This window comes from Bos indicus, chromosome 12 (genome assembly GCF_029378745.1).
Source record: "Bos indicus isolate NIAB-ARS_2022 breed Sahiwal x Tharparkar chromosome 12, NIAB-ARS_B.indTharparkar_mat_pri_1.0, whole genome shotgun sequence".
Taxonomy (NCBI): Eukaryota; Metazoa; Chordata; class Mammalia; order Artiodactyla; family Bovidae; genus Bos; species Bos indicus.
In genome coordinates this window covers 72,967,423-73,111,601 of record NC_091771.1, presented here as the reverse complement: position 1 = coordinate 73,111,601, position 144,179 = coordinate 72,967,423, and the positions used below count along the sequence as shown (strand labels likewise).

At 40.3% G+C, this 144,179-nt stretch overlaps 1 protein-coding gene across 1 annotated transcript; it reads left to right on the top strand.

Moving 5' to 3' along the window:
• The first annotated feature begins 24,628 nt into the window (after nt 1-24,628).
• On the top strand, nt 24,629-138,343 carry LOC109567080 (ATP-binding cassette sub-family C member 4-like). Its single transcript, XM_019971826.2, is given in 28 exon segments — nt 24,629-24,840; nt 36,874-36,963; nt 38,863-39,026; nt 40,189-40,314; nt 42,124-42,373; nt 49,342-49,446; nt 56,916-57,005; nt 59,056-59,247; nt 62,459-62,553; nt 62,777-62,863; nt 69,119-69,215; nt 71,755-71,922; nt 72,670-72,810; nt 73,830-73,867; nt 74,262-74,347; nt 84,112-84,258; nt 94,775-94,854; nt 100,496-100,646; nt 102,120-102,239; nt 103,412-103,522; nt 106,511-106,611; nt 107,666-107,857; nt 116,071-116,226; nt 121,311-121,400; nt 129,201-129,373; nt 129,897-130,002; nt 133,902-134,036; nt 138,239-138,343. Coding segments are annotated over 28 exon segments (3,606 nt in total). The 5' UTR covers nt 24,629-24,630.
• The last annotated feature ends 5,836 nt before the right edge of the window (nt 138,344-144,179 follow it).

Here is a 144,179-nt window from a genome sequence, read left to right as displayed (position 1 = left end):
CAGTCAACTGTGTCCAACTCTTTGTGATCCCATGGACTGCAGCAGGCCAGGCTTCCCTGTCCTTCATCATCTCCTGGAGCTTGCTTAAACTCATGTTCATTGAGTTGGTGATGTCATCCAACAATCTCATTCTCTGTTGTCCCTTTTTCCTCCTGCCTTCAATCTTTTCCGGCACCAGGGTCTTTTCCAGTGAATCAGTTCTTCCCATCAGGTGTCCAAAGTATTGGAGCTTCAGCTTCAGCATCAGTCTTTCCAATGAATATTCAGGACTGATTTCCTTTAGGATTGACTGGTTTGATCACCTTGCAGTCCAAGGGACTCTCAAGAATCTTTCACAGTACCACAGTTCAAAAGCATCAATTCTTCGACGCTTAGCTTTCTTTATGGTCCAACTTTCACATCCATACATGACTACTGGAAAAATCTTAGATTTGACTAAATGGACCTTTATTGACAAAATAATGTCTCTGCTTTTTAATATGCTGTATAGATTTATCATAACTTTTCTTCCAAGGAACAAGCATCTTTTAAATTTGTGGCTGCAGTCACCATCTGCAGTGATTTTGGTGCCCAAGAAAATAAATTCTGTCACTGTCTCCATTGTTTCCCCATTTGTTTGCCATGAAGTGATGGCACCAGATGCCCTGATCTTTATTTTCTGAATGTTGACTTTTAAGCCAGCTTTTGCACTCTTCTCTTTCACTTTCATCAAGAGGCTCCTCAGTTCCTCTTCATTTTCTGCTATAAGGGTGGTGTCATCTGCATATGTGAGGTTATTGATATTTTTCTTGGCAATTTTCACTCCATGGTGTGCTTCATCCAGCCCAGAATTTCGCATGATGTACTCTGCATGTAAGTTAAATAAGCAGCGTAACAATATACAGCCTTAAGGTAATCCTTTCCCAATTTGGAACCCGTCCATTGTTCCATGTCCAGTTCTAACTGTTGCTTCTTGACTTGCATACAGGTTTCTCAGGAAGCAGGTAAGGTGAGCTGGTAATCCCATCTCTTTCAGAATTTTCCAGTTTGTTGTGATCCACACAGTCAAAGGCTTTAGCATAGTCAATGAATAAGAAGTAGCTGTTTTTCTGGAATTCCCTTGCTTTTTCTATGATCCAAAGGGTGTTGGCAATTTGATCTCTGGTTCCTCTGCCTTTTCTAAATCCAGCTTGAGCATCTGGAAGTTCTCGTTTAACATACTGTTGAAGCCTAGCTTGGAGAATTTTGAGCATTACTTTGCTATTGTGTGAAATGAGTGCAATTGTGCAATAATTTGAACATTCTTTGGTACTAGAAGGTAGAGTGACAAAGAGATTGTCACTATATTCAGAATTGTGAATACTCACTGGAGCATGTAGATTGTGAATGCCTTTTATCATATATGTCTTGATAGAAAAATGCTTGAGGACTAGCACTATCTTAGTTGAACTAGTTTAGTACTGATTTTATACTTCCTGCAGATTTAACACTTTATGCTTTGACTATTTGATGGAGGTGCTATGAACCATTAATAATTTATAGTTTACACAGTTACAATTTTTATCATGTGTCCCTGGAGTTTATCTGGGAATGAATCATCAAGTCCAGCAAGATTGAATCTCTCCTTAGATGCTGTCTCATTATCCTCACTTGAGTCAATGTCTGGCTGCATTAACTCAGCATATTTTCAATGTTTACCCATGCTGTAGCTTGCATCAGTATGTCTAACTATTTTATAAAATGCCAGATAATACCCCACTGCCTATAATGCCATGTTTCTTTTATCAGTTGATGTACCCTTGATTCCCTTCACCCGCAACTCATTTTTTACTTTTATGAATAGTGCTGTTATGACATTTGTATGTACATTTTTATGTGGACATATGTTTCATTTATCTTGGGTAGATATCTAGGAGTAGAATTGCTGGTTTATATGGAAACTTTGTAGCTGTACCATTTTACATTTCTGCCAGCAATGTAAAAGGTTCTAGTTTCTCCATATCCTCTTCAACACTTGTTAATGTCTTTTTAGTTATAGTACTGAACCATTTAAGATTGAGAAACAAGTACATATAGAGACCTTATGACATCTTCCCTATGTTTGTACATTCTATGCCTGGCTTAGTGGTCATGCACCTATAAAGCATTCACTAAATATTTGTTGAATGAATTAAAAAAAAAAAAAAACACAACTTTTTGTATGTTGTCTTTTTAGATTTTACAAAGTGCATTCACAAATTGTGAGGCTCCCATTAACCTTATAGGATATAGTGCAGGTAGGAATTTCCTATGTAGACCTGAGTGGTTAGTCAGAAAATTTAGGTAAGAAGTGAAGCATCTAGAGCTCTGGTCCCCTGGCTTCATATCCAACCTTCTTTGTACAAATCAACACCGATTTTCAGTATGTTTTACAAATATTATATTCATTATTGTTCATAAAAGAATTCTAAGAAGTTTCAAAAAAAAAAAAAATAAAGACAGCAGAAACTGAAGGGACTGAGTGTATTTGGCAGTTTGGAGATGACTAAGCTTCCCAGTTGGTGCTAATGCCGCATGCCAATCCAGGAGATATAAAAGATGCAGATTCAATCCCTGGGTCAGGAAGATCTCCTGGAGAAGGAAATGGCAACCCTCTCAAGTCTTCTTGCCTAGAGAATCCCATGGACAGAGATGCCTGGCAAGCTATGGTCCATAGGGTTGCAAAGAGTTGAACACGACTGAAGCAACTTAGCACACACACACAGTTATCATCCTGAGATAGTTGTGGGGACTGAAGAGAACAGTCTGCAGCAGTCTGACGTGGAAGTCACTAAATTTCCAACCTCAGCAAGCAATTCCTTCATCTTTGAAGGAGAACTAGTAGCTGAGTGTTTACAGTGCTGGAAAAGGTAGATAATGTAAAAGAGAACTGTAAATCAGGTAGGTCTGGTTACATACATTGTAGATTGCCTTACCTGAGAAAGAGCTAACACAAGAAAGGTAGGTAATTGAAAAAATTTATTTTTCAGCTCTAATCATTTTCTTTTTTGTGACAAAATTTCAAACATGCATGAAATATCAAGAAAATAGTATAATAAACTCCTATCATGCCCATCAATAGAAAATTGTCAATATTTTGCCATATTAAAAAAAATTTTAATACATTAACACTTTCTTTAAAAGCTATTTCCCCTCCAGGTTTATTGAGGTATAACTGACAATCAATAATAGTTTATGTTTAAAATGTACAACCTGATGACTTGACAGTGCATGTGTGCTGAATCGTGTCTGACTCTTTTTGACGCTATGGACTGTAGTCCACCAGGCTCCTGTGTCTATGGGATTCTCCAGGCAAAAATACTGGACTGAGTTGCCATTTCCTCCTCCAGGGAATCTTCCCCGAGATCGAGCCAATGTTTCCTGAGTCTCCTGCAGGCAGATTCTTTACCACTGTGCCAACTGGGAAGCCCCGATGACTTAATACACATATTGTTCCTGTTCAGTTGCTAAGTCCTGTCCGACAATTTTTGACCCCATAGACTCCAACACACCAGGCTCCCCCGTCCTGCACTATCTACTGGAGTTTGTTCAAATTCGTGTCCATTGAGTCAGTGATGCTTATCTAACCATCTCATCCTCCACTGCCCCCTTTGCTCCCTTTGCCTTTAATCTTTCCTAGCATCAGGGTCTTTTCAGCACAGTCAAATTAATCAGTGTGGCCCCCAATGCATAAATTAACCATTTTTTTCTTTTTTTTTTATGGTGAAAAGATCCAAGATCTACTCTTTTAGAAAGCCCAATGTACACAGTTCAGTATTGTCAACTGTAACCACATTATTGTACACCAGTTTATAACTTGCCTGTGTGCTTGCTAAGTTGCTCAGTCATATTCAACTCTTTGCGACCGATGGACTGTAGCCAGAAATTCTTCTCTCTCCATGGGATTCTTCAGGCAAGAATACTGGAGGGGGTTGCCATTTCCTACTCCAGGGAATCTTCCCAATGAAGCCAAAAGCCTTAATTAATCATACCATTTTAGCCAAGGTACATGAGCATAATAAAGTGACCCTATTATAAGCACCACAAACTTTGATCTCCTTCTTTTAGGGTGGAAGGGAAGGGAAACTGCTAAGCTGGGAAGATGGCCACACAAATAACTAGACTTCTGAGTGGGAGTCCAAGATTCTGTTCATTCATCCCTATGGTCATTCCTTCATTCAAACAGTGCACTCTAGGCACCTTCCCCACACAGTAACCATCCACCAGTGAGACAGATCACACTAGACTTGGACTTGAGTCCAAGTGAAGATTCGTCATTTACTGATTCTATGACTTTGGAGAAGTGCTGTCCTTAAACCTCATCTTTCTCATTTTTGTCAAATAGGGATAATAATACCTTCTTGAATGGGGCATTGTTAGAGTTAAAAATGATGGAAGTTCCCCAGAAATGCACATACCTGTGTTCTGTAACATATGCCACTGTTATTCTGCTAGGCCCTGAGCACATGATTAAAGAAATCATAAAGCAGTCTTTTTCTCCCCATAATCCCCTTTCCCAATCTAAGAGGGCAGCTAAAAGCTTACAGAGGTCCCATGCACAGATCAACATGTGAGATGCCAAAAGCCTATCTCCAATAACAGCATTCAGTCATCTAAAATCGTTCAAGCTCTTCTAATCTTCTGTTTCCTTTCCTTAGGTCTTGCAGCTCTACATACATAATCTGTGCTAAATCCTGTTGTTGGTGGAAGTCAAATGCTTAGGCACCAGTTGTGTTGTCCAACCCAAGTTCCTGTGCTTGAGGTAAAGTGAGGCCAAACAAACCAAAATGTTGGAGTTGAAGCAGAGAAAAGTTTATTGAAACGATTAAGCAAAGAGTACAGGCAGCTCATGCTATAAAGACCAGAACTCTCTGATGGACTTAAGGGGATAATTTTAAAAGGCAAGGTGAAGAGAAAGTCCAGTGTATGTGATCAACTGTTGCATTATTTTCTGCTTGGTTGATGGTGAGGTAACAGGGTGGTGTCACAGGGTTTTATATCATCAGTCCTTAGGCTCTAGCTGGTGTGGGGGCTCCCTGCGTGTAGCCATCATACAGTTAATTTCTTCCATCTGGTGGGGGTTTTAGTATCTGCAGAATAACTCAGGAATGTACATTTGATATTGTTATCTATTAATATGTCCTTCAGGGAGGAACTATGGATTCTGTAACTGTTGCATGGCTTATCTAGTGTTTAATTTTGTTTTTAAATTACATGTTCACATTCTTTCAGTCTTTTTTAAAAAAGAGTTTTATTTCTTTTTGGCTATGCTGGGTCTTCACTGCTGCATAGGCTTTTCTCTAATTGCAGCGAGCAGACGGCTATTCTTGATTGCAGTTAAGCAGACTTCTCATTGCACTGGCTTCTTTTGTTGTAGAGCCTGGGCTCTACGGCATGCAGGTTTCAATAGCTGTAGCAGGTGGTTCAATAGTTGCTGCTCCCAGATTCTAGAGCATAGTTTCAAGTTGTGGCCCCCAGGGTTAGTTACTTCAAGGCATATAGATCTTCCCTGACCAGGGATCCAACCTGTGTCTTCTGCATTAGCAGGCAGATTCTTTACCACTGAGCCACCAAGGAAGCCCCAATCATCAATTATTGAGCCACCTCTTGTAATTCAGAGGAGATCTGGGAGACTAAAGCTTTTCTACAAAAGGGAAGCAGGAAGAGGGCATGAGGTGGTGTGCTCCATCCCAGGAAGGCCCCATAGGGTCCTGCTCCATTACAGTTGGAGAACTTCCCACAGCGCCCTTGTTTGGTCCTGATGAGGGCAGAGTGCCCAGAAGGCGAGGTGCTATCTCTTTCGGCCAGCTCTCTCCTGGTCTCTCCACAGCTGACGGGCGTTTCTGAGCAGATGCGGCTGATAGAGTTGGTACCTCCTTTCTCCACCTTCGGGGTGGGTGCCTGGGTTCATAGCTCTCACTTCGGCAGAGTTTGCAGCCAGGTGCCTGAACGCTGGCGCCCTGGTGCAGGACTCCGAGTGCAGCACCGTCCTACCCGCCTCCATCAGCTGCGCCAGCATCCTCTCCGCGCACCTGCGTGTGGCTCCTGTCTGGCCACCCTTTCGTCCCGCTGTCCACACCGCTCCCTACTCAGGGCTCCAGGCGGTGGTGGCAGAGGCGCCTAGAGGGTGGTCCAGAAGGCTGGGACCAGGCAAGAGCTGACGCTCCATTTCCAGAATGGTGGTTCTGGTATACCGCCTAGCGGACTGGCACTGTGGTTGAGCCTCCAGCATCCCCGTCGGCGCCACCATGAGCACTCCGAGCAACTCCCCTGCCAAAGCGGCGCCCGCGCCCCAGTCCACGCCGGCCCCGGAGCCCACGCCGGCCTCGGAGTCCACGCCAGCCCCGGAGCCCACGCCGGAGTCCACGCCGGAGCCCTCGCCGGAGCCCTCGCCGGTCCCCATGCCCTCGCCGGTCCCCGCGCCCTCGCCCGTGGCCGCTAGCAAGATGCACTTGGTGTACCCGGAGGTGAATCCCAACCCGCTGCTGCACTCGAACTTTTGCTCCCTCTTGTTTCTCAGGTGAGCGCCCCGTCTGAGCTGTGACCCGCCCGCCGCAGGCACCTTGCAGTGACCAAGGGGAGAGTCGAGGCGAGGGAGCATTTTCCGCGGGCGCCCAGGCAGCTGGTGGAGCCTCCCCAGTCCGGCCTCGTGGTCTCCGCCTGCGCCTGGGTTTGAGGAGTGAGGAGTGAGGGGAAGTCCTGGGCGTAGGAGCGGGAAGCAGAAACCTGGTATCCGGAGCGCAGGATTTCCTAGCCTGGCCTCTCGCTGCTCCAGCATCCTCCAGGGCCCTGGAGCCCGGGGAGCAGGAGGCAGGGAGGTTAAAAACCCAGATTGCCCCGGGGAAGTCGCCACCCAAACGGAGAACGAACTGGATCCCTACATTCCATTTTTAGCGGGCTTCCCCAGTACAGCTCAGCATTTCCAGTTCTAAACTAATTTGCACCCTTTCCCCACAAGGGTGCAAACAAGCAAGCAGTTTACGAACAGCTTCCTTTATCTAATTAGTACCCTGCCATTAGATGTCTTTGCCATCTTCCAGTGATGTCCCCACTGGAAGTTACATTTCCCATGTAACTTAGGTGACACCTGGGTTCCAGCTGCACTGGGCTCTGTCTGTCCCTGTATCTATGACCATGTCTTTTTTTTCCTCCCTCTCTCTCTTCCTGTGTGGCTTACACTGCATGTCCTGGTACCTAGTTGTGACAAATTTCATGTATGTAAAAAAACTCTATTGCTTTTTGTTTAATGAATGGGGACCCTGTTCTTGAACATGTTTTGCTTTTGCCTGGGATATACATCTTGGAATAGAGTGTGCATTTGATCACAGCCCCTTTCCCTGTTGTGAATATTTCTGCTTTCACCTTTGAGGACCACTTGGGGGATAAGGTCACTGAAGGCTGTGGGGTCTTAACCGGATCTTTAGCCTTTGGAGAAGAGGTGAAAGGTCTTGATGCAAGTGGTTCTACCTTGGAGTCATTTGGTCCTGAAACCACTCAGGGGTCCCTGAGATGGGAGGAAACACACACAGATGAAAAACAGCACAGAGAGATGTAAGAAAGTTTTCCCTCTGGTAACTGGGACTACTAACTAGCTGGGCCTGAAGCTTTGGGTTTTAATTGCTCTTGGATGATAATTAAATTTTTTTTGTTTCTAGACCCTAACCCATTCATATTTCCCATACATTCTGACATTTCCTTTTTTAAGGGGAAGATATAGGGGATCCTCATGGGATGGGAGTCACTGTACTTATCTTCATGGTAGTGTGTTCAGTGTGTAGCTACATCTCTTGGCCATTTGGCAGCCCTTAAGGCAAGAGAGGCCTAGAAGTAGGAGTGTAGGGGTGGTTACTGTAAATAATAACAAAATAGACACATGTCTCCTTAACTTCTGCAGGGCAGGCAACTCTCCGGGCGTGTTCTATTTGTAGATTTGCAAAATGTGTATATGTATGTGTGGAAATGGGAAAGTGAAGACTCCTCATTGATTTGGGTAGCCACCTATTTCCAGTTTTCCTGCCAGAGGGGAAAGAGCTAGTACCTCTTACCTCACACCTGAAGGCACTGAAGCAGAGAGGCTGAGTAAATTGCCCACATCACACAGCTAGTAAGTGTTGGAGTTGGATCTCAAACCAGGCCATCTGTCTCCCCAGCCTGTGTTATCCTGTATGTAACTGCTGTACTGAGCTGCCTTTGTGGACACTTGTTCTTAAATGCAGGGAGAAGGCAATTCCAAACACGCCTTTGGTCTTGTTGGCAGGAGTTTCTCAAAGTTCTTAAAGTTCTTGCTGTTGGAGATGATGCATGTGAAACATTCTATAATCAAGCTTTAGGATAGCTGTTCTCAGCTGTTCTCTGTTCTCAGAGTCTGGCTCTCAGACCGGCAGCATCCTTGTCACCTGGGATCTTGTTAGAAATAAAATTCCCCACCGTGCTCCTTCTAGACCAGTTTTGTAAAGTTAGAAACTCTGGGGATGGGGTTAAACAAGCTCCAGGTGATTCTGATGGAAGGTGGAGGCTGGTTTCTGCTTTAAGTTATTCCTCCCATTGGCATTGTTACTTCATTATTAACTTTTTTAAAGGGGTTTAGACTTTGTGAGGAGAAGGCAATGGCACCCCACTCCAGTACTCTTGCCTGGAAAATCCCATGGACGGAGGGGCCTGGTGGGCTGCCATCTATGGGATCGCACAGAGTCAGACACGACTGAAGTGACTTAGCAGCAGCAGCAGACTTTGTGAAGTTGGTTGTTGACCATGATTGCCATCTTGTATGTAAAGTCTGAGGTACCCTCGTGATTTCCTTGTGTCCCCCACTTGCTGATTCTGGGAAGTGGAAATGAGTCCAGCTAGAAAATGCTGCCCAGAGACAAGACCCAACTTGTAGAGAGAAACCATGTTTTCATCTTCTCATTGGGTATTTGTTTTTGTTTTTTGTTTTTCTCAAATTTCATCAGCTTTCTAAACTTGTAAGTGATGCCAGTAACTAGCTTATTGATTTTATACAAATGGCCTCACTGGCTTTTTAGTGTTTTCACAACACAGTTTAGAGTTAGCGTCTAAGAGAAGTTGACATTATAGCTAATGGTATTTGTTGTGGATTTTTTAAAATGATAAACATTTTTCTATTTCTGTAAGACATTTAAAGCTATAGAAGAAAGTAGGATTTATTTTTCTGTTACCATATAGATTTGCCGATATTTTGGTTGTTTCTTAGTCTTTCCTCCAGAACTCTTTTTGTATACCTGTGCATATGCATGCATCTTTTCTATAAAACTAGTTTTGAATCTTGATTCCTTCTTAATTTTCTGTGTTTAACATTTATTTATAACATTAAGTTATGTTCAGAGCATGATATTTAATTGTCATTTATGCAATCTTGTACTTAAGTTTAATGTAGTTTATTGCTGATTATGATATGCATATCCACGAACATGTACTTTGGTGTATCTTCCTTTTTCTAAAGTCCTAGGAATACGATAACTTGTGAAAGGTTGAACTGTTTTCCACAATGTTCAGATCAATTTGCCCTCTTCTATTTTTTTGCCACACTGCACTGCATGTGGAATCTAAGTTTCTGACTAGTAAAGAATCTAGGCTTTTGGCTGTGACAGCTCTGAGTCTTAATATCTGGACCACTAGGGAACTGCCGGTTTGCCCTCATAGTAGCTCTTAGTGTGCCTATTTTATTGCCAACTTTGAGTATGTGAATTACATTTTTTCAAGGTCTAAAGTTAAAAAAAAATGTGAAACAATTTGAATTTATTGATCTATATAGATGGGATTTTTTTGGAAACATTTACATTTATTGACCATTTATTTGTGTTTATTTGAATTGTCTATTAATAGATTTTTTTCTCTCTGAGGAATTTATATTTTGAAATAATTTTCCATAATGCTTATAATATTTTTCCAGATTTTCATTTGTCCTTTACTTTAGAGCTATCATTATTTATGTTGGTTTCTCCTGTTTCTTTTTAACCTTTTTAAAATTCCAGCATCATCTACCTCTCTGTAAACATTTTATTTCAGCATTTTTGTTTCATTTATAAGAATAAAGGCAACTAAAATTTCTTTTAGTATTTGATATAAGATAGTCCTCCTCCTTTTTTCTGAAACAGCTCTTCTTCCCATCATGGTTTATTGAATGATTCTTCCTTTTACCCATTATTGGAAATCAGTGGCACAATTTATGAACCATGTCCAGTCTGACGAGATCCTCCCTGATGATGTCCCTGATGTCCTCACTGCAGCCTCTGGGGTGAGCTCTGCATTTCTCTCCACCCTCGTCCCAGAGGCCAGCAGGTTGGGGGTGAGTGCAGGACCTGTCCCCAGAGATGAGGGTGGGGCAGGGCCTTGGACCAGAAGCACTTGGCCCTTCAGGGAGTGGTTACATCCTCACTACCCTAACACTGGGCACGTCACAGTCAGTGAACTGACACCTTGCCAAGGGAGTGTGGACGTGGAAACTGTCACTGGTGTTAAGACAGACTCTCCAGAGATTCTTGTCAGAGAAACTGATGGCATGAGAGGGACATGAACTGGCTGAATGCTGAGATGGTTTAGACAGACTGGTCCTGTTAGGTCCTCAGTAACTCTACCATGAAAGCATAGAAATGTTTAATATCAAACCAGGATTCTTGGCACCATTTTCAGAATACGACTGGTATGAATCTTGTTGTTCTTCATTAACAGTCAGAAAATCCACATGTTGTTGATGGAGGCTGGGTGAGCTCTCCATGGCTCTTTCTCTGGTCTTGATCTGTTCCCCTTTCCTAAGCATTTCTTTTGATGAGTTTTGGTAATTTTAATACAATAACTACAGCCCCAAGCAAGATGTAGAACATCCCAAAGGTATATTCAAATTTACTACCATGTCTTTAAGGCAAAATAAAAAGCCTAACATATCCAAGTTTATCGCCTATAGTTTATGCTTGATCTCTTTGGTCTTTATAGTTCTGCATCTGGTCAGCCTGAGAGGTATTAGCTAGTGTCCACTCAGATGTGTCAAGTGGATAATTTGCCTTTCTGAGTTGTCCATGGGTCCCCTGATCATGTTGACTCTCTTTCCTCTGTTGCCTTGACTATCAGATATTTCTGCAGCAAAGATGGCTTTATTCAGGATCAGCAGAGAATCGCAGTTCCATACCTGCAACCAGAGTGAGCCATGTTCAAGTCCCCAAAGGGCAAGGGATGAAGAGCATCTTTATATAAGGGAAAAGGAAGTTGGGAGGACTGTCAAAAAAAGTGTCCATGGCTTTTCATTAGCTGAGCCCTTGCCAGAAAGGAGAGGAGTCTTTCTTCTTCCTGTTGGACTCTGCTATTGTTGTAACCTCATCTATCAAAGTTATCAGAGGCTTTCTACTGGGGACCACATGGGATTACTAGAGAGCACTGTCGGGGGTGACAGCTTCCCTTTGTCTGACAGGACTTTGTTCAGAGCACCAGTGATCCTCTCAGCAGCTTTGGGGAGTGTTACCTCCACATGTTCCCCCTGTTTGTCAGAGGCCAGTACTGCGAGCTTATGTGGCTAGTTCAAATTCTTACAACCAGAAATCTGCAATCTAGACTTTAACACAGGAAGATTTCATACCTGAGGTGTATCGAGTAAAATTTTTCCTCATTTAATTTTAAAAAATAGTAATAAAGTGCACTTAACATAAAATTTACCATCTGAATTATTTTTAAGCATTTGGTTCAGTGTTGTTAAGTACATTCACATTATTGTGCAACCAGTTTCCAGAACTCTTTTCATCCTGCATCAATATGTCATCAAACACTAATTCCCCACTCCCCTTTCCCTCAGCCCCTGACAACCACAGGGTCACTTTGTTTCTTTCTGAATTTGACTGCTCTCAGCACCTTTATGAAAGTGGAGTCATACAGTGCTTGTCTTTTGTGACTGCAGTGTTTTACACCCCCATCATCAGTGTGCAAGGGTTCCAATTTCTCCATATCCTTGCCAAACCTCCTTCTCTTGCTCGTCTTCCCCCTTCTGCTTTCCTCCTTCCTCTTCCCTGCCTTGTCCCCCCTCCTCCCTTCCTTCACCTCCTCTTTCTACCTCTCCCTCCTCTTCCTCCTTCTTCACCCCTCCTAATATGTGTGAAGTGGTGTCTGATTGTGATTTTGATTTGCATTTCCCTAAGGATTCAGGTGGCTCTAGTAAAAAACATGCCTGCCAATGCAGGAGACATAGAGAGTTGGGTTTGATCCCTGGGGTCCGCAAGATCCCCTGGAGAACAGCTTGGAAACCCACTCCAGTATTCTTGTCTGGAGAATCCCATGGACAGAGGAGCCTGGTAGGCTTCAGTCTGTAGCATCACACAGAGATGGACACGAATGAATCGACTTAGCACACACAAGGATTTGTGATGTTAAGCATCTTTTCCTCTGCAGGGAAACCTTTTTTTGTTGTTGTTGTTGTTCTTCAAGCTTTGTCTGCTTTATTTCACTACATGAAGTTAAGCAATAAGGCAAAACAGTAACCTGTCATTCATAAAGACCAAGGAGTGCCTCTCATTCACAAAAGGGACCAAGAAGGATATTTCTTACAAATGTGCATGACATTTAGCTCATTAAGCCTATAAACAGTATGAACAAAATAAAACTCTGGTGCACGAATCAAATTACAAATTCAAATTAACCGTTAAGTTCCCCAAATTGTAGTTTCTATGCCAGTGACATCTAATTGGTCTTCAGTGACCCACACTGACTATAAAAATCTGCAAGCAGACTTTTAAAGAGGGTCTTTCAGAGTAAGTCCTGCTGCTAATTGTCTGAGTATTTCTTATAGGGAATAACTGTAGGATGAATGACCCAGGTGTTTCAAATCTGTTAAGTGGTTAAAGCACAGAGACAAATGCTTTTGTTTTAGAAGGAAATTTAGAGCAACATATTAAGGGTCATGGTGATACTCACCTGGAGTGGAAAATTGGAGTAGAGGACAATTGAGGTCCTGGGTCCTCAGTGCTTGGGTCCAGTCTTCAGATTCTTGGACTGGAATTCTTTAGAAGTGCCAAGTTACCAGGGTTAGCAAAATCTGAAATTCAGTCTCTCTTATTCCTTCTTTAATTGTTCATAGACATTCATTTACTTAAAAAATAATTCTTAAACATCTCCTCTGTACCCATACTGTACTAGGAATAATGCAATAAATAAGAGAAACATGGTCTCTGCTCATGGGTTATTATTGTCTGGCTTTGGAAATTTCCTTACCCAGTAAAATAGTGTTAATCCTTGGGCTATTTCCACATATTATTAACATGTAACTAATACATAATCAATTTAATAGGGTTTGGAGGAATCCTCTATACAGTTACTGTTTTTCATTTTATGAAGTGAAGTTAAAGTTGCTCAGTCATGTCCAGCTCTTTGTGATCCCATGGACTATACAGTCCATGGAATTCTTCAGGCCAGAATAACAGAGTGGGTAGCTGTTCCCTCCTCCAGGGCATCTTCCCAACCTAGGGATAGAACCCAGGTATCCCACATTGCAAGTGGATTCTTTACCAGCCAAGCCACCAGGGAAGCCCATTTCATTTTATAGTTAATAAGTAATTTGGAGAAAGATAATTTGAGGTTATATGAATACCATGCTGCACATCAAACTTTCAACCATTAGGTTTAGCTTCCATTGATAATTTTCTAACTCCATGTTCATTCTGTTTATTTGCATTCTTGAATACAAGAGCTTTCCCTTCTCTCATGTATATGTAGCAGTATGGATTGATGGATCCTTTTGTTATTTAATAGATTGTGATTCATTGCCATTTATTTTGATGCCTAAAGAATCCCAGATTTGTTTAGCAAGAGCCATTCAAGCTGGCTTCTCTGTCCTCCTACACATCCTCATGATTCCTTGAGTGCTTCCTTATTTTTTAGCATAAGTCCATCTTCCACCAGGTCCATCTTCTACTTTCTCTGCCTGTTGGTCTCAGCCTGTAGATAGTGATGCGGTTGGTGGGAATGCCTGGAGCTCTGCTCATCTTGGCCTGTACTAGTTATAGCAGCCCCCACAGGCATTCCCCTTCTGGAGCCAGTGTTGCAGTTGGACTGGCTCTTGTGGCTCTTAGGATTGTGAGACACATCTCAGTGACAACCATCAGGGAATTTTCAAATGCCAAGGTGTATCACTCACATGACCTGAAGAGTACAAGGCATGCCTGGAGCTACATAAGGAGGTCCTAGGTAGAAAGAGAGAGAGAAAGAGACTGTGAAAACTAGTGAGTGAAAGAGCTTGGACCTGGTGTTCTGCCTTTTGGGTATTGAAGGTGGGGTGTGCTAGGATTTAGCAGGTTCACTCTATTGGTGAATTTAAAAAATAAGAGCGGGAATTAAAGTGCAGGAAGGGAGAAGCAAGTAGTCAGTGAGATGGTCTGTTATCAAGTCAACCAGCACTTTCTGAAAAAGGGAACTGCATGGGTGGGGCGGCCTGGCTCTTTATCTGGTTGTATAACTGACTCATGTTCATTGGAGATGGATAGCTTTGAGGTGTATGTCTCCAAAGCTTAATGTCAGGCGTTTATATTGCAATTAAAAAAGGTGATTATCAGGTGCTAAAACACACTGCCACAACCTTGGAACCAGCCATTTCTTCAAGGAAACTTGGTTCCTTTTAGAGAAGAAAGATATTAATAAGTCAGGATCTGGGTGGAGGGGGCCAAAGGGACAAACTTCCCTAAAATAAGTAAGTCATGGGAATGTAATGTCTGATAGAGTGACCACAGTTATAGTGCTTTATTGCATATTTGAAAGCTGCTGAAAGTTGGCCTTAAAAGTTCTCACCACAAAAAAAAAATAATTGTGTATGTTAAAAAAAATACCTTTGAGATCTGGGTCTGGAGTGTTCTTTGCTACTAGTGTGTCATTGCTTCCAGGGTCCTTCAGGATATAGAGCTAGACAGTTCAGTTTAGTTCAGTCGCTCAGTCGTGTCCAACTCTTTGTGACCCCATGAATCCCAGCACACCAGGCCTCCCTGTCCATGACCAACTTCCGGAGTTCACTCAAACTCATGTCCATCAAGTCGGTGATACCATCCAGCCATCTCATCCTCTATCATCCCCTTTTCCTCCTTCCCCCAATCCCTCCCAGCATCAGAGTCTTTTCCAAAGAGTCAACACTTCGCATGAGGTGGCCAAAGTACTGGGATTTCAGCTTTAGCATCATTCCTTCCGAAGAAATCCCAGGGCTGATCTCCTTTAGAATGGACTGGTTGGATCTCCTTGCAGTCCAAGGGACTCTCAAGAGTCTTCTCCAACACCACAGTTCAAGAGCATCAATTCTTCAGTGCTCAGCTTTCTTCACAGTCCAACTCTCACATCCATACATGACCACTGGAAAAACCATAGCCTTGACTAGATGGACCTTTGTTGTCAAAGTAATGTCTCTGCTTTTCAATATGCTCTCTAGGCTGGTCATAACTTTCCTTCCAAGAAGTAAGTGTCTCTTAATTTCATGGCTGCAGTCACCATCTGCAGTGATTTTGGAGCCCCAAAAAATAAAGTCTGACACTGTTTCCACTGTTTCCCCATCTATTTCCCATGAAGTGATGGGACAGGATGCCATGATCTTCGTTTTCTGAATATTGAGCTTTAAGCCAACTTTTTCACTCTCCCCTTTCACTTTCATCAAGAGGCTTTTTAGTTCCTCTTCACTTTCTGCCATAAGGGTGGTGTCACCTGTGTGTGTAAATATCCAATTTTTTTCTTCCATATTTCTATATATTTACAGTGTAGACTATTTCTTTTTACAAAGCCCATAAATGTAGGATTCTAATTAGAGTTGTATAATTTGAATATATACCACTCTCCTTTTCTCTTAATTTATAACAGGTGGATAAACCCCTTTTTCCTATTTGGTCACAAATGGAGATTGAAAGAAAATGAGATACACTCAGTGCTTCCAAAAGATTGCTCCCAGCACCTTGGAGAAGAGCTGCAAGGGTGAGCACAGACAGCAGGGAGAAGGGGAGGAAGAGTGAGAATTTCCACTTGGGGGGTTCTTCTGAGACTCCTCCCCTGACTCTGCATGCTCAGTCCCTCAGGCTGACCCCAGGCTTAGCCCACTTTGGAGGCTGGGGGAGCCCGTGTTCCCTGTGCATCTGTGGATGTGAAGGGAGCCTGCGGTCAAGGCCCTGGAGGCCAAGCTCTGTCCCCAGAGGTGGGGTCCCTGGAGGACAGTGTCTGCCCTTCTGAGCTGCTCATGACCTGTGAATCCAGCAAAGCCTCAAGGCCTATTTTTCTGGTGCTTCAGTCTACACCACTCATCTTTCAGGAGCCCTGTGAGCAGTTAGCCAGTATCTATGGGGCAGCCACAGAGCGCCCTGTAGTGAAGGCTAATCTTCCACCCTGGCCCCTCCCCCATTTTCCCTATGGCAGTGCTGTTCTTTACTGTGCTTTTGCTCATCACAGGTACTGGAAGCAAGAAGTTGACAGAGCTGAGGAAAATGGAGAGAAGCCTTCTTTAAAGAAAGCAATCATAAAGTGCTACTGGAAATCCTGTTTATTATCTTCAATTTTTATATTTTTTGAGGTAAAGGCTTTTATAAACAGTGCATTGCTTTCATTGTACATGGGCCAGTACTGAGATGGATGCGACTGGTGAGAGAGACCAGTGGTTTAACTGTAGGCCAGTGGTTGTATTTATTCTCAGCATAAACAGGCGTTTACCTAGGGAATTGGTCTTCTGGAGATTGCTATTTGTCTTTTAACCAATTAACACATAGTGCCATGGGAGGAAAGACTGAAAAGCAAAGACATTTTAGACCATGTTAGCACATCGTTGGTGCTCAGAAAATGATATAAATGCTAAAATTAATCCTAGATCAAGAGAATACCCTAAAACCTAAAGGAACATGTGGTTTGGAGGAAGTAAACTTGGGGCAGAGCCCCAGTAACATAAGACATTTTACAGGTGCTCAGTTCAGTGCAGTTGCTCAGGCATGTCTAACTCTTTGAGACTGCAACATGTCAGGCTTCCCTGTCCATCAGCAACTGCTGGAGCTTTCTCAAACTCATGTCCATCGAGTAGGTGATACCATCCAACCATCTCGTCCTCTGTCATCCCCTTCTCCTTCTACCTTCAATCTTTCCCAGCATCAGGGTCTTTTCCAATGAGTCAGTTCCTCAAGTCAGGTGGCCAAAGTATTGGAGCTTCAGCTTTAGTCCTTCCAGTGAATATTCAGGATTGAGTCCTTTAGGATTGACTTGTTGGATCTCCTTGCAGTCCAAGGGACTCTCAAGAGTCTTCTTCAAAACCACGGTTCAAAAGCATCAATTCTTCAGTGCTCAGCCTTCTTTATGGTCCAACTCTCACATCCATACTTGGCTACTGGAAAAACCATAGCTTTGACTAGTCAGATGTTTGTCAGCAATGTCTCTGTTTTTTAATATGCTGTTTAGGTGGTTCATAGTTTTTATTCCAAGAAGCATGTGTCTTTTAATTTCATGGCTGCAGTCACCATCTGCAGTGGTTTTGGAGCCCCAGAAAATAAAGTCTCTCACTGTTTCCATTGTTTCCCCATCTATTTGACATGAAATGATGGGACCAGATGCAATGATCTTCATTTTTTGAATGTTGAGTTTTAAGCCAGCTTTTTCACTCTCCACTTTCATTTTCATTAAGAGGTTCTTCAGTTCCTCTTCACTTTCTGCCATAAGGGTGGTGTCATCTGGATATCTGAAGTTATTGCTATTTCTCCCGGCAATCTTGATTCCAGTTTGTGCTTCATCCAGCCAGGCATTTTGCATGATGTACTCTGCATATAAATTAAATAAGCAGGGTGACAACATACAGCCTTGACGTAACTCCTTTCCCAATTTGGAAGCAGCCTGTTGTTCCATGTCTGGTTCTAATTGTTGTTTCCTGACCTACATATTGATTTCTCAGGAGGCAGATAAGGTGGTCTGGTGTGTTCTCATCTCTTTAAGCATTTTCCATAGTTTGCTGTAATCCACACAGTCAAAGGATTTGGCATAGTCAATAAAGCAGAGGTAGATGTTTTTCTGGAATTCTATTGCTTTTTCTATGATCTGATGGATGTTGGCAATTTGATCTCTGGTTCCTCTGCCTTTTATAAATCCAGCTTGAACTTCTGGAAATTCTCCATTCACATACTGTTGAAGCCACACTTGGAGAATTTTGAGCATTACTTTGCTAGAGTGCAAGATGAATGCAATTGTGCGGTAGTTTGAACATTCTTTGGCATTGCCTTTTTTGGGATTGAAATGAAAGCTGACCTTTTCCAGTCCCATGGCCCCTGTTGAGTTTTCAAAATTTGTTGGCACATTGAGTGCAGCACTTTCACAGAATCATCACTTAGGACTTGAAATAGCTCAAATGGAATTCCATCACCTCCACTAGCTTTGTTCATGGTGATGCTTCCTAAGGCTCACTTTACTTTGCACTCTAGGATGTCTGGCTACAGGTGAGTGATCACACCATCATGATTATCTGGCTGATAAAGATCTTTTTTGTATAGTTCTTCTGTGTATTCTCTCCACCTCTTCTTAATATCTCCTGCTTCTCTTAGGTCCATATGGTTTCTGTCCTCTGTTGTGTCCATCTTTGCATGAAATTTTCTTGGTATCTCTAATTTTCTTGAAGAAATCTCTAATCTTTGCCATTCTATTGTTTTCCTCTCTTTCATTGCCTTGATCTACAAGGAAGGCTTTCTTATCTCTCCTTGCTGTTCTTTGGAACTCTGCATTCAGATGGGTATATCTTTCCTTTTCTCCTTTGACTTTAGCTTCTCTTCTTTACTCAGCTATTTGTAAGGCCTCCTCAGACAACCATTTTTCCTTTTTGCATTTCTTTTTCTTGGGGATGGTCTTGATCCCTGCCTGCTGTACAATGTCACAAACCTCTGTCCATATTTCTTCAGGCACTTTGCCTATCAGATATAATCCCTTGAATCTATTTGTTACTTCCACTGTATAATCATAAGGGATTTAAGTTGTACCTAAATCGTCTAGTGGTTTTCCCATCCTTCTTCAATTTAAGTCTGAATTTTGCAATAAGGAGTTCATTATAGGTACTCAGCAAATAATACGGAGAAGGCAATGGCACCCCACTCCAGTATTCTTGCCTGGAAAATCCCATGGATGGAGGAGCCTGGTAGGCTGCAGTCCATGAGGTCACTAAGAGTCGGACAACTGAGCAACTTCACTTTCACTTTTCACTTTCATGCATTGGAGAAGGAAATGGCAACCCACTCCAGTGTTCTTGCCTGGAGAATCCCAGTGATGGAGGAGCCATCTATGGGGTCACACAGAGTCAGACATGACTGAAGCAACTTAGCAGCAGCAGTAGCAAATAATAATTAATTTGACCAGGTCACATGTGATAAATGCTTTCCTAAGATAAGATCATCCCCTCTCCCCTTCCAGGGGAACAGAACCCGGGACCCTGCATCTGGGCTGGAGCTGCCCAGAACTCCCAAGAGCACATCCTTCCCTGGGTTTTCCACTTCCCCAATGGCTGGCACTGTGAGCCAAAACCCCCGTGTGGAGGAGCTCCAGCTTCACCATGAATTCATTCACCCTTCATGCTAGTTTCTGTCCTGGCTGTGGGGGTGGTTTTCTGGTTGAAGGGGGAGTCTTGGTACCTGGGATTGGCAGAGGGTGGAGAAAGGCATGTGCAGGGAAAACCAGAGTAGAAAGCCATGAGGTCAGTGACCTCCATGACCCTGAAGATCCCGGGTCAAGATCCCCAGAGGACAGTTCAACTGGGGACAGTGCCATCAGCCCCCTGTTCTGGCTGAGCCTACTGGAGGTCTACTGCAGACCCCCCTGGGTGGCTCGTGCTCTCTGTAGTCCCTTAGCACTGCCTTAGGGACACGGGTGGCCTGTGAGTGTGTGGGAGCAGGAGGGATGGAAGATACAGTTGCTGAGAGGGGGGTGTTTTAGGTGGAGAAGGTGGTGAGTTGTCATCATTCCATTGTATTGGGGGGTGAGGTGATAGCCCAGGTGGTTTTCAGGTGGAAGGTGTGGCTCTTAAGGTTGTTTTCTTCTGAAGAGCATGCAGGCAGCTGGGTAGGTGAAGTCCACCCCACACAACTGAAAAAACCAGAAAATCTGTCAATTCACTGGTAACTGGATGGCCCTGGCAGGTTGAAGTCTCATTAATGACACAGGTGGACTAGCCATTGTGCTAGAGACTGGGGACAGGTATATGAGGGAAAGTGCTACCTTTAAGAGGGCTCTGACAACCCAGATATTGCAGTGCCTTGTGGCAGGGTAATGTGTTGATTTCACAGTTTCCCAGCCCCAGCCATGCTTCCTGCTGGGGATCCAGGAAGGCCAGGCCTGGGGGCTGCATAAGGTGCAATTGGCAGAGCTCCGGCCCCTGTTTCAGGAGGCTGATTGTTGGGTGGTCATGGCAGAGAAGTGGGGAGTCGAGGACCTGGTAAATGTGGGGCTCATGCTCTGTAGTACTAGAAGTACTAGTGGCAGTAACAGAGGATCATACTCATAGTAGTGGTGGTGGCAGGGACTGCTGCTGCTGCTGCTGTCGCTTCAGTCGTGTCCGACTCTGTGCAACCCCATAGATGGCAGCCCACTAGGCTCCTCTGTCCCTTGGATTCTCCAGGCAAAAATACTGGAGTGGGTTGCCATTTCCTTGTCCAATGCATGAAAGTTAAAAGTGAAAGTGAAGTCGCTCAGTCATGCCCGACTCTTATCGACCCCATGGACTGCAGCCTACCACGCTTCTCCATCCATGGGATTTTCCAGCCAAGAGTACTGGAGTGGGGTGCCAGTGCCTTCTCCAGGTGGCAGGGGCAGCAGTACTATTAATAGTGTAGTTAATAGTGTAGTAGTACAATAGTAAGTACTCCAAAAACATTATGTAGCAAAAATGCTATAAGCACTTTGCATGTCATATCACCAAATCCTTTGGCTAATTCAATTAAGTCATAGATATTATGTTACTTCCATTTTAGAAGAGAGGACACTCTGTTCAAATAGTTACATAGTGTGTCTGCGGTCATATGAAGAGTCAAGGACAGACTGAGGTTCCCTCTCAGGTGCTCTGACTTATGAGCCCGATCATCTGGATGACTGGAAGTTTGTCCATGATCAGAAAGGCTCGTCTTGAGAGCTTTGTCTTCATGATCTCAGACACACATGTCCTGAACTTGGCCTAAGGATAAGAAATGGGATACAAGAACTCCCTGGGATGTCAGATTAGGGATCATAAATGAGGGTGGAGTCCAGGTTGGACCACATCCCCCCCAATACTGGAAGTGATGAGGACTCTGACACTAGCAGCAGTGTCATATTGAGTTCAGATGGACCAGGAGCCCTTTAGGAAGCCACCTTGCCCTCATTACTATTCCCAATGAATGAGTTTATGGCTGCCCTGGAGAGCTAACTCTAAATCCATCCATACTCTTAAGACATTGCTCCAGATGGGCTCCCTGGCATGGACCAGTGAGAAGATGTTGGGTCTTGGATGGTGACTATGTTGGGACTGATGATCTGGACAGAGGCTGAGTCCTCTATGTTGTTACTAAGTGCTCCTGGTTGCTTGCTGAGACCCAGTATGTCTGTGATTCTGGGGGTGCATTTGCTGAGCAAGAATGAGAACCCCAGGTCAGTTACTAGGGTGTGGAGCGGTTCTCCTGCATTCCAAATACACTTCCCCCCACAGAGGGTGTACCCCAGACCTAGGTCTTAGGGTGAGAGTTGGGTGGGACCAGACCATCCCTGGGTGAATAGCAGATAAATCAGCTCTGAAGTGCCAGGACTGGACTTTCTCTCAGGAGGGAGCTTGCTTGATCATGCTGTTTAAGCCAATGTCTAGGTGGTTTACAGTGTAAAACTAGGCAGTGGCCTTGATTCCCCAGGTAAGGATGCTGACTGGCATATGAAACTCCTTCTAACTTTGTGGTATTAGGGTTATAACTGGCAGAACTCTTCATTCTAATGCAGTGATATTCTAGAAGTTGAGGGCCATTAAAACTCATGGAGAAGTGAACCTTGAATTTTTTTTTTTTCCTGTCCACCAAAAGAAGCCTGAAATACAACATAAATACTCCTGTTTGCCTAATCTTAGCTATTGACAATCTACTGTTTGGAGAAGTTACAAAGAAATGATTTCTCATGACAAAGCTAGTAATGATTTAGCTTTTTTTTTCCTTGTCTTTTACATTTTAAAGATCTTTTTAGGTGCTGTTTTGAATTTGGGATGATTAAAGCTAGTTGCTAAGTTGGATGGAATGAATGTTAATAACTGATTTTATGAAGCAATGTCTCATTTTGTGATCTTCTGTCTATGCTGCTTGTTGGTCATTATATTTGAGACGGTAGAAGATCTAAACTCAGCCCAGGATTCTCTAAAATGCAAATGTGCTGCCTGCTAATTCACTTTAGTCATGTCTGACTCTTTGAGACTCTATGAACCTTAGCCCACCAGGCTCCTCTGGCCATGGGATTCTCTAGGCAAGAATAGCAGAGTGGGTTGCCATGCCCTCCTCCAGGGGATCTTCCCAACCCAGGAACTGAACCAGCAACTCTTACATCTCCTGCATTGGCAGGCGATTTCTTTATCACTAGGGCCAGCTGGGAAGCTTTAACATGCAAATACATTTTCTTTATGACTTCCAGCCCTCTTTTTAATTCCTCTGGTGCATAGAACACCTTGTAGATCATCCATGATTCCCAAGCAATGTGCTGTGACCACCCACAGTGCTGGTATTCCTAGCAGCACCAGAAGGAAGAGGCAGGCAATGTCAGTCCAAGGTGAGGCTTTTGGAGTTAGGATTTTGAAGTATGAAAATCTCTGTCCTATGAAAGAATGACTTATGATGCTCAGAAAAACAAATGGCAGGCTGATGTTGATGTGGAGGTCTTGAAAAACCAACAATAATTAAAACAGAACATCCAGCAAATCCCCAGCATGTCTGGCCCCTGAAAATATCTCCATGGGGACCCACAGACATCCCCAGGTCATCAGGGATTCCCTCTTAGAGATAAGTCTTCCATATGCTGTTGTGTAAGTAGGGTGATCTCAAAGAGCCGTTTGCCCAGTCCCCTCCCCTGAGAGGTGAGGAGTGGCGGGGGTTATGTCCTATTCTCCTGACTGTTAGAAATGGCCCAGCTTTGTCTCCTGTACATGAGCCACCTTGACTTTCTGCATTAAATTTAAAAAATATTGCTTAAAAGGAAAATCTTTTTTGAAAGTCAAGTTCCTGAAAGATTTCCAAACTTTTGGCATTTTGTCTTTTGAGAAGTCTGTGGAAGAAATGATGTTGAGGGTGGAGGTGTTTACTTTTGGTGACTTGGATTCTTGTTGAGTGTTTGATTTTCCTTAATAGGGGAGAAGGGAACCTTTAGGGGGTGACTAGAGGGAAGGGGTAGGTTGTGGGATGGAATGACTGTTTGGCAGGATGGGCAAGTGTTTCTTTAGTTTTGGGAAAGAAAATTGCTTTCCCTAAGTCTTACTCAGAAATTAAGCCTCAATGCCTCCCAACTCACTGGTTTGAGATTTGACTTTTGCCTTGGGAAAGAGATGATTTGTAATATTTCTTCCAAAGCAGCACCTGCAGCGTTTGTTAGATGGAGAACCATGGACGGCATTTTTTTTATTTTTTTAGTTTGGCTTCTGCCATGTTTAATTTTTGACTCCAAGGAACATCCCAGCTTCTAGAGGGTAGAGACGTAATAATACAGTATTCCCTGGAGCTGAGAGCCTAGGAACCTCCCCAGCCTGGTTTCCTTGTGATGTTCAACAAAAGCTGGGCTCCATTCTCTTAATCTCTGAACATGTACAGTTTAGGGTGGAAAAGATTGGATGTGTTTGTGCCAATGTCTTGGGCTTCCCATATAGCTCAGTTGGTAAAGAATCCACCTGCAATGCAGGAGACCCTGGTTTGATTCCTGGATAGGGAAGATCCTCTGGAGAATGGATAGGCTACCCACTCCAGTATTCTTAGTCTTTCCTTGTGGCTCAGCTGGTAAAGAATCCGCCTGCAATGTGGGAGACCTGGGTTCGATCCCTAGGTTGAGAAGATCCCCCAGAGAAGGGAAAGGCTACTCACTCCAGTATTCTGGCCTGGAGGATTCCATGGACTGTATAGTTCATGGGGTCACAAAGAGTTGGACACGACTGAGCAACTTTCATAAGAAGATCTTGTGCCAATGTTTCAGTTCAAAAATGCTCTTAAAGCAGAAGGTGATGGCAAGAGCATGTTTCCTGTACATAAACCATCTTTATTTTCTGTTGGGCTGGGATGATGAGAGAATGGGAACAAGGGCCAGCTGTGAGCAGGGCTTGTTCATAGAGAATTTCTCACCCTTCTCTGCCACCTTTTTCTTTGTTCATCTTAGGCAAAGAGTCACTTGGCATCTTGCCAAATGTATTCTAAGGCAGTAGTTGTGATACTTATTGAGTATTCACAATGTATTAAGCACAGTGTGCTAAGGCTTTATTGTCTTTCAACATAAAATTCTTGCCTAAGATTAAAACTGCTTGTCTTATAGAAGATAGTGAATCTGTACACTTTTCTTTTAGATGAGCCATGGATGTAGCATTTTGTTAAAATGCTTTTCAACAAGCAAAAATAAAATTTAAGCTTGTGTTAAGAAAAATAGGTATGACTTGAATTTCTAATGGAGACTTTTTTCTTTCAGGAAGGCACCATGGTACTTCTGCCCTTACTTTTGGGGAAAATGATTAGTTACTTTGAAAACCCCAAAGGTTCTAATGCTTTGCATGATGCATACATCTGCGCTGCAGTGCTGAGTGCCTGTGTGCTCCTGTGGGCCATTCTGCACCACTTGAACTTCAATCATCTTCAGCGCGTGGGGATGAGGCTTAGAGTGGCCACCTCCCATATGATCTACCACAGGGTAAGTGTCACTTGGTACTGCACTGCATACCTCTGCTAAAGCGTCAGAAGCGTTTTGTAACTGGCATCATTGATGCTTTACTAGAGAAGCTTGCTATTTGCATCAAGTCAAGTTTGTTGTCATTTAAGCAAACTTTACTAATATATAACTAAAAGTTTTTGAGAGCAAGTCAAGGCCACCTTTGATAAATTTAATCTACAGGCTGTTGCATAATACCCACTAAATTTATAATGAAATCTAATTAAAAAATAAGTATGAAAAGTATCTAGTTGATTTTCAGTGTTTTCCCTGCCTAAATCTCAGTGGTATTTATGGAAATTTTGTTATTATTGTAAATTTCATTTACATCAAATTTATGTTTAAAAATGAGGTTTAGTGATTGGATCTCTAAAATTAAATATAGGAAACAAGAATGTATTTGAGAAAGTTTATGATTGTATTTTTGAATTACCCATTTAATTAAATTCAATATAATTGTTTTAACTAAAAATATATATGGGCTCCCCTGGTGGCTCAAATGGTAAAGAGTCTGCCCACAGTGCAGCAGACCCGGGTTGAATCACTGAATTAGGAAGATCCCCTGGAGAAGGATATGGCAAGCCACTCCAATATTCTTACCTGGAAAATCCCATAGACGGAGGAGTTTGGTGGGCTACAGTCCATGGAGTCACAAAGAGTTGGACACGACTAAGTGACTAAAACTTTCACTTTCAAATATATATATATATAAATGGAATCTATGCCAAAAACAGATTCACTGTGTTCTACAGTTAAGGTTACTTTTAATGGTATTAGGAAAAATAGTTGTATGTTCAGGACAAAGCTTGAAATTTTCCACTGGTTTTAGTAATTTTGGAGAGCATTTGTTGCTGTTCATTCAAGTTACTGTCTTAAAACAATATTTCCTTTTTTTCTGTAATAAAGATTACAGGAGTTTTTTTTTTTGTTTGTTTGTTTTTGTTTTTTCCTGCACTGAATGGAGTGTGGGATCTGTTCACCAATCAGGGACTGAACACAGGTCCAAGGCAGTAAAAGCACTGAGTCATAACCACTGAACCACCAGGGCCTTCCCTGCATTATAGCACTTCTCATAAGACCTACATTGATGTGTTCAGTGACTTTACATTGAGAAATGCCATAGCATTATTCCACAGTTTACTCTGATCTTAACTGATATAAAAGGAGTAAGGATTTCAGATGTCTTTACAAAGGAATTGACACAAATACACTGCCAGTAATTAAAGGGCCCTTTATAAACTTGATCCTGGATACCTCTTTACCTTGGGCTATTTGCTTTAAAATAAATCCTTATTTAACTGTGTCATATACTTGAAATTAGATCTTTAAGTGTTTTGTTCCACACACACAAAAAAACATGTGGTAATGGATATGTTAATTGGTTTTACTGCAGTAATTTCCCAATGTATATTTATATCAAAACATCATGTTGTACACCATAAACATATATAGTTTTTATTTTAAAAAGTCCTCATTGAAAAGTAAAAACAAAACATTTAAATTGAAATTATCACCACTTTTACTTGGTTGCTCCTTCCCTAGAGCTTCTGTTTCTTGGGAGTACTTGTCCTGGAAAAATTCAGTATGACGTCTCCTCATCTTCCCTTGAGCAAAGTGTTGTTAACCTCAGGGCTGTGTGAACTCGGAGCCCTGGCATCTCACTGTCTGTGCTTAACTACAGCATCTAAGCCAGTTTCTTCCTGGGTAATGTGGAAAGGGCAACAGTGACTGTACACTCTAGTCAGAGGTCTGGTTTGTCATTCATCTTCATCTTTTTTATTCTGTGGCATCAACTATTAGGAGACAAATACCCAGATTTCCCCATAAATTAGCTAGATGTTTATCTTTCTGGATCATGCTTAATGCCCATAAAGAGGAAATTTCATCAACACAGCACAGTGAAAACCTTAAGTTAGGCTTGAGGTAATGGTTCAGTCAAAGCTGGGTCTTTACCATTGTTCACCTGTTTTTCTTCCTCTTTCCACTGACACTTTGGAAAGCTGCTTTTGGAAAATCCAATCTGTCTTGGCACATACGCATGTGTGAATGTAAACATCTCTCAAGGTGTTTATTTGCCAGCTTGATTATTCTTGAAAAGATTGTCCCTGTATCAAATCAAGAATTATTGGGATTAAAACTATGGACATAACCTGAAGTAGTTCCAGAACATGAGAAAGACACATTTCTTCATGCGTAGCCTTGCATCTAGAGTCCTGCTGGGGTACAGAAATAAGACACTTCTTCTTTGCAGGTTATGGGCGGGCTGATTCCTTAGGGCAAAGCTAGTGCTGCCAAGTGGCTCTGAAAGACCCCTCTGAATGTTTGTGGTTCATGTTCAGGCCCCATCTCCTGATCCCTGGTCCTGGGTAGGAATCAGATTAAGATGTTAAAAATGAATGACTGCTCAGCTCATAGTTGTAGTTTATCTACACTGTGGAATCCGGGCTTGGGCACGTCTCAAGAAGATCTCTAAGGCTGCACATCTGCTGGTCCTAAAATGGCCCATTCAGCATTTTCATGCTCTTTTCAGCTGAATTTTGATCTTGTGGGAGGGATCATATGTAAAATGACTTGTTATTTATTTACATTTCCACAGCTTCGATAAAATTACTTTTGATCATTGATTTTTAAAAACTATGATAAAATATATACAACATAAAATTTACCATTTAACTCATTTAAAGTGCACTATTTAGTGACATTAGGTACATTCACCTGGTTGTGGATACATCACCATTATTCATCTCCAGAACTTTTCATCTTCCCAAACGAACTTCTGCAACCATTAAACACTAACTCCCCAGGCTACTCCCCCTTACAACCATCACCATTCTACTTCTCTCTCTGAGTTTGACTATTCTGGATGCCTCATATAAGTGGAATCATACAATGTTTATCATCTATTTTACATATGGTAATACACATGTTTCAGTGCTATTCTCTCAAAACATCCTACTCTCGCCTTCTCCCACATAGTCCAAAAGTCTGTTCTTTACATCTGTGTCTCTTTTGCTGTCTTGCATATAGGATCATCATTACCATCTTTCTAAATTCCATATATATGTGTTAATATGCTGTATTGGTGTTTCTCTTTCCAATTTACCTCACTCTGTATAATAGGCTCAAGTTTCATCCACTTCATTAGAACTGACTCAAATGCATTCCTTTTTATAGCTGAGTAATATTCCATTGTGTATGTGTACCACAGCCTTCTTATCCATTTGTCTGCCGATGGACATCTAGGTTGTTTCCACGTCCTACATGTTCTGAACAGTCCTGCGATGAACATTGGGCACTCTTGCAATTCTGGTTTCCTCGGTGTGTATGTCCAGCAGTGGGATTGCTGGGTCATATGTCTAGTCAAGGCTATGGTTTTTCCAGTGGTCATGTATGGATGTGAGAGTTGGACTGTGACGAAAGCTGAGCACTGAAGAAGAATTGATGCTTTTGAACTGTGGTGTTGGAGAAGACTCTTGAGAGTCCCTTGGACTGCAAGGAGATCCAACCAGTCCATCCTGAAGGAGATCAGCCCTAGGATTTCTTTGGAGGGAATGATGCTGAAGCTGAAACTCCAGTACTTTGGCCACCTGATGCGAAGAGTTGACTCATTGGAAAAGACTCTGATGCTGGGAGGGATTGGGGGCAGGAGGAGAAGGGGATGACAGAGGATGAGATGGCTGGATGGCATCACTGACTCGATGGACGTGAGTTTGGGTGAACTGCAGGGGTTGGTGATGGACAGGGAGGCCTGGCATGCTGTGATTCATGGGGTCGCAAAGAGTCGGACACGACTGAGCAACTGAACTGAACTGAACTGCACTGATGACAGTTCTATTTCCAGTTTTTTAAGGAATCTCCACACCTCACTGTGGTTTTGATTTGTATTTCTATAATAATGAATGATGATGAGCATATTTTCTTTTCATGTGTTTATTAGACATATGTATGTCTTCTTTGGAGAAATGTCTGTTTAGTTCTTTGGCCCACTTTTTGATTGATTTGTTCATTTTTCTGATATTAAGCTGCATGAGCTGCTTGTGTATTTGGGAGATTAATTCTGTCAGTCGTTTCATTTGCTGTTATTTTCTCCCATTCTGATGGCTGCCTTTTCACCTTGCTTATAGTTTCCTTTATTGTGCCAAAGCTTTTAAGTTTAATTAGGTCCTATTTGCTTATTTTCATTAATCTTGGAGGTGGCTGATAGAGGATCTTGCTGTGATTTATGTCAGAGTGTTCTGCATATATTTTCCTCTAAGAGTTTTATAGTTTCTGGCCTTACATTTAGATCTTTAATTCATTTTGAGTTTATTTTTGTGTATGGTGTTAGATAGTGTTCTAGTTTCATTCTTTTACACATGGTTGACCAGTTTTCCCAGAACCACTTGTTAAAAAGATTGTCTTTTCTCTACTGTATACTTTGCCTCCTTTGTCAAAGATAAGGTGTCTGTGGGTGTGTGGATTTATCTCTAGGCTTTCTATTTTGTTTCATTGCTATATATTTCTGTTTTGTGTGTGTGTGTGTGTGTGTGTGTGTGTGCGTGTGCCAGTACCATACTCTCTTGATGACTGTAGCTTTGTAGTATAGTCTGAAGCCAGAAAGGTGGATTCCTGCAGTTCCATTCTTCTTTCTCATTATTGCTTTGTCTACTTGAGGTTTTTTGTGTTTCCATACAAATTGTGAAATTATTTGTTATAGTTCTGTGAAAAATAACATTGGTAGCTTGATAGGGATTGCATTGAATCTATAGATTGCTTTGGGTAATATACTCATTTTCAATATACTGATTTTTCCAATTCATGAACATGGTGTATTTCTCCATCTATTTGTGGTATCTTTGATTACTTTCATCATTGTGTTGTATTTTTCTATATATACATCTTTTGTTTCTTTAGGTAAAGTTATCCCTAAGTATTTTATTCTTTTCGTTGCAATGGTAAATGGTATTGTTTCCTTAATTTCTCTTTCTATTTTTTCATTGTTAGTGTATAGGAATGCAAGGGATTTCTATGTATTAATTTTATATCCTTCAACTTTGCTATATTCATTGATTAGTTCTAGTAATTTTCTTGTGATGTCTTTAGGGTTTTCTATGTAGAGGATCATGTCATCTACAAACAGTGAGAGTTTTACTTTTTCTCTTCCAATTAGGATTCTTTTCTTTCTTTTTCTTCTCTGACTGCTGTGGCTAGGACTTCCAGAACTATGTTGCATAGTAGTGGTGAAAGTGGGCACCCTTGCCTTGTTCCTGATTTTAGAGGAATTGTTTTCATTTTTTTGCCATTGAGGATAATGTTTGCTGTGAATCTATTGAATATGGCTTTTATTATGTTGAAGTATGTTCCTTCTATGCCTGCTTTCTGGAGAGTTTTTATCATAAATGGGTGTTGAATTTTGTCAAAAGCTTTTTCTGTATCTATTGATATAATCATATGATTTTTAACTATCAATTTGTTAATATGGTGTATCACATTGATTGATTTGCAAATATTGGAGAATACTTGCATCCCTGGAATAAAGCCCACTTGGTCATGATGTATGATCTTTTTAATATGTTGTTAAATTCCGTTTGCTAGAATTTTCGTGAGGTTTTTTGCATCTCTGTTCATCAGTGATATTGGCCTATGTTTGTGGCATCTTTGTCTGGCTTTGGTATCAGTGTGATGGTGGCCTCATAAAATGATCTCGGGAGTTTGCCTTCCTCTGCAATTTTCTGGAAGAGTTTGAGTAGGTTAGGTGTTGGCACTTCTATAAATTTTTAGTAGAATTCATCTGTGAAGCCATCTGGTCCTTGGCTTTTGTTTGTTCAAAGATTTTTTTTTATTACACTTTTGATTTCCATGTTTGTGATGGGTATATTAAGATTTTCTATTTCTTCCTGGCTCAGTTTTGGAAGGTTATACTTTTCTAAGTATTTGTCCATTTCTTCCAAGTTGTCCATTTTATTGGCATATAGTTGCTTATAGTGGTTTCTTATGATCTTTTGTATTTCTGTGTTGTCTATTGTGATTTCTCCATTTTAATTTCTAATTTTATATTGATTGGATTATCCTTTTTTTCCTTGATGAGTCTGGCTAACATTTTGTCTATTTTATTTATCTTCTCAAAGATCCAGCTTTTAGTTTTCTTGATCTTTGCTATAGTCTGCTTCATGTCTTTTTCATTTCTTTCTGCTCTGATTATTATGATTTCTTTCCTTCTATTAACTTTGGGTTTTTTTTTTTGTTGTTGTTGTTCTTCTTTGTCTAGTTGCTTTAGGTGTAAAGTTAGGTTGTTTAAGTTTCTCTTGTTTCTTGAGGTAGGCTTGTATTGCTATGAACCTTCCTCTTAGCAATGATTTGACTGAATCCCATAGGTTTGAGGTTGTTATGTTTTAATTTTTATTTGTTTCTATGCATATTTTGAAGAAAGGTAATGCCAAAGAATGCTCAAACTACCACACAATTCCACTCATCTCACACATTAGTAAAGTAATGCTCAAAATTCTCCAAGCCAGGCTTCAGCAATACGTGAACCATGAACTTCCATATGTTCAAGCTGGTTTTAGAAAAGGCAGAGGAACCAGAGATCAAATTGCCAACATCTGCTGGATCATCAAAAAAGCAAGAGAGTTCCAGAAAAACATCTATTTCTACTTTATTGACTATGCCAAAGCCTTTGACTGTGGATCACAATAAACTGTGGAAAATTCTGAAAGAGATGGGAATACCAGACCACCTGACCTGCCTCTTGAGAAACCTATATGCAGGTCAGGAAACAATAGTTAGAACTGGACATGGAACAACAGACTGGTTCCAAATATGAAAAAGAGTATGTCAAGGCTGTATATTGTCACCCTCCTTATTTAACTTCTATGCAGAGTACATCATGAGAAATGCTGGGCTGGAAGAAGCACAAGCTGGAATCAAGATTGCTGGGAGAAATATCAATAACCTCAGATATGCAGATGACACCACCCTTATGGCAGAAAGTGAAGAGGAACTAAAAAGCCTCTTGATGAAAGGGAAAGAGGAGAGTGAAAATGTTGGTTTAAACTTCAGCATTCTGAAAATGAAGATCATGGCATCTGATCCCATCACTTCATGGGAAATAGATGGGGAAACAGTGGAGACAGTGTCAAACTATTTTTTGGTGCACTGAAGATGGTGACTGCAGCCATAAAATTAAAAAACACTTACGCCTTGGAAGAAAAGTTATGACCAACCTAGAGAGCATATTCAAAAGCAGAGATATTACTTTGCCAACAAAGGTTCGTCTAGTCAAGGCTGTGGTTTTTCCAGTGGTCATGTATGGATGTGAGAGTTGGACTGTGAAGAAAGCTGAGTGCCAAAGAATTGATGCTTTTGAATTGTGGTGCTGGAGAAGATTCTTGAGAGTCCCTTGGACTGCATGGAGATCGAACCAGTCCATTCTGGAGGAGATTGGTCCTGGGTGTTCTTTGGAAGGACTGATGCTAAAGCTGAAACTCCAGTACTTTGGCCACCTCATGTGAAGAGTTGACTCATTGGAAAAGACCCTGATGCTGGGAGGGACTGGGGGCAGGAGGAGAAGGGGACGACAGAGGATGAGATGGCTGGATGCCATCACCAACTCGATGGACATGAGTCTGAGTGAAATCTGGGAGTTGGTGATGGACAGGGAGGTCTGGCATGCTGCAATGCCTAGGGTCACAAAGCATCGTACATGACTGAGCAACTGAACTGAACTGAACTGATGCATATTTTGATTTCCTTTTTTATTTCCTCCATGATTTGTTGGCTATTCAGAAGCATGTTGTTTAGCCTCCATATGTATTTTTTATAGTTTTCTTTTTTTCCCGTAGAGTTGATATCTAATCTTACCACATTGTGATCAGAAAAGATGTTTGAAATGATTTCAATTTTTTTTTCCACTTATCAAAGCTAGATTTGTGTCCTAGGATGTGATCTATCCTGGAGAATGTTCCATGTGCACTTCAGAAAAAGGTGAAATCCATTGTTTTGTGGTGAAATGCACTGTAGATACCAATTAGGTTTAACTGGCCCATTGTATCATTGAAAAACTTGTGTTTCCTTGCTAATTTTTTTTGGTTCATGTATCATAGGTGTGAATGGAGTTTTAAAGCCCCCCACAATTAATTGTTTTAATTTTCGCTTTCATGCTTGTTAGCATTTGCCTTACATATTGAGGTGCTCCTATGTTGGATTCATATATATTAGTAATTGTTATATCTTCTTCTTGGATTGATCCCTTGATCATTATGTAGTGTTCTTTGTCTCTTAATACAGTCTTTATTTATTTTATCTGATATGAGTATTGCTATTCCTGCTTTCTTTTGGTCTCTATTTGCATGAAACATCTTTTTCCAGCCCCTCACTTTGTCTGTAATGGTCCCTAGATTTGAGATAGGTCTCTTGTAGACAGCATATATATGGATTTTGTGTTTGTATCCATTTGGCCAGTCTTTGTCTTTTGGTTGGAGCATTTAACCCATTTACGTTTAAGGTAATTATTGATAAGTAGGATACGATTACCGTTTACTTTGTTTTTTGGGGGGTTCTTTTGTAAACCTTTTCTGTGTTTCCTGTCTAGAAAAGCTCCTTTAGCATTTGTTGAAGAGCTGATTTGGTGGTGCTGAATTCTCTCAGCTTTTGCTTATCTGTAAAGCTTTTGATTTCTCCTTCATAACTGAATAAGATCTTTGCTGGGTAGAGTAATCTTGGTTGTGGGTTTTTCTCTTTCATCACTTTAAGTATGTCCTGCCTTTCCCTTCTGGCCTGAAGAGTTTCTATTGAAAGATCAGCTGTTACTCTTATGGAGATCTTCTTGTCTGTAATTTGTTTCTTTTCCCTTACTGATTTTAATATTTGCTCTTTTTGTTTAATTTTTGTTAGATTGATTAATATGTGTCTTGGGTTGTTTCATCTTTGGTATATCCTATTGGGGCTCTCTGGATTTCTTGGACTTGGGTGGCTATTTCCTTCCCCATTTTTCAACTATTATCTCCTCAAGTATGTTCTCATGCCCTTTCTTTTCATCTTCTTCTCTGGGACTCCTATGATTCAAATATTGGGGCATTTAACATCATCCCAGAGTTCTCTGAGGTTGTCCTCATTTCTTTTTATTATTTTTTTCTTTTTTCCTCTATGCTTAATTTATTACACCATTCTATCTTCTAGTTATTCTACTGTTATTCTACTCAGTTATTCTACTGTTAGTTCCCTCCAGAGTGTTTTTAATCTCAGTTATTTCATTGTTCATTATTGATTTACTCTTCTTTATTTCTTCTAGGTTCTTGTTAAACATTTGTTGCATCATCTCAGTCTTTATCTCTAGTCTGTGTCTGTAACTCCATTTTTATTTTCAAGATTTTGGATCATCTTTACTATCATTATTCTTAATTCTTTTTCAGGTAGACTCCCTATCTCCTCCTCTTTTGTTTCATTTGGTAGGTTTTTATCATGTTCCTTACCCTGCTGAATATTTCTCTTCCTTTTCATCTTGTTTAGATTGCTTTGTTTGAGGTGCCCTTCCTGCAGACTGGAAGTTCATGGTTCCTCTTAATTGTGGCATCTGCTCCCTGAGGGTGGGGTTAGACCAGTGGCTTGTCAAGGTTTCCTCATTGTGGGAACTTGTGTCTGTGTTCTGGTAGGTGGAGCTGGATCTCTTCTCTCTGTAATGCAATGAAGTATCCAGTAGTGAGTTTTGGGGTGTCTTATGGTTTGTTATGGCTTTGGGCAGCCTGTCTTTTAATGTTCAGTGTTGTGTTCCTGTTTTGCTGGAGAATTAGTGTGGTGTGTCTTGCACTGGAACTTGTTAGTTCTTGGGTGAAGCTTGGTTTCAGTGTAGGTATGGAGACTTTTGGGTGGGCTCTTGTCTATTAATGTTCCGTGGAGTCAGGAGTTCTCTGATGTTCTAAAGTTTGGGAGTTCAGTCTTCTGCCTCTGGGTTTTGGTTCTCCTCTTACAGTAGTCTCAAGACTCCGTTCACAGAGATTGGGCTGCCTTTCTGGGTACCTGATATCCTCCACCAGCATTTAGAAGTTGTTTTGTGGTGAATTCAAATGATCTTTTGATGAATTTGTAGGGGAAAAAGTGGTCTCCCCATCTTATTCCTCCACCATCTTGGGAATCCCCCCTCTCACCCCGACTGGCATTAAGAACACAGTTTCCTCACAGGAACATGTATGGAACATTATCCTCATTCATTTCAAAATGTGGAAACTAACACCAAGGTCTTTCAATAACATCAACCACAGATTTAATGACTGATTCCAGATTTATAATCTACATCCCCAATTTTCTTTCCTGAAGGCATCCTCATCATTCTCATATAATTGGCTCAGAATTACTTAGTTTAATCCTAAATCAGTGGAGTGGGTAGCCATTCCCTTCTCCAGGGGATCTTCCCAACTCAGGGATCAAACCTGGTGCTGCTGCACTGCAGACAGATTTTTACCATTAAGCCACTAGGAAAGTCCTTTTATTCTTCAGGTGGGTCCGAGATCCTTGAGAAACAGGGTGGAGGATTTTGCTTCTACCTCTTGTTTCTCCATTTTCTGGTCTTATTGGGGAGGGCAGTTGCTGCCATATTGAAGAGACATTTAACAATGAATCACGTCCCTAGAGCCCAGCTGTCAGGAGTCATCCTACTTGTCCTGATGTACAATCCCATGAAAACCCACTCTGTTTTGTTATGTACTAAAAGTGACCACACAATTGCACTCATCTCACATGCTAGCAAAGTAGTGCTCGAAATTCTCCAAGCCAGGCTTCAACAGTATGTGAACTGTGAACTTCCAGATGTTCAAGCTGGTTTTAGAAAGGGCAGAGGAACCAGAGATCAAATTGCCAACATCCTTTGGATCACTGGAAAAGAAAGAGAGTTCTAGGAAAACATCTATTTCTGCTTTATTGACTATGCCAAAGCCTTTGACTGTATGGATCACAATCAACTGTTGAAAATTCTGAAAGAGATGGAAATACCAGACCACCTGACCCACCTCTTGAGAAATCTGTATGCAGGCTAAGAAGCAACAGTTAGAACTGGACATGGAACAACAGACTGGTTCCAAATCAGGAAAGGAATACGTTAAGGCTGTATATTGTCACCCTGCTTATTTACCTTATATGCAGAGTACATCATGAGAAATGCTGGACTGGATGAAGCATAAGCTGGAATCAAGACTGCTGTGAGAAATATCAATAACCTGAGACATGCAGGTGACACCACCCTTATGGCAAAAAGCAAAGAAGAACTAAAGAGCCTGTTGATGAAATTGAAAGAGGAGCGTGAAAAAGTTGGCTTAAATAAAACTCAGCATTCAGAAAACTAAGATCATGTCATCTGCTCCCATCACTTCATTGCAAATAGATGGGGAAACCATGAAAGACTTCATTTTGGGGGGCTCTAAAATCACTGCAGATGGTGACTGTGGCCATGAAATTAAAAGACACTTGCTGCTTGGAAGAAAAGTTATGACCAACCTAGACAGCTTATTAAAAAGCAGAGACATTACTTTGCCAACAAAGGTCCATCTAATCAAAGCTATGGATTTTCCAGTAGTCATGTATGGATGTGAGAGTTGGAGTATAAAGAAAGCTGAGCACTGAAGAACTGATGTTTTTGAACTGTGGTGTTGGATAAGACTCTTGAGAGTCCCTTGGGCAGCAAGGAGATGCAGCCAGTCCATCCCAAGGGAAATTGGTCTTGAACATTCATTGGAAGGACTGATACTGAAGCTGAACCTCCAATATTCTGGCCACCTGATGTGAAGAACATTCATTTGAAAAGCCCCTGATGCTGGGAAGGATTGAAGGCAGGAGGAAAAGGGGACAACAGAGGATGAGATGTTTGGATGGCCTCACCGACTCAATGGACATGAGTTTGAGTAAACTCTAGGAGTTGGTGAAGGACAGGGAGACCTGGTGTGCTGCAGTACATGGAGTCGCAAAGAGTTGGACATGACTGAGTAATTGAACAGAAAAGTGACTTGTTATTACCACAGGAATCCAGCTCAGTATCTTTTCTCGTTTCAGGCATTTCACCTGAGTAACTTGGCCTTGAGGAAAACCACCACAGGTCAGATAGTCAACCTGCTGTCCAACGATGTGAAAAGATTTGATCAGGTAAGCTGCCCCTGAGGGATCTTCTTCCACTTCCAGTCCTTCTGACTGGGTTTAGCTTATGGTTGATGCAGGATACCTGTGTTTGCTGTTGACCAGGATTGGTTGAGTGTCTAAAACAAGGGTTCATTTTATCCAACTCTCATTTCCTCTGTGTGCAACTGAGATGTAATAATTTGTGTTGTCCTTAGACAATAATTTTTTTTCTGAGATAATCTATGGCATACTTCAGTAATAGGCAGCAGTCTTGCTCCCCAGCTTAATTCATGTCCCTAGGGGTCCTCAGCTGGAATCAAGATTTCCAGGAGAAATATCAATAACCTGAGATATGCAGATGACACCACCCTTATGGCAGAAAGTGAAGAGGAACTAAAAAGCCTCTTGATGAAGGTGAAAGAGGCAGGTGAAAAAGTTGGCTTAAAGCTCAACATTCAGAAAACGAAGATCATGGTATCTGGTCCCATCACTTCATGGGAAATAGATGGGGAAACAGTGGAAACAGTGTCAGACTTTATCTTTTGTGGCTCCAAAATCACTGCAGATGGTGACTATAGCCATGAAATTAAAAGACGCTTACTCCTTGGAAGAAAAGTTATGAACAACCTAGATATCATATTGAAAAGCAGAGACATTACTTTGCCAACAAAGGTCCGTCTAGTCAAGGCTATGGTTTTTCCAGTGGCCATGTATGGATGTGAGAGTTGAACTGTGAAGAAAGCTGAGCACCAAAGAATTGATGCCTTTGAACTGTGGTGTTGGAAAAGACTCTTGAGAGTCCCTTGGACTGCAAGGAGATCCAACCAGTCCATTCTGAAGGAGATCAGCCCTGGGATTTCTTTGGAAGGAATGATGCTAAAGCTTAAACTCCAGTACTTTGGCCACCTCATGTGAAGAGTTGACTCATTGGAAAAGACTCTGATGCTGGGAGGGATTGGGGGCAGGAGGATAAGGGGACTACCGAGGATGAGATGGTTGGATGGCATCACTGACTCGATGGACATGAGTCTGAGTGAACTGCGGGAGTTGGTGATGGACAGGGAGGCCTGGCGTGCTGCGATTCATGGGGTCTCAAAGAGTTGGACACGACTGAGCGATTGAACTGAACTGAACTGAGGGGTCCTCCTGGCATGGACCTTCTTGGCACATGGTGTTGGTGTTGCCACCTGAACTGTCTTCCTCCTCCTCTGGATGATGAAGGCCTGTGAGCAGGGATTGTTCTTTCCCCCACACCCTGTTCAGTGCCTTCTGTATAGGAAGCCTGCGAGGAATAATGCCAAGTGGGTGGTCCCCAGCCAGACATAACCTCTTCTCTGCTATCTCACCACACTCTTTTTATCCACTTAGTTTATGAGTAGATCATGTAACCCACGGTGTTGTAGCTGTTGCTCAGATCTGTATTGCACTAGACACTTCTCTTTCAATTATTCATTCATCAAACATGAAGTAAGATCCCCCTACCCACTTTCAGGGATGAATACTATTTCTTTCCTGGAGAAGCCACAGGCTGTCAGGAAGGTAAATACACAAGTAGTTACTGGAGAATGTGGTAGGTACCATAAAATAGGCTTTCCTAGGATGCTAGGGAGAGATGGGGGCTGAATTTTGGGACAGAGAGTTTGGGGAAGCCCTGAGCTCATATGTGGTGTAGACAAAATCAACATTTTCCTTCAGTGCTGCTGCTCTGGTTCTCCCTGGATGTCCCTGAAGCCAGCCCTGTGCTGCCCCAGAACAGCATCATCTGGGGTAGATGCTTGAGTTTCTGCTTCAGCAGGTTTAAAACCCACTGAGATCATTCCCGTTTAGGTTCCTGTTTATTGTTTCCAAGCATATTTTTTCTATAATGGGTCCTTACTGGTTTTGTTTTCATACCATCTTAAGAAGGCTTTGTCCTTCTCTTTTAAGGTAACAACGTTCTTGCACTACCTGTGGGTGGGGCCGCTACAGGCTATTGCAGTGACCGCCCTGCTCTATATGGAAATAGGAATATCATGTCTTGCTGGGATGGCAATTCTCATCATTCTTCTGGTTTTGCAAAGCTGCTTTGGGAAATTATTTTCATCACTCCGGTAAGAGAAACACTGATTTCAAAAATTGGTGATGTGTATTTAATTGGTAGCATCTGCAGTCTGCTTGATGCTTTTGTTCAAAAACAAGAAGTGCCTTCGTTTGTCTCTTTGTTGCATGTGTTGTAGATGCTTCAGACTTAGCCAGTGGAAGCTCCAGCCTCAAGCTGAAGGCTGACCTTTAAGGGGAAAAGTGACAACATTTGCTGACTTTTCCCAACATTGTAACCAAATAAATAGTGTCTTTAAGCAGAATTCACTGATGTTAAAGTTATTTAAACATTATTAAAAGTACTAATACTTTTATATAATATACAGGCCCTTTTCTAGCTACATTATTTTTGTTATGTTTGTGTTAGAGCCATTTTCAGGTATGTATATTTTTTTCTTGTTTATAATTCAGTGTTTTTAATTATCAGTGTCCCAAGGGCAAGATCAATCTTAATTATGTCCTTATAAAGCCCCATAGTCCCAGCGGTATATGTAATAGATAAGTGGCTGGTGATGAAGAGCCAAACGATAATGAGTTACACCTGAAGCAGGTCACAGAGAGGTGGAGATGGGTCATTGTTTAGGTAGCCAGGTGATGGAGATGTTATGTTGTTTGAAGTATATTGAGGGTTGTTTGTTGGTGTCTGTATGTGTATTTTTCTATGCTTGGAATTTCCTTTGCTCTCTTTGCTGTGGAGAGATGTTCCTTATCCTTTGAAGCCTGTTCTAATGCTACCGGGTCCCTGAAGCTTTTCTTGCTCTCCTTTCCCAGTGGAATTAACAGTTCCATCTTATCTGCCCCTAGCACTTTAATCCTATTTTATTACAGCACAGACACTGTCTTCCTGTTAGAGTCAAGGTCTTTTCTGCCTTCTCTGCCCAGCTGTGACCTACTTGAGCAGACAGTCTGTATCTGTTTCATTTCAGGACTTTATTATACATTACTACAAGTTTTCCAAGTATATGTTGAATTTGGCTGAAGGTTTTAATTTCTAATTGAAATCTTTTTTTTTTTTTTTTTTTCATTTCTCCATTTGTACATTGGTCTGTGTTTTCAGCTCAAAAGAGCTATAGGGAATCATTTGATCCCTGTTCTCTGCTTGTGCCCCCTGCTGCTGCTATGGAAAGCTGGGCTGTGGTCACTAAGGCTCATCTCTCATGTCTGTCCCCTCAGGAGTAAGACCGCAGCTCTCACAGACGACAGGATCAAGACCATGAGTGAAGTCATAACTGGCATCAGAACAATAAAAATGTATGCTTGGGAAAAGTCATTTGTAGAGCTTATTACCACATTGAGAAGGTAAGTTTTTATATATATCAAGTCACATTTTGTACTTTTTATTTCCTGTTTTTACTGAATGAATTTAGGAGTCTTACCAAGTTTTCACATTAATGTAAACTTAATTATACCCCACTCCCATATGTGGCAGTGGGGTTAAGTAGAATAGTGGGAACATAATTTTAATCTGCTCTCCCATTTACCATATATATATATATGTGTATATATATATATATATGTATATATAGCTACACCAGATGGCTTGTGGAATCTTAGTTCCAGGGATTGAACTCAAGGCCCTAGGCAATGAAAGTGCAGAGTCCTAACCACCAGGGAATTTTCTCATTTACTATGTTCTTAAAGGAAAAAAAAAAAAAAAAATATATATATATATATATATATATATACACACACACACACATATATATGCTTCTTATACAGAAATAAAATTCATAATATTTCTTAATAGTGCAAATCCCAAATAAGCAATAATTATAAAATTTTAGTATTTGAAATGATATTTAAACTAAAGCTGTAATTTATGTTAATGTAGTACAAAGGGGAGATTATAAAGGCTGGGTATAACTGTGTCAGGCCCAACTTTACGAATTAGTATTTTTCATTCCAAACAGCCATGGAAATATCAGTTTTTTTTTTAATTGTAATTGTTTTTATTTTTAGATAAACATAGATTCACATGCAGTTGCTTATAGTACAGGGACCTCCCATGAATCCACTGCTCAGTTTCCCTCAGTGGTAATTTCTGGAAACACTGTAGTGCAATATTGCAACAGGATGTTGACAACTATACAGGGAAGATACAAAATGTTTTCATCAGGACCAGGATTAAACATGTTGCCCTTCTATAGCACACCTACTTCCCTTCTGTCCCTACCACATCCTTAACCGTGTCAATCTCTAGTCTGGTCTCTATTTCTATAATTTTTTCATTTTTAAAGAATGTTATCTAAATAATACCATACAGTATGTTACCATTTTTGATTGACCTTATTCACTAAGAAGAATTCCCTAGAGACTCATCCAAGTTGTCTCATGTATAAGTATCTGGTTCCTTTTATTGTTGAGTAGTATTCCTTGAAAATGCTGGGGTTTTGCTCTGCTTTATATTTGTAGAATTTCTTTCATCTTTCAGTTAAATATCTGATGACTGTTTATACTCGAGCCCAGGGTGCTTAGAATTCTCTGGGTGCTCCCTGTCACCTCTCACTTTGCACCTTTGTGGGTGCCCCTCCCTCTGCTGGGGAAACAATCTCATCCTCCCTCTTCTCTGGCCTCCGCCAGCCCTGACTAACTGCATGTCGTCTCAGGTTCCATGTGTCTGTGACTTGCCCTGACTCCACTGCTCTGGGGTACACGCCTCTGCTCTGTACTCCCACGGGGGCTGTGTTGGCTGCCTGTCTAATGTCTTGGTGTCTCACAGTTTGGGGGTTGCTTATTCTGTCCCCCAACAAGTTCATGAGCTCCTGCAGGGATGGGCTTTGTCTTAGACATTCTCAAGGTACCTGGCACACGACTTGTGATTTCAAATGCTTGTTGACTGAATATTCAAATCCAATCTGATTGACTCAAAATATTTAAAAGTGTGACATGAAGGACGCTTTTAGTTGGAAGAGTGAAGTGGCAATGCAGTGTGTGGTCCTGGTGTCAGGGCAGACCCCCAGGTGTGCACTGTGTAGTGTCTCTGTGATGTGAGGGATGGTTTATCTTAATCTGTGTCCACTGCCTAGAAAAGGGCCACTCACACAGGGCACTGAATTCATGGGTTGATGTTGGTGTTCCTTTTAAAACCTGTTTCCTACTCTTTTCCAGGGATGAAATTTCCAAGATTCTGAAAAGTTCCTACCTTAGAGGAATGAATTTGGCAATTTTTTTTGCTGCCAGCAAAATCATGATTTTTATCACCTTCATCATTGCCGTGGTCCTTAACAACCGGATCACAGTCAGCCAAGTGTTTCTGGTGGTGATGCTGTTCGAGACTGTGAGGTTTACAGGCACCCTCTACTTCCCCATGGCTATCGAGAAGGTGTCAGAGGCCGTTGTCAGCATCAACAGAATCAAGGTTTGATGAAAAGCAATTTTTTTTAGTTGTAGGTGAACTTTATGAACAATGTCTTATTTGGTGTCACTGTGTGCCAGTTTGGTGACATTTAAGTCTCATTGCCAAAGCTGACAGTCTTTCCAAAATGTCATACATACTCCCCTCTCTTCCTATATAGCTGCTAAGCTGCTGCTAAGTCACTTCAGTTGTGTCCAACTCTGTGCCACCCCATAGACGGCAGCCCACGAAAGGCTCCCCTGTCCCTGGGATTCTCCAGGCAAGAACACTGGAGTGGGTTGCCATTTCCTTCTCCAATGCAGGAAAGTGAAAGTGAAGTCGCTCAGTCATGTCCGACTCTTAGCGACCCCACAGACTGCAGCCTACCAGGCTCCTCTGTCCATGGGATTTTCTAGGCAAGAGTATTGGAGTGGGTTGCCATTGCCTTCTCTGACTTCTTATATAGAGTGCATAACAAATATCATAAGATCCCTGCTGGTTTATGGGCAGCAGTAGCAGAGGCACAGGCTCTTGATGTGTAGTGATGACTGCAGGGTGATTAAAATATCTAAAAGCAGGAGCAGCAAACAGATTCCATCTCCTACACTGACTGGAATGACAAGGTAGTGACTGTACATTCCGGGTGTGAACAGGATTCCTTTCTGAGCCAGGAGGGGAGGAGATTGCTGAGAGGTCCTTGTTCCCTGGGCAAGAAGAGTAGCCACAGATTCACTCAGTTCTCTGTGTTTAAAAATGTGTTATTTCTTCCATAGATGCTCTTCTTCTTGATTGCTGAGCTTGCCTTTTGGATCTGCCTTTTCATTCCTGTTCTCTTTTCCCTTTCTGCTTAATCCATCTCAAGCTTCCCTCTTCTTTCTAACTTGTGATTCTTATCATACCCACTGTCTCCTTTTCCTAAGAGTCTGTAAATTTCCAAGGGCAAATAATTTACATCATCAAGACAAAGGCTTGGCACACAGTAGGTGCTCAATTATTCATGTCTGTATGAGTAGGTCTAAAATGAGAATAAATTGGCACTGTGACCTGGCCGGGCATGAGTTTGAGTGTCTGGGCTTTACAAAAAATCTAATTTGTTTTGTTCTTACTTTCTTACAGTGATGGATGGGCTGGTAATAGCTCTTTAGTGAAGTTAGATCACTCTGGGTGTGATTATATTTTATTTTTGGGTCTTGTCATCAAAGCCGATTTTTTTGTCATTAGTTTTCTCTACTATAAAAAACTATTACCCATAAAACATATCAATCATGTGGGTTCAGTTCTGGTCGCCTGAGTTTATCATACTCCCAAAATAGGCTCAAATTCATGTCCACTGAGTCGATGATGCCATCCAACCATCTCATCCTCTGTTGCCCCCTTCTCCTCCTGCCCTCAATCTTTCCCAGCATCAGGGTCTTTTCCAGTGAGTCAGCTCTTTGTATCAGGTGGCTAAAGTATTGGAGCTTTAGCTTCAGCATCAATCCTTCCAATGAACATTGAATATTCACGAAATTGAATGAATATTGAATATTCATGAAATTGAATGAATGCTGAATATTCATGAATATTGAATATTCATTCAATTCAAAGGGTAGATTTCCTTTAGGATTGACTGGTTTGATCTCTTTGCTGTCCAAGGGACTATCAAGAGTCTTCTCCAGCACCACAGTTCAAAAGCATCAGTTCTTTGGTGCTCAGCCTTCTTCATGGTCCAACCCTCATCTGTACATGACTACTGGAAAAACCATAGCTTTGACTATATGAACCTTTGTCAGCAAAGTGATGCCTCTGCTTTTTAATAAGCTGTTTAGGTTGGTCATAACTTTTCTTCCAAGAAGCAAGCGTCTTTTAATTTCATATCTGCAGTGATTTTGGAGCCCCAAAAGTAAAGCCTCTCACTGTTTGCATGTTTCCCCATCTATTTGCCATGAAGTGATGGGACTGAATGACATGATCTTAGTTTCCTGAATTGTTGGGGTCCTTTAATGGACCAGGACCTGGCGGTCCAGATCAATGATAAGAAAGTGAAAGAGAGAGCCAAAGGGAAGGAGAGAGAGAGACAGAGAGAGAAAAGAAAGAAAGAAAGACAGACACGGGGACCCAAACTCTTATGGAGCAAAGGTGCCTTAATGATTTTTCTGTGAGCATAAATAGGCTGTAGTACAAGAAATTTCTTTCAACAATGATAAAGATCAGAAAACCAAATGTACAGTAACTGTTACCAAGGGAACAAGGGATAATAATGGTCACAAGGTCAAGAGACAACCCATATCTCAAGGAAAAGGGGGGCAAGACTAAGCAGTTTTGTTGTAAAGAGAATGTTTACTAAAGGAGACCCAAGCCTGTCTCACACAATGACCTCTGTCCTGAGAGCTGCATGCAGTTTTACTGGCCTCTGGCAGAAGCTGATAAGGAACAGAGGATTTGTGAGAAACAGCATGTAGTTAAACACTCCCCGACAATGAATGTTGAGTTTTAAGCCAACTTTTTCACTCTCCTCTTTCACTTTCATCCAGAAGCTCTTTAGTTTCTCTTCACTTTCCGTTATTAGGGTGATGTCATCTGCATATCTGAGGTTATTGATATTTCTCCTGGCAATCTTGATTCCAGGTTATTCTTCATCCAGCCCAGCATTTCACATAATGTGCTCTGCATATAATTTAAATAAGCAAGGTGACAGTATACAGCCTTGATGCACTCCTTTCCAAATTTTGAACCAGTTCGTTGTTCCATGTCTGGTTTTAACTGTTGCTTCTTGACCTGCTTATAGGTTTCTTAGGAGGCAGGTAAGGTGGTCTGGTCCTATTTCTTTAAGAATTTTTCACAGTTTGTTGTGATCCACACAGTCAAAGGCTTTAGAATAGTCAGTGAAGCAGAAGTCGATGTTTTTCTGGAATTCTCTTGCTCTTTCTATGATCCAACGGATATTGGCAGTTTACCTCTGGTTCCTCTACCTTTTCTAAATCCAGTTTGTACATCTGGAATTTCTCAGTTCACATACTGCTGAAGCTTGAAGGATTTTGAACATTACTTTGCTAGCATGTGGAATGAGCACAATTATGCAATAGTTTGAACATTCTTTGACCTTGCCTTTCTTTGGGATTGGGCTTCCCTGGTGGCTCAGCTGGTAAAGAATCCGCCTGCAATGCAGGAGACCTGGGTTTGATCCCTTGGTTGGAAAGATCCCTTAAAGAAGGGAAAGGCTACCCACTCTAGTATTCTAGAGAATTCCATGGACTGTAGAGTCCATGGAGTTGCAAAGAGTCAGACTTGACTGAGCAACTTTCACTTCTTTGGGATCAGAATGAAAACTGACCTTTCCTAGTCCTGTGGCCACTGCTGAGTTTTCCAAATTTGATGGCATATTGAGTGCAGCACTTTAACAGCATCATCTTTTAGGATTTGAAGTGACTCAGTTGGAATCTCATCACCTCCTCTAGCTTTGTTCATAGTAATGCTTCCAAGGCTAACTTGACTTCACACTATAGGATGTTTGGCTCTAGGTGAGTGATCACACCATTGCAGTTATCCAGATTATTAAGACCTATGGAACCTGCTTCTCTTTTGTCTCCTTCATTGGCAGACGTGTTCTTTACCACTAGAGCCACCTGGGAAGCCCAAAGAACTACCATGCTGCTGCTGCTAATTCGCGTCAGTCATGTCCAACTCTGTGCGACTCCATAGACGGCAGCCCACCAGGCTTCCCCGTCCCTGGGATTCTCCAGGCAAGAACGCTGGAGTGAGTTGCCATTTCCTTCTCCAATGCATGAAAGTAAAAAGTGAAAATGAAGTCACTCAGTCGTCTCTTCTCGACCCCATGGACTGCAGCCTACCAGGTTCCTCTGTCCATGGATTTTCCAGTTAAGAGTACTGGAGTGGGGTTCCACTGCTTTCTCTGAAGAACTACCATATGATCCAACAATTCCAGTTCTAGGTATTTTCCCAAATAAAATGAAATAAGAGATATCTTTTCAAAATATATCTGTACTCCCATGTTCATTGCAATGCTACTCATAATAACCAAGATGTGGAAACTACCTGAATGTTCACTGGTGGGTGAATGAGTATAAAGTGAGTGTGTACATAAAGCAGAATGTTATTCAGTGTTAGGAAAAAAGGAAACTCAGCAATAGCAACAACATGGGTGAAACCTGAAGACATGATGAGTGACATAAGCTAGTCATGTGAGGACACATGCTGTATGATTCTGCTTGTAAGAGGTATCAAAAATAATCAAATTCATAGAATCAAAATCAAAGCTAAAGGGGAAATAGGGAGTTACTGATCAATAGACATAAAATTTCAGGTAAGAAAGATGAATATATTTTGGATTATCTCCTATACAGTGTTGTTTCTGTTGTTACCAATGATGTACCTTTAATTTACTGTAATAAAATGACAACAGAAATAGAATCCTGATAGCAATTGAATGGGATAAGCATAAGTGTCCCCATTTTACAGGTAAGGAAACAGGTCCTATAACAGATGAAATAGTTCACCCGTCTTTTCATCTCTCGTAAGTGACAGAACTAGGATTCTGCCCAAAGCCTGGTTTCTTGCATCGCCTTGTTAGTATATTCTGGCATGTGGAATCTCTCATTAAGTGTGGCTTTCATCATCTGTGGCCCTACATCTCTTTCTTTGAGCTCCTGGATGTAACTTTGAGCTGACTAAGCCACGTGTTTGTGGATTTCTTTCCTTCCCTGAACTCCAGACTTATCTAAAAGGCAGCTACAGTGCCTTGTTCATCTTTGTACTCCTCACAAATAGCCAATGCTCAGAAAATGTGCAACTGAAGTACCTTCCAGCTCCATCATGTCTAGGCTCCTGCAGATGCCTAACTATTAAGAATGGTTGTAGTGGAGACAGTGGTAACTCTGATTCTCAAATCAATTATGTGACGCACTTAAAGGAGATGCATGAAAGGGGACCTGCAGAGTTTTTCGGAGTATGGTGCTCAAAAATATTTGAGCAGGATTTTTTATTTATTTTCCACCAAAATGTACCTGAACAGTGTCTGAGGCTTAAAATTACTTTCCATGTAAATGTGTGTGGTAACATTAAAATTATAACCTACTGAGAACTTTAAATTTTCCTGGGGCTTTGTCAGGATGCTTTGTGTTCTGATTAAACATCATTGATTTGAGCAAGAAACCTAGATTTTCTCATGTTCATACATTTTCTGGCGGGATGATGGTCTAGGAATTTAGAGATCTTTTAGGCAATAGTTGTTTTCAGTAAAGGCGGGACCAATGGCCAAGAATAAGCATGGTGAGAAGGTTGGTGTTAGTATGACACATTGTTCCAAGGTGAGTAGAAATAATTGTTGAACTATTTTTTTTCTTTTACATATTAGACTCTTATTCAGCTCATATAATTTCTGCAATGCTTAAGAAATTTTTATTTCTCTAGCTCATCAGAATCCCTTGAATGCCTTTTAAAAAAATCACACCTTGGTGTTTCTGATTCACTAGGTTTTTGCTAGGGCCCAAAGTATCTGTGTCTTTAGTCAATGTGCCATGCATCTGAAAATCAGCCAAACCTGGGAAATATTGCCCTAGTTGTAGACAGAAACACACAAAGTCATCAGGTATTTTAGCAAATATAAAATACGACAGGATGTTGTTGAGATTAAAATAATTTGAGAGGAAAACCCTGTCTTAATTTATGCTAGACTTTTGGTGGGGTGCGGGGGAGTAAATTTGAAATTTATCCACCTATTTCATCACTTCACAAAATAATGGAATACTACCTACCTGAAGTCTGGAGCAGGCTAGATGAGTATCTTCAGTGGCAGGTAAGCACATGCAGAGAAGTCCTTCCTCCTTGGAATGTATATTTTATCAAGTGAGGGGTTACTGCTACTGCTGCCGCTAAGTCACTTCAGTTGTGTCCGACTCTGTGCGACCCCATAGACGGCAGCCCACCAGGCTCCCCCGTCCCTGGGATTCTCCAGGCAAGAACACTGGAGTGGGTTGCCATTTCCTTCTCCAATGCATGAAAGTGAAAAGTGAAATCGCTCAGTCGCTCAGTCGTGTCCGACTCCTAGCGACCCCATGGACTGCAGCCCACCAGGCCCCTCCGTCCATGGGATTTTCCAGGCAAGAGTACTGGAGTGGGTTGCCATTGCCTTCTCTGAGTGAGGGGTTAAAATAGAATCAAATAGTGAAACTCATAGTGGAGGCACATTTGTCTGTCATTAGTCCTTGGAAGGAAAAGTCTGAGGTGCCATGAAGTGCTTTGGCAGAATCACTGGTGTAATTTTGGAGGTCGTGTTTCCTGGGAAGGCTGAGGAAATTACCTGGAGAATTCCGTGTGTAGGGCTGGGGGAGGTGGGAGGCTGATGCTTCTCATTTTCCTGGGGAAGGTGATGTGATAAAGGCTTTTAGTGCATGAGAAGGGCATTCATGCATTTAAGGAACCAAAAATGTTTGAGCCTCCAGAGTATGGAGTGCTAGAGGCCTGATCAGGGGACTATGTAAGTCCCTACAGGTAACTTTAAGATTTTTTATCATCTCAGAGTTCCCTCTGGCTGCAGGTTCTAAATGTGCTGGAGTTTGGAGCCAGACTTTCTCCTTGAGGAGAAACTAGTCCACTTACTGAGAAACTTACAACTTTCCTCATGGCCTGAAACTCTTCATATTATATATACACAAAAACATACACACACACACCCTACACACACACACACACACACACACACACACACACACACACACACACATATAATATGTGTGTATTATATACACGCACAAACCTATATATATAAAATACTCTATGTATCCTGTATTCACTATGTTGCTGTATATCTGATGCACTGTATATTTTATTCTATATATTATTTAGTGTGTTCTGATGTGAACCAACACTTTAAGTACAGTTGGAAAAATGATATGTAGGCTATATGAAGTTTGTTATCAATTCCAGGAAAGCAGTTATGTTTGTTTGTGCTTTCATCCTGCAAACTAAACTGTCTGTTTTTCCTTTCTCTGCAGGACTTTCTGTTACTCGAAGAGATACCACTGCATGACCATCAGCTGCTGCCATCAGATGGTGAAACAATTGTGGATGTGCAAGATTTAACTGCTTTTTGGGATAAGGTAACAAGTCCTCCACCTCAGGATCATGACTGCTAATAAAACAACTGTGACATAGATTTATAAGAAAATTTTGAGGTTTTACACATGGTGTAAAATGTGACTTACTCATACACTGAAAGTATGTTATAAAACTTCTCAAAATCAGGAATAAGGTTTGAAACTACTGGAGATTATAAAATCAGCTAAGACATCTTACAGGTTGTTCTCTCTCTCATTTTCAACAGAGCTTTAGAGTATTAGCATATCTTGAACTTAAATTATGTACACTGGTAATGTTAGAATTTACAGGGTTGGGCATACAAAATGCTGCGGTATGATGTGGGTTAACTAACAAATACACAACCAGTTGTTAGAAACAACAGCCTGTGGGGAATCATGTACATTTTCTGTATACTGATCTTCACAGACCATCTTAGTACACACGGAGTGAGGCTGTGATCTGGATCTTGTCTGTGGGGTAGAGTGGGGGCTCCCCCATCCTAATCTTCTGGAAGCTTCTGGCTACTTTGGTGGCAGCCAGGGACAGGAGGAGACAGCAAGTGGACATCGTGAGCTCCAGTGATTCCGTTCAAAGCTTTCACTGTATGGAAGCTGACATGGAGAACTGGCGATGTTCCAACACTTGGTTTATTTATAATGTTCAGGCAAACAGGGAAAACAGAAGAATTTGCTCTCAAGTATTGCACCCCCAGTGCAGCCCCTTTATTGACAATTGAAATGCTCGCCTGCAACCTGGTTCCATGGTCCTCTGTGCACACTGTCCTGTGTCAGTGTGGGTGAGTCAGGAAAACTGAACCCACACCACAGGAGGGTAGGTTAGGTCATGGGTTAGGTCATAGGGAGCCCTCAGGAGGGAGAGGGGCACAGACGTTGGGGTTTTTGAGAGAAGCTGAGTCTGAATGAAGCCCCTGCTGGGTTGGGAGGCAGGAGATTCTGTAACCTGCTCCCCTAGACAGCCAGGTGGGCAGGTGGGGGGAGGTCTCAGGGACCCAGTTCTCATTCATGAAATGGTGGGACTTGGTCTGTTTTTAAGCTCTAAAATAAATGGTCCTGTGTGAGCCTCCAGATTTCATGGAACAGGGGTTTCCAACTGTGTCTGCACAGAGTTAGGGCTCAGCTGATGATCCTTGTTGAGTCAGTGTCCCCTGATCCTGGGTAACCATAATGGGAGGGGACCCAGTGCCTCTGAGCTGTCAAGTGCTGCCCCCTTCTGGTCATGGCAGAGTAGTGCCTGCCCGAAGCCTGAACAGGGAGGGAACTCAATGTCCTGTCCTGACAAACTATGAGGGGAGGGGACAGGGATGATGATTGTATGTGGTTCATTGTTTTGTTGTCACACCTGAGTGAAAAGTAGTAAAATAGGACCCTAAGTGTCAACGCGAAGAAAGGCGTGAAGTTTAAACAAATGCTTCTTGTATATTAAAATCTAGCTTCTTACTGATTTTTTTTTTAATTTTATTTTATTTTTAAACTTTACATAATTGTATTAGTTTTGCTAAATATCAAAATGAATCCGCCACAGGCATACATGTGTTCCCCATCCTGAACCCTCCTCCCTCCTCCCTCCCCATACCATCCCTCTGGGTCGTCCCAGTGCACCAGCCCCAAGCATCCAGTATCGCACATCGAACCTGGACTGGCAACTCGTTTCTTACATGATATTCTACATGTTTCAATGTCACTCTCCCAAATCTTCCCACCCTATCCCTCTCCCACAGAGTCCATAAGACTGTTCTATACATCAGTGTCTCCTTTGCTGTCTCGTACACCTGGTTATTGTTACCATCTTTCTAAAGTCCATATATATGCGTTAGTATACTGTATTTATGTTTTTCCTTCTGGCTTACTTCACTCTGTATAATAGGCTCCAGTTTCATCCATCTCATTAGAACTGATTCAAATGTATTCTTTTTAATGGCTGAGTAATACTCCATTGTGTATATGTACCAAAGCTTTCTTATCCATTCATCTGCTGATGGACATCTAGGTTGCTTCCATGTCTTGGCTATTATAAACAGTGCTGCGATGAACATTGGGGTACACGTGTCTCTTTCCCTTCTGGTTTCCTCAGTGTGTATGCCCAGCAGTGGGATTGCTGGATCATAAGGCAGTTCTATTTCCAGTTTTTTAAGGAATCTCCACACTGTTCTCCATAGTGGCTGTACTAGTTTGCATTCCCACCAACAGTGTAAGAGGGTTCCCTTTTCTCCACACCCGCTCCAGCATTTATTATTTGTAGACTTTTGGATCGCAGCCATTCTGACTGGTGTGAAATGGTACCTCATAGTGGTTTTGATTTGCATTTCTCTGAGAATGAGTGATGTTGAGCATCTTTTCATGTGTTTGTTAGCCATCTGTATGTCTTCTTTGGAGAAATGTCTATTTAGTTCTTTGGCCCATTTTTTGATTGGGTCATTTATTTTTCTGGAGTTGAGCTGTAGGAGTTGCTTGTATATTTTTGAGATTAGTTGTTTGTCAGTTGCTTCATTTGCTATTATTTTCTCCCATTCTGAAGGCTGTCTTTTCACCTTGCTAATAGTTTCCTTTGATGTGCAGAAGCTTTTAAGGTTAATTAGGTCCCATTTGTTTATTTTTGCTTTTGTTTCCAATATTCTGGGAGGTGGGTCATAGAGGATCCTGCTGTGATGTATGTCAGAGAGTGTTTTGCCTATGTTCTCCTCTAGGAGTTTTATAGTTTCTGGTCTTACGTTTAGATCTTTAATCCATTTTGAATTTATTTTTGTGTATGGTGTTAGAAAGTGGTCTAGTTTCATTCTTTTACAAGTGGTTGACCAGATTTCCCAGCACCACTTGTTAAAGAGATTGTCTTTAATCCATTGTATATTCTTGCCTCCTTTGTCAAAGATAAGGTGTCCATATGTGCATGGATTTATCTCTGGGCTTTCTATTTTATTCCATTGATCTATATTTCTGTCTTTGTGCCAGTACCATACTGTCTTGATAACTGTGGCTTTGTAGTAGAGCCTGAAGTCAGGTAGGTTGATTGCTCCAGTTCCATTCTTCTTTCTCAAGATCGCTTTGGCTATTCGAGGCTTTTTGTATTTCCATACAAATTGTGAAATTATTTGTTCTAGCTCTGTGAAGAATACTGTTGGTAGCTTGATAGGGATTGCGTTGAATCTATAAATTGCTTTGGGTAGTATACTCATTTTCAATATATTGATTCTTCCAATCCATGAACATGGTATATTTCTCCATCTATTAGTGTCCTCTTTGATTTCTTTCACCAGTGTTTTATAGTTTTCTATATATAGGTCTTTAGTTTCTTTAGGTAGATATATTCCTAAGTATTTTATTCTTTCTGTTGCAATGGTGAATGGAATTGTTTCCTTAATTTCTCTTTCTGTTTTCTCATTATTAGTGTATAGGAATGCAAGGGATTTCTGGGTGTTGATTTTATATCCTGCAACTTTACTATAGTCATTGATTATTTCTAGTAATTTTCTGGTGGAATCTTTAGGGTTTTCTATGTAGAGGATCATGTCATCTGCAAATAGTGAGAGTTTTACTTCTTCTTTTCCAATTTGGATTCCTTTTATTTCTTTTTCTGCTCTGATTGCTGTGGCCAAAACTTCCAAAACTATGTTGAATAGTAATGGTGAAAGTGGGCACCCTTGTCTTGTTCCTGACTTTAGAGGAAATGCTTTCAATTTTTCACCATTGAGGATAATGTTTGCTGTGGGTTTGTCATATATAGCTTTTATTATGTTGAGGTATGTTCCTTCTATTCCTGCTTTCTGGAGAGTTTTTATCATAAATGGATGTTGAATTTTGTCAAAGGCTTTCTCTGCATCTACTGAGATAATCATATGGTTTTTATTTTTCAATTTGTTAATGTGGTGTATTACATTGATTGATTTGCAGATATTGAAGAATCCTTGCATCCCTGGGATAAAGCCCACTTGATCATGGTGTATGATCTTTTTAATGTGTTGTTGGATTCTGATTGCTAGAATTTTGTTAAGGATTTTTGCATGTATGTTCATCAGTGATATTGGCCTGTAGTTTTCTTTTTTTTGTGGCATCTTTGTCAGGTTTTGGTATTAGGGTGATGGTGGCCTCATAGAATGAGTTTGGAAGTTTACCTTCCTCTGCAATTTTTTGGAAGAGTTTGAGCAGGATAGGTGTCAGCTCTTCTCTAAATTTTTGGTAGAATTCAACTGTGAAGCCGTCTGGACCGGGGCTTTTGTTTGCTGGAAGATTTTTGATTACAGTTTCAATTTCCGTGCTTGTGATGGGTCTGTTAAGATTTTCTATTTCTTCCTGGTCGAGTTTTAGAAAGTTGCACTTTTCTAAGAATTTGTCCATTTCTTCCACGTTGTCCATTTTATTGGCATATAATTGTTGATAGTAGTCTCTTATGATCCTTTGTATTTCTGTGTTGTCTGTTGTGATCTCTCCATTTTCGTTTCTAATTTTGTTGATTTGATTTTTCTCCCTTTGTTTCTTGATGAGTCTGGCTAATGGTTTGTCAATTTTATTTATCCTTTCAAAGAACCAGCTTTTGGTTTTGTTGATTTTTGCTATGGTCTCTTTTGTTTCTTTTGCATTTATTTCTGCTCTAATTTTTAAGATTTCTTTCCTTCTACTAACCCTGGGGTTCTTCATTTCTTCCTTTTCTAGTTGCTTTAGGTGTAGAGTTAGGTTATTTATTTGACTTTTTTTCTTGTTTCTTGAGGTGTACCTGTATTGCTATGAACTTTCCCCTTAGGACTGCTTTTACCGTGTCCCACAGGTTTTGGGTTGTTGTGTTTTCATTTTCATTCGTTTCTATGCAAATTTTGATTTCTTTTTTGATTTCTTCTGTGATTTGTTGGTTATTCAGCAGCGTGTTGTTCAGCCTCCATATGTTGGAATTTTTAATAGTTTTTTCTCCTGTAATTGAGATCTAATCTTACTGCATTGTGGTCAGAAAAAATGCTTGGGATGATTTCTATTTTTTCTAAACCTGAAACTTTTTTTTGGTGATGAAAGTTAATTATTTTTTTTAGTAAATGATTGCCTTATTATCAGTTCAGCTGTTTACAGAGAAATCTTTCATTTTGAAGATTATCTAGACTTTTTTATACAGACTCTATGCTTTTAGTCTTTGGGGCATTTTACTTAATTACATGTAACCACTGTGTATGTATTTTTAAACATAACAGTTACTGACAATTTTCTTAACACTTAGAATATGTAAAGAAGTACACATACCCTCAAGTCTCCCAGGAATACGCCCTGTGATTGGCATGATGAGTACTTTGTCCTTCTTCCTCATGAAATGTTTTTGTTTTCCTTACAGTATAGGTATAGGTACTTTATTTTCCCTGTTTATCCAGGACAGGCAATGCATATAACATGTATAAAACTGAGGCTTTATTCCTCTGACTCCCAACATCATGATTTTCCTTATTCCCCATTTATTTTGGTGTTATTGGTGTTAAATTAGAGCTCTCGTGAAATTAGACCATTATTTACAAGAGTTAATTTACCAAGAGTGATTTTATTATGTAAAGTGTCCTCTTCTTGCTGAGTGTTACTGAGATTTTTTTCTTTATCAAATGAAAATGGAGATATTAATGGGGATTTCAAATTACACTGTTTATTAGTATAGGACCAGGCACGCTATGTTCTTCTGCTGCCACCTTGTGGAAATTAATGAGATAGTTAAAACCAAAGATTATTGCGTGTGTCTTCAGTCGCTGTGTCAGACTCTTTGTAAACCCATGGACTGTAGCCTACCAGGCTCCTCTGTCCATGGAATTTCCAGGCAAGGATACTAGAGTGGCTATGAAAGGGTAAGTAGTAAAAACCTCCCACACTGAATACTCTAGTAAGTACATTATTTTAATAAGCTTATGTACATCCTTCAGTTTGCATTTCAAGCAGGTTCCTTGTCATTTCAACTCCTTAAATTCTGTGGGTGTCTACACTGGAGTCCATATTGAAATTTGGTATAAGAAGCCTTCCTAAGGCAACTAAAGCTGTTTCAACTCCCAAAAAGATAGGACTGGATGAAAAGACCTGTAAAACACAATGTCTTTTTTTTTTAATTTAATTTAATTTAATTTTTTAACTTTACAATATTGCATTGGTTTTGCCATATATCACAGAGAAGGTAACCAACATGAATCTGCCACAGATATACACGTGTTCCCCATCCTGAACCCTCCTCCCTCCTCCCTCCCCGTACCATCCCTCTGGGTCGTCCCAGTGCACCAGCCCCAAGCATCTAGTATCGTGCATCGAACCTGGACTGGCGACTCATTTCATATATAATATTATACATGTTTCAATGCCATTATCCCAAATCATCCCACCCTCTCCCTCTTCCACAGAGTCCAAAAGACTGTTCTATACATTAGTGTCTCTTTTGCTGTCTCATATACAGGGTTATTGTTACCATCTTTCTAAATTCCACATATATGCTTTAGTATACTGTATTGGTGTTTTTCTTTCTGGCTTACTTCACTCTGTATAATAGGCTCCAGGTTTATCCACCTCATTAGAACTGATTCAGATGTATTCTTTTTAATGGCTGAGTAATACTCCATTGTGTATATGTACCACAGCTTTCTTATCCATTCATCTGCTTATGGACATCTATGTTGCTTCCATGTCCTGGCTATTATCAACAGTGCTGCGATGAACATTGGGGTACACGTGTCTCTTTCAATTCTGGTTTCCTTGCTATGTATGCCCAGCATTGGGATTGCTGGGTCATGGATTAAAGATCTAAATATAAGACCAGAAACTATAAAACTCCTAGAGGAGAACATAGGCAAAATACTCTCCGACATACATCACAGCAGGATCCTCTATGACCCACCTCCCAGAATATTGGAAATAAAACAAAAATAAACAAATGGGACATAATTAAACTTAAAAGCTTCTGCACAACAAAGGAAACTATAAGAAAGGTGAAAAGACAGACTTCAGAATGGGAGAAAATAATAGCAAATGAAGCAACTGACAACTAATCTCAAAAATATACAAGCAACTCCTACAGCTCAACTCCAGAAAAATAAATGACCCAGTCAAAAAATGGGCCAAATAACTAAATAGACATTTCTCCAAAGAAGACATACAGATGGATAACAAACACATGAAAAGATGCTCAACATCATTCATTATCAGAGAAATGCAAATCAAAACCACTATGAGGTACCATTTCACGCCAGTCAGATTGGCTGTGATCCAAAAGTCTACAAGCAATAAATGCTGGAGAGGGTGTGGAGAAAAGGGAACCCTCTTACACTGTTGGTGGGAATGCAAACTAGTACAGCCACTATGGAGAACAGTGTGGAGATTCCTTAAAAAACTGGAACTAGAACACAATGTCTTCAAATGAGAAAAATGTGGGCTATGTTAGCATTTCCGTGACTCTTATGGTATTTTCCCCACTATTTGAAGTAATTTGTGTTACTTTATTGAAATGGGTACATTTTTGTAACTTTCATTTGCAGGAATCAGGAACCCCAGCCCTAAAAGGCCTTTCCTTTACTGTCAGACCCGGTGAACTGTTAGCTGTGGTCGGACCTGTAGGCGCAGGAAAGGTACGTTCTGATGGGTTTTGACAGCTTGATAACAGCCCCGGTTATATTCTCAGAGTGGAGCCCAGAGCTGAGTGTGACTCAGTTTGAATTCAGTGTGTCTAGAACAGTGTTTCTCTAGGTGTATTCTGTGGAGCATTCATTTTGTGAAAAGGTTTTGTGGCAAATAAATCTGAATAAATGCACACAGTGTTTTCCTTCTTGGTGCTTCACATTGCCCAGTTGGGAACCACTTGTAAAGCACTGAACATCTCAGTGAAGGAAATTATTGATGTGACAGCTGTTCAGAATGGATGGAGACAATGGGGATTTCTTTTTGTCACAGTGGCCCCTCCAGGAAGTCTGGAGGTGGTGCAGGTTCTTCCAGGAAGTTCTGAGCATTTCCCCACGTGACCTGACTTGGTCCTATCAGTGCACATGTAGTGAATGTGCAGCCACGTGCTGGAGATAAAGGTACAGACATGAGTCAGGGCTCGACGCCTCTGCTCCAGAGCAGCAAGGTTCTGGGATGAGACAGATACACAGGCAGGTTATTTCAACCCAGGGCAATGAGCACTCTGATGTGTAGACACAGACAGAACACACCTATGTGTTGTAAAAAATTTGAAATTTGCACATTGACTTAGTCTCATGTGTTTTGTGCAACAACATACAGAAACTTAAATGTGGGATATGTACATGAAAGGGTGATGATTTCCTTTATCATGGACTTTTGCTCTGCAGACACAACTCACTTCATAGTTTAATTCATCATCTTTGTTTTTTTTTTAAGATTTTTAAAATTTTTTAACTGAAGGATAATTGCTTTACAGAATTTTGTTGTTTTCTGTCAAATGTCAACATGAATCAGCCATAGGTATACATATGTCCCTTCCCTCCATAAAATTTTTTTAATGGTGTTTAACATAAACAGTTTTTTTTTTTTTAGTTGTTCAACTTTACCTGTCCAAGTAAAATTTGAAGCTACTGTATTACTTGCTTTTTACTATTTATCCTATCTGTTCGCGTGTCTTTGTTTTATTTAGTTATTTATTTGCTTCTTTCCTTCTTCTTGGATTATTTTCTATTACTTTATCATCTCTCTCCATTAGCTTGGAAGTTATATGTTTTTTTTTTTTTTCCCAAATCTTCCCACCCTCTCCCTCTCCCACAGAGTCCATAAGACTGTTCTATACATCAGTGTCTCTTTTGCTGTCTCGTATACAGGGTTATCGTTACCATCTTTCTAAATTCCATATATATGCATTAGTATACTGTATTGGTGTTTTTCCTTCTGGCTTACTTCACTCTGTATAATAGGCTCCAGTTTCATCCACCTCATTAGAACTGATTCAAATGTATTCTTTTTAATGGCTGAGTAATACTCCATTGTGTATATGTACCACAGCTTTCTTATCCATTCATCTGCTGATGGACATCTAGGTTGCTTCCATGTCCTGGCTATTATAAACAGTGCTGCGATCTTTGGATATATTATTTACACATAACTTAAAAAAATAAAATATTTGTTTATTTGACTGCATGAGATCTTAGTTCCAGCATGTAAGGTCTAGTTCCCTGACCAGGGATTGAACCCCAGCCCCTGCACTGGGAGCTCAGAGTCCCAGCCTCTGGGCCACCAGGGAGTTCCCTATACATAGCTTTTTAAGAACAAGTATTTGTCAAATAAAGGATATCCCGGATGTAGGAACAACTGCATTAAACATCAGATATATGAAATACACATCCTGTGGGGTTGCTCTACTAGAAAAAGATGTTAAAGATTCTTAATTAGTCTTTGCTGAGTAGAGCACTTCATTTGGGGGAAACTCAGGCAGCATAGATTGTTATACTATTCATATTCCTTATCAACCTTTAGTTTACCTTGACCAATGGTATTATTTTTATTTTTATTTTTATTTTTTTTAATCACAATCACCAGAGCAGTACTTTATCCTGTTCTGAAGGAAAGGGTTCTACTGTGTATCAAGCACCAGGGTGGGGTCGGCTGTGCTGCAGGGCATGTTCCATCCTGAGTGCTGCCTGTTCATTTGTGTGTTGCCATCTGTTTCAGTCATCACTGTTAAGCGCTTTGCTGGGGGAGCTTTCCTTGATCCAGGGAAATGTCAACGTCCACGGGAGGATTGCGTATGTTTCTCAGCAGCCCTGGGTGTTTCCAGGAACTGTGAGGAGTAACATTTTATTTGGGAAGAAATATGAAGAAGACAGATACAAAGAAGTAATAAAGGCGTGTGCTTTGGAAAAGGTGAATAATGACTTTTGAGCTGCATATACTCAAATTTCAAATAGTGATAATGTTGGTTTAAACTCTGAAGTTAGTTGAAATTTCTTTTTAATTTGAAAAGTCTTTGATTGTTGCTCAATATATTTGCTGGTCTTCTGGGTAAATATGCAGGCACATATGTTGGCTGTTTTAATCCTGATGTGATAACAACACTCACAGAATAACTTTGATGGGGGGCTGTGTGGTTGTTTCATTTTGTGAAATTTCATTCATTGTTTTTGGTATGGAGGGCTGTGCCACACGCCTTCCACAATCTTAGTTTCCTGACTACAGACTGAACTCGGTCCCTTGACTACAGACTGAACTCGGTCCCTTGACTACAGACTGAATTCGGTCCCTTGGCAAGTGAGAGCACAGAGTCCCAACCACTGGACCACCAGTGAACAGGGGATTTCCTCATTCACTTTTAATTTCTTTTTTTAATGGACAATTGCAAAACTTTGTAAAAAATAGAGAGCATGGTGTAATGAACCCTCATGTACCACCCCCCCAGCTTCAGCCAGGAACAGCTGGTGGCCAGTCTGGCTGCATCTCCAACTCTGCCAGCCCCACCCCCACCCCGGATTATTCTGGAAAAGATCCTAGACCTCAGATTAGTTCATCTGCAAATGTATTATTAGTTTTCTCTGAAAGATAGGAAAGCCTTTGGGAAAAAATCACATTATTTCACCTGAAAAATAACCCAGATTCCTGAATGTCATCGACCTGCTAGTCTCTGTTTACATGTCCTTAGTCATCTCACTGAGGAATCTCCTTCAGTGCCCCTGGAGGCAGCCTGCACATGAGGTCTCCCCCCTGACCCTTGGCTCGTGCCTCCTCAGGCCTTTTCAGTCCCTAGGTTTCCCTCTCCACTTGGTTTTGACTTGCATTTGTATTTTTATTTAAAGAAAATAGAATACTTTAACATTTCTTCTTAATACTGCATCTTTTCTTTGGGGGAGAGATTGTTTTCAGAAATGGCATTACATTTCACAGAAAATGACAAAATTAAACATTTAATTCTAGCTTGGGATTTAAATGAAATTAGTGAATGAATGATGAAAATTGAACTTACTTGAGAGGGGAATGTAATTTGGCAAAAAGGAAGAACAATGTAAATACTGATTAAACAGTATGTTACTCTCCTGGGTTGCTCCCCTTGAGTCTGTTGAGTCCAGTCTGTACATCCGAGTATTCTTCTATACTGTGAGAAAGAGCCCAGGACAGACTTTCAGAGGTGAGGAGTTAAGACTCCAAAACCTCCTTCCTGAGGAAATAGAAAATAGTAATTTTGCTTGAAGCACAGCTCAAACATCATAGATTGTATCATGTGAGTAGCATTTTACAATAATGTTGTTAAAACAGAATTGCTCCTTTAATGGGCTTCTTTTCTAATGTCAAGTTAGTAGGAATGAGCTAGATTTGTATTAAATGGTGTTGAGACTGTATAAGAAAAGAAGAGGGAAGTGCATATAGAACAGTGAGAACAGTAGCTCCCATTTATTCAGAGTCCATATACAAATCATTATTCTGTCTTTCACCCCTGTGTGTGCACACATGTAAGACGGTATATGAGTTATTGATTCTTTATCAGTGTCTTCAGCATTAACATCCTCATTTTGTAGTTGGTAAAACTAAGGCTTGGAGGATCAAACAGCTCATCTCAGCTCAAGTTCAGATCCCTTTCTGCATGACTCTAGACTCCATGCTTGTCCTTGGTGCTGTGCTGCCTCTCAGTTGAGGAAATGTATAAGGAAGAATTTTTTTAATTTATTTATTTTAATTAGAGGCTAATTACTTTACAATATCATATTGGTTTTGACGTACATTAACATGAATCCCCCACGGTGTACACGTGTTCCTAATCCTGAGCCCCTCTCCCACCTCCCTCCCCATACCATCCCTCTGGATCATAGAGCAGGTGATAGATGAAGGTATAAGGTGGGGTGTGGAGTAAACAGATCTCAGGCATTTCCTCTTTACTGTAATCACTTCCAGCCCCTAATGCCCAGATCAGACTCCAGAGACCCAGGCCAGGGTGAGGTGTTTCTTTCATGACTTTGCCTTACTGGTGAAGCTCAGCCCTTCTTTCTCCCCACATTTGAGCATCTCTACGGAAGAGATGGGACAGCGGCTGATATTCAGCTTTTTCCCTGGGGGTCAATGCTTTGTCGTAGCTACATGGGCTGATTGGACCAGTAATGTGGGCAGTGTTCTGGGGCCTCCCCCACCCTCGGGTGTCCATGCTGCAGTGTCTGGTGGGAAGGGGCCCTGCAGGACCGGGCTGCACAGCGATTCTTCTGTACATGATGTGACCATTATAAACATGGACTGCTTTCCTAGTCTGCGTGGTCGGAACACGGACACCTTCCAAATGTGTCTGGAGTGTGACGCCATCTCTGCATCCTCAGTGCTCCCTCTCTGGTCCTGACCACAGTCATCTCTCACCTAGATTTTTCCAGTAGCCTCTTTACTTATATTCATACTTCCCCTTCCCCACTTACTGCCTGTTTTCTGCAAAGCACAGGAGTGATTCCTTAAAAAACCCAAGACCATGTCAGTCCTCCCCTTCCTCCTTTACTGGAGTGACCCCAGGGCTCCTCCTGCTCTGGCTCTGCCCTCACTCCCCTCATTCTTACTCAGCTCTGCTCTCCTGCCTCCTTGTCCTGAACCCCTTGGGCACCTCCCTGTGGCCCCTGCACCCGCCCCTCCCTCTGTGAGGAGCAGCCTCTCCAGGTCTGCTAGAGCCCCCCTCCCCAGATCTGCTCACAACCCCTCTGAGCAGAGTCCTCACACCCCAGTATGGACTCACTTCCCTCCTTCACTTTCCATTCGACTTCCTTTTCCTTTTCGTCCTTAGTTCTTGCACTCAACATGAAAAGAAACTGTAGGGACTTTGTTTCCTCGTGGCTGAATTCACTGTGCCCAGAACAATGTCTAGCATGTAGTCAGTCCTCAGTAAATATCTGTTAAAATGGTCAAATGCATAAATGCTGTGAAAAACTACAGAATGAAGAAAAGATTAAAAAAAAACCCCGAGAGGTTTGTTGTTTTAATGTTCAAGGTTATCGTTATTCACTATGAAATAAGCCCATTATCATTGATCAAACACTTGTGGGGAGAACAGCTGCTGAAAGGTTAGGATGCTAGGAGAACACATTTTAAATCTTTTTCTTTTTCTATCTCCTTATAGAATTTGCAGAATTTGAAGGAAAGAGATCAAACTGTGATAGGAGATGGAGGAACCCCGCTGAGTGAAGGGCAGAAAGCCCGGATCAGCCTCGCCAGGTAAATGGGGTTTCAGTTGCCATCCGCCCCTCCTCCTCCATGGCTCCTAGTGGACGTGAGCAACGCAGACCCCGCTCACCAGGTGGGCCTGGGTGAAGCAGGCTCTTGGCCCTTTCCCTGGGCTCCTGGAATGAACATGACATTGTTGGACACCATCATGATTCAGAGATGAGACTCAGGGAGTGTGAAGTATTCTATCCTGACATCTCTCTACATTTTCTAGAGCCGTATATCAGGACGCAGACATCTACCTCCTGGACGATCCGCTCAGCGCAGTGGATGTAGAAGTCAGCAGGCACTTGTTCGAACAGTGAGTTTGCTCCTGTTTTCTATCGTTTCTTCTTTCCAAGAGCCCTGTAGGGATCAGGGAAGGAAGCTCAGGAAAGCCTTTGTGATTCAGGAGACTCAGCTCATTGTGTGCTGCTGTCCTTCTCTCCCTTTATTTCCTCAAAAGAAGATCCATTGTAGAGAAATCTTGCATCATGTTGAGGTCAGGACAGAAAAATACAGCAGGTGCTTCCAGTGTGTGGAGCGCAGTGGAGTCCATGCTTTAGGGAGTCAGGGATAGATGGCAGATTCTACCCTGTGACTTGCAGTTGATGGATCCAGATGCTGTGGACAGATCCACACCCCAGGAATCAGAAGGATGCTATCCGATTTTTAAATCATAGAGTGGAAGTCTGTAATCTGATACTTGGCTGCCAGTTCTTTTCCTCCATCATTCCCTCATCATTTAAGGCACATTAGAAGGTACAGTGTTTTCAGTACTGACATAGAGCTTCCATGGAAAGGCCTTGTTATCTTATGCTTATTATTCTTTAGGTCTGAAAATACTTAGCAAAGTCTAGAATTCAGGAATAACTTATCAGAGCCATACTTGATATCAGAGTATGGCTTCAATCATTTAATGTTGCTTCATGGATGCTTGTGGAATTAATACTTAGACCCACAATATAGGGTTAACTTGAACATGAATCTAGTTATCTAGAATCTTTCTTAAATCCTGACTCTCAATTTGTGATTCTGGAATTTGGTGTCAGTGGCTCTTGCTTGGCCATAGAATCCCTGAAACAGAACAACTACGATGCTTTTCTGTGTATAATATGTCTTAACATATACTGACTGAGGCCTTTGATGGAGTCTAAATTGGCCTCCTTGAAAGCCTCATGAACTTGCTGTTGCTGAAACAGCCGCCACATCTCCCCCCAGAGTTAGTTCCCTTGCTGTTCACCCTATAAAGACAATGGGCCTTCCAGCTACACTTAACACCCTGCTGTGTGCACTGAGTTAGATGCCCTTACAGATGTCCCTGCACAAAACCTCTCAGTTTATAAGGAGGACAGTGAGCCAGGAGAGGGGAAGGACCACACTGGGCAGAATAAGGGAGATAGGACGCCCAGCTCTCATTCCTGCCTCTAAGGAACCTGTCTCTACATGGAGCTTGTTAAGACAGATGCCTGGGGAAAGGTCAGCAGAGTCAAGCTTTAGAAAGTTTCAACACAGGATAAGTGTGTTGTGCTTATAAGTAAGTGCTGAATAGAAGCAGTAGTGGAAGCTGGAGGCTTTTATTAAAAATGAATGAATCGAAAAAAAAAATATGAATGAATCGCACTTCTACTTGACATTAAGAGTTTCCTTCAGTCATGAGGCTATATCCCAGGTTGTTAAAGTTTTACTGCTTTATGCTTGAATATTAAGTGGGTTCTGTCACCTAAAGAAGGTGAGAGGCCTTAGGCGAACTGATGCTGTCTCACCATGCTATGGATCCCGACGTGTTTCAGCACCACCTCACCAGACCCTCACCTCCTGGTCATCAGCTTTTCAGGTCTGTCCTGATCAGACTGCCACACTGCTATCTATACAGCACACCCTCCTGTCTACACAGCTTACCCTCCTGTCTACACGGCTCACCCTCCTGCTCCAGCCCTTCACAGGCCACTGCCACTCCACCCCATGTTCAGGAAGCAGCTCCAGGTCCTCAAACAGAGAACAGGCTTCTTTGCCATCTGCCCCCATCAGCCTTTCCAGCTCGTCCCCTTACTCACTTGGTGTCCAGCTGTGCTGGCTCTGTGGGGGTCATTTCTCACCCTGTCTGTCGGTGCACACTGGTCCCTCTGTCCCAGAGCCAGGGAGCTCTGCAGCAGGACACAGGAGGAAGGTGAAAGGTGGGTCCTGCCTTTGCCTCCTGCTCCTCCAGGGAGTGCCTGTGCCCTGTGTCTTCCCACAATAATAATGCTAAATAAATAATGCTTAATAAAAAGCATTATTTAGAAAAAATGTAAAGCCCTTAATTGGTCACTTTGGAATTATTTATATTACATTATATGTGATGGAATATTAGGAAGAAAACATTTTACAACTTTTGGGTTGATCTATCTTGGACATAGCAGCCCATCAGATTTGATTTACAACCACTTTCAGGGACAATTGGCAAGTAATTCTAAATTAAGGAGAAACAGTTACATTAAAAGCTTTAGTACTAAGACTGAAGAGGGCTTACTCAGTCAAGGAACTTAGTTACAAACATTGAACTCAGTTCAGTTCAGTCGCTCAGTCGTGTCCGACTCTTTGCGACCCCATGAATCCCAGCACGCCAGGCCTCCCTGTCCATCACCAAGTCCTGGAGTTCACTCAGACCCGTGTCCATCGAGTCAGTGATGCCATCCAACCATCTCATCCTCTGTCGTCCCCTTCTCCTCCTGCCCCCAATCACTCCCAGCATCAGAGTCTTTTCCAATGAGTCAACTCTTTGCATGAGGTGGCCAAAGTACTGGAGTTTCAGCTTTAGCATCATTCCTTCCAAAGAACACCCAGGACTGATCTCCTTTAGAAGGGATTGGTTGGATCTCCTTGCAGTCCAAGGGACTCTCAAGAGTCTTCTTCAACACCACAGTTCAAAAACATCAATTCTTCAGCACTCAAATTTCTTCACAGTTCACCTCTCACATCCATACATGACAACTGGAAAAACCATAGCCTTGACTAGACGGACCTTTGTTGGCAAAGTAATGTGTCTGCTTTTCAATATGCTATCTAGCTTGGTCATAACTTTCCTTCCAAGGAGTAAGCGTCTTTTAATTTCATGGCTGCAATCATGAGCAGCCATCTGCAGTGATTTTGGAGCCACAAAAGATAAAGTCTGACACTGTTTCCACTGTTTCCCCATCTATTTGCCATGAAGTGATAGGACCAGATGCCAGCATCTTAGTTTTCTGAATGTTGAGCTTTAAGCCAACTTTTTCACCCTCCTCTTTCACCTTTATCAAAAGACTTTTTTGTTCCTCTTCACTTTCTGCTATAAGGGTGGTGTCATCTGCATATCTGAGGTTATTGATATTTCTCCTGGCAATCTTGATTCCAGCTTGTGCTTCTTCCAGCCCAACGTTTCTCATGATGTACTCTGCATAGAAGTTAAATAAGTAGGGTGACAATATACAGCCTTGATGTACTCCTTTTCCTATTTGGAACCAGTCTGTTGTTCCATGTCCAGTTCTGACTGTTGTTTCCTGATGTGCATATAGATTTCTCAAGAGACAGGTCAGGTAGTCTGGTATTCCCGTCTCTTGAAGAATTTTCCACAGTTTATTGTGATCCACACAGTCAAAGGCTTTGGCATATTCAATAAAGCAGAAATAGATGTTTTTCTGGAACTCTCTTGCTTTTTTAATGATCCAGCAGAGGTTGGCAATTTGGTCTCTGGTTCCTCTGCCTTTCCTAAATCCAGCTTGAATATCTGGAAGTTCACAGTTCACATATTGCTGAAGCCTGGCTTGGAGAATTTTGAGCATTACTTTACTAGCGTGTGAAATGAGTGCAATTGTGTGGTAGTTTGAGCATTCTTTGGCATTGCCTTTCTTTCGGTTTGGAATGAAAACTGATCTTTTCCAGTCCTGTGGCCACTGCTGAGTTTTCCAAATTTGCTGGTGTATTGAGTGCAGCACTTTCATAGCATCATCTTTCAGGATTTGAAATGGCTCAACTGGAATTCCATCACCTCCACTAGCTTTGCTCATAGTGATGTTTTCTAAGGCCCACTTGACTTCACATTCCAGGATGTCTGGCTCTAGGTCAGTGATCACACCATAGTGATTATCTTGATCATGAAGATCTTTTTTGTACAGTTCTTCTGTGTATTCTTGCCACCTCTTCTTAATATCTTTTGCTTCTATTAGGTCCATACCATTTCTGTCCTTTATCGAGCCCATCTTTGCATATGTTCTCTTGATATCTCTAATTTTCTTGAAGAGATCTCTAGTCTTTCCCATTCTGTTGTTTTCCTCTACTTCTTTGCACTGATCGCTGAGGAAGGCTTTCTTATTTCTTCTTGCTGTTCTTTGGAACTCTGCATTCAGAGTTCTGAATCTTTCCTTTTCGCTTCTCTTCTTTTCACAGGTATTTGTAAGGCCTCCCCAGACAGCCATTTTGCTTTTGCATTTCTTTTCCATGGGGATGGTCTTGATCCCTGTTTCCTGTACAATGTTACGAACCTCCATCCACAATTCATCAAGTACTCTATCTATCAGATATAGTCCCTTAAATCTATCTCACTTCCACTGTATAAGCATAAGGGATTTGATTTAGGTCATACCTGAATGGTCTAGTGGTTTTCCTACATCTCAAAGGGTAAAAATGAATCCTTTTGGATTTAATGAATTGATGGTGTTTGTGTCTACATCCTAGGGTGTGATCCTCTGATCACAGAACCAGTGTCCAGAGTGTCCACTTAGGACTTTTCTGTCCTGAGTCCAAAGTACATGACAGCCTGTGGTTAGGGAGGAGTGGGGAAGGGGGATGACCTTTACTGGGCGGATTGATGGTTTGATTTCTCAGAACATGTGGGTGAGTTGTCATTGACATTGTTTGAGATGGAGAAACTGAGGTTTAGTAGCTCGTCTGACATCGTCAGTCTCATGAGAAGGACTGAGCTTCAGTCTGCTGCCTCCAGACTCTCCATCTGACTCACTCACAGGCTGAGCTCTGGCCCTTGTTTCTGAGATTTGCTCTGCAAGGGCCTTGGGCTCCCAGGTTACCTCTCTGGAGCCCTGACTATGGTCACCAGAGTCCTGGACCCAGGCTATAACTTCCTGGAGGAGTTGTGGACCCAGTAGGATGAAACGGGTTGAGTCCCTGTGGCGGATTCATTTCGATATTTGGTAAAACTAATACAATATTGTAAAGTTTAAAAATAAAATAAAATTAAAAAAAATAAAAAAATAAAATGAGGAGCAGATTGAGGGGTTACTGTGAAAGGACACTTAATAATGTGAAGGACACTGAGGGGATTGTTGGGTTACACCTTGGCAGAACTTGGCAGCAGCTGTTGCTCTTAACAGGCAGGAGGTAATTACCAGTTTCAGGGGAATTGACATCCAGTTGGCTTGTTGGTTACCATGGAAACCAGCAGAGGGTCATGCCCCTCCTGCCCCTTTGACAAGCATAGTGGAGGGTTCTGATCTAAAGCTAGAACAGCCATTCGCTGGGCTCTGGGACAAACATATAGGAAGGTCAGTCACGTGAGGAGGTGTAGTTGAAGCAGGCACTGGGTCAGGCAGGGGATGTAGAGAGGACAAGAGAAGAGCCATCTTGGGTGGTCTGACCACACAGGGGTCTTGGCTAAGAGAGTTGGTATGTCTTTTGATTTGTTGGTTGATTTCCACTCCGATTTGGGCCATTTGGGTTCCGTTCTTTCATTTCCATGTTTGGAAGGTGTTCAGTCCTAATGAAAGAAGAATTGCTTCCTGAATGGGACTGGGAATGTTGAAGAGAATGTTGAGGCCATGCCAGCGTTCATTTTCTGTCTAATATTATTTGGGGGGAAGGGTCTAAAATATGCACTCTGGCAAAGGTTATCAAGAAACTATTCATTTTTGTTGTTAATCTGTACATCGTAAATCATAAATAATCGCATAGAAAACTGCCTAAAAATGTACACTTTTTTTTCAAGGAGTTAAATAATTTTGTTTTTTTAACATAAATTTATTTCTTTTAATTGGAGGCCAATTACTTTACAATATTGTATTGGTTTTTCCATACGTCAACATGAATCTGCCACAGGTGTACACATGTTCCCCATCATGAACCCCCCTCCTACCTCCCTCCCTGTACCATCCCTCTGGGTCATCCCAGTGCACCAGCCCCAAGCATCCTGTACCATTTTTATATGACATAGATTCCTGTTCTCCTATTCTCACATAGAAATAACAGTGTTTTAGTTCAGTTGAGTTTTGGAATCTCAGTGTTGCTCAATTGCTTTTCTTATGAAATATATAAATGCTTAGCTGAGTTTTAGGTAAAAGAAGTTAGCTCTTGGCGCCTCCTTCACTGGATTGCTTTTTAGAATATTTTTTAGTGGAGCTGGAGTCAAGCTTGCTGCTGATGAATTTGAAGACCTTGCCAAATTCATTGATTTATGTTTGTATTAAATTTTGTCATTTATTTGGTATTTAAAGTGCAGATTTTTGACTATTATGTTGTCTTTGTCTCACTATGTTTTAAATGTATAAATTTTTACTTTGGTATATCCCCATTAATGTGCTTTTGCATGCCATACCTTTTATATTTGTAGGTGTATTTGCCAAACCTTGAAAGATAAGGTCACAATTTTAGTGACTCATCAGTTGCAGTACCTAAAAGCTGCAAGTAAGATTCTGCAATTGGAAAATGTAAGTAGTTTCTAGAAATCTGTGGAGCTTGCTAGCACTCTCCTAGGAGTCATGATAAATGCCCTCTTCTCCCTCAGTTTTTTGCCCCCTTCTTCCCAGAGCTGGTGGTACTCATGCCCTGAGGATGAATTCAAAGACCATAGAAATGTCACTATTATGCTCTAAGCCACATAAACCCTAAAGTGTATAAAATTGCTACTGTAGAATTACTGAGTCATCACTGTTCTAATGAAATTTGTTAAGGATAATAATGCTATATTATATACAAGATTTTGTTTTCCCCTTCCAGGATTTGAGTCAGAGTATACTAATTTGGAAATTATAGATACTAAGACCCATTGTAACCATGTTATAGTCAAACGCAGTTTACTAAACATCTTCCATTAGCACCAGAAGTGAGGCTGGGTAGCCGAGCACCTGGGTCAGAGATGCCCACTCTGCTGGTGTCTCCAGTTGCTGGTCTCCCTGTGCAGGTCTCTGCCGGTGCCAGCCGGCAAAGTCCATCAGGTCCCGAGAACGTGCACGGCGGGGCTGAGAAAAGAAACTAAAGCAAGAGAAATCTACAACAAAGATGGGGTCGAGAGGTTCAGACACGTCTCCACGAAGGGACGCAGTCTGACACCAACTTTATTCAGCATCTCATATTTATACAGAAGAGCGTGAGAAAGACAAGACAGTTAACATTTTCTTTGTTTGACCTATACATCTTACAAACAGTCACAAGAAATCTTGAGAGCATGGGAATGGCACCCTGTTATTATTTCTTACACCAGATAACATTTCTCTGTGCGTGAGAAGTTTGCACAGAATGCCAGGTGCCTGCAGTAAATAAGCGCCTAATCTCTGGGGTGGCGGGACAGAGAGCTATGTTTGCAAGCAAACCCTCAAGGACTGAGGCAGCTCCCAGAGCTGTGTCCTTCGGACAAAGGACCCCGTTCTCACGGGCAGCTCCCCGCAGGTCTCTATGTGCCCGATCCATGTGGGAGCCTGTGCAGCAGGAGGTCAAGGCCCTGCCTTCACGGGGCTCCCGTTCTTATGGGGATGGGTGTGACAGAAAGGGTGACATCCTGGCCTCTTTGAGGAGCTGCTGCCTCATGGGGTCTGAGTGACATGAAGGTGGAGGCCACACAGTCACCTGGGGGAGGGGGTCTGAAGCAGGGGGTCCTCAGGATGAGGCTGACCTGGCAGGTTGGAGGAACAGCAGGAAGACCAGTGTGTCTGAGGAGAGTGAGCAAGGGGACAGGAGGGAGCTGGTCTCTGAGCAATGGGCAGGGGACCGGAAGTGGGATGGAAGCCTTGGATGGTCCAGAGCAGAGGAGGGATGTGGTCTGATGTGAGAGTTAAGAGAGTCCTATGATGCACTGGAGGGGTAACAGCAGAAGCAGTTACAAGTCTTAGTAATGCTGAGGAGACAGCAGCATGGGCTTAAGCTAGGATGTCAGTTTCTAGAGCTGCTGTAACAAAGCGCCGCAAACTGGGTGAATTAAAACAACAGAAGTTTGTCATTTCCCTGTTCTGGAGGCTATGGGTCCCAAATCCAGGTACTGGCAGGGCCATTCTCCCACTGAAGACTCCAGGGGGGAGAATCCTTCCCTCCAGCCTCTGGTGCTCATCTGCTTCCCTTGGTGTTCCTTGGCTTCTAACTGAAGCACTATGGTTTCTGCCTCTAATGTCACATGGCCATTGTCCCCTTGTCTGTCTGGGTCTTTTCTCATAAGGCCATGAGTATTACTGGATGTAGGGTCACCCTGTTCCAGTCTGACCTTATCTTTACTTGATTACATCTGCAAAGAGCCTGTATCTAAATAACGTCATACCCACAGATGTCATGTTTAGGGCTTGAACGTACTTTTGGGGGGCCACCATTCAATCCACAACTCCTAGTGTGGTTGGTGGTGGACTGGAGATAAATGAGAATATTTCAGGCTTACTGGTTGGTTGATGCTTCAGTCTTGGCTTGTTTGCCTCTGGGCCTCAGCAACAGTGTCCTAAACCCTTGTCTGCTCCACAGGCCCGTGGCCAGATTCCTCACTTATCAAGTGAAGTTCTACTCTGGGAAAGATTATTAAAATGTACAATCTCTAACTCCATAGAAGTAGTTCCATGTGTAGATTCTCCACTCCCCTAGGAATGTGGGGCTCAGATTTCTCAAACATGTTGTTGTTTAGTTGCTCAGTCATGTCTGACTCTTTGCAACCCCATGGACTGTAGCCCACCCAGCTCCTTTGTCCATGGGATTTTCCAAGAATACTGGAGTGGCCTGCCATTTCTTATGTTAATGATATCCATCTTTAACACATGAGAACATATTTCTTTCATATACCCCAGCACCTAACACAGGGTTTGGCAGAGAACACAATGCTCAGTTCTATGTCAAGCTGAACCGAACTAGATTTGTCCTCCAGAATTTCAGACCTAATGATCACTTTCTTACAAAAATCATAATTTAAGATCCGTTTACTTCTCTTGATTAGCATTTATATTAGGTTAGTATTAACAAATGCAAATACATGCCTTTCAATTTTTTTTTTAATTTTAGGGTGAAATGGTGGAAAAGGGGCCTTACACTGAGTTCCTGAAATCCAGAATAGATTCTGACTCCCTTTCAAAGAAGACTGAGGAGCCTGAACCATCTTCCAAGTCTCCAGACCAGCCTCAAGAGTCCTCCACACAGTCAATGAAAGATGCAGCCCCAGAGGACCACGATGTGAGTTTCTCATCCTGCAACATGTCCAGATCCATCTGCTCTTGGTGGCCTTGTGGGCCTTCAATCTGCTCCAGTTATACATACACAGGTCCTCCTCGATATCCAAACCCAGGAGCCTGGATGATTCTAATAAGTGTTCAGATTAGTCCCTCACATTCCACACTCAGGAATCACTCTCTGAAATTCAGGAACCACATAGATTTTGATTACATGCTGTCCCCTGCTACCCAGATTCACCTTACTCCAACTTGCTGTGCAAGCTCAGTTTACTGTATTTGACTAGTATTTTGAGGCTCAGTTATGTTTTATGTTTCCATCATTGAGTGACAAAATAAAAGATTACAAGCTAAACATTAGTTCAATATCATTTTGTGTATTATTTTGAACAAGCTTCTGCATTTATACTTGAATTGGGTATGGTGTGCTTGTGTTGAGAGTCATGATTGACTTTAAGCAAAACTAGCCAACCGTGAATAGCCTCATGCAGATGATGTTTTTTTGTTTTTTTTTTTTTTCCCTAATGGATTCCTAGGAATGGGATGGCTGGATCCAAGCATAAATGCATATGTAGTTTTTCTAGGTATTTCCACACCCTTCTCTTTAGAAGACAGACTCTTTCACTCCTGCCAGCATATGAGTTTTGTGTGTGTCCCCACCTTTTTGCAATGAAAGTTACTGTTGAACTTTTGATATTTGGGGATTAATTACTTAATGTTTTATCTCTCACTGACATTTTTCCCCTCACAGACTGAGGATATACTGGTTAAACTACCCCTGGAGGACTATTCAAAGGGACAAGTTGGTTGTAAGACCTACAAGAATTACTTCACAGCTGGTACTCACTGGTCTATCATCATTTTCCTTATTCTAGTGAACATCGCAGCTCAGGTAAATAAGGACATTTATTTTGGTTTGTGCCCTTAGTTTGGTATTTACATATTATTTGTACTTTATATGGGCTTCCCTGGTGGCTCAGACGGTAAAGCGTCTGCCTGCAATGCTGGAGACGCCAGTTCGATTCCTGGGTCAGGAAGATCCCCTGGAGAAGGAAATGTCAATCCACTCCAGCACTCTTGTCTGGAAAATCACACGGACAGAGGAGCCTGATAGGCTATAGTCCATGGGGTCGCAAAGAGTCACACACGACTGAGCGACTTCACTTCACTTCACTTCACTTATACTTTATTTATCATTATTCTTAGTATGTATATGAAGATATTTAAAGAACTGGCCCATGAGGCTGTGGGATCTAGCTTGGTAAGTGTGAAATCAGGAAGGCAGGCCTGCAGGCTGGAACCTCAGGCAGGAGCTGACCCTGCTGTCTTGAGGCAGAATTGCTTCCTCCTCCGGGAAGCCTCAGGTTTTTCTGTTCAGGGCTAACTGACTGGATGAGGCCACCACAGTGTTGAGGGTGATCCCCTTTACTTCCATGCTCATGATGGATGTGAACCACATTCACGAAATACCTTCATGGCAATGTCTAGACCAGTGACTGAATCACTGGAGACTGGCCTGGCCAAGCTGACATAGAAAACTGACCATCACAGTACCTGTTAAGTTTCTTTCATTTGAAAAACTCCAACATTTACACCATTATTACTGTATTTGCAGTTCATCTGGATTTGCATTGAAAAGCATTTTTTGTGGGGAGCTAAATAAGTGAGCTTTACTGGTGTTGTGTGTACATGACAGAGAGCTTCTAGGAAAATAACAATGTCTTTTGGAGATATTAAAATGCAGCATGCCCTCCCCTGTCCTGTGGTCATTTGGGATGTGGGGCTTGGCACAGACCTGAGCTGGAAGGACCGTCTCCATGCTCTGGAGCCTTTCCGTCCCCCATCCTAGTGAGCAGGATGTGAGGGTTCAGTAACATCAGTGTGTGAGTGACTGTTGTTTCCTGCTCCCAGGTTGCCTATGTCCTGCAGGATTGGTGGCTTTTAGACTGGTGAGTGATTCCTGGTCTGACCCAAAGTGCTGAAAGTCCTCAGGAAGCTCCCTCCCATTCCCACAGAGCCAGGGAGGGTGGTGGAGCTTGTTCAGCCTCCTCTTCTAACCCTCATGGAGTTTCCCTGAAGAAAAAGTTTCTTGCTGGTGGAATATGACCCCCCCCCCCCATGGTCTGTCCCCATGTCTGACCCTCAGCAGCTTCCTTGTAGACAGTTTGAGAACTGAAACTCATGATTCAAGTTGAATTTTTATAAGATAGAGGGACACCAGGCCCCATGAGCTGGGAATTGTTTTCCAGCATAAACCATGTCTCCTAAATTGAGGTTTTTTTTTTTTTTTTTGTCTTTACCTAATTCTATCTACTGCATTTTTTTCTCTTCCCTATTCCATAGGGCGAATGAACACCACATCAATGTTAGTAGACAAGGAAATGAAATGAAGACGATCAATCTGAACTGGTACTTAGTAGTTTATTCAGGTAAAGTTGAATCTTCTACTCTATTATACAGGAGTGTGAAATGCTTTTAGTGAGCCTGTGCAAGCAACTAGGGCTTCCAGGAGTAATTCAGTAATGTCTTAACAGATTAAGTCTCAGTTGCATTTACTCTGTGAATTAATTGGAATGATTATTTTTAAAATTGACTAGAAGAAAGAGATTGAATGAAGACTTTTTAAATTTATTTTATTGATGTATAGTTGATTTAGTACAGTTGTGTTGATTTCTGCTGTACAGCAAAGTGATTCAGTTTCATATATATAGAATGCTATATATGTATATATGCATATATGAATATATATGTGCATATATATTCTTTTCATATTGTATGCCATTGCTATATATGTGTATATGAATATATATGTGCATATATATTCTTTTTCATATTATATGCCATTATGGCTTGTTACAGACTATGGAATACCATTCCCTGTGCTATGCAGTAGGATCTGGTTATCCACTCTCAGTATAATAGTTTCCATCTGCTCACCCCAGACTCCCAGTCCACCCCTCCCCCACCCTTCTTCCCCTTGGCAACCACAGGTCTGTTCTCTCTGTGAGTCTGTTTCTATTTTGTAGATAAGTTTATTTGTATCATATCTTAGATTCCACATGTAAGTGATATGATGTTTGTCTTTCTCTTTCTGATTTACTTCACTTAGTATGATAATCTCTAGGCCCATTCATGTTGCTGCAATTTTCATGCTGCATTATTTCATTCTTTTTATGGCTGATCAGTATTCCATTATATGTGCGCGTGTGTGTGTATACTTTCAGTATACCATTATATATGTGTGTGTGTATACTACATCTTCTTTATCCATTTATCTGTTGATGGACATTTAGATTGTTTCTATGTCTTGACTACTGTAAATAGTAATGCAGTGAACACAGGGTGCATGTTTCATTTCAAATCAGTTGTCTTTGGATGTATACCCAGGAGTGGGATTGCAGGATCATATGGCAACTTTACACATGGTCATCACCAGATGGTCAATACCAAAATCAGATTGATTATATTCTTTGCAGTCAAAGATGGAGAAGCTCTATGCTGCTGCTAAGTCGCTTCAGTTGTGTCCCTCTCTGTGTGACCCCATAGACGGCAGCCCACCAGGCTCCCCCATCCCTGGGATTCTCCAGGCAAGAACACTGGAGTGGGTTGCCAATTCCTTCTCCAGTGCATGAAAGTGAAAAGTGAAAGGGAAGTCACTCATTCGTGTCTGACTCTTAGCGACCTCATGGAGAAGCTCTATACAGTCAGCAAAGATAAGACCAGGAGCTGACTGTGGCTGAGATCATAAACTCCTTATTGCCAACTTTAGACTTAAAATGAAGAAAGCAGGGGAAAACCACTAGACCATTCAGGTATGACCTAAATCAAATCCCTTATGATTATACAGTGGAAGTGAGAAATAAATTCAAGGGATTAGATCTGATAGAGTGCCTGAAGAACTATGGACAGAGGTTTGTAACATTATACAGGAGGCAGGGATCAAGACTATACAAGAAAAATAAATGAAAAAGGCAAACTGGTTGTCTGAGGAGGCCTTACAAATAGCTCTGAGAAAAAGAGAAGTGAAAGGCAAAGGAGAACACATGTATACCTGTGGTGGATTCATTTTGATATTTGGCAAAACTAATACAATTATGTAAAGTTTAAAAATAAAATAAATTTTTTAAAAAAGGAGAGATAAACACATTAGAATGCAGAGTTTCAAAGAATAGCAAGAAGAAATAAGAAAGCCTTCCTCAGTGATCAATGCAAAGAAATAGAGGAAAACAATAGAATGGGAAAGACTAGAGGTCTTTTCAGGAAAATTAGAGATACCTAGGGAATATTTCATGCAAAGATGAGCACAATAAAGGACAGAAATGGTATGGACCTAACAGAAGTAGAAGATATTAAGAAGAGGTGGCAAGAATACACAGAAGAACTGTACAAAAAAGATCTTCATGACCAAGATAATCACTATGGTGTGACCACTCACCTAGAACCAGACATCCTGGAATGCAAAGGTAAGTGGCCCTTAGGAAGCATCACTATGAACAAAGCTAGTGGAGGTGATAGAATTCCAGTTGATCTATTTCAAATCCTAAAAGATGATGCTTTGAAAGTGCTGCACTCAATATGCCAGCAAATTTGGAAAACTCAGCAGTGGCCACAGGACTGGAAAAGATCAGTTTTCATTCCAATCCCAAATAAAAGCAATGTCAAAGAATGCTTTAACTGTTGCACAATTGCACTCATCTCACATGCTAGTAAAGTTAATGCTCAAAATTCTCCAAGCTAGGCTTCAATAGCATGTGAACCATGAACTTCCAGATGTCCAAGCTGGACTTAGAAAAGGCAGAGGAACCAGAGATCAGATTTCCAACATCCATTGGATCATTGAAAAAACAAGAGCATTCCATAAAAAAAAACATCTACTTCTGCTTTATTGACTATGACAAAGCTGTTGACTCTGTGGATCACAACAAACTGTAGAAAATTCTTAAAGAGATGAGAATACCAGACCACCTGACCTGCCTCCTAAGAAAGCTGTATGCAGGTCAGGAAGCAACAGTTAGAACTGGACATGGAACAACAGACTGATTCCAATTCAGGAAATGAGGACATCAAGGCTGTATGTTGTCACCTTGCTTATTTATGTTATATGCAGGGTACATCATGAGAAACGCTGTGCTGGATGAAGCAAAAACTGGAATCAAAATTGCTGGGAGAAATATCAATAACCTCAGATATGTAGATGACAATACCCTTATGGCAGAAAGCAAAGAAGAACTAAAGAGCCTCTTGATGAAAGTGAAAGTGGAGAGTGAAAAAGTTGGCTTAAAGCTCAACATTCAGAAAACTAAGATCATGGCATCCGGTCCCATCACTTCTTGGCAAATAAATGGGGAAACAGTGGAAACAGTGACAGACTTTATTTTTTTGATTTCCAAAATCACTGAAGATGTTGCCATTGGCCATAAAATTAAAAATGCTTGCTCCTTGGAAGAAAAGTTATGACCAACCTAGACAGCATGTTAAAAAGCAGAGACATTACTTTGCCAACAAAGTTCCGTCTAGTCAAGACTATGGTTTTTCCAGTGGTTATGTATGGATGTTAGAGTTGGACTATAGAGAAAGCTGAGCACTGAAGAATTGATGCTTTTGAATTGTGGTGTTGGAGAAGACTCTTGAGAGTCCCTTGGACTGCAAGGAGATCCAACCAGGCCATCCTAAAGGAGATCAGTCCTGGATGTTCATTGGAAGGACTGATGTTGAAGCTGAAACTCCAATACTTTGGCCACCTGATGCAAAGAACTGACTCATTTGAAAAAACCCCGATGCTGGGAAAGATTGAAGGCAAGAGGAGAGAGGGATGACAGAGGATGAGATGGTTGAATGGTATCACTGATTCAATGGACATCAGTTTGAGTAAACTCTGGAAGTTCGTGATGGACAGGGAGGCCTGGCGTTCTGCAGTCCATGGTGTCTGAAAGAGTCAGACATGACTGAGCAACTGAACTGAACTGCTGGCAACTTTACTTTTAGTTTTTTGAGGACCCTCCACTGTTTGCCACAGTGATTGCCTCAGTTTACGTTCCTACCAACAGTGTACATATGTTCCCTTTTCACCACACCCTCTTCAACATCTGTTATTTGTATTTTTCAATGATGGTCATTATGACTGATGTTGAGTGGTACCTTATTGTAGTTTTCATTTCATAACTAGCAATGTTAAGTATCTTTGTATAGATCTGTTGGCATATATCTGTGTATGTCTTCTTTGGAAAAATGTCTATTTAAGTCATCTGTCCATTTTTTGAGCAGGTTTGCTTGTCGTTGAATTATATAAGCTGTTTTTAGATTTTGAAAATTAAGGCTTTGTCAATCACATCAATTTCAAAGGTTTTCTTTCAGTCTGTAGGTTGTCTTTCCATTTTATTTATGGTTTCCTTTGCTGTGCAGAAGCTTATAAGTTTGATTAGGTCCCATTTGTTTATTTTTGGTTTTATTTCTATCACCTTGGGAGACTGACCTAAGAAATCATTGGTACAATTATGTGAGAGGAAGTTTTACCTGTGTTCTCTTCTAGGAGTCTTATGGTGTCATGTCATATTTAAGTCTTGAAGCCATTTGGAGTTTATTTTTGTGTGAGAGTTGTTCTAACATCAGTGATTTACATACAGCTGTCCAACTTTCCCAAAACTACTTACTGAAGATACTGTCTTTTATAATATACATTGTATATAATAAACAAGTCTTGCCTCTTCTGTTGACGATTAACTTTAACAGGTGTTGAAGGTGTATGCATTTATTTCTTGGCTCTCTGTTCCATTTATTCATAGTCTATTTTTGTGCCAAAACTGCACCATTTTGATAACTATAGCTTTGTACTATCATCCAAAGTCTGGGAGGGCTATGACTCCTGCTTTGTTCTTTATCCTCAGGATTGCTTTGGCAGTTCTAGATTTCTTGTGGTTCCATATAAGTTTTAGCTGTATTTGTTAGTTTCATGAAAAATTTATGGGTAATTTGATAGGGATCTTGTTAAATCTGTAGATTGCTTTGGGTAGTATGGCCATTTTAACAGTATTAACAGTATTAATTCTTCCAATCCAAGAGCATGGAATATCTTTGCATTTCTTTGGATCATGTTTAGTTTCCTCTTTTAATGTTTTATAAATCTTTCACCTCCTTGATTATGTTTATTCCTGGGTATTTTAAGTTTTTTTGATGTGATTTTGATTTGTTTTTACATTCCTTTTATAATGTTTCATTATGAGTATAAAAAATAACTTGGTTCAGTGTGTCAATCTTGTATCCTTATGCCTTGCTGAATTCATTTACCAGTTCTATTAGTTTTTGTGTGGAGTCTTTACAGTTTTGTATATATATTATCATCTGCATATAGTGACAGTTTTACCTCTTCCCTCAAAATGTGGATAAATTTGATTTCTTTTTCTTGTCTTATGGCTGTAGCTAGGACTTCAAGTACTGTGCTGCATAGAAGTAGTGAGAGTGGGCATCCTTGTCTTTCTCCAAATTTTAACAGGAAGGCTTTCAGCTTTTCACCACTGAGTATTATATTGGCCGTATGCTTTGTCATAAATGGTGGCTTTATGGTAAAGAATGGTAAAAAATGGTAAAAAATCTGGTGGCTCAGATGGTAAAGAATCTGACTGCAATGCATGATCCCTGGGTTGGGAAGATTCCCTGGAAAAGGGAATAGCTACTCACTCCAGTATTCTTGCCTGTAAAAATCCATGGACAGAGGAGCCTAATGGTCTGCATACAGTCCATGAAGTTGCAGAGTTGGACATGAATGAAAGACTTATACTTTCAGTTTGTCATAAATAATTTTCATTTTGTTGAGATTTATTTCCTCTGTACTTGATTTCTTAAGAGGTTTTTTTTTTTTTTTTTTATCATGAATGGATGTTCAATTTAATCAAATACTTTTTCTGTATTTATTAAGATGATCATGTGGCTTTTGTGTTTTCTTTAATTGATATGATGGATCATATCAATTGATTTGTGTATGTTAAACCATACTTGTAACCCTGGGATAAATCCAACTTGATCATAGTGCATGATTTTTTTTTTAATGTGTTGTTGGATTCAATTTGCTAATATTTTGTTGAGAATTTTTGCATCTATATTCATCAAGGATATTGTCCTATGATTTTCATTTTTGGTAGTATCTTTAACTGGTTTTGATATCAGGATGATGTTGGCTTTATGGAATGTCTTTGGGAATATTCCCTTTGCTTCAATCTTTTGGAAGAATTTGAGGATTGGTATAAGCTCTTCCTTTGTTGTTGGGTAAAGTTCACCTGTGAAGCCATGTGATCCTGGACTTTTGTGTGTAGGGATTTTTTTTTTCAATTACAGATTCTATTTCATTTTAGTGATCAGTCTGTTCTAATTTTCTATGTCTTCTTGGTTCAGTTTTGGTGTGCTGTAGAATGGAGAAGGAAATGGCAACCCACTCCAGTATTCTTGCCTGGAGAATCCCACACACAGAGGAGCCTGGTGGGCTGCCATCTATGGGGTCACACAGAGTCGGACATGACTGAAGCAACTTTGCAGCAGTAGCAGCAGCAACATGTGTCTAGAAACTTGTCCATTTCTCATAGGTTGTCCAGTTTGTTAGTAAATACAGTTCATGGTTTATTTATGTATCTGTAGAATCAGTTGTTACTTATCCTCTTTCATTTATTATTTTGTTTATTTGGGTTCTCTCCTTTTATTCTTGGTAAGACTAACCAGAGGCTTGTCAATTTTGTTTACCCTTTCAGAGAACCAGCTTTTGGTTTTATTGATTTTTTTCTATTTTTTAAATATTTATTTCCTCTCTGATATTTATTATGTCCATCGTTTTGCTGATTTTAGGTTTTGTTCTTCTTTTTCTAATTCTTTTAGGTGGTAGGTTAGGTTGTTTATTTGAGGTTTTTCTTGTTTCTTGAAGAAGACCTACTTTACTATGAACTTCCCTTTAAGAACTGCTTTTGCTGCACTCTATAGATTTTGTATGGCTGTTTTCATTGTCATTTGTATTTTTAAATGTCCTCCTTGATTTAATCATTGATCCATTTTTTTTTTCCCTTAGTAGCATGTTTTTGTGTGTGTGTGCACTCAATTGCTCAGCTGTGTCGACTCTTCATGACCACATGGACTATAGCCCACCAGGCTACTCAGTCCATGAGATTTTCCAGACAAGAATACTGGCTGCTAAGTTGCTTCAGTCGTGTCCGACTCTGTGCAACCCCATAGATGGCAGCCCACTAGGCTCCCCTGTCCCTGGGATTCTCCAGGCAAGAACACTGGAGTGGGTTGCCATTTGCTTCTCCAATGCGTGAAAGTGAAAAATGAAAGTGAAGTCGTTCAGTCGTGTCTGACTCTTAGCGACCCCATGGACTGCAGCCTATCAGGCTCCTCCGTCCATGGGCTTTTCCAGGCAAGAACACTGGAGTGGGAGTGGGTTGCTATTTCCTACTCCAGGATATTTTCCTGACCCAAGGATTGAACCCACATTTCTTGCATCAGTAGGCGGATTCTTTATCACTGCATCACCTGGAAAATCCAGCATGTTGTTTAGTTTCCATGTAATCTTTCTTTCCTTATTTTTCTGTGGTTGATTTCTAGTTTTATGCAATTGTGGTCAGAAAAGATACTTGAAATAATTCCTGTCCTCTTAAATTTGTTGAGGCTTGTTTTGTGCTATCGTATGGGTCCATCCTAGAGAATGGTCCATCTGCACTTGAAAAGAATGAGTATGTTAGGGTTTATTGGGATATAATGTCCTATAAATATCTAGTAAGTCTGATTTTTCTATGGTTTCATTTAAGATCTCTGTTGTGAGTGGGGTGTTCAAGGCTCCTACTATTATTGCATCCTCATCAATTTCTCCCTTTATGTCTATCAGTATGTGTTCCATGTATTTGGATGCTCCTATATTAGTTGCATATATGTTGACAAGTGTACTATCTTCCTATATTGATCTTTTCATCATTATCTAGTGTCCTTCTATATTTTCCAGTATAATCTTTGTTTTAAAGTCTATTTTGTCTGATATGAGTATTGTTGCCTCCACTTTCTTGTTATTTCATGAAATATCTATTTCTGTCCCCTCACTTTCAATCTATGTGTGTCCTTTGCCCTGATGCAGGTCTCTTATAAGCAGCATATTGTATATTGTATGCTCTTATTATTTTTATTCAGTATGCCACTTTGTGTATTTTGTGTGTTTAGTTCTTTGACATTTAAGGTAATTTTTGATATGTATATATTTATCACCATCTTCAACTTTGTTTTCTCATTGATTTTTATTTCTTCTTTGTTCCTTATCTTTTATTTTTTCTTTTCTAGTTTTGATGATTTTCTTTTGTGTTATGCTTCTGCTCTCTTCTTTTTGGCTTTGGAATCTATTGTATGTTTTTGATTTATGGTTACCCTCTTTTTCAATTATGTTAACTTCTTCCTATATCTGCTTGCTTTAAACTGGTAGTCATATAAGCTTAGGGCTTCTCTGGTGACTCAGTGGTAAAGAATCCATCTGCCAATGCAGGAGACAAGGCTTCTAGGGTTGGGAAAGATCCCCTGGAGAAGGAAATGGCAACCTACTCCAGTATTCTTGCCTGGAAAGATCCATGGATACAGGAGCCTGGTGGGCTGTAATCCATAGGCTCACAAGAGTCAAACATGACTTAGCAACATGACTTAACAACATATAGGCTTAAACACATTCTGAAAGAATATCTGCATTTTCTTACTCTCATATCCCATTTTATGATTTTGATGTGCCTCTTATACATCTTAATGTTTACCCTTTTGCTGTTCATTGTGGTTATCATCGATTTCACAGAAAAAAATGTTTAATCTATGTATTGGCTTATTTAAGTGATTTTCTGTCCAACTGTGATATTCTCTTTCCCATGGAATCTTGCTTCTTTTCTGTTTAGAGAAGACCTTATAGTATATGGTGTGTGTGGGTGGGGGTGGGGGCGGTCTTCCCTGATAACTCAGTTGATAAAGAATCTGCCTGCAATGCAGGAGACCTGGGTTTGATTCCTGAGTTGGGAAGATTCACTGGAGAAGGGATAGGCTACCCACTCCAGTATTCTGGCCTGGAGAATTCCATGGACTGTAGTCCACAGGGTCACAAAGGACAAGACTGAGCGACTTTCATTTTCACTTTTCGTATATCCTTTAGGACAGTTTGGTATTGTTTTGCTGTTTGCTTGTCTGAGAACTTTTATCTCTCCTTTTAAGTGCTCATCTTGCTGGATAGAGTATGTTAGGTTGCAGATTTTTTTCCCTTTTAGGACCTTGAATATATCTTGCCATTCCCTTCTTGCCTGCAACTTTTCTGTAGAAACAACAACTAATAGCCTTGGCCCAGGGTGGGCTGGGGATGGGGGTGGGATTCCTTTGTAATTAACTTTTGTTTTTCTCTTGCTGCCTTTGAATCTTCTCTTTAACTTCTGCCATTTTAATTGTATATGTCTTTGTTTAGGTCTGTTCAGGCTTATCTCACTTGGGACCCTCTGCTTCTGTACTAAAATATCTGTTTCCTTCTTTATATTTGGAAAGTTTTCTGCCATAGTTTCTTCAAATACATTTTAATCCTTTTTTTCCTCTTTATTCTCCTTCAGGAATTTCTATTATGCCTAGATTGGCATGCTTTATATTATCAAATAGGTCTCATATTGCTTTTTTTTTTTTTTACATTTGTGTTTCTGTCTGCTGTTCTGATTGGGTGATTTCCCGTGATCAATCTTTCACATCACATATTCATTTTCTGCATTATTCAGTCTACTATTTATGGCCTTAAAGCCAACTTTTGTTTGGTACCAAAACATACCTCACTTTTAAATTGTGAGACATGTTGTAATTAGTAAGATTTGATATTCAGAGAGAAAAAGATGACTGCATTTTATCATTTTCTTTCTTCTCAGTTTTATTAGAACTTGTACTTGAATTAGGAAAGCCTGAAGTTGTAGCTTACACCTGCTGTTTTCCCCATGTGGTTTCTATTTAATGAGAAACAGTGATTTTTATATTCTTTATAAATGTATTTGTGATTGTATTAAACTCTTATAGAATCTATTATATGTATAAATTTATATATTATATATGAACTTATACATAAATTATAGAATAAAATATATAATGCACTTATAAAGTGTTTGCTCTGCTTTAGGATCATTGAAGAAAAAGCAGAGATCTTGTGCTGAGTGATGTTTCTTTATTTCAGGTTTAAATGTATTTACCATCCTTTTCGGCATCACGAGATCTCTGGTTTTATTCTACATCCTTGTTCGTTCTTCACAAATTTTGCACAACAAAATGGTAGAGTCCATTTTGAGATCTCTGGTAGTGTTCTTCGATAGAAACTCAATAGGTAAGTCAGACACCAAGTTTTCTCAGTAAAAATGGTTGTTAACAAACCCATTTTGTGCCTTATTATAGCTTATGTTTGAAAATGGAGGAGATACTTGAAAGAAAATCACTGTCCTGTGTTGATCCATTTTCTATAAAAAGCTGATGTTTTTACTCCTACCAGAGAAAATGAATATAGAAGCATATAAGCTTTTATTCCAATTTGTGTTTGTGGAAAAATAAATATTCCCTTTGCAGAATGATTTAGGAACCCATTTGTTGCCTGGCATACAAAACACCTTATATTTGATGGAAGTGTATTTCAGTGTTGCTGACTACTCGAGTTAGTGGTAGTGAGGTGGATGAACCTATAGCCGTTATACAGAGTGAAGTAAGAAAGATTAAAACAAATATTGTATATTAATGCATATACATGGACTCTACAAAAATGGTACTGATGAACCTATTTGCAGGAAGGAGTGGAGACTCAGATGTAGAGAATGGACTTCCGGGCACAGCAGGGGAAGGAGAGTAGCACAGACGTACAAACACTATCATGTGTAAAATAGACAGCTGGTGGGAAGTTGATATAAAACACAAGGAGCCCAGCCTGACACTTTGTGATAACCTAGAGGGGTGCAATGGGGAGGGGGGAGGGAGGCTCCAGAGGAAGGGGGTATATGTATAATTATGGCTAACTCACATTGTTGTACGGCAGAAACCAATACAACATTGTGAAGCAATTTTCCTCTAATTAAAAAAGAAATTAAAAAAATGTTGGCTGTGTTATGTGGTGTTAAGCTTCCCTGGTGGCTCAGATGATAAAGAATCAATCTACCTACAATGTGGGAGACTTAGGTTTGATCCCTGAGTTGGGAAGATCCCCTGGAGGAGGGCATGGCAACACAGTTCAGTATTCTTGCCTAGAGAATCCACATGGACACAGGAGCCTAGTGGGCTGCAGTCCATGGGGTCACAAAGAGTCAGACACGACTGAGAGACTAAGCACAGCCCACAAGCTAAGTTATTCTTTAGGAAGGACCTTCTTACAAGGAATCTCTCTCCATGAGACAGGCTGCGCATTTCTTTCTTTCATTTCCCATCCATTTCTGGAATCACAGAGCTTCTGGCATGTGTGGACACTTTGAGGTTTACCTAAAATGGCAATGATAAATTAATTAGAAGATTGATGAAATGTAAATATCCTCTTCAATGAAATTAACTCTATAGTGGACTTTTGCTGACATGTAAGAAGAGGCTTTGTGGTACGTAGCAGGTGGATGTTCAGTAGTAAGTTTCTCAATATGAGTGTCCCTGGAGGTTTCCCAGTGGTTGATGTCTCCACCCTGTGTCTTTCACCTATCCTGTTTTGGAAGGTAGCCTCTATACTGGGTTTCTTTGAGGAGTTAGTTCATCAGTGTACATGCCCACTTTATCTAATTGGTTAGATTTTTTGTGAGGCCCAGGGTGGCTTTGCTTATGCAAGTAATAATTGACAGGACCTGTTAAGGGAGGTGGGCTGGAGGTCAGACAGAAGTAGCCTTGACCTAGTCATCAACTAGCCACAGGACTGTAGGCCAAAGCAGGTGGACACTATTGGGCAGGCAGATCTCAAGGTAGGATTTGTCTGCCTTGATTTAAAAGTATGGACTCTCGAGCCAACTGCCTGGGTTCAGTACTGGTGCTAGTTACTAAGAGTAATAGCAATTTATAATTATGTTAATACGTATGTGTTTGTTACTTAAATTCTCTATTTCTTGGTTTTCTTACCTGTAAAAATGAGGATTCTATTCACACCTGACTGATCTTATTTTTTTTCCTAATTTTATTTTATTTTTAAACTTTACATTATTGTATTAGTTTTGCCAAATATCAAAATGAATCCGCCACAGGTATACATGTGTTCCCCATCCCGAACCCTCCTCCCTCCTCCCTCCCCATACCATCCCTCTGGGCCGTCCCAGTGCACCAGCCCCAAGCATCCAGCATCGTGCATCGAACCTGGACTGGCAACTCATTTCCTACATGATATTTTACATGTTTCATTGCCATTCTCCCAAAACTTCCCACCCTCTCCCTCTCCCACAGAGTCCATAAGACTGTTCTATACATCAGTGTCTCTTTTGCTGTCTCGTACACTGGGTTATTGTTACCATCTTTCTAAATTCCATATATATGCGTTAGTATACTGTATTTATGTTTTTCCTTCTGGCTTACTTCACTCTGTATAATAGGCTCCAGTTTCATCCACCTCATTAGAACTGACTCAAATGTATTCTTTTTAATGGCTGAGTAATACTCCATTGTGTATATGTACCACAGCTTTCTTATCCATTCATCTGCTGATGGACATCTAGGTTGCTTCCATGTCTTGGCTATTATAAAGAGTGCTGCGATGAACATTGGGGTACATGTGTCTCTTTCCCTTCTGGTTTCCTCAGTGTGAATGCCCAGCAGTGGGATTGCTGGATCATAAGGCAGTTCTATTTCCAGTTTTTTAAGGAATCTCCACACTGTTCTCCATAGTGGCTGTACTAGTTTGCATTCCCACCAACAGTGTAAGAGGGTTCCCTTTTCTCCACACCCTCTCCAGCATTTATTATTTGTAGACTTTTGGATCGCAGCCATTCTGACTGGTGTGAAATGGTACCTCATAGTGGTTTTGATTTGCATTTCTCTGAGAATGAGTGATGTTGAGCATCTTTTCATGTGTTTGTTAGCCATCTGTATGTCTTCTTTGGAGAAATGTCTATTTAGTTCTTCCAGAGATAAATCCACGCACATATGGACACCTTATCTTTGACAAAGGAGGCAAGAATATACAATGGATTAAAGACAATCTCTTTAACAAGTAGTGCTGGGAAATCTGGTCAACCACTTGTAAAAGAATGAAACTGACTGATCTTAATGTTGTGGGTATTGTTGTTGTGCTCAGTCATTTGGTCGTGTGTAACTCTTTGTGACCCCATGGACTATAGCCCACCAGGCTCCTCTGTCCATGGAATTTTCTAGGCAAGAATACTGGAGTGGGTTGCCATTTCTGACTCCAAGGCATCTTCTTGACCCAGGAATCAAACCCGTGTCTCTTGCATCTCCTGCATTGGCAGTCAGATTTTTTATAACTGTGCCAAGTTAGTTAATACATTCACAGTGCTTAGCACATGGTCGGTGCCTAATGAGCCTTAGTGACAATGATGACATGGTGTCTGGGAACTTCATCTCCTGTGAAGTGGAGATGCTGCTCTTCCTGTTTCACAAGACTGTTGTGAGGATTAAATAAGAATGTTGAGGGCAGCGTCTTGTGTAAATTTTTCAGTGCATGTTGTTTGCCCAGGCACTGTGAGGAGCACAGGATGGTAAAATGCAGTGGCCCACACAGATCACATCTTATTAGGAAGTTAGAACAAGGAAGTGACTGGAGGAGCCCCATGCTATTATGGCTGTGAAGTTGCTCCACTTTGCCTGTTAATGTGAAAACTACACTTGTAAAGTTGGGAGCATTAAAAGGAACTGAATTTCTATTATTTCAGCCTCTGAGGTCTCATGACCACAGTTAGCCAGGTTCTTCATGTTCAAGACCTATAGGCTTCTCTAGACACTAGTTCATTTATTATTCAAGAATTTGGGACCAAGTTTAAATCTTCAAGTTCACTGATCTTAGAGCAGCCAGCACACTAATGTTTATCTTGCTTCCCCCTCCTATATCTAGTAGCAGGACTTCATTCCTTTAAGAAAATTCAAACTCAAATAAGTATCACAAAGATAAGCCTAGTTTGCCCAAAAGGTTTGGGTCAATCAATTATCTACTCACTTAGTGGTAGATTAAATTGAACTCTTTCCTATCGTATTTTCAAAAGTAGAGTTTGTAATACATAATTTAGGATGGACTTTGTTTCTGGTATATGATGTCATGAAGAGAAAACCACATATATTAGTTCACTGGAAGCTGTTTCATGGAACCATAAATTTCTGTTGACTGTCGGTCAAGCTTCCAAGTTCTGTTTTCTGTCAGTTTTCTGTTACCAAATTTCTGCTGTCTGTCAATAAAGGAGACAAAACTGCCAAACAGTTAATACATTTCCCTGGGATTTAATGTGCATTGAAGATGAATCTTAGGAGGATCAAATATTTGATACCTAATTGTTTTACTTTATAAACTATAGGCCCTTAAAAGGTAAAAGGGAGGAATGCTGATTTTTAAATGTTAATCTTGACATAGCCCTGTGAATGGAAGGAAAATAAATACCTATTTCAAAATGATGAGTCATCAGTGTTACTAGAAAACTGTTTTTTCCTTGATTTAAGATTAAGTAAACACTTGTGACACAAATAGCCAGATTAACAAAAGGTATAAAAGGCAGCACCAGTGTAACCTAGACAATTAGTGGTTTATCTTACAAGATCAGCTAGTTTTATTAACAAATTGACCAATGTTTTAGACCAGGTGAGTAGATTTCACTCCTACAATGAGAAATTCTAAAAACTGAAGGAGGTTGAATTCCTTTTGGTGCCAAATTTTCTAACCACTCCCATCTCCCTTCACAAAGCAACTGTAGGAGTTTCATGCTTAATTGGCCTGGTTTTCAGGTATGTCTTCTCTTGGTTCTTGCTGTATCCAATGACTGCTTTCTAGATGAGATTAAGGTTTGAAGTCTTAGGTGCTAAAATGAGTACCTTATAAATTGTGGATAAATATTGAGTATTTTTTAAAACATACCTCATCTTTTCTCTTCCCTTAATTGTTATGTCCATTTTTTAAAATTTGATGTCAGATAAGAGAGGAAACTTTGATTGTCATCAGTATACATTTAAAATCTATTAATAGACATGGAGTTGGGATGAAGGCAGAGATGTTCCAGTGTCTCAGTTCTGCTAGGACAAAGCTTTGTAATAGCTGTGCCAGTCACTTCACTGGCACAGTCAAGATCCTTTTGACAGAAGCACAGTTATCTTAAGCAGCACTGATTCAGAGTGGTATCAGTGGTATCACTGATTCAGAGAGAGAGAGAGAGAAAGGCTCCTTTTGAATTAGACTGTCACACTGGAATAAGATCCATATTATTAGATTCTATTAAAGAGTTGTGAAATTTAAAGTTTGAAAATTAACCAGCAAATTAAAATGACTCTAGACTTTACCCAGACTAAATTGAATGGTTTTTCGTTATTTTTCAATAGTGGTTTTGAACCAATATGTCATGTGGGATCCATATTACCCTTGGTAAAGAAAACAGACTTTGGAGTCAGCTCTTCTGAATGTGGGAGGTCAGGGGCTGCAGCCAAGAGGAGTTACCCCACGTCTGAGGTCAGGGGCACGGCCAAGAGGAGCTATCCCACATCCAAGTTTTGCCAAAAGAACTCACTGGTCATAGCAAACATCGTCTTCCAACAACAAAAGAGAAGACTCTACACATGGATATCATCAGATGGTCAACACCGAAATCAGATTGATTATATTCTTTGCAACCAAAGATGGAGAAGCTCTATCCAGTTAGCAAAAACAAGACCGGGAGCTGACTGTGGCACAGAACATGAACTCCTTATTGCCAAATTCAGACTTAAATTGAAGAAAGTAGGGAAAACCACTAGACCATTCAGGTATGACCTAAATCAAATCCCTTATGATTATACAGTGGAAGTGAGAAATAGATTTAAGGGACTAGATCTGATAGAGTGCCTGATGAACTATGGACTGAGGTTCGTGACATTGTACAGGAGATAAGGATCAAGACCATCCCAATAGAAAAGAAATGCAAAAAAGGAAAATGGCTGTCTGAGTAGGCCTTACAAACAGCTGTGAAAAGAAGAAAAGTGGAAAGAAGAAAAGTGAAAAGCAAAGGAGAAAAGGAAAGATATTCCCATTTGAATGCAGAGTTCCAAAGAATATAAAGGAGAGATAAGAAAGCCTTCCTCAGTGATCAGTGCAAAGAAATAGAGGAAAACAACAGAATGGGAAAGACTAGAGATCTCTTCAAGAAAATTAGAGATACCAAGGGAACATTTCATGCAAAAATGGGCTCAATAAAGGACAGCAATGGTATGGACCCAACAGAAGCAGAAGATATTAAGAAAAGTGGCAAGAATACACAGAAGAACTATACAAAAAAGATCTTCACAACCCAGATAATCATGATGGTGTGATCACTCACCTAGAGCCAGACATCCTGGAATATGAAGTCAAGTGGGCCTTAGAAAGCATCACTATGAGCAAAGCTAGTGGAGGTGATGGAATTCCAGTTGAGCTATTTCAAATCTTAAAAGATGATGCTGTGAAAGTGCTGCACTCAATACGCCAGAAAATTTGGAAAACTCAGCAGTGGCCACAGGACTAGAAAAGGTCAGTTTTCATTCCAATCCCAAAGAAAGGCAATGCCAAAGAATGCTCAACTGCCACACAATTGCACTCATCTCACACGCTAGTAAAGTAATGCTCAAAATTCTCCAAGCCAGGCTTCAGCAGTACGTGAACTGTAAACTTCCAGATGTTCAAACTGGTTTTAGAAAAGGCAGCGGAACCAGAGATCAAATGGCCAACATCTGCTGGATCATCGAAAAAGCAAGAGAGTTCGAGAAAATCATCTAGTTCTGTTTTATTGACTGTGCCAAAGCCTTTGACTGTGTGGATTACCATAAACTGGAAAATTCTGAAAGAGATGGGAATACCAGACCACCTTACCTGTCTCTTGAGAAACCTATATGCAGGTCAGGAAGCAACAGTTAGAACTGGACATGGAACAATGGACTGGTTCCAAATAGGAAAAGGAGTAAGTCAAGGCTGTATATTGTCACCCTGCTTATTCAACTTATATGCAGAGTACATCATGAGAGACGCTGGTCTGGAAGAAGCCCAAGCTGGAATCAAGATTGCTGGGAGAAATATCAATAACCTCAGATATGCAGATGACACCACCCTTCTGGCAGAAAGTGAAGAAGAACAAAAGAGTCTCTATGAAAGTGAAAGAGGAGAGTGAAAAGGTTGACTTAAAGCTCAACATTCAGAAAACTAAGATCATGGCATCTGGTCCCATCACTTCATGGCAAATAGATGGGGAAACAGTGGAAACAGTGTCAGACTTTATTTTGGGGGGCTCCAAAATTACTGCAGATGGTAATTGCAGCCATGAAAGTAAAAAACGCTTACTCCTTGGAAGGAAACTTATGAGCAACCTAGATAGCATATTAAAAAACAGAGACATTACTTTGCCAACATAAGGTATAGTTTTTACAGTGATCACGTATGGATGTGAGAGTTGGACTGTGAAAAAAGCTGAGCACCAAAGAATTCATGCTTTTGAACTGTGGTGTTGAAGAAGACTTTGAGACTCCCTTGGACTGCAAGGAAATCCAACAAGTCCATCCTAAAGGAGATTAGTCCTGGGTTTTCATTGGAAGGACTGATGTTGAAGTTGAAACTCCAGTACTTTGGCCACCTCATGTGAAGAGTTGACTCATTGGAAAACACCTTGATTCTGGGAAGGATTGGGGGCAGGAGGAGAAGTGTACGACAGAAGATGAGATGGCTGGATGGCATCACCAACTCGATGGACATGAATTTGGGTAAACTTCGGGAGTTGGTGATGGATAGGGAGGCCTGGCGTGCTGCGATTCATGGGGTTGCAAAGAGTCAGACATAACTGAGCGACTGGACTGAACTGAACTTCTGAATGTGAATCCCATTCCAGCCACCAAGAGACAGGTCTTTGTCAAGTTTAACCTCTGTTGACCTCAACTTTTTCTGTAGAGTAGAGATAATAGTACTCAACTATTACTAGTACTCAACTATTACTAGTACTCAACTATTACTTAGTACTCTACTAAGTAGAGATAATATTCTCAACGTTTTTGTGTGTGAGAACAAGGAGAATTAATACATGTAAAGCATTTAAAGAAATGCATAGCAAATAGCTGGCATTAACTGATTGTTTGATTAACTGACCTGATGCAACGTTATGGATTTTTTGGTCTTTTTCTTCTATAAAATCCAAATTAATATGATAAATTTGATAAAACAATTGGGAATGGGAAACGATGCGTGTGATTTCCCAGATGCAAGGAAAAATAGAAAAATAACTAAGACAAATAAACCACAAAAAATCCACAGCATGTTTTTTCTTTGTTTACTTGTTTTGTCCTTGTTTCTGTTTTCATCAGGGCTTTGCTTCACTCATGAGTTCATTTTAATTTGGTTTCAGAGGGAGAGCTTAATTTTGCATATAAGCACCAAACATCTGGTTTACTTTTTGCTTGAAAATGATAAGGCAGAGAGGGTGGGAAGATTTGGGAGAATGACATTGAAACATGTAAAATATCATGTAAGAAACGAGTTGCCAGTCCAGGTTCGATGCACAATACTGGATGCTTGGGGCTAGTGCACTGGGACGACCCAGAGGGATGGTATGGGGAGGGAGGAGGGTGGAGGGTTCAGGATGGGGAACACATGTATACCTGTGGTGGATTCATTTTGATATTTGGCAAAACTAATACAATTATGTAAAATTTAAAAATAAAATAAAATTTAAAAAAAATTAAAAAAAAGAAAGAAAATGATAAGGCAAAAGTTTCTTACAGGTCTATTGTGTAATAGACAGCTGGAAATTTTATAAAGTTATAAGTTCTATTTAAAATGAACATTGGAATTATTCCAGGGAAGTGGATGCACTTTTTAAGAGTAGCAGGAATTTACTATAGTTTTAAAAAAGGTTATTACTGGTCAAAACGTAGAATGCCTATGTATTCAGCTTTTTCAAAAAGTATGAAAAATGACAAATTTCTCAAGTGAGAATTAAAGTTGACCTAAGACAGTTTTAGATTGTCAAAGCTTCAAATTTCATTACAGGATGTTTTTAGAGACATTCTGTGTTTTGTTCAGTCTGGTTAAATCCAGGCAGTCTTTCTGCATTTCTAACACATGGACAGTCTGATACCTCAAAACTTCCTTTTATGCAAAATATGGTTAAAGCAACCTGGGATAAAAATGAGATTCCTGGTCAGTTCTTATAAGCTGTAGATTATATTTTTAAAGCTGTTAAAGGCATAACAAATGCAACAGAATAAATACAACAGAATAAATACTGCCCAATTAGCATTAGCAAACTAACCATGTAAATGTCATAACTTACCATTTGGGATATATAATGGCATTAAGGTCGGTGAAGAAATGCATAGTTTTGGGTAGAGAGACCTGAGTGAAGACAGAGAGCACTTACTCGATGAACACCTGGCTGTCAGGTAGCTGTGTGTGTTAGGCAGGGAGCATCTACTTGTCCTGAGTCTTACATTCAGCCTCAATCATGTCTGAAAGGCCTGAAACTCTGAAATGAATGATTCTGTCATCCTGTAGAACTCGCTTATATACATTTAATGAAAAAGAAAAGCAAAAATAGCTTATAAAACTTCAGAGGATTTTTGTGATAGGAGTTTCCATATACCATCTAATGTTTCAGAGATCTGCTGCATGACAGAGGTTTCAACTTTTGGCAGTTATAATTCTCTCAAAGATAGGAGCCACAGACTGCATTTTGCCCTGAAGGGCATTCGAGGTGCACTGGGCCAGGAAAAGTACCCTTCTTGGAGACAAAGTGCATGTACTTTTTAGGAGTGCATTCCTGTGACAGGAGGAGTCAACTGACAGGTGATGTCCTGTTCCCCCAGAATGAGCAGTTCTCACCTGGCCCACGTCTCTCATGGCCACCCCAGTTCTTATGGCTCATGGTTTAAGAATCCCCCCCAAATCATAAAACAATGCATATGGGCATTTTCCAGTGGACATGCTCCATAGCTTTTATCAGAGATCCTGCTCAGTGACAATCTTCCAAACCTTCAGTCTTTAGGATATATTGTTTTCATGGATTCTGAGAAGGGAAATAAAATCAATGATGATAAGTTACCTTTTAGTCATTAAGAAATATTTCTGTTTTCCTACCTATATGCCTCTGGTCTTCTTGGATGCTTAAGCATGAGTCTGTGTTTGCCCCACCTGCTGTACCTCTGCAAATAACGATTTATTACCCGTGTAGTTAGCTCATAACTTGGAAATGGCAGGAATCCACAATTTTTCAAAATGTAAGGTGCTATAAACTTTTTTAAGGAAAAAAAAATTAGAGAGTTTGTAATTATGCTTATTTAAAAAGTATCAGCAAAATTAGTGTAATAATTGGGATTAATTTAAGTATTTTGTAGCTGTTTACCAATTTGGCACTTGGTAGATATCTCAGGTTGGATTGATATAAAGGAGGAAACTTTCTCAAATCCACCAACCTTTCTTGATACTGCCACGAGATTCCCCCCACCAATTCTTTTAAAAAATGCCTCAATTTCAATTCCCCACTGACGGTCATTTGGTATTTTTATTTCTCTAGGTATCATCCTATTTTCTCTTTCTTTACCACTGACATTGGCATATTTCCTATGACTCTGTAATATATTAAATATATATATATATATATGTACTTTAAAAATATTGTTTTCATTTGTTCATGAATTCTTTCTCTTAAAGGGTGTGACTGGGGAAATGAGTAATTTCTCATATCCTGTTCTTTCAGGAAGAATTTTAAATCGTTTCTGCAAAGACATTGGGCTTATGGATGACTTACTGCCCCTGACATTTCAAGATTTAATCCAGGTAACAAAGCAGTCCTGTCAGAGTTCTCACAGGGAATAGTAAAGTGCCTGTTTTTCAAGGCCTTTTCACACTGGTTAAGGGTGGGCTTTCAGCCTGGTGATGTGCTTGTTACCTTCAGAGAAGGTCATGGTTGTGAGAGAAAGGGGCGGCTGTGATAGGGAGGCTGAGTTAACATGAGTAACTCCTGGGGCAGAAGTGGCTCCACAGTCACGATGAGGTTGGTCTGAAGCAGCGACATGCTGGGCAAGTGATCCTCCCTCTGCCTTCCAGATGTCTGGTGTGGATTTCCTTTACTGTGAGCACATTTCATAACAGAAACAAGCACCTCTCATAGAGAGATAGCTTAGATGAGCTAAATTATGCATTGTATTACCACAAAGGACACATATTTACTGCAACTTTTTTGTTTTGTTTTGGATAAAGCCAGGTGTGGTTACTTATAAAGATATGTAATAATAAGGTGAAAATAATACCTGACTACAGCCATGAAATTAAAAGATGTTTACTCCTTGGAAGGAAAGTTATGACCAAGCTAGATAGCATATTCAAAAGCAGAGACATTACTTTGCCAACAAAAGTTCATCTAGTCAAGGCTACGGTTTTTCCTGTGGTCATGTATGGATATGAGAGTTGGACTGTGAAGAAGGCTGAGCACCGAAGAATTGATGCTTTTGAACTGTGGTGTTGGAGAAGACTCTTCAGGGTCCCTTGGACTGCAAGGAGATCCAACCAGTCCATTCTGAAGGAGATCAACCCTGGATTTCTTTGGAAGGAATGATGCTAAAGCTGAAACTCCAGTACTTTGGCCACCTCATGCAAAGAGTTGACTCATTGGAAAAGACTCTGACGCTGGGAGGGATTGGGGGCAGGAGGAGAAGGGGACGACAGAGGATGAGATGGCTGGATGTCATCACTGACTCAATGGACATGAGTCTGAGTGAACTCCGGGAATTGGTGATGGACAGGGAGGCCTGGTGTGCTGCAATTCATGGGATCGCAAAGAGTCGGACACGACTGAGCGACTGATCTGATCTGAATACCTTTACCAGGACAGTAGAGAGGAGTTGTTTAAGATACAAAGCTTTTAAAGGAAAGTGCATCTAAGCCCATAATTTGAGCATGGGATCAAAGTCATCTCAGAAATTTTGTTTTTGTAGGTAGCTTTTCACATGTTGAGTGCTGTAACTTAAGGTATTTAAGCAAACAAACAACCCTACAGAAATATCTTTTATCCAGATGTTATGGAACCAGGTCCCACTGCTCACCACCTACAAGATCAATACTCATAAATATTAGTAGGAAGAATAATTGTCTTTAACCCAAATGCCAGCAATTGGGAGATGGGGAGATGGTGGATTCAGCGTCCCCCAGAAACTACCTCTGAAGAGTATGCTCAATCATGAAAGTTTTTAAAGGGAAAAAGGGAAGTAAGTAGTTGATCAGGGAGATGGAGGTCAGAGTCATCACCGTCCCCCACTGTGTGCAGGTTTGTCGACTTCTCATGCTCTTTCTTCAGATGCCATCTTGTTCACAAAATTAGTGAAGGGGAAGCTAGGGAAGAGATCAAGTCATCCTTTAATTAATCATTCTTCATTTCCACTGTGACCCATGGAAAGAATCAACAGATTAAGCAAGGTATTGTGTGATCAAGGCTTCCCTGGTGGCTCAGATGGTAAAGAATCCACCTGCAGTAAAGCAGACCTGGGTTTGATCCCTGAGTTGGGAAGATCCCCTGGAGGAGGGAATGGCAAACCCCTCTGGTAGTCTTTCCTTGAGAATCCCCATGGACAAAGGAGCCTGGTGGGCTACAGTTCATGGGGTCACAAAGAGTCCGACACAACTGAGTGACTAACCACAGCACAGTATGTGACTAAAAGATCTGCAGGTTGTGCTAAGCCTAGAGATGCATAGAATATAGAGATATCTGGTTTAAGATTAAGACAAAGAGTGCCTCCTACAGAAAACTCTTTCCTGTCAAAAGATGATTACACTGCCTTTGTTTTGTCTGTGAAACTTGAGGTTCTAAAGAATGATTTGGGGTCACTTCAGCTCTCATCTCATTCAGTGCTGTTGTTCATGTGGGATGTTTCTCCTGTTGCTTAATTCTTTTTACCTTTTAGTGACCAAGCTTGTGGGGACTTTTTCATTTCCAAGTAGTAATTGTGGAAATTAAATGCATTTATCAAAAATTGCACACAAAAAAATGCAGCAATGATTATCTGACTGCAGGCCACATAGCCTGTGGACAAAGTTTTCTCCTGTTCACTAATGTGAGCTAAGCTGAGACTTGGAGGCAGACTGTTTTTACTGCACAGATATCTGATTGTTTTCTCCTCTGCAACCTTATTTTCTAAATTAGTCATGTAGGTTAGGTATATAATTTATCCCCAGAATCAATTTCTCACTAAATCAATATTCTATTTTGACAGTGATTATTAATTACATTAAATTTTTGTGAAGAATTCTCTTTGCTACTGCAAACTAAGCCAAGGTTGAGTTTCCACAGCTGGCTGGCCCACTGTGTGCTTAGCCCATGGTTAATTAGCCCTCATAAATCCAAATCCATCACATATTTTTGAATGTTTTTTAAGAGGGACAGGGAGACATGCTACTTGATTTTAAGTGTAAAACGATCTCAGTCATGTGAGGAGAGAAAATTTTAGTCTCTCTGATTTCCAATCCCAGGTCTGTCAGTTTTAATTCAATTATCTTAGATCTTAGGACCTTGAGGCATACTGCAGATAATGAAATAAGAGTCTGGGATGAGCAGGGCACCTGCATATTCTTCACTGAGCAGGTGGTAGTTAAATCTGTGAAGGTGATAAGATTGCCCAGAGAGAGGGAAGCATCTTAGGAGAAAGATCAGAAGCTTAAGCAAGCCTTCATATTGACAGAGAAACCAGCCTGTGAAATTCATTTCTGAAGTGTCTTCTTAGAATCCTCTAAGAAAAGTGTTCACATATTCTTCCCTGTGTTTCCATAGCACTCTGGGCCTTGTGCAAACCATCACGGATTTGTATCCAACTAAGGTCTGCCCAAAGAAAGGCAAGGCCAAAGAATGCTCAAACTACCGCACAATTGCACTCATCTCACACGCTAGTAAAGTAATGCTCAAAATTCTCCAAGCCAGGCTTCAGCAATATGTGAACTGTGAACTTCCAGATGTTCAAGCTGGTTTTAGAAAAGGCAGAGGAACCAGAGATCAAATTGCCAACATCCACTGGATCATCAAAAAAGCAAAAAATATTCCAGAAAAATATCTATTTCTACTTTATTGACTAGGCCAAAGCCTTTGACTGTGTGGATCACAATAAACTGTGGAAAATTCTGAAAGAGATGGGGATACCAGACCACCTGACTTGCCTCTTGAGAAACCTGTATGCAGGTCAGGAAGCAACAGTTAGAACTGGACATGGAACAACAGACTGGTTCCAAATAGGAAAAGGAGTACGTCAAGGCTGTATATTGTCACCCTGCTTATTTAACTTAAATGCAGAGTACATCATGAGAAACGTTGGGCTGGAAGAAGCACAAGCTGGAATCAAGATTGCCGGGAGAAATATCAATAACCTCAGATATGCAGATGACACCTCCCTTATGGCAGAAAGTGAAGAAGAACTAAAAAGCCTCTTGATGAAAGTGAAAGTGGAGAGTGAAAAAGTTGGCTTAAAGCTCAACATTCAGAAAACGAAGATCATGGCATCTGGTCCCATCACTTCATGGCAAATAGATGGGGAAACAATCCATTGCTTCAGTGACAGACTTTATTTTGGGGGGCTCCAAAATCACTGCAGATGGTGACTGCAGCCGTCAAATTAAAAGATGCTTACTCCTTGGAAGGAAAGTTATGACCAACTTAGATAACATACTCAAAAGCAGAGACATTACTTTGCCAACAAAGGTTCGTCTAGTCAAGGCTATGGTTTTTCCTGTGGTCATGTATGGATGTGAGAGTTGGACTGTGAAGAAGGCTGAGCGCCGAAGAATTGATGCTTTTGAACTGTGGTGTTGGATAAGACACTTGAGAGTCCCTTGGACTGCAAGGAGATCCAACCAGTCCATTCTGAAGGAGATCAGCCCTGGGATTTCTTTGGAAGGAATGATGCTAAAGCTGAAACTCCAGTACTTTGGCCACTTCATGCGAAGAGTTGACTCATTGGAAAAGACTCTGATGCTGGGAGGGTTTGGGGGCAGGAGGAGAAGGGGACGACAGAGGATGAGATGGCTGGATGGCATCACTGACTCGATGGATGTGAGTCTGAGTGAACTCTGGGAGTTGGTGATGGACAGGGAGGCCTGGTGTGCTGCGATTCATGGGGTGGCAAAGAGTCGGACACAACTGAGCGGCTGAACTGAACTGAAGGTCTGTAACCTTCAGAGTTCTTGGTCCAGGCCATGTAAATCTGCACATGTTCATTATTCACTCCACTTTCATAACAGGCAGATGCTAAGTGTTGACTGCATTCTTGCCTGAAGCTTTCCACCATCATATTATACTTTTATTGATAAAGATACTTAAATCAGAGTCAGCCAAGGACTTGAGTTTTTAGTCTACCTGCTGCTTTTTTGGGCCAAGATCACTTCCCAATATAAAATCACCTTGTGGGGTGAGGTGATGACTAAGTGAAATGTTTGTGGAACTCTTAGCACATGCAAACACCTGGTAAATGGTATCTGCTGTTGCAATAATCACTCACCTTTGAAATGGACATTTTAAATACTTAGCATAATGTTACTTAGCTGTATGTTGGGAACAAGCCTAAATATGTCACAATGGCTCAAGACATGACCTCTCTGGCTCCATGACTTAGGCTTTGCAGTCTCCAGTCTCCATCAAGTTGCTTTTCCTCTTCTTGTGCCTCAGTGTCTCGATCTGTAAAATGAGATAACACTGTTACTTGATAGGGCTATTGTAAAGATTATCGACTTCACACATGTGAAGTTTCGAATGTGCAGCCCTGTACGCAGTCAGCACTCAGTATATATTAACTAAGGATGGAAAACCAAGAAAGTGGAATTCTTACTTCCAAAGGTAGACATTTCCATTTTCCCCCCTTTTACTGGGCTTAGAATTTATAATTGACCACTTTTTTATCCCTGCGTGTATAGCTAAGGTTTCTGAATTTCTCATCTGTGATATCTTCTTGCTCATCTGTTTAGTATCAGTAACACCTACTGACTCCTGATAGTTTGGGATTCAACAACTACCCTCTGAGTCTCAAACATTCTCATCCATTAAAGATAGTACTGCCTAGGGGAGTTCTCTGGTGTCTACTGGTGAGGACTGCTAGGATTGACTTATTTCACTGCTGTGGCCCAGGTTCAATCCCTGGTCAGGGAACTGAGATCCCGCCAGATTCATGGCATGGCCAAAATAAAAAGTAATGCCTGCCTCATAGGGTTACTGAGTGTATCAAAAGAGCTAACGCCTAGAAAGTTCTTATCATAGTGTTGGACACATGCAATACATATCGTAATGAGCACCTATAATTTTTTTTCCTTTGGATAGGAAAGCTTTCCCTGCCATTCCAACACATCTTTCGAGGAAAGAAGTTTAATCCTAACAGAACAATCTATTAAAGTTTATCTTTGAAAAGAATCCTTCATAAGGAGGCCTCCGTGTCTTTCTTCACTATTTCAGACATTTCTACTTGTGATTGGTGTGGTGATCGTGATGATGGCTATGATTCCTTGGACTGTGATACCCCTGGCTCTCCTTGGCCTCATTTTCTTCCTGCTTCAGCTCTATTTCCTAAATACATCAGGAGATGTCAAACGCCTGGAATGTGCAAGTGAGTACCAGGGCTCTCAGGCTAGGGTGGCAGTGCAGGCTGGCTTCCGTTTATGCCGTAATTACCCAGACCCCTGACATCCTGCAGACTCTATCTTGGAATTTCTCCCTAGATCAACATTAGGTAATTGCATATTATAGCCCTTGTGAGTCAGTGTGGCCCTTAAAGCAAGCACAGCTGGTGGCAGGTCACCTGCAGCTTTTGCATTTCAGCACAAGGAAAGCGAATGTGAGCCCCATGAGGACAGGGACTGCTTCTGTCTAGCTCACGGCACACTCCGTGACATAGCAGCCACTCAGTAAACATTTTTCTAAACATAAAATGTTATATCATTTTGCAATTAATGCAGAAGGAAAATAGGGAATTTTTCTTTCCCAGACTTACGAGAAATAAGGAAAGAAAAAGATTAGGAAAAGGAAAAGAGGCATCAGGAAATATATTCACAATGTCAGAGGTGATACATTTGGATAATACATTCTCTCACATACTCCAAAGATGGCAAATAAGTTGCAGTTGTTAAGTGTTTTGAAAAGATAAGCCCTGTTATTTTAAGATTTGCTCTTTATCATCACCAATACTTGGGGTGATGCCACACTGTGGCCGCCTTCCCCAAGGCTTTTCATATAAATGAATGCTGAAAATAACCACCTTGGGAGAACAAAGAAAGGGGATCTATTCAATACCCATTTAGTCTATTACTACATTCAAATTCCTAGTTTTAGAATAATAGGGAGCATGATTTATAGTTAATCATACCTAGGTTTGATCCCTGGGTTAGGAAGATCCCCACGAGAAGGGAAAGGCTACCCATTCTAGTATTCTGGCCTAGAGAATTCTATGGATTGTATAGTCCATGGGGTCGCAAAGAGTCAGACACAACTGAGTGACTTTCACTCACTCATTCTATTCTACAGGTAACCACATAGGATGAAATTATCTAGTGCTTATCTCATTGTTAATGCACAGATATAGTTAATCATTATTAACATAAAATCATAAGGAGAGAAGATTTTTAAAAAAGGAATGTGGATGATTATAAAAAAGTAAGGAAAGATGTTTGTATCAGAAACCTTGACTATGGATAGTGATTGCAAATTAATGCAAACTTCATTTTATAGAAACAAAGCCAAGAAGAGAAATATACTGTTTCCCATGGTTGTCTGTATCTACTAAGTGGAAAAATCTGAGTTCATTATTTAAAACTAGCTACAATTTTAATTTAGTCAAAGATAGGTTCAAAGAGAATTTTTCATTTCCAGGTTGTTAAAGTGAAGGTTGGTGTGAGCAGGAGCTTGAGGGTCACGTGGAGGATCCACTCCAGAAAGGGCATCATCCCTCCTCCCCCAGGCAGCCCTCCAGGAAGCGCCAGATGTGCCCTTTGGCAGGACACGCAACCAAAGAACATGGGAGGTAGTGGGTTTCCTCACATCCAGCCTCCCTGACTATCTATGTTGTTTGTCTCTGCTTCCACAGAACAAAGCCCAGTATTTTCCCACTTAGCATCTTCTCTCCAGGGACTCCGGACCATCCAGGCATACAAAGCCGAACAAAAGTTTCAGAAACTGTTTGAGACGTGCCAAGACTTGCACTCAGGTCTGTAAGTTTCTGGAAATGATTTCAAAGGATGGGATATGCTCCCTTCAGAGTCCTGACCCCCCTCTCAGGTGGCCTTGCTGGCCAGCGGCTCTGTCTGTGTCAGCCTCAGGTTCCCTCCCTGCACACCTGCCTCTCCCACCCTCCTCTCAGCATCCCCTCTGTGTTCCCCTCTCCCCCTGTCACACCCCACTTCTCTCCTAACTGGCTTATATTGTCCAACTGTCAGTATGCCCTATGGCTTTGTCCCTTTAGGGCAGGAGTCAACAAACAGTTTTTTCAGAGAGCCAAATAGTAAACATGGTAGGCTTTGTGTGCCATACTGTCTCTGTTCCAGCTGCTCAACTTTGCTATTGTAGCACCAAAGTAGGCAAACATAATACATCAGCAAATGGCCATGATGGTGCTCCAATAAAACTTTATTTATAAAAGCAAGTGGTGGACTATTCTTGCCACTCCCCACCCTCCCCTGCCCCCTACCCCTGCTGTAGTTTGCTGACTCTCTTTTCAGAACATTCAGGGCAGCAGATGTAATTGAGGAAAATAATTTCCTGATTTCCCACCCAGTTGATATGTATTATACTTTGTATCAGTGATTTTTCTTTCCTGGGCAGAAATTTCAGAATGTGCTCTAAGCCTGTAAAACTCAGACCCATCTTTCCAACCTTTATTGTATTTTGAAGATAAAATGGAACTTTGAAAGCCACATTGAAAATCCTGTTAACTCATGGCCCTTTAGATACCAGCTCCTCAGAGTAAACATGTATAGTAAGTGCAGACAGTGCTGGAAGCAGTGTATGAGCTGCACATTCTATCAGGGAGCTGGGAACGGCTGACTTTGTGAGAGGATGAGCCTCACTCTGACACCCAGCGCAGCAAGAAATGCACCAATGAGACCATTTCTCCATCTTCTTTATTAGGATCACATTTCTGTTTCTAACCTGTGGGTTGACATTTTCAGTGGGTGCTTCCCATAAAGCACCTGGATTGATTCCTGTGTACGTGTCCTATATATGGTCTGATGTCAAGACCTAGTTATGTGGGTGTGTCACTTGGCTGATCTACTACGTTGTGTAAAAATCTTATGTAGCTTTACTGACTCATTCAAAGCAGCTAACATGTTTTTTTTTCTCCCACTTATTTATTATGCTTATTATGGTTCATAAATCCAGAGAGCTGGCTCATGCTTTTGACCATGTCCCAATGTTTTGCCATGTGTCTGGATGTTGTCTGTGCCATCTTGGTCATCGGTGTTGCCTTTGGGGCCCTGATTCTGAAAGAATGTAAGTACAGATGTGAATAACTATTTGTGGTATGATTATAATTTCTAGGTGTATTAACAGTTATTAAATTGAACTCTTGCCACTTTATTTAACATCATAAACCATTGGTTCTAATGAATTGTAGTAAAGCATTTGCAGTGTGTGATTCCACAGTTTGGCCCATATAGAGGAGTCATTTGAGTCTTGATGAGGCCTTTATTCTTTTTCTTTGAATGAGTTAAGTTCTACATAGCTGTAGCAAGCAGACTTATGTAGTTGGGAGGAGAGAGCCAAGTTTACAATTAAGCATTTTGTCCACCCTTGGGCTTTAGGTTTTAGCTTTAAGGCTTCTCTGATCTCTTGGTTGCAGGTGCCTGGTGCACTGGGGTGATAAAGATTCTTTATATGAAAGAACAATGTCTTCACCACTGTTTGGATACCAGATGTACAGGTGTTGACATGTGGCATAAATTCACCATCTGTAATTATTCCATATTAACAACACTGATTCCACATGCTGCAACTTAGACCTGGAAGAGCGAAAATAAATAAAAATTTGGGGATTGCCAGGTGGCTCAGTGGTAAAGAATCTGCCTGTCAGTGCGAGACATAGGTTTGATCTTTGGGTTGGGAAGATCCCCTGGAGAAGGAAATGGGAACCCATTCCGGTATTCTTGCCTGGGAAATTCCATGAACAGAGGAGCCTGGCAGACTACAGTCCATGGGGTCACAAAGAGTTGGACACAACTTAGCAGCTAAACAACAACACTTAATCACAGTCTTTAATAATAGAACAATGAGAGTAGTATTTTATATTTTTAAGCACTGACTCTTTGAATCCATTGCCTTGTTTTCTGTGGTTTCTGCCTATAGCTGCATTGGATGTAGAAAGTGAAATTAGATGATGGTTCTTGAAACCATAATGACCAAAGTTTGAATGATGATATTATTTCTCACTTGTATAATGCTGTCAAGTGTACCTCAATCCTGTTGGGATTAATAAACTCATTTAATAGTCTTTCTGGATTCATAGTGGGGTTTCTGGTTTGTTTGTTTCCATTGTATCATGGTCTCAATCAATAGATAGTAAAAGTATAAGTAATAATATCACTATATGCTGCTGCTGCTGCTAAGTCTCTTCAGTCGTGTCTGACTCTGTGTGACCTCATGGACTGCAGCCTACCAGGCTCCTCCGTCCATGGGATTCTCCAGGCAAGAGTACTGGAGTGGGGTGCCATTGCCTTCTCCAATCACTATAGGCAGGTGATTTAAATATTATAAAGGACTTTTTCTGGTATAGTGACAGAAGGTTAGAGTTAAGAACAAGACTGACTTTCTCTTTTCTGCAAGCTGTGTTGGGAAAGTTGGCCAGCTGCATGTAAATCAATAAAGTTAGAACACACCCTCACACCATACACAAAAGTAAACTCAAAATGCCTTAAAGACTTAAACATAAGATATGACACTATAAAACTCCTAGAAGAGAACATAGGCGAAACATTCCATGACCTAAGTCATACCAATGTTTTCTTAAGTCAGTCTCCCAAGGCAATAGAAATAAAAATAAATGGAACCTCATCAAACTTACAAGCTCCTGCATCAAAAAGGAAACCATAAACAAAACGAAAAGACAACCTACAGAGTGGGAGGAAATATATGCAAATGATGTGACTGACAAGGGCTTAACTTCCAAAATAGGCAAACGCCTTATACAACTCAATAACAACAAAAGCCCAGTTGAAAAATGTGCTGCTGCTGCTGCTGCTAAGTCACTTCAGTCGTGTCCGACTCTGTGTGACCCCATAGACGGCAGCCACCAGGCTCCCCCATCCCTGGGATTCTCCAGGCAAGAACACTGGAGTAGGTTGCCATTTCCTTCTCCAAGACCTAAATAGACATTTTTCTAAAGAACATACTGATGGCCAACAGACACAAGCAAATATGATCAATATTGCTAATTATTAGAGAAATGCAAATTAAAACTATAATGAGACCCCATGCCATACCAGTCAGAATGGCCATTGTTAAGAAGTCTTACAGATAACAAATGATGGAAAGGGTGTGGGGAAAAGGAAGCCTTCCAACACTGTCTATGGGAATGTAAATTGGTACAGCCACTAAGGAAAACAGTGTGGAGGTTCCTCAAAAAACTAATAGAGTTGCCATATGATCCAGCAGTCCCACTCCTGGGTATATATCTGGACAAAACTATTACTCAAAAAGATGTATGCACCCTGCTGCATCATAGGAGCCGTATTCACAATAACCAAGATATGGAAGCCATGTAAATGTCCATCAACAGATGAATGGATGAAGAAGATGTGATACATATATACAATGGATGTAAACAAGAATGAAGTAATGCAATTTGCAGTAACATGGATGGATCTAGAGATTGTCATACTAAGTGAAGTAAAATAGAAATACCACATGATATCACTTGTATGTGGTTGATGTTGTTTAGTCACTCAGTCATGTTCAACTCTTTTGTGATCCATGGACTGTAGCCCATCAGGCTCATCTGTCCATGGGATTTCCCAGGCAAGAATACTGGAGCGGGTTGCCATTTCCTTCTCCAGGGGATCTTCCCAGCCCAGAAATAGAACTCAAGTCTCTTGCATTGGCAGGAGAATTCTTTACCACTGAGGCACCAGGGAAGCCCATCACTTATATGAGGAATCTAAAATAAGACTCAAAAGAACTTACCTGTGAAACAGAAACAGACTCACAGACATAGAGGACAGACTTATGGTTGCTATGGGGGAGGGATGGATTGGGAGCTTGGGATTAGCAGATGTCAACTATTACATATAATATGGATATACAACAAGGTCTAATTGTATAGCACAAGGGACTATATTCAATATCCTGTGATAAACTGCAATTGAAAAATATGAAAAATGTGTATATAACTGAATCACTTTACAGCAAAGATAATCAACTATACTTTGACAAAATAAAATTTTAAAAAGAATGGGACTGACTTTATTCCCCTTCTTCCTCGTTTAGCTTGGACTCCTGGGCAGATTGGCCTGGTCCTGTCTCTCACCCTCACACTCATGAGGATGTTCCAGTGGTGTGTCAGGCAAAGCACCGAAGTGGAGAACATGGTGATGTTTATCATAATGTTCTTAGCCTCTTCTAGTCTCCTTGCCATTAAATGGCATAAAAGCAATTCTTGCATAAAGTAGTAAAGCTGTTATTTTTACATTGTAGTAACAAGGGTTTTTGAGATCCTTCCTCCATCTGTTCAAATTAATGTTAAATAAAATACATATATCTTTTCTTCAGTCTTATGTGTATCATGTCAGCAGGTTTTATATTCATCACAAGATGTCTTCAAAGAGAATAAATGTCACTGTAGGAAGGAAGTTCTAAAATCCTGAAGAGGATATGTTAATTTCTTAGGGGTTTATTTTTGTTCCTTAATGGGTAATTTCTCTTTCTTGGTAAAAGTAAAATTTAACATTTGGAGGTTGGTTGTTTAATTAACATATCTCCTAGCCATCTCCCATTTCACCATTTATGCTTGTTGACCACCTGAATTAGTGGTTGTCCCTTCTTGTAGGATAAGCTACATCTCGAAATGTGCTATCAAATTTGTTGAATTGTGGTTGTTTAGTAAGTCTTAATCAATATGTAAAATTTTCCTCTTTTGAATATTTACATCTTCTTCTAAAGGGAGAAAAGCAATAAAAATGAAATCTTTCCACTTCTCTCTTCTTATAGAGTAGAAAGTGATTAATAATTAAAATGAGGCTTGATGACTGTCCATTTCTGCTCATCAATGACACAGGGCCCTTCTGTAGCCATACATTACTGATTAGTGTTCATAATTATTCTTTTCTTTGAGAAAACTCTTGTTTGCTTATTCAGATGTGAAAGGTGGATCAATAAAATCTTACCATATTTCTAAAGTTTTTAGTTTTAATACCATGTTGAAGGAAGTAGCTATAAGTGAAAGTGTTACAAGAAAATGGCATATCATCAAAGTCCTCCTTAGATTCCTACTTCTGTGCTTTGGGGATAATAAGACCTGGGATATTCTTAACCATAAAAAAGCAGATATCAAGATGAAAAAGCAAAATGTCTCATTTACAGTCTCTGAACATTCATAAACCAGACCCTCTGTTCCTAACCCACGTGATGTCATGTATCTTTCAGATGATGTCAGCAGAAAGGGTGATTGAATATACAGAGCTTAAGGAAGAAGAACCCTGGGAACTTGACTTTCGTCCACCAGCATACTGGCCTGACAACGGAATGATTGCCTTTAACAATGTGAATTTCAAGTACAGCCCAGACGGGCCTCTGGTATTGAAGGACTTGACAGTAAGCACTGAACCAAAAGAAAAGGTTTGTTTATGCCATTTACCTCTTTAAAATCTAGATTTAGCACCACATCTGCTGTTTACTTCCTTGTCCATGTGTCAGGGAACTCTTTGTTCCTCTTGGATGCAGATTAGATCAGTGGCATCGTGGGTGAAACTTTCTTAGAAACTAACCATGTAGTGAGGATCCCAGCACTTCTTTGTGTTGTGAGCTCCCTCATGGTGGTTGGTGGGCCCTGGATCCTAGAGCTGGAACTTAACCTGACCCAGGATACTATATGTTTCACCTGATTATTCATGTGGAGTCTCTGAAGTCAACCCTTTTGCCCTGTCCATAACTCTCCAATATCTCCTTCCTGTCCATCTTTTCTTCTTTATGCCTCTGGAATCTTCTCTTCCTCCCATGACACCTTTCAGTTGCAGCCTCCTCCTCTGTCCCTTGGCCCTTCCCAGAGACTTTCCTCCACTCACCCTCACTGAGCTGTCATACCCCTGCTGTCACCCACAGACTTCTCTTTTCTTTAGCACAGATCTGATCCTTACTGGCCTGGGTAAGATGATGCTGGAACCATAGTTCACCCCTAGGTACACTCCAAATAGGGACTGTTTGGCCAGCTTGGGGCCATCAGAGAAGAGTCCAGAATCGTGAGTCCGTCAAGGGTGAGGAACCAGAGCCCCCAGCTGGATGCAGGGTCCAGAGACCTGCTTAAAGTGGATGAAAACAAAATGAAAGGAGCAGGGGAAGATCCACTTGGGAGATGGCAGAAGGGTTTGTGGTCTTGCCAGTGTCCATGTCTGCTGGTGATGTTCCTTTCACACTCAGCTTGGGACCCTCAGCTGGGACTAGGGTTGACTCCTTAAGAAAAGAATAAACCATAACAGACAAGGCAGTGGGAATCTCTTTCCCCACCTACCTCTCCAGCCTCGAGTCCATACACACACCCCCTACACTTGGATCTTGTGTTGTTGTTGTTGTTCAGTCACCAAGTTGTGTCCGACTTTCTGTGACCCCAGGGACTGCAGCAGGCCAAGCTTCCCTGTCCTCCACTATCTCTCTGAGTTTGCTCAAGCTCATGTCCATTGAGTCCTTTATGCCATCTAACCATCTCAGCCTCTGTCTTGTGTACATTCTCTCAGAGCACCTTGTCCTCCCAGCTTCCAGTGTGAATGTTGCCCTAGACCCCAGGGACACTTTTCCATCTCTAGATGGTGGATGTATCATTTTCACAATCAACTCTAATGCCCCTCTATGCTTCCACAGGATCTTATATATTCTTTAAGACAGTGTGTGTGGTACACTTGTGTTCATAGCTGCCAAAGTAGGAAGCAACCCAAGTGCCCCTGTTTTCAAAGTGAGTGAAGAAACAAAATGTATTATATCCTTAAAATGCAATATTATTCAGTTTTAAAACAGGAAGAAAATTCTGACCCATGGATGAACCCTGAGGACATCATGATATGTGAAATAAACCAGACACAAAAAAAATAAATACTGTATGATTCCACTTATATGAGGTTCTTAGAGTAAAAAAAAAAAATTATAAAGACAGGAAGTAGAAAGATGATTGCTGGAGAATGGGAAAATGTTTTTTAATGGGTATAGCTTTACAAGGCAAAAATAATCTGGAAGTTGGTTGTACAACAATGTGAATGTACTTAACATTAAACTGTCCACTTAACAATGGTTGAATTGATAAATGTTATAACAATAAAAGCACCCGTGGCATGCTTTGTAATTTTGGATCTGTGTCACACAGAACCCTGAGGCTTCTTAAGATCAGAGAGCATCTCCTGAAAGTGGCATTCTGCAGGGCACCGAGGGGGTGCTGAGGGACTGCTGGCTGGGAGAGTGAGTGAGTAACACAGGTGTGAGCAACCAATAACCAAAACACACACAAGACAACTCCATAAACTGATTACCTTGTGTTTTAAATACTTTAAGAACTGTTCTTTAAAACTCTTTCCACCATAGATGCATCTAGTAGAGTATAGCTATAATTTAATGAGTGATACCCTTGTGACATGGGCTTCAGTGGTGGTTCAGTGGTAAAGAATACACCTGCCAAGCAGGAGATATGGGTTCAGTCCCTGGGTTGGGAAGATGCCCTGGAGAAGGAAATGGCAACTTATTCCAGTATTCTTGCCTGGAGAATCACATAAACAGAGGAGCCTAGTAGGCTACAGTCCATGGAGTTGCAAAAGAATCAGCCATGACTTAGTGACTAAACAACACTTGCGATAGAAAAAAAATATTCACCTTGATGCCTAAATGATCAGTTTCAGTAAATCATATGGCAAAAGCTCTCTCCTTATTATTACCAGTTTCACTGAAGGCCAGGGAGAAGGTGAGGACTCCTGTGCTGGGAAAACATTCACTGGAGCTCATGTTCAGCAGTGTGTCTGTCAGATTTCCCGTTACAAATGTAATTCTGTTCATTCACACCCATCTTAAATTTCCCCAGGTGCCAAAAATATTAGTTATTATTGTATGACTCTATAGTACATCTTAGAGACAAACATACTTTTATTCTTCCATTTTAAACCCCCAAAGTCTTAGAGTTAACCTGAGATTCTGAAATGCTTGAGGGAAAATTAGATTTGGAGACTGAGCTAGTAACTGTGGTAGGTTGACTTTTCATGGTGTCTTGGTCTACTCAGACCATCACCAGTAGCTTCATTTCTGAGTTTGGAGATTATACCCAGTCAGTGGAGAAGGCAATGGCACCCCACTCCAGTACTCTTGCTTGGAGAATCCCATGGACAGAGGAGCCTGGTGGGCTGCAGTCCATGCGGTCACGAAAAGTTGGACAGGACTGAGCGACTTCACTTTCACATTTCACTCCCATGCATTGGAGAAGGAAATGGCAACCCACTCCAGTGTTCTTGCCTGGAGAATCCTAGGGACAGAGGTGCATGGTAGGCCGCCGTCTCTGGGGTCGCACAGAGTCGGACACGACTGAAGGGACTTAGCAGCAGCAGCAATGTGTTCATGAAACCATTGCACTCCACCTGTGCACATCCCATGTTCCCTCTCCTGCTCACCTGTCCCAAACCCATCACTCCGGGTCACCCCTTTGGTGTTAGATTTGATTGGGAGAGGCTGCTGGAAGGGACATGGGAGTGAGCCCGCCCAGCAGAAGCGGGGGTCTGTTCTTTTTCCATTGTTTCCCCTGTTGTCCTGATTCCTGGACGATAGAGTCAATAAGAAAGTGTAGAAGGTACTATGCTGGTTTCTAATTCGTGAAAGAAATAGCAAGTAAAAATAAAGCCCCCAAACGAGGTAAATATCACCCTAGAATTCCTGGGTATATTCTGAACATGGGCTGCATTTCTCATGTAGATGATTTTGTAATTGATTTGATCATTTTAGAGAGTCCTGGGCCATTTTAGAGCATTTTCCATCACTGGAGGTAGATTGATTTTTTTTTTTTTTCTTGCTCAGAGCTATTGCTTGGATAATCCATTTTTTAGAGATGCTTACTAGACCTTGCTATAATGTGCAAAAATATGTTTCCTAACTTTGCTCCTTTTTTACATGATATTTTCTCAGAAACCCCTCTCCTCAGTCCCAGACTGTCCCCCTTACCCTGCCTGCTTCCTAATTCCCTGTGACTCAGACTGTGGTGCCAGGGCCAGCAGCACCTCTATCTTCTGGAGCTTCTTAGAAATGCAGAGTCTTAGGTTCACCCAGACCTCTTGACTCAGCATCGCGTTTGAACAAGACCTTCCAGTAAAGTCCTTTCTCTCCCATAGGCAGTTTTTGATGACTGATAACCTGTGATTTCCAAGATATTTCCTTTGACATTTTGAAATTGAGCTCATGAATCACATAAACCTCTCTGGTAACTGAGCATGAGGCTCTAGAAGGTTCTCTGTCACTTATCCTACAGATTTATTCACTTTTATATTCCGCAAAGCATGCCTTTGCATCATAATTTAATACGCTGTGATTCCACTGCATTTCCTTGCATCTTTCCGTGGAGTCTGTCTTCATCACAGGCAGTTTTCATCCTTCTCTCACCTTCCCCACACCAGCCTTCTGCAGGGACTGGAAGGATTTCCCACAAGCTCAGCCCTGCCTGAACCCGGAGACAAAGACAGTGTGAGATCCTTTCACTACCAGATGGGATCAGATCAAAAATGAGTCTTGCTGCTCCAAGCAGGGTACGAGGTCTGTTTGGCCTATTTCCTGGGGAACCATGTACCCCACTTAGCTGCAGGTTTCTCTTCCCAGCCCAGCTATGGGTGCCATTTCTTCCTGCTGACAGCCAGCTCACCTGACCTCAAGCACCCTCTTTGCTCAGTGACGTCAGCCCCCTTGTCCCACCCACCACGTTATACTCACCAATATTGATGCCATGCCTAAGTTGTCTATCCATAGGACCTATATGTGAAGCTAGTTGTTTGAACTGCAGCTACACCTCTTTCCACTTTCTCTGTTCTACTTAGACAGAGGGACATACTAAGGGGTCAAGCCATCCCAGTGATAAGGAGGCCATCAGCAGATGGAAAAGAGCCTGACAAACATGGATTTGAGTCCCATGCTGTGACTTATGGGCTCTCTTATTTCAGGGAGACTAATTTCTCTTATAAGCCTCAATCTTTTCTGTTGCAAAATGCAAGTGATAGGACCTAACCTTTAGGGTTGTTGAACAACTTAAACAAGATAAGACACATAACACCTGGCATGAAGACCAGCACACAAGCCAGTGCTTGAGCAAAGATAGTTATCATTTTCATAGAATGTAAAATTACCTTAACCACTTACACTGTATAAAATTTTGTTTATCCAGTTGAAACTGAGGAATTGGCCATTTGCAACTGTATTTATAGTTGTAAGATTAATCTCCCATGCCTGTCTCTTTGTCTATTTATGTACGTAAGCAATATGACAATCAATTTTCCATAAATTTCTCCAGTCTGAGTTAAAAATCTCACCCTCCCATGGAAGCCTCTTTTGCACAGGATACCACAGACAATATAAATAACACAAAGGCAAATCCAATACAGATCCTGCTGTCAACACATCTAGTCCACTTGATGAAACAAGAAAAGTACTAAGTTAGCTTTGTAAGATAGAAGTGATCACGATTTTTATAGAAGTTTGGGAAAAGATGATATAGCATTTGTTAGGGTGGGGAGAAGTCGACAGGAGAGGATAGAGAGAGAATTCCTGGGAAATTAGGCATGTGAGACAGACTTAGTGATGTGTGGTTAGGATTTCATCAGGTGGAAATGCATGTGGAAGGCATTCCGGGTAGTGGGACCCGCATAACAAAGGTGTAGTGCCCTGACCCAATGAATGAAGAACTAGGCACCTGGCAGTTCACTCCTCCGTGCAGTGAACCACCAGGTGTGCAATAGTTACATGTCCAACCCTCACAACTACCTAGGACCCCAAGGAAGCCGACTTGTAGAGATGAAGGATGGAGAGGTCAGTGGGAGAAGTTTCATAGAAGAGACATCCTGGGGTGGAGTGATGGGGATGGAGCTGGCTTTTGGGAGTTTAACCTGAGAAGTGGACTAGAGTCAGCAGATGTGGGAGGCGGGGAGCCTATAGCTGTTGTGTCTCCAGTAAGACGTTCTGGGAAAGGGACTCCACTTTTTGGAATCAGACTCATGTTGATTAAAACAAAGCTGTAACACCCAGGTTTGTGAATGTGCAGAGAAACAAGTGGGAGTAGAAAATGGCATGTGGAATTCCTTGGAGGTCCAGTGGTTAAGACCTGGCCCCTCCACTGCTGGGAGCCCAGAGTTTGATCTCCATATTGGGAACTAAGATCCCCCAAGGCACATGGCATAGCTAAAAAAAAAAAATCTTATTTCTAGAAAGTAGGTTGCCACTCCATAACAGCTTCCTCTGAAAATGTTCATACCTGTTTCTTGTCAATTACATATCTAAGAATTTCTCTGAAGGAAATTATGGAGGTTGTTTGCAAAGATTTAGCCTCAAGAATATTAAATAGTTATTTATAATAGTAAAATATTGGAGACCATCTAACTACCTGGAAATCAGGGGTTTGTTAAATGATCATACACACTGTAATATTATGTAGCCATTAAAATACTTTTATGAAATACTAAATGAAAAGAGATTACAACAGTATGTTCATGTTAATCCCATTCTGTTTAAATATATGAACACAGCCACATACAAGTATAGAAAGTAAAAACATCAACATCTTAAGAATGGTTTTTATCAGAGTATAGTTAGAATTTATTTACTTTTCAAATTCATTTGCACTGATTATGATTAAGGAAAGTGTTTGCTTTAATTTGTGTTTTAATAGGTGATACAGACTGGCATTCAGGTACTGAATGTAGGCCTTAAAATGAGGGATTGAGTCATGAGGAGTAGAATCCTCAAGGCTTGGCACCAAGCTTGGCACCCAGAAATACAGACATACCTGGTTTGATTGCGCTTTACAGATAGTGTATTTTTAATGAATTGAATGTTTCTGCCAACCCTGAATCCAGCAAGTCCATCTGCGTCATTTTTCTTACAACCTTAGTTCACTCCCTGTCTCTGTGTCATATTTTGGTGATTCTTGCAATATTTCAAACATTTTCTTTACTATCATATTTGTCATGGTGATCAGTGGTCAGTGTTCTTTAATGTTACAACCCAGTAAAGGCTCAGATGATGGTTAGCACTTAAGTATTTGAAAATTAAGGTATGTATATTATTTTTCAGACACAATTCTATTATCCAATTAGTCATCTACAGTATAGAATAAACATAACTTTTGTATGTAAAGAGGAACAAAAATTAATATGAATTACTGTATTTTGCAATGTTCACATTATTATGGTTGTCTGGAACTAAATCCACAGTATGGTCAAGGTCTGTGGGTACACAGAACATGAATCATATATATACACGCTAGGCCCTGCCTATAAGCAGAAAATGGCCTGTGTTATATAAATTGGGGTATAGCATAAAGTACAAAATGGCTACAAAATAATAAAAATATCTAAACTCACTATTCTTACATTTAATCTCTATAGAGAAAAATTCTTTTTTGAAATGCTATGATTGAATTTGCAGACATTTGAGACATTTAAATGAGCAAATGTGAAAAGCTCCCAGTGTTCTGATTACAGTGTTCAGAAAGATTTAGTTCTCTTTGTATAAAGCCATGGATGTAAAAAAATTACTGAATGAATTTACAAATCATTGAAAGCATGTCTAACACCCCTCATCAATTTCAAATTCCGAAAGAGAAATGAAATCATCTCTTGGAAACTTCCACAAGGGAGCTGGGCAAGCTCATTGGTTTAAAAAAAAAAAAAAAAAAAAAGCCAGTTTCTATATAGTACATGTTTATATGCACACATCTGTAAGCCAGTTTTTACAGTATAATTTTATTCCTAACCAGCATTTTACCTGCATTATATTGATTCCTTAATCTTATTCTTAATGCACTTAATTTCTCTCTACTTGGGTTTTAATAACTAGACTGAAACTTGCATGTATCTTTCCAAGAAACAGTTGTATTAAGTTGTTTATAAAATGCCTTTTGAACTGTTCCAATGAAAGGTCCCATATAAAGAGCAAATGTTGTTAATCACAGACCAATGTCTTTTAAGACACTGAGACCTGCATTTTATAATTTTAAGATGTTTCCTTTCAAGATAGAATATAATTAATATATTTGCCATCAGGAAATGATTTAGTTTCTCTGTCAAGGAATAATTCTCGAATAACAGATCCCTGAGAAAATAAGTCCTTGTTTGTGTATAACACTTCTGACTTGACTTGTTGATATCTCTAAAATTATCCATGTAGTTCTCAAGGTCAAAAAACCTAGAGAGTAGGAATAAAGTTAATTTAAAGGTGAACTTCTTATGGACCACTTAGGAGACTGCTGGCTTTTCCAAGGCCAGTAGATTTATTCTGTTTTTTTTTTTTTTTTTTTTTTAACTCTTGAGGACCAGGGGTCTCAACCAGGGACATTTGTGAATACCTGCCATTTTTAGTTGTCACAGTTTGGAGGTTGTGTCTGGTGTCAAGTGGATAGAGTCCATGGCTACTGCTAAACAACCTATAATACACAGGACAGGTCCCCTGACCCCCCAAACAATGAATCACCTGGCCCATAATGCCAACAGGGCCATGCTTAACAAACTTATAGACTACTCTATATAGAACTTTTAAAATTCATCATGAATATCCAGGGTTTCTCCTAGGTTGGCTGCATGTTGTTAATTCTTAATCCCTCCTGGATCTCTCTACAGGTTTGCATCGTGGGAAAAACAGGAGCTGGAAAAAGTTCCCTCATTGCTGCACTCTTCAGATTCTCACACTTCGAAGGCACAATTTCGATTGATAAAAATTTGACAACCAGTATTGGACTTCATGATTTAAGGAAGAAAATGTCAGTTGTACCTCAGGTATGCATGTCAGAACATTTTCATGTATTCTTTTTATAAAGCACCTAAGTTCAATTGCTTTTATGTTGATAATTTTTTTTTTCAAATTGCATTAAAGGGTTGATCCCTTTTCCCCCAATAGATCATAGCAGCAGGTATTTTCTTTTTTTTTTAATGGATGAATCTTTTTTATTATTATTATTTTTTTTTTTTACTTTACAATATTGTATTGATTTTGCCATACATCAACCTGCATCCACAGCAATCAGAGCAGAAAAAGAAATAAAAGGTGTTTTCAACAGATATTTTCATCAGATACCAGGGTTTGTTTTTTTGTTTTTTCATCTGTTCTGTGAGCCTATGATTTAGTAACTTACCCAGGCAGATTTCTGCACTCACACTTCTTCAGATGCCACAGTTTTACCCACTGATAACCACATAATACTAATAACAAAATGATAAATGTTTAACACTTGAGAGGCTCCTGTAGGGAAACATGAATTGTAAGTGTCTTACAGATGGAATTTTGCTGTAGAAAATAAAGCTATCTTTTTTCAGAGGTGATTGTCTTTGAGGGCTTTCTTTGAAACTGTGGAGCTTTGAGAATTACAGGGTGTTGATGCTGTAGAGAAACTCAGAACTTAACCCTTAATAAATGATTAACCAGGGATGCAGTACAGTATCGTGAGAAAGAACACAGGGCACAGAATTCCATCTCTGTGCTCCTCAGTTTTCTCTCCCTTGCAAGCCAGCTAACAGTACCAACTCCTCAAGCCGCTTTGAGGACTATATAAATAGATCAGCATATGTAGGATGCTTCATGTAGACCTAGTATATGGTTGCTGTGATGGTGGGGCATTGAATTGACCTTCTCTTCCTGGGCTCTGATTCTATTTTCTTTTGTTCTGTTTCTTAAACAAGTACAAATTTCACTGAGTATTTTGGAGACTGGATTATATGCACATGTAAATATGTCATATTTATATTCCACATATATGTGATATTATGTGGTATTTCTCTTTCTCTATCTGATTTATTTTACTTAGTATGACAATCTCTAGGTCCATCCATGTTGCTGCAAATGGCATTTCCTTCTTTTCTATGGCTGAATAGTATTCCATTGTATATATGCACCACCTCTTCCATATGCATTCATCTGTCAGTGGACTTTAGGTTGTTTCCATGTCTTTTTGAGGAATAGTTTGTCTTTGGAGAAGGGTATGGCAACCCACTCCAGTTTTCTTGCCTGGAGAGTTCCATTGATGGAGGAGCCTGGTGGGCTACAGTCCATGGGATAGCAAAGAGTCAGACATGACTGAGTGACTAACACACATACCAGATATATAACCAGAAGTGGGATTGAAACTTCCATACTGTTTTTCATAATGGCTGCATCAACTTCTTAATACATTCCCACCAACAGTGTAGGAGGGTTCCCTTTCCTCCATACCCTCTTCCACATTTATTATTTGTAGACTGTTCAGTGATGGCCATTCTGACCCTTGTGAGGTGGCACCTCTTTGTAGATTTGTTTTGAATTTCTCTAATAATTAGCAAGGTTGAGCATCTTTTCATGTGTCTGTTGGTCATCTGTATATCTTCTTTAGAAAAATGTCTGTTTAGGTCTTCTGCCCCGGTTATGATTGGGTTGTTTGGTTTTTTGTTGTTGAGTTTTATGAACTGTCTGTATATTTTGTAAATTAAGCCTAGTTGGTCTCATCATTTGCAAATATTTTCTCCCATTCTACAGGTTGTCTTTTTGTTTTATGGTTTTCTTTGGTGTACAAAAGCTTGTCACATCGATTAGTCCTATTTATTTATTATTGCTTTTATTTCTATTGCCTTGGGAAACTGGCCTAAGGAAACTGGTATGATTTATGTCAGAGAACATTTTGCCTGTGTTCTCTTCTAAGAGTTTTATGGTGTCATATCTCGTTTCAGTCTTTAGGCCATTTCAAATTTATTTTTGCATATGGTCTAAGGGTTTTTGTTCTAACTACACTGGTTTACGTGTGGCTGTCGAACTTTCCCAACACCACTTGCTGAAGAGACTGTCTTTTCCCCATTGTATAGTCTTGCCTCCTTTGTTGAAGATTAATTGACTGTTGGTGGTAGGTGTGTGGGTTTATTTCTGGAATCTCTCTTCTGTTCCATTTATACAGTGTCTGTTTTCATGCCAATATCATGACATTTTGATAAATGTAGCTGTATCGTCTGAAAGTCTGGAAGGTTGTGCCTCCTACTTTGTTCTTTTTCCTCAGGATTACTTTGGCAATTATGGGTCTTTATGGTTCCATATATATTTTAGGAGTGTTTGTTCTAGTTCTGTGGAAAATGTCATAGGTAATTTGATTAACAATTGTCTTAAATCTGTGGATTGCTTTGGATAATAGTCATTTTAGCAATATTAATTCTTATAATTAAAGAGCATTTAATATTGGATATATTTCCATTTCTTTGAATCATTTCCATTACTTTGAATCATTCCATATTCTTTGAATATTGGCTATATTTCCATTTCTTTGAATCATCTTCAGTTTCCTTTTATAATATTTTCTAGTCTTCAGCATATAAGTCTGTCACCTCCTTGGTCAGGTTTCTTCCTAAGTATATTACTTTTTTTCATGTTATTTTAAAAGGGATTTTTTTTTAAATTTACATTCCCTTTCTGGTATTTCACTGTTACTGTGAAGAAATGTACAAGTATCTGTATGTTAATCTTGTGTCCTGCTACTTTGTGGAAATCATTTATCAGTTTTAGTAATTTTTGTAATGGTCTTCAGGGTTTTCTATATATAGTATCATGTCATCTGTATACTGTGACAGTTTTACTTCTTCTCTTTCAATTTAGATACCTTTACCTTCTTTTTTCCTGTATGATTGCTGCCTAAAGAATCATTCTTTTCATTCAACTTTTTACTGAAATTTTACTGATTTTAAAATATATATTTGGCATATTATACCAAAGAGAAATACTCTTGCTTTACTAAACTATGTTATTCCATCTCATACTGCTAAATAAACACACATAATTGCCCAATATGTCTTTTTAGACTGACAGATTAGCTCAGGTAATGCCTGTACAGAGTGTACCTTGAAAAACCAGGTGGAAAATTCAAAGCTTAGACCTCTTAGTAGATGTAAATTTGCTCTGAGAGGAACATGAAGGGTAAAACTGTTCAGGTCATGATAAGCCATGACCAGGAAAGAAATGTTCTTGTCATTGCTGAACACAGAGTCCCGTCTCATGTCTCCCAACTGGATTCAAAGCTGCTTCCTTAACCTGGCCTCATTTGGGCCCTTCATCTCCTCAAAAACCAGTCCTTGAAGAATCTCTCATCTTGGACCCCAAAGCAGAATCCTGCCCTTGGGGGAGGGGGACGGAATATTGGGGGCCAGCCTTCCGCCCTTTGCGTGGCCACATCTACATGATTTTGTAAACCTAATGGGAATAGCTAAAAGGAAGGGAAATCGCCTGCATGTTAGGCTCTTAAAGGTAATAGTTACAAGAGGCAGTTTTTTATAAACATCTAAAGTAGAATTATGATTATTCCCTTGACGAGGAACTCTTACCATTGCTTACATGGTTGTTCAGTCTTTGATTCTAAATTAGAGAGTTTTAAGGGAGACCTTAAATTTGTGCCTCATATTTTTCAGTGCTATTCAATAATCATTTTGAAATGTCATGTGACCAGTGATTTTCAGTGCGTTGGAGGTATATCAGCCACTTAATCAATTTTGGGCAAATGAAGCTCCCTCTATAATGTATTTTTAATTTTGGATTTTGCTCAGGGATACATCTTTTTTGGTGGGATATAATTCTGCATCTATTTCTCTCTCACCAGACTTGAAACAAAGACAATAGGGAGAGAGAGGGAGGCTCACTGAGTATTATTCTTCTTCATGACTAGGGAAAAGAAATGTCTGTCTTCTTCATCTTTCTTCTCAGACTTTTGTGAAGTGAGGAAGAAAAGCTAGCCCCAAGGCCAGGCAGGATTTTGAGGCTGGTGATTCCGAGCAGTTCCGGGCACTGTGGAAGAGTCAGGTCTCCTCTTGTTCCCACACATATGCCTCCTCTTGTCCTGCCCCCTTCACTGAAATGAGCCTATTGGGCTCTTCTCTGCTGCCCACATTCTTGTGACATGGCTTACTAGAGCCTTCCAGAGGAAAATGCAAATGGCCTACATGGGCTTATGTACAAGATTTTCTCATGAAACCCAGAAAGGCATATATTTCCACAGTAATTATCTTGTGGTTCCTCCCAAAGCAGATGAATAGGAAGAGCTATTTAAAATAATGTTATTATGATACAAGTCACAGTGGTTTCAGGTCCTCCTGGCCTTGCAGTTAGTAATGAGGTTCTGTGAGGCAGGTCATCCTGATGCACAGGTGAGAGAACGTGGGGACCAGCTGGTGCAGAATCAGAGGAGATCTCTCCATGGACAGAGGAACCGCAGACCCCAGGAGCTGGTGTTCTCTTTGTTATGGGTGCAGATATTCCATTCACACCTGTGGAGAAAGTCCCTACCCCAGAAGGCTGTTTTACTGATGGAGAAAATATCCTAGTTCATTCTTCATTGCCAATGTGTGGAAATTTAATGGGTTTGCTTTGAGGCACAAACTGCAACTAATTGTGCTGTTGGTATTTCCCAGTATCACACCAGGATTGACAATGAGTTTATCTAGTTTTCTTGATGTAAAGTTCCTCCAATAAGTACATCCACATTTGGGGGAAAAGCAGATAATTGGTAGGAAGCAGTCTGTGGGGTCACAAAGACTCAGACATGACTGACTGAATAGCAAGACATTACCAGGAAGGCAGTTTTGAAAAATCAAATCTTCCTTTCTCTTCTTCTTAAGGTGACACTTTTCAACATTTTCTTTTGTTAGTGTCCAATGGTCCAGAGATATTTTGGAGCATACTTTCTACAGTGGGAGGTTAATTTAGAGATGCTATTTTATAAACAAGCATTTGCAGCCTTATTATTAATGATTATAGTGAATTGTGAGGGGGATATTTTTTGGCACTTTAATTCTGTTCTGTAAGCATACAAACAAGATGAAAGATGTTACAGTAATAACATTTCCTGTTTTTGGATATTTAGGAACCAGTTTTATTCATTGGAACAATGAAGAAAAATCTGGATCCCTTTAAAGAGCATAAGGAGGAGGATCTATGGAATGCCTTAGAAGAGGTAATTTTTGTAACGAAATTAACTTGTTAGCATCAGTATATGATTATGTACACTTATAGTAGTGCAGAGTTGGGAAGATCCTCTGGAGAAGGGAAAGGCTACCCACTCCAGTATTCTGGCCTGGAGAATTCCATGGACTGTATAGTCCATGGGATCACAAAGAGTTGGACTCGAATGAGGAACTTTCACTTTCACTTTTCACTTTCAGGTAATTAAGGAGAGTTTATTGGTTTAACTGACTTTGTTTACCTGCTAGGAGAACACTGATGAAATGGGTACATGAGTAAATTAAAATATGTATATAATAGTGATGGAAAGCAACAAGATAGTGCCATATGCTTTCATTTTAGCTTTTCCCCTAATACCCAAATCAACTAGATACATTTTCTTGTCTTAAAATACAACACTAAACTAGAATTTATAATTATGGGTTCAAATTCTACTAAGTGACTAAGTGAATTATTTACCTTAATTACCTTGCAATGTTCACTTTACTCCTCTGGTCTTAAGGAATATCAATTAAGTTGAGGCAACTAAGTAGTTTTTCATTATTAACTGAAAGATAAATGAGATCATACTAATAAAATGCTATGAAGTTTAAGAAGAAAGTATCTATAAAGGTAAATTATATAATTGGAATGTGATAGTTACTTATTGACAATCAGGTTCTTTTAATGCTGCAGAATGAATGTAGGTTAGAGACCCTGGAGATGTGCTAAGTTTTTTAATGGATATGTTCATTTCTAGAGAATTTTCTGTTATTTGTATTATATGTCCTTTTGGTCCACTTCTGTGAATTTCCTCACCCTTGCATAAAGGATTTTGACTTGTTAATTTGCTGTTGGTTTGTATACTTTGATACAAATTATTTTGTGTATTTGCCCTAGTTTTGCAAATTGATTGCAGAAACTGTATTTAGACTTCTAAAATACAGTTAGACTTTCCAATTTTTCATAGGACCTAGATTAATCTTTTGCTTTTAAAAAGTAACCCTTAATAGGTATTAAATATTTTTTCAATATTTTATTTTTTTAATTGGAGGCTAATTACTTTACAATATTGTATTGGTTTTGCCATATATCAACATGAATCTGCCACGGGTGTACACGTGTTCCCACTCCTGAACCCTCCTCCCACCTCTCTCCCCATACCATCCCTCTGGGTCATCCCAGTGCACCAGCCCCAAGCATCCTGTATCCTGCATCAAATCTGGACTGGCAATTCATTTCTTATATGATATTATACATGTTTTAATGCCATTCTCCCAAATCAGTCTTTTGGTATTAAATATTTTTTAATTGTATTTTAAACTTTACATAATTGTATTAGTTTTGCCAAATATCAAAATGAATCCGCCACAGGTATACATGAGTTCCCCATCCTGAACCCTCCTCCCTCCTCCCTCCCCATAACATCCCTCTGGGTCGTCCCAGTGCACTAGCCCCAAGCATCCAGTATCGTGCATAGAACCTGGACTGGCAAATCGTTTCATACATGATATTTTACATGTTTCAATGCCATTCTCCCAAATCTTCCCACCCTCTCCCTCTCCCACAGAGTCCATAAGACTGTTCTATACATCAGTGTCTCTTTTGCTGTCTTGTACACAGGGTTATTGTTACCATCTTTCTAAATACCATATATATGCGTTAGTATACTGTATTGGTGTTTTTCTTTCTGGCTTACTTCACTCTGTATAATAGGCTCCAGTTTCATCCACCTCATTAGAACTGATTCAAATATATTCTTTTTAATGGCTGAGTAATACTCCATTGTGTATATGTACCATGGCTTTCTTATCCATTCATCTGCTGATGGACATCTAGGTTGCTTCCATGTCCTGGCTATTATAAACAGTGCTGCGATGAACATTGGGGTACACGTGTCTCTTTCCCTTCTGGTTTCCTCAATGTGTATGCCCAGCAGTGGGATTGCTGGATCATAAGGCAGTTCTATTCTATTTTAAGGAATCTCCATACTGTTCTCCATAGTGGCTGTACTAGTTTGCATTCCCACCAACAGTGTAAGAGGGTTCCCTTTTCTCCACACCCTCTCCAGCATTTATTATATGTAGACTTTTGGATTGCAGCCATTCTGACTGGTGTGAAATGGTACCTCATAGTGGTTTTGATTTGCATTTCTCTGATAATGAGTGATGTTGAGCATCTTTTCATGTGTTTGTTAGCCATCTGTATGTCTTCTTTGGAGAAATGTCTATTTAGTTCTTGGGCCCATTTTTTGATTGGGTCATTTATTTTTCTGGAGTAGAGCTGTACGAGTTGCTTGTATATTTTTGAGATTAGTTGTTTGTCAGTTGCTTCATTTGCTATTATTTTCTCCCATTCTGAAGGCTGTCTTTTCACCTTGCTAATAGTTTCCTTTGATGTGCAGAAACTTTTAAGGTTAATTAGGTCCCATTTGTTTATTTTTGCTTTTATTTCCAATATTCTGGGAGGTGGGTCATAGAGGATCCTGCTGTGATGTATGTCAGAGAGTGTTTTCCCTATGTTCTCCTCTAGGAGTTTCATAGTTTCTGGTCTTACGTTTAGCTCTTTAATCCATTTTGAGTTTATTTTTGTGTATGGTGTTAGAAAGTGTTCTAGTTTCATTCGTTTACAAGTGGTTGACCAGATTTCCCAGCACCACTTGTTAAAGAGATTGTCTTTAATCCATTGTATATTCTTGCCTCCTTTGTCAAAGATAAGGTGTCTATATGTGCGTGGATTTATCTCTGGGCTTTCTATTTTGTTCCATTGATCTATATGTCTGTCTTTATGCCAGTACCATACTGTCTTGATAACTGTGGCTTTGTAGTAGAGCCTGAAGTCAGGTAGGTTGATTCCTCCAGTTCCATTCTTCTTTCTCAAGATCGCTTTGGCTATTCGAGGTTTTTTGTATTTCCATACAAATTGTGAAATTATTTGTTCTAGCTCTGTGAAGAATACTGTTGGTAGCTTGATAGGGATTGCGTTGAATCTATAAATTGCTTTGGGTAGTATACTCATTTTCACTATATTGATTCTTCCAATCCATGAACATGGTATATTTCTCCATCTATTAGTGTCCTCTTTGATTTCTTTCACCAGTGTTTTATAGTTTTCTATATATAGGTCTTTAGTTTCTTTAGGTAGATATATTCCTAAGTATTTTATTCTTTCTGTTGCAATGGTGAATGGAATTGTTTCCTTAATTTCTCTTTCTGTTTTCTCATTATTAGTGTATAGGAATGCAAGGGATTTCTGTGTGTTGATTTTATATCCTGCAACTTGACTATAGTCATTGATTAATTCTAGTAATTTTCTGGTGGACTCTTTAGGGTTTTCTATGTAGAGGATCATGTCATCTGCAAATAGTGAGAGTTTTACTTCTTTTCCAATTTGGATTCCTTTTATTTCTTTTTCTGCTCTGATTGCTGTGCCCCAAACTTCCAAAACTATGTTGAATAGTAATGGTGAAAGTGGGCACCCTTGTCTTGTTCCTGACTTTAGAGGAAATGCTTTCAATTTTTCACCATTGAGGATAATGTTTGCTGTGGGTATGTCATATACAGCTTTTATTATGTTGAGGTATGTTCCTTCTATTCCTGCTTTCTGGAGAGTTTTTATCATAAATGGATGTTGAATTTTGTCAAAGGCTTTCTCTGCATCTATTGAGATAATCATATGGTTTTTATTTTTCAATTTGTTAATGTGGTGTATTACATTCATTGAGTTGCGGATATTGAAGAATCCTTGCATCCCTGGGATAAAGCCCACTTGGTCATGGTGTATGATCTTTTTAATGTGTTGTTGGATTCTGATTGCTAGAATTTTATTAAGGATTTTTGCATCTATGTTCATCAGTGATATTGGCCTGTAGTTTTCTTTTTTTGTGGGATCTTTGTCAGGTTTTGGTATTAGGGTGATGGTAGCCTCATAGAATGAGTTTGGAAGTTTACCTTCCTTTGCAATTTTTTGGAAGAGTTTGAGCAGGATAGGTGTTAGCTCTTCTCTAAATTTTTGGTAGAATTCAGCTGTGAAGCCGTCTGGACCTGGGCTTTTGTTTGCTGGAAGATTTTTGATTACAGTTTCAATTTCCGTGCTTCTGATGGGTCTGTTAAGATTTTCTATTTCTTCCTTGTCCAGTTTTGGAAAGTTGTACTTTTCCAAGAATTTGTCCATTTCTTCCTCGTTGTCCATTTTATTGGCATATAATTGTTGATAGTAGTCTCTTATGATCCTTTGTATTTCTGTGTTGTCTGTTGTGATCTCTCCATTTTCGTTTCTAATTTTGTTGATTTGATTTTTCTCCCTTTGTTTCTTGATGAGTCTGGCTAATGGTTTGTCAATTTTATTTATCCTTTCAAAGAACCAGCTTTTGGTTTTGTTGATTTTTGCTATGGTCTCTTTTGCATTTATTTCTGCTCTAATTTTTAAGATTTCTTTCCTTCTACTAACCCTGGGGTTCTTCATTTCTTCCTTTTCTAGTTGCTTTAGGTGTAGAGTTAGGTTATTTATTTGACTTTTTTCTTGTTTCTTGAGGTGTGCCTGTATTGCTATGAACTTTCCCCTTAGGACTGCTTTTACCCTGTCCCACAGGTTTTGGGTTGTTGTGTTTTCATTTTCATTCGTTTCTATGCAAATTTTGATTTCTTTTTTGATTTCTTCTGTGATTTGTTGGTTATTCAGCAGTGTGTTGTTCAGCCTCCGTATGTTGGAATTTTTAATAGTTTTTCTCCTGTAATTGAGATCTAATCTTACTGCATTGTGGTCAGAAAAGATGCTTGGAATGATTTCAATTTTTTTGAATTTACCAAGGCTAGCTTTATGGCCCATGATGTGATCTATCCTGGAGAAGGTTCCATGTGCGCTTGAGAAAAAGGTGAAATTCATTGTTTTGGGATGAAATGTCCTATAGATATCAATTAAGTCTAACTGGTCTATTGTATCATTTAAAGTTTGTGTTTCCTTGTTAATTTTCTGCTTAGTTGATCTATCCATAGGTGTGAGAGGGGTATTAAAGTCTCCCACTATTATTGTGTTATTGTTAATTTCTCCTTTCATACTTGTTAGCATTTGTCTTATATACTGCGATGCTCCTGTGTTGGGTGCATATATATTTATAATTGTTATATCTTCTTCTTGGATTGATCCTTTGATCATTATGTAGTGACCTTCTTTGTCTCTTTTCACAGCCTTTATTTTAAAGTCTATTTTATCTGATATGAGTATTGCTACTCCAGCTTTCTTTTGGTTCCTGTTTGCATGGAAGATCTTTTTCCAGCCCTTCCCTTTCAGTCTGTATGTGTCCCCTGTTTTGAGGTGGGTCTCTTGTAGACAACATATGTCGGGGTCTTGTTTTTGTATCCATTCAGCCAGTCTTTGTCTTTTGGTTGGGGCATTCAACCCATTTACGTTTAAGGTAATTACTGATAAGTATGATCCCATTGCCATTTACTTTATTGTTTTGGGTTCGAAGTGTGGCTTATTTCTTTAAAAAAATTTTTTGTTTTTTTTTTTTTACACAAATCCAAATGACCAGTTGTCCATGTTGTTTTGAATTGATGCATTTGTCATTTAGTGTCATTCTTCCAAGGATAGCTCTGAAATATACAGATGAACTTTGACTGTGAGCAAGCAGATTTGGAGGCCTGATGATTTCCTGCCAGTAATTCTGATTTCTGAAGGATGTCAGCACCCAGTCTTTACACACCCACCCTGCTTTCCAACAACATGGGGATTATATTTTCCTAAATCAGGCTGACTACTTCACGTTCTATTTGAGAAGTTGTGCACTCCTGATTTCATTTAAATTTGTGAGTCTTTCTACAGTGAAATTCTAGAAGAGAAGAAGTGAGTATATTAACAGTCAAAGATAAAGATAGAATGATCCACTGATCTTGAAACCACAGGGTATATTTAATGGTGACAGCATGGTGTCTTAAAAAAAAAAAAAAAAAAAAAAAACTGGAAGTACTGGAAAATTATTTTTCTATTTGTTCCCCAGCTCAAGATCTGTGAAGATCTGTGAAGATCTCAGGTACTAAAATTACTCCAGAATTTTAGAACACGTTGTTCCATGGACAGAGAGGAAATGTTAACTGGGAGACAAATCCTGTCAAAAGCTACCTTAGTACTTGGCCCAAACTTAATTCATCTGTACCAGCCAAAATTTAGTACCCTCACAATTCTGAAAATGATGAGGTAGTGGAAGTGGTAGACAACACTAAGATCTACCTTTATTTAAACTACATTTGGAGCTTTCTGTGAAAAGAAATAAACATGAGTTCATTTTACAAAGTGAAGCGAGTAGTTTCCATGTATTGCTTCTGGAATTGACCCTTTACTTTGTTGATATGTCTTAGAGCAAGAAATCATTCCATCACTTTATTTCTCTAGGAATTGTTTCTTTATGACTTTTAAAAAGAAAAACTACCACATCTTTCATGGAAAAACATACAAATGTCATAAATAAATAATTTCTGGAGAAACAGAATGATGGGATGATTCCTCACTCTAAGAGTTGTCACTAAAGCAGTGAGGTCAATTTTCAAGTGAACTAAAAACCCAAGTCATTGGTTTTTAAAAGATTCTAAATGGAACCTGCAGACCCAAACTCATAGAGTTGACCTGCAAGTGAGTGGAGGGCACCAATATGTTTTCTTCTTTAAGAACTTCCATTAAAAGAAAAATATACTTTTTAAAGAAGTTTTTAAATTCCCTTAATCTATGTCCTCCTTCACTCTTGGCAAATATGGACATTCAAAAAGAAGACAGTCCTAAGAATGGAGCCCAACTCATCTTGGTTATTTTTCAGAATATGCCAAAAATACATTTTTCATATGTTGAATAATAGCCAGCTGATGGTCAACTGAAGAAGGCTTATCAGAAATTAGTGCCAATTGGGGCACCTAAAAAGCAAGGGCAGCTCTACAGATATAACATGAGTAGGAACTCATATGAGTGAGCACTTTATCACTCAAAGGCTAAAAGAGTACAGTAGATAATACTCTGGAAATGAATCATTGATGTGTTGCTTTTGTTGGAAGGGCAAAACACCTTAGATACTAGGATATATACAATTAGGAACATGGTCTGTTATGTCCAAACTGGGAGCATGCAGTTAAATGTTCAACATTGATAGTGTCTCTGTTAGGATGCAAGTATGTCTCATCACACAGGAAACCAAGATACAGAAATCTGAGTGTCAATAGCCTGTACATCAGGAACCACGTGGTTCAGTCCTTGCAGTGGTGACAGATCACCTGTCCATTTACCCGGGCCTTGTATTTGGGTGAACAGGCTCTCCTTTTACTTCATTTACTGCTGTCCTGCTCTAGTAAAAGCACTTCCCCATCTATTAATGGCATTTCACGGGCTTGATCCTGCCCACACTAGCCTTTCTTTTTGAGAAGAAGCTTCCACAAAATGTAAGGGACACTGATATCTTTCTGTCCTAACTAGACTCTACCATCTTTCTCAGTGAACACCAATTGGTAATAGCTCTCTCCATTATCTGGCTGTACATGTACATAAGAAGTCGTAAGGACTTCAAAGCTCTAATGTCTAAGTGAAAGTGAAAGTTGCTCAGTCGTGTCTGATTCTTTGCGACTCCATGGACAATACAGTCCACGGAATTCTCCAGGTCAGAATACTGGAATGGGTAGCCTTTCCTTTCTGCAGGAGATTTTCCCAACCAGGGATTACCCAGGTCTCCAGCATTGCAGGTGGGTTCTTTACCAGCTGAGTCACAAGGGAAGCCCAGGAGGCTTATCTATTCAGTAGTAGTTTGTTTAGGAAAACGTTCTTTCTGTATCCACAGGTACAACTTAAAGAAACCATCCAAGGTCTTCCTGGTAAAATGGATACTGAATTAGCAGAATCAGGATCAAACTTGAGTGTTGGACAGAGACAGCTGTTGTGCCTTGCCAGGGCTATTCTCAGGAAAAGTAGGATACTGATTATGGATGAAGCCACATCAAACGTGGATCCAAGGTAATGAGCTGAGATCTATAAAACCTGGTATCCAAGATTGAAATGTGGTAAATGGAAATCTTTTAGTGGTGCTAAGAAAAATTTCTAAGAGCTCTCATTCCCTTAAATGTATCTCTTGTTAATATTAATTCCAGGAAACAAAAGAAGAAACCAAGACATGTTATATGGTGTTAATGTTATTATGAGGCATCCTGAGAGAGCTAGATTCCTAAATCCAGTTCCTGATACTTTCAAGCAATTTTAAGGGAAGACTATTTCCCATTGTTTTATGAAAAATAGTAAACTTCTAAGAGCTTTTATACTTATGTTTTTAGGAACAAGATTTTGCCTTAAAGTGTCCATTTAAAAAACATTATATTGTAAAGTAATTAGCCTCCAATTAAAATAAATAAATTTATATTAAAAACAATAAATAATTTAAAAAAAATAAATAAAAACATTATAAAAATATCATATGATATTTTAAAATCTTAAGTCAACTTTTCCAGTCAGTACTGAATGAAATTCACTTCTTTAATTCTAGAACTGATGAGTTAATACAAAAAATAATCCATGGGACACTTGTTCGGTGCACTGTGCTAACCATCACAAACAGATTGAGCAGCGTTGTTGACAGTAACAGGATAATGGTAAGACCCCTCACTTGCAGAGTCTCAGTTGTTTCCATTTATGCTCAGTCCTTCAACTTACCCTTCTTTGCACAATGTGACAGGAACCTCCAGTAATTTAATTTTCTCGGTTTCTCCTCTCATTCCTGACAATAACTCAAGTACTTAACTATACTTTCAGAATGTGCTATTAAATAATATATCCAGTAATTTCTTATTTTTATATTAACACATTATTGACCAGGGGATTTTTGCAAAAACTAACACCATGGCTGGTGATTTGTTATGTAAGTGAATATTGAAACATCTCTGGTCAGTAACATTCAGGTAACAAAAGATGTATCAATGCATCTCTGGTCAATAATGAGTTAAAAGTTTATTAAATTGTCATTTTTTTAAAAGATGTCCAACCCTGAAAATATGCCAAATCCAAGTTATGACTTCATATTTCAGAGAGGTAGAACACCATCATTTTGGCTGAGTCACAACTGCTTCAGCATTTTTGTATTCCCTTAATCAAAAAATTAGCGTTTCATTTAGACTGCTGAGAAGTTGTTGGCTAAGGTTGCAGGATTTCACAGCTGTTGCTGTCAGAGGTGAGTCTATGAGAAGAAAGGGCCTAATGAGAAAAACAAAGTGTTTCTACAGAAAGGACTTAATACAGGAAATTTGCTACATAGAAATCAGAGGGCTAGAAAAATGAAACACTGGGGTAATAATTTTAGGAAGCAGCTATCATGTCCTAGGAGAGATCTCCAGACCTAAGAACTCAGAGGAGAAGCTCTAAAGAGTCAGTGCTCAGACCTCCAAGGAGAAGTCCCTGCCCAGGTTCTGGTCGTATTTGTGAGGGAGCAGAATGGGGCTGGTTCTCCATGTGCTAATAGGAGTTGGGAGCTGGAGTCACATCTCACTGCTGAGGTGATGCTGCATGAGGAGCAGAAACCAGATAGACCACTGGCTCTGACTCCCACTTTCAGTGTTCCTCGAGTGCCAGCTACTGGCAGAACCTAACAGTGGGCCAGCAGACCAAGGGTACTCTGAAACGTGATTTGCAGAAACCCAGCCCCTGCATCACAGATGAGAGTAGAAAAAGAAAAGTGGATGGGGGCTGAGATACTACAGATAAACAACCAGCAGCTCTCTTATACGGTAGATCTGGACTACACACACAGCAGGCTCCAAGTTTTGGTTTCTGGATGTCTGTCTAGTATCTTCCAGGTTTCATTGGTTCTTTCTTCCTTAGTAATTTAATAATCCAATAATTTCCTTCCTTAGCTTTATTTCCTTCCTTCCTCCTTCTATTCCTCCTCTCTCTCATTTTCATCTTCTCTCTTTCTTTGTTCTTTCCCTGCTGGTTTATAAACATTAGGATGTGGCATTATAAAATAAGAAAATCATCCCTCAAAGGAAAATTGAGTTGTGTGAACTGTCTATAGATATTAACCCCTTACCTTTTCGTTAACCCCTTGTCGATGGCATCATTTGCAAATATTTTTTCCCAGTCTGTAGGTTGTCTTTTCATTTTGTTGATGATTTCTTTTTCTGTGCAGAAGTTTCTAAGTTTGATTAGGTCCCATTTGTTTATTTTTGCTTTTATTTATTTTGCTTTGAGAGACTGATCTAAGAAAACATTGCTACAATTTATGTCTGAGAATGTCTTTCATATTTGTCTTCTAGGAGTTTTATGGTGTCATGTCTTATATTAGGTCTTTAAACCGTTTTATTTTTGTATGTGATGTGTGGGAGTATTCAAATTTTATTGATTCTCATGTAGCTGTCCAGCTTTCCTAGCACCACTTGCTGAAGAGACTGTCTTCTCCATTATATATATATATATATATATATATATATATATATATATATATATATATATTCTTTAATTAATGTATTTTAATAGAAGGATAATTGCTTTACAATATTGGTTTCATTTCTGCCATACATCAACATGAATTAGGTCATATTTATAGTAACTGTATCAATAGAATACACTGAAACTCTAAACAGGAAGCAGGTTGTTTTTTCCATATCTAGGTATCACAGTTAATTCCATCCCATGGCATCTAATTGGAAACATTGTCTCATTGTCCAGTTAATTTTTGTTTACTCCTGTGAATCATTGCTAAGGATGGCAATGATTCACAGGAGTGAATCTCTCTTGAATCTCCCTGCCATACCCCTGCCCTTGTCTACCCTTTCTTAGATTAATTTACCACAGGTGATAGAGACCTGTGTTTTAAAACTCCATTTTTTCTTCTTCAACATCAAGAAGAGTAGTTATGTTTTATTGTGCTATGTTTAAGTAAAACTACACAATTGGGGTCATCTAAAGTGACACGGCATATTATAGAGCTTTTAAATTACTATGTGGATGTGACTGGCAACCCACTCCAGTGTTCTTGCCTGGAGAACCCCAGGGACGGGGGAGCCTGGTGGGCTGCCGTCTATGGGGTCACACAGAGTCAGACGCGACTGAAGTGACTTAGCAACAGTGACAGACTCAATTATTCTTGAACTCTTTTGAGAAAGCCATCCTTAGCAATGATTCACAGGAGTAAACAAAAAATTAACTGGACAATGAGACAGTGTTTCCAATTAGATGCCATGGGATGGAATTAACTGTGATACCTAGATATGGAAAAAAACAACCTGCTTCCCATTTAGAGTTTCAGTGTATTCTATTAAGATACAGTTACTCTAAATATGACCTAAATGAAGAACTAAGTACCACCTAACATCAGAAGTATTTTTATAGCTATGTCATTTAAGCCAGTTGTTTCAGACTCTCTTTTCTACTGTAAAACCATTACGCAAAGTCACTAATAAATAGAAAGGCAGAGTTAAGAGCCTCTTCCTCTCCCTCTTAATTTTCAGCTAGGGGAATATCAGTGTGCACAAAAGGGCCAAATGACAGGCCCCTGAAGAAATTTAAAAAAAAAAGAAAAAAAAGGAGCAAAGAAAGACAATTTGTGAAAACAGATTCAAATCCTCTGCAGTTCAGATTGGGCTACCAACCCGGGTTATGTGTGGGCTATGAGCATTAGAATTTGAAGCTCAATTTCTTACTTGCTTCTTTAGCCTTATTCAAAGAAAAAATTGGATTTCTAGAGATTTCTTCTGTATAGAGCACTTCTGCTAATGCTGCTATGTAGCAGCTCCTTTTGCCAGTCTTTCAGTCTGAGAGTAATAAACTACAAAGTTAAGCTAAAGAAGCATCTTAACCTCTCAGACAGGGTATTCTGCCCCACTTCAGTTCAGTTCAGTTCAGTCGCTCAGTCGTGTCTGACTCTTTGTGACCCTATGAATTGCAGCATTCCAGGCCTCCCTGTCTATCACCAACTCCCGGAGTTGTGGTGGCTTGATGGTTGCAATGTCCTCTGTTTAGTGATACTGCAAGCAATTGTTTAGTTTACAACCCTAATGAAATTCTGGAGACATTTACTTTTTTCCCAAATATTGTTCAGATCAAACCAACTTGACAATTAATTTGCTGTCAGGTCACTGCCATCTGGTTTGTCTGAAATTAACCTGGTTTTTACATAAATTGAGTTTGATTTTCTTGAACCAGGAAATTTCCCAACTCTGTGTATCTGTATAAATAACCTTCAAAGCTCAGAGTTTGAGCTAAAAGACTAATGATAACCACCCCAAATCCCCTTGGCAGAATTTAAAATATTTCACACTGCTGAAAACTTTCATTTTTCTTTCTTTCCTATAATGTTATAATAAAAGGTCACGTTAGGCCTTTGTCTGCCTAGTAGAACAAGGCAATCAAACCATTAAAACACCAGCCAGGTCTACCACCCAAATAAATTTTCTCTATTCTTCTCCTCCTGTCCCTTTACAAAATATTGTCTGAGTTATAATACTTTATTGCAAAACACTGTATACTATGGGTTTTATTTTTTTCTGCTGATTAACAGGTCTTGGATTCAGGGAAACTGGAAGAATATGATAAGCCACATATTTTGATGCACAATAAAAATAGTCTATTGTACAAGATGGCACAACAACTGGGCGAGACTGAGGCTGCTGCTCTCGCTCAAAGAGCAAAAGAGGTGAGCCTGCTGCAGAGAGTTGTGATTAAAGTTCGTCTCTAGGGTTCACTCTTAACACTAGGGGTCTGGTAACAAGCACTTTGTGCCCTTTTCAATTAGAAGCTTCCAGAAACTAAGCTTCATGACTGGGTCTTAATAACATGTGGCAGGTGGAATGCAGATCTGAGAATACACAGCAGTGGTGGGGTGGGGTCACGATGTGTGCTCACTCATGTTAATAAGTGAGAGATGGCAGATTGGACTTCCCACATGCTTGGACTCTGGATTTTGATTCGCATGGAGCATAGAACACTTTCATCTTGCAGAACCTTTACATTTCATTCTGATTGGTGCTCAGCACATTTGTAATACAAGTGCTATCAAGGGACATCCAGCAAATTTGAGAGTTTAAGGAAAAATTTTTGGAATATTTTAGGTTTAAGATCTACCAGGGAAAAGTGTAGGTCTCTTCTGTTTTCTAATCTGTAGAGAAAATATCTACCTGATACTGTCCCTTTCTCCCTAATTCTCTGTTGTTTAGACTGAGGTCCAGTTACCCCCCATGCTTCCTCTACCTTCTAGAAGATGAAATAGTCATCAGGACAAATCAAGAACTCACAATACCTAACTCCATAGTCAGAATGGTGCTTGAAGGTTTACAAAGCACTTTCTCAGAGATGACGTGTGTGAAGTACTAAGCAGTGTACAGAGTGTGAGAAGGGTTCTCAATGGATAGCATTCAGGTCACGTGGCATCTTCCTAACAATGGTCAGGTCCTACAAATGTGGTAACTGAGGTTTGGTTGAAGGACTTAGCCAATGTCATGTAGCTTCCTGTAATTCTTTCTGGAACAAGGTGGGAGTGGGGTTGATGGAGGGAGGGAAGGTCTGGTGTTCTTGCCCCTTGAGATGCATGGCTCAGGGTGGAATGAAGCTTCCCATTGAAACTTTATCTCTGGACAGTAAATCATGGGTCATATTTCCTTCTTTATACTTTTCTGCATTTCCCAGATTTTCATTTGTATGTAGAATAAAATTACTTGTGTAATATTTAAAATATCACTTAAATAAAACATGTCCCAGTATGTAAGTACTTCTTTATGAAAAGTTTATCTAAAATATAGCCTAAGTTCCATCTGTTCCTGTTTCATCTCATTCTTCCTCCTCATAAATGAAGAAATGAAAAGCTGTACCTTCCACTGTTCAAAGGGTAGGAAATTGCACAGGGTCACAGAACTGGGTGAATGGTTGACAGAGTCATTCAAATTTAGGTTCAGGGATGACAGTCTGTATTCTGAACTTTTCAAAGTACTTATATTGTATGCAGGTATAGAGTAGCTGCACTTGGTGTCCTATATATTTTTTTATGCCTGAAAATCAGAGTGCTTTCAACCACTCTAGTGTGTCTCCCAGTCAAACCGTACTTCTGAACATTTGATAGTCATTTGTGATTCCCTGTATAACCTAGTCACAGAACAGCCAGGAATCTCCCAAACCCTTTTGGTCTTTTGAGCTTAGGTATTTCACATCAAAGAAAAGTGTCCTCACCTATGTGTCAAAGTCTTCTATTAAAAACTGTTACTATTGTATATTATCAAGACATTGGCTTCAGCAGTATGTGAACCATAAACTTCCTGATGTTCAAGCTGGTTTTAGAAAAGGCAGAGGAACCAGAGATCAAATTGCCAACATCTGCTGGATCATGGAAAAAGCAAGAGAGTTCCAGAAAAACATCTATTTCTGCTTTATTGACTATGCCAAAGCCTTTGACTGTGTGGATCACAATAAACTGTGGAAAATTCTGAAAGAAATGGGAATACCAGAACACCTGATCTGCCTCTTGAGAAATTTGTATGCAGGTCAGGAAGCAACAGTTAGAACTGGACATGGAACAACAGACTGGTTCCAAATAGGAAAATGATTTCGTCAAGGCTGTATATTGTCACCCTGTTTATTTAACTTATATGCAGAGTACATCATGAGAAACGCTGGACTGGAAGAAACACAAGCTGGAATCAAGATTGCTGGGAGAAATATCAATAAACTCAGATATGCAGATGATACCACCCTTATGGCAGAAAGTGAAAAGGAACTCAAAAGCCTCTTGATGAAAGTGAAAGTGGAGAGTGAAAAAGTTGGCTTAAAGCTCAACATTCAGAAAACGAAGATCATGGCATCTGGTCCCATCACTTCATGGGAAATAGATGGGGAAACAGTGTCAGACTTTATTTTTCTGGGCTCCAAAATCACTACAGATGGTGACTGCAGCCATGGAATTAAAAGACGCTTACTCCTTGGAAGGAAAGTTATGACCAACCTAGATACCATATTCAAAACCAGAGACATTACTTTGCCAACAAAGGTTCATCTAGTCAAGGCTATGGTTTTTCCTGTGGTCATGTATGGATGTGAGAGTTGGACTGTGAAGAAGGCTGAGTGCTGAAGAATTGATGCTTTTGAACTGTGGTGTTGGAGAAGACTCTTGAGAGTCCCTTGGACTGCAAGGAGATCCAACCAGTCCATTCTGAAGGAGATCAGCCCTGGGATTTCTTTGGAAGGAATGATGCTAAAGCTGAAACTCCAGTACTTTGGCCACCTCATGCGAAGAGTTGACTCATTGGAAAAGACTCTGATGGTGGGAGGGATTGGGGGCAGGAGGAGAAGGGGACGACAGAGGATGAGATGGCTGGATGTCATCACTGACTCGATGGACGTGAGTCTAAGTGAACTCCGGGAGTTGGTGATGGACAGGGAGGCCTGGCGTGCTGCGATTCATGGGGTCGCAAAGAGTCAGACACGACTGAGTGACTGATCTGATCTGATCTGAGTAATGGGAAATTAATCACAGAATTTTAGATAGGTCCATATAAGATAATACGATTCAACACCCTCATTTTACAGGTGAGGAAACTAAGACCCCTTAGAAGGCAGATGGCCCTATGTACTAATATATAACTGGTGTTAAGCTAAGTTTGCAACAGATACAGAATTAAAAACCTTTTATTTCAATGAATGTTTTAAATCAAGTGTAACATACATGCAGAAGTAAACATAGGTCATAGAACTAGAAATCTTGTATTCCTGGTCTAGTAATCCTACACCTACTCTAACAATATTAATGGTAAGTTACATTTGTCTAGTTCTTTATAATTTATTGTACATTGTTCTCACATGTATGATTTTGCTTAATCTCATGATGGTCCATTTTTATCCATATCATAGATTTGGAGATTGGGTCCAGGGCTCACCCAAGGTCACCTGGTCCAGGGATCACAGAGGGGCAATTACTGGGGGAGGCTGAGGGCTGCCCTAGATACTGCGTTCTGTGTCAAGTCTGAGAACACTGCTCCTTCTGTCACATGGTAGCCAAGGCTGGACCATCATCCAGGTTCACAGGGTGACAGAACATCAGTGTTGGATTTCAGTCCTGCCACTGGCTCAGGTCACCTCTATGGAAAGACATAACAAAATACTTATCCTGATTCCCATCCCAGTTGAGTATCTTCTTGACATTATTTCTGCATGTGCTTAATCCTCTTAAGAGAACAAGCTGTCAGAATGTCAACTTTTAAAATTTTGTTTACTTATTTTTGGCTGCATTGTGTCTTTGTTGCTGTGTGCATGCATTTTCTAGTTGTGGCAAGTGTGGACTATGGGCTTCTTCAGGGTGCTCGGGGTTCTTATTGCAGTGGCTTCTCTTGTTGCAGAGCACAGGTTCCAGGGTGCTCGGGGTTCTCATTGCGGTGGCTTCTCTCGTTGCAGAGCACAGGTTCCAGGGTGCTCGGGGTTCTCATTGCGGTGGCTTCTCTCGTTGCAGAGCACAGGTTCCAGGGTGCTCGGGGTTCTCATTGCGGTGGCTTCTCTTGTTGCAGAGCACAGGTTCCAGGGTGCTCGGGGTCCTCATTGAGTTGGCTTCTCTTGTTGCAGAGCACAGCTTCCAGTGTGCTTGGGGTTCTCATTGAGGTGGCTTCTCTTGTTGCAGAGCACAGCTTCCAGGGTGCTCAGGCTTCAGTAGTTGTGGCACACACCCTCAGTAGTTGTAGTGCATGAGCCCAGTTGTTTCACGGCATGCAGGATCTTCCTGGACCAGGGATCAAACCTGTGTCCCTTTGCTTTGGCAAGTGAATTCTTACCACTAGACCACTGGGGAAGCCTAGAAATACATTGCCTTAGAGAGGAGGACCTTAAAACTTCTAAACATGTTTTTGTCTTTTTTCTCCTCAGGTGCACTTTAAAAGAAAATAGCCAGATAGCACTCACAGTGACCAGGTGATTATGAAGGCTTTCAATGGACAGCCCTCAGACTTACTTTTGGAGTCAGCATTGTAATTCTACCATAAGGTCACATCTATTCTAAAGGCATTTATCCAATAGTTTTTGCACTGCATAAGCTGTATTGTATTTTCCTTACACCAGCAACAAATATTTACAGATACAAAATCTTAATTTGATCCCAAGCTCTTGCAATTTTTATTTGTATATAATACTATTTTTTTCTTATCCAAATCAGAGATGCAGGCCACCAGCAAAAGCTGTCTACAAAATTTTGTGCCTTGAGCGACTCCAGAGCCAAAGCTCATTCTCTAAGGTACAATTTGAAGTCATCACAGATGATTTTGGCTTCTCCCCAAATTATATACTGCTGTCCAATTATATTAGACAGGATTCTATTTACTTGAAGACTATGTGAAGTTGCCTTTTTGTCTCACCACTTCTTTTAACAGGACTGGGCTCTATTATCCTACCCAAAGACCTCTGGTTAAAACAGTACAGAGAAAATGGGAAAAACAAAAAAATGTAGATTAGTTTAAGTGACATTATATGAGAGCAGGGCATCCTTCCTCCAGGGAAAAGAAAAAATACAGAAGGACAACATTATATATTTTAAAATAGAAGGGAGAGAAATATACTTTTTGAAAATAGGAGCCCTTCTAGGTGATTTGGTAAATAAGAAAATATGTATGATCTATTATCTTCTAGATTGAGGATTTTTTTACATTTTTTTAATCATGAAATATGTATAACAATTTGCCACATAACTGTTTTTGAAGATACAGTTGCAGTGCCACTAATCATATTCAGTATGCTGTGTAACCATCAATGTCTGGCTAATTTCTGGTAATTATTTTAGGACTATTCAGTTTGTTATTTCTACAGAGTCAATTTTGGTTAAGTTTCATTTCTCTAGGAGTGAATCTGTTTCTGTGAATTTTAAGCTTGATTAGCATAAGGTTATTCACAATATCTTATGTTTAATTTCTGCAGCATCTATAACTGTGGTTTAATGCTTTTTAATTTTCTTTGAGTCTTTTATGAATAGTCTTACATGACTTTTTCCTATTTTCAAAGAATCAATTTTTTTGGCTTGATTGAATCTCTCTAGTTTTTTTTTGTTTTCTAGTTCATATTATTCTTTATTTCCCTCCACATTTGAGATTTTTTTCTCTAATTTGTAAATTGGAAACATTAATTTTTAACTTACTTCTTTTTATAACTACATAGAGCCTTTTTTTTACCCCCTAAGTCCCACTTTAGCTGCAGCCTACAAGTTTTGGTACTTGGCACTGATCAATAACCATAGTATTATGTAGTTTCTGATTTCTAATTTGATTCATTAATTATATATTTTATCCATGAGTTATTAATAAGTGTAAAGTTCTCTAAATTTAAATGTTAATCGATTTTTTCTGTTAGATTGAACTCTGTGTATGTAACTGCTATCATTCAGCCTTTTTTTAACCTATAAAATGGTACTTTCATATAGTTCAACATGATAGTTTTCTTTTATTATTAATATATAACTTTCATTTTGGTCAGACAACTTTAGATTGAGGGTTTTAAACCAAAGGTAACCACATTCACAAATCCTTGTTTCCACCATTTTATTTGGCAATTTAAAAATGTTATATATATAAACAGTAATGTTCAAATAAAAATCCTCCCCAAGTACTGGAATGTTTTTTGATACCTCGTGCAGGTTGGTTCTCTGAGATGCAGACGTGGATGCTGCTAAGTGTTGGCATGCGTATTAGGGGTGCCCCTGGCATCAACACTTGTGGAATGAAGACGGAAGAAATGGGATAAGGATACAGAGGGAAAAAGTCAAGCTGGAATATTGGCCAGGCAACCTTATCTGACCCTGTGGGGGCTCTGGAGTGAAGATGGCCTTTCAAGGTTATCCTGACATGTCCACTGGCCAGGGCTTTATATCTCTACCTGGACAGGTCATTGCATAGAAGCTGCCTTCAGAAAAACTGGTGACTGAAGACTGCCCACTGGCAGCACTTCCAGCAGCTGAACAACAAGTCCTTGAAGGGAAGTGAGGACAGCACGTCTCCATGTCCCCCCACAGCATGTGTCACAGCTCCAGAGGTAGGTGATAAGGATGTGCTGTGGGGGAAACTCTTGGTTACTTACAGTTAAGTCAAAATGAGGAAGTAATTCTCCTTAATGATCTCTGGTCTAAAAAAGCCAAGGCCCATGTAGGGGAGATATCCACAGGGTCAGTTGTAGCCACCTTAAGGTCAATCCTCATCCTAGGTAACTCGTATTTCTGTTATACTCTAGCCACCTCTCATTTATTAAGAACACTTGGTTAGTGTTCTGTTTTTGCCATCTTGAGATAATTTTTAAACAAGGGGCCCTCCTTTTTCCATTTTGCACCTGGTCCCGTAATTTACATAGCCTGCCCTGACTGGAGTCTGCAGGTCTTAAAACCATGGGCTTCTAGAGACTTGGAACTGTACCCTATTCACTTTTTAATTACATCTTCCAGCACAGTCACTGTCACATAGTGAGTGCACAATAAATGTTTGCTGAATGACTGTTGACCAAGAGCAAACCTTCCTTCTTAACTTTATAATTTTGACATTCTAAGAGCTAGTTTGGGATAACAGAAAGCCCTGGTTTTAGAGCCAGTCACACAGGTCTGAATGCCAGTTCTTTGCCACTCAATAACAGTGTGGGTGCCCAAAGAATGTACTGTCAGAAGTGGGACAGTTGAGAGTGAAAGGAAAGCAATAAATAGCCAAGGTGTCAGGTCAATAAACTGGCACCATCCTTGATGAAATGGGTTCTGGTAAATGGTAAAGAATCTGCCTGCACTGCAGGAGACCTGGGTTCCATCCCTGGGTTGGGAAGATGCCTTAGAGAAGGGCATGGCAACCCACTCCCGCATTCTTGCTGGAGAATTCCATGGACAGAGGAACCTGGAGGGCTACAGTCCATGGAGTTGCAAAGAGTTGCATATGACTGAGTAACACTTTCACTTTTTCACCCTATAGCCATGTAGCCTTAGGTACATGCTTAGGTAAATATCTTAAATTCTGAATCTCAGCTTCTTCATCTGGAAAATGAATATAGTTCCTGCCTTTGAACATCTGCTTTGGTTGGGATGATGGACAAAAAAGTATCTAAGAAAAGAAAGGATGGAATCATTGACCTTGGTGAGGAGAGAAGTATGTGTATAGATGGAGGAGGTTTGTAGACTGTAGAAGATGTATTTGAGGAGGTCCTCATCTGTTGGCCTAACCCAAACTGTTCTGTCTTCACATGTGGTTAAAAACGACACAAGCACAGAGGCAGGAACACAAGCTCTGGAGTCAGCCTTCCAGGGACAGATACTGGCTCCACTGGGCACTGACTGGGTTTGGATACAAGTTCTGCTACCTGTTAATCGTGGGCTCTCAAGGTTGGGAATCCCAGTGTGCCTCAATTTCTTTGAAAAGTAGAAGGCTGGTCTGTTTCTCAGAAAAGGAAAGTGTTAGTTGCTCAGTCGTGTTTGACTCTGTGACGCCACGGACTGTAACCTGCCAGGCTCCTCTGTCCATGGTATTCTCCAGGCAAGAATACTGGAGTGGGTAGCCATTCCCCTTTCCAGGGGGTTTGAACCTGGGTCTCCTGCATTGCAGGCAGATTCTTTACCATCTAAGCCCCCAGAGTGGCTGTTGCAAAGATTAATTATGACAGTAACAGTCACAATATAGTCTGTGGGCTAGTACCAGTCCATAAGCTGTTTGTAACTATGTTAAAAATAAGTATAGGAATTTCAAAAAAGTTAGAAACTCACAGCTGTTCACTATTTTAAAAAGATCTACACTCAGGATGGGTGGGATCCTGAACAGGCCAGAGACCAGCGTGAGTATCACACTTACGGGGAGGTACACATGGTGGAGCTGCTCATTAGCCGTGAGCAGCCGTCGGCAGCACAGTGGGATCATTGGTTAGTTTGCGTGGGCTGAACATTTTAATAAAACTGATTCTTAACCCCAGACAATTGGGAAGCACTGCTTAGAACAATATTGGATATGTGATTAGCTCTCAACACATCCCTTTTATTAATATTAATCTTTAAACCATACAGGCTTTCCACTATACATTAGAAATATTTTAATGGCATAAAAAATAAATTCCTTCTCAAGAGATTTTTTTCCCCTTAAGTCTAACAACAGTACTGTGCATATGCTTACATCTATTCTATTCTTGAATCAACAGCATGGTCTTTATATTGAAGAAGGTACCTGGAAACACATTAGGTCACTTTAGAAGCTCTTCAGAAAACACAAGGTTTTCTGTATAAGCTGCTGATTTTCCTTTAAAAACTGAAGAACTAGGGATTGATGAGCTTTTGATTTTTAAATCTAATGTTCTAAGGAAATTTACCTCATTTTTTTCAAACATTATAACAGCAGTGTATGCTTTGAAAACCTGAGAGAAATGTATGCTTATTTGAATTAAAAAAAAAAAAATAATAGAAGGAATACTATATCCCAAGCCCTGTGAAACCTCCATACTATATTCCACACCCATCTAATTTACCCTGGGAGTCAAATTGGGGTTGTATGTTTTTTCAAGAACCATGATCAAGGTTTAGATACACTAATAATATTTTATAGTAAGCTTACCTTGTATGGTTTTGATGAAAATTCATTCTTCTCAATCAGTAACCATGCTCATAAAACTAGCCAACTCACAATTATCCATTCCAATAAATGGAAGCTTTGGGTATTCCAAACCAGTGTTTGATCCAAAAGCTAATCATACTTAATTTTACTTAAAAAAATGAAAAACATTTTTAAAATTAAATTTTTCAGACTATGTAGACAGAAATTATATCACATTTGAAATGGTATAAAGAACAATCAGCAAAGGACTGAGGATTTTAAAACTTCATATAACACAAATTTTTTAAATCTATGAGTTTATACTGATTCTAATTAAATATAAAATAGGAAGGGCAAGCTCCTTCCTGCAGTAGAATGCCAACTAACAAATGGAGAAAAATTGACAAAAAGCATAGTCATAATTGTCACAAGTAACTCACAAAATTCAATATTGGCTGATAAATGGATATCAAGTGAGTATTTGGAAGGTGGGGGAGATGGAATTTTGCATAGACTAAAAGTATCTTTCCAGATTAATTAGTTAATAAGGGAGGAATTGTATGTTTAAAGGGGAAAAACCTGGCAGGCAGAATCCTAACCAAGTGACCAGAATTAACTTGACCAGTAATGGATTGACTGACACCCTTGCCTCTTGATGTATGAGATAGTGACTATCATTTCTATGGTATTATTTCCCTTGCTTCCAAAAGAAGAAAAAAAAATTATAGCCTAAATTAAATTAACAGACAACACATTTGAAGACATTGTACAAAAAAGCTGGCCTGTACTCTTTAAAAATATCAATGACAAAGGTTAAGACAAGTTTTAGTTTTGTATCATTTACAAAGGTCCCTGCAAGCTGCAGGGCTCTGGTCTAGTTTGGGGTGAAAACACAGAAATATGCACAGCCTCTTTAGGGAGCATGTGGAGGTCAAGGTGCTTTCTGCTAACAAAATTACTTTTCACAGAGGCAGCCTACAGCCTTAGGTGATTTCTTTTGATGGGTATAAAAATAATACCAAATACAGACTCACCTGTGAACCATTCAATCCACTGTTGTTAGAGGGAGGGGCCCCTGTGGGATCCCCTGTGTTTTGAGGTTCTGCCAATAGCGGAGCTGCAATGAGGAGTGGGTGCCTGAGGCCTCCAGGGGCAGGGGGAACACAAACCACTGCTCATCAGAAGCGCTGTAGACTCCTCCAAAGCATGCGTTCTGGTATAAGTTCATTTTCTCCAAAAGACTTATCTTTTCCTGTAATATATAGATATTTCTACCTGGAGTT